Below are 132,786 nucleotides of genomic sequence, written 5' to 3'. Positions count from 1 at the left end.
TGAAAGCACGCACTCTGACAATTATCTCTCATATATCGTGCGAATAGTAAATATTCACCTAACACACGGGGTATCCATCTAACGTGCCATTGACATGTTAACACCATTCAAAAGTTTTGCAATACAACACTAATAGGAATGGTAAGACTAGTATTATCAAATCAAACAAATGTGAATGATGTATTCCTTCAAGGAACAGGTCAATATGTTTCTCATTTGTGGAGAATGCCAACGAAATTCAGTGAGTGCTAGAGACTTATACACTGAAATACATCCTTAACATACTCACCCTACACATCACATCATACATTTAAATGTGTGTATGATAAATTGAGAACAACTGAAACTTTAATGCACAGGGAACATATCCAGCAAAGGAAAGTTATTAATGAGGAAACGGAAATTAGCACTCTTGCCACTGTTGTTCAGTGTCCTTGGGTTAGTTCATGTCGAATTGCAAGGAAATCTGGCATGAGCCAGAGTAGTGTGTCATGTTCTGTATCACCATAAATATCATTCTTACCCTATCAGTCTCCACCAAGAATTAACTGGTACAGATTGTATGCATCACATTGAATTCTGCTGATGTGCTCAACTTCACATTCAGAGGGACGGCACATTTATTAATTTGACTATTTACTGATGAGGCTACATTCACATTATCCATGGAAATGTTAATCTGCATAACATGTATTATTGGGCAGCTGAAAATCCATGTTGGCTGCGGCAAGTTGCACCCCAAAAAATGTGTTTGGTGAATGTATGGTGTGGGATTCTGGAGGACAGAATTATAGGCCCTTATTCTATCAAAGGTAATCTTAATGGTAGGAAGTAAACCAAATTTCTGCAACAAACATTAGGTCTGTTATTGGAAGAAATCTATGAACAAGGAAGAGAGTGTGTTATCAACACGATGGGTGTCCAGCACATTTTTCACTGATGGCTATAAATTAGTTGCAGAGAATTCCCAAATCATTGGATTGGACACAGAGGAGATGTGTCATGGCGGGCTCATTTGTCGGATTTAATGTCTCTTGAGAATCCCCACAATAAAAAATACAGATGCATTATTTATAAACATGTTCCAACTACACCTGAAGATATGGAAGAGAGAATTGTCAGAGCATGTGCTTTGATGAGTGCAGATGTGATAAGGAATACAACTCCATCTATGATAAGATCGCAGCACTGCATTGATACCAATGGTCATCACTTCAAATACTTTCTGTAAATGGACGATGTTCATGCCGTATTTGTGACCTTCATTGACCTTCAAAGACCTTACTGTTACACATTACTGGATTTGTCTCAATAGCTGCTATCAGAAAATAAGTACCAAACTATAGCAACCCATTTAAAAAAAGTTGACCTTCATATCTCTGACGCGACCCCATGTATGTAGTGTAGAGTGGACAGAGATTTACCATAATATTTCAACAGAACAGAAGGTGTCAGATCAGATAAACTATGAATCATTACGAATAGTCGTATTGATGATCTATGGAACAAGTACCAATCTAATCTAATATAATCTGTGCACACAGAATCAGTCTGTTACTTGCTTTACTATCTGTCAGAGTTTTATGTTATGATAAATTTCTGTTCTGAATATTGAACTTCTTTCTGTGCCGCTGACAGCTTTAATATTGGGTAGTAAAGATGTTTTTCCCCTCTAGTGTTTTACATATGTAATAACTTATTTTCAAATTATGGCGGATTATTTATTATGAATTTTATTAGTATTTTGGCAATTAATTTAAAGTCCATAGTTCCTTGAAATGGTATCTACATGATGACCATGGGTGAGCACCACAAATTATTCTTAGTGCTTATTAGTCCTGTAACAGAAATATTAACAAACAGTAAATGCAGATACCTTGACCACACCATTGGAAATAATGATTGAGGGCAAAGCAATAAATGAAACAAAACATTTTGAACTGTCAGCTTTTAATACTGGCGAGGACCTAACTGAGAATCATGTGTTGCATCTCATATTGAACAAGCTCTGCAATGTATGCATTACAATTAATAAGAGACTTTTGAAAACAAAATTTAAAAAAGCTGGCATAATTTTCCTATTTAGAGTCAATGATTTATGGGATTTTCTGAAGTAACTCCACATTGAAGTAAAATAATTGTTGGCCAGAAGTGGATAATAGGAGTAATATGATGGACAGCTGAGCTGTGACTGTTGGGAAGGGAGTCCCTACCATTGGCCAGATTGACCACAGTCCTACAGCATATTTGCTGCTGTACAATGTTGGGTTCGGGAAACTATTCACAATCTGAACACAATAGTAATGTTAACAGATGTCATACTAGAGGAGGAATGAGTTCCACCAAAAATTCTCAACCTTGTTTAGTGACAGAAACCTTTTGAGACACTAAATATTTTATGAAGCCTTACATTAAGCAAAACCTGAATCATTCTTAAATTATAATCATTTGATGAAAATCATTCAAAAACTGTACTTTATATACCACTGTCATCTACAACAATATACAAACCACCACACCTTAACACAACACACAAAAACAGCACTGTATTGATTCCACTAATAAATTGATTTTACGGGACATGACAATCTTTTCTCCCCCTCATTTATGACCAATAGTTTAATATCAACATTTATATAAGGGTTGGTGTATTTTGTCTTTGCAGCTTCATACTCTGTTGTGGACAATCATCACAAACCCTGCACCAAAAATCAAGTGACACTGTTTTGAATAATGATTCCATGCTTTAATCTGATGTCATTTCTGCAAAGGGTTTGTTTCACAAATTTTCTGGTTTCAGCAAATAAAGTATTCTGAACCCATGAATTCATTTTCTATTTTGTATTCTGTTGTTCATGAAAACACATCCCACAAAGAAATATTCCCACTGTCGAGACACTTGACCAATTCTTCAAATATTCCATGTCTGAAAGCTTTGTAGTTTTCCCTTACCAACAGAAGAAATACAAAAATCTATTTTGTTTCTTATTAGTATTGATAACTATTTTCTGTTTTCCTTGTACAGATGGATATAATTCATTAAAGTTTCAAAATATATATGTCAAAAAGTAATTACAAACAATGAAGACATCACTCAAACTGCCTTAATCTGAAAGAAATGACAAATTATAAAAGCTTGTAATTCAGCTCTCTGTTTGAATAATCTCATTAAAGGCTTTCTCCAAGATAACCATATAATCCTTGCGTCAGCTCCCATAATCTTTACACAACAGTGAGGACAACTGGAAGCTCTGCGAAGACCACTTTGAATATTGTCAATTTACACTATCTGTCATTCAGCCTCAGAGCAGCAGAGAAAGGAGTAGATTGTACACATCTATATCTATACATGATGTAAATCGAAGTCCCCTGCCACAGTTTCTATTTGATTCAGACCAATCTCAAACTATTACAGGGATTTTCATATGGCTTTCGCTAATAAACAACCATGAGGAATTCTTTGCTTATATTTTATCACCACTGACAATGAGCCTGTAGTACATGTGCCATTATCTGATCCATATTTATTTTGTGTTTGGAATGACAGCTCCTGGCAGCAGTAGCATGTAAATGTTGCTCAGATACTGAGGAAGTGGTGTCTCTCAGGAAAAGCAGCACACAGCTGATTCAACTGCTAATACCAACCTAGCTTGACCAGGCTCTTTGTCGGGCTTGGTGGGCTAGCAGAGCATGGGCTCAGAAAGTGAAAAGCTGCGGCATTGACTGTGACTGAGCACAGACGTTTCAGTTTGCTTTTTAACCTCATATTCACACCTCAAATATTTTAATATTTGCCCGAATCAGCACACAGTTCAGATTCTGTGTTGAACTGTAGATCCCCTCTCCCAGTGGCATAGGTCAGGGACATGATCACAATGGGCCATACAATAATTATTGCTAAAATCTATGCATTCATGTGCATCTTCTTCTATATATAATATAAATTAAAGTCCTGCACTGCACTTTTCTGTCTAAGTGAAGAATATTATCAGTAACTATTGAATGGATTTTTATATGGTTTACACTAATAGATGGAGTCAAACATGTGGAAGGTTTGGGTATATAATTATTACTGCTATGTCAGATATGTCTTAATAATACTTGGTGCAATTGGGGTGGGTTTCTATTTCAGCTACAAAAATCTTTGACCACATGGTGATTTAAGAAATGTAGTAGGAATTGTAATTAATTTCAAACAGCAAATAATAATTCATATGCTTGACAACATTTATACCTTTCAAGAATTTCTGAATGATGATCAGATTAATTTTCTCTGGTGTTTCGGCAGGTATTAGTGATTTCATTTTTTCAATGTGAACATCGAGTCAACTGCAATAAATACTGATGATCATGTCTTTCATGAGAGACATACGGTCTTCGGGAAGCATACTTATGTTTACAAGCAAAATGCTTTCCGAAACAGTATTTTAATTGCACGTGTCATAGTGCAGTTCTCATTTACTCTAACATGATACTCATTTTATCAGTTCATATGAACAGGCAGATTGAGACACACAGAATAACCAATACTCATGCAGTGACTGAGGAGCCCTATCGCATTGCAGTAGCAATCAGTACACTTGGGCAGTACTGTTACTTCTGGAGTAGTGGCTATTCATTGTGTATCACTGTACCCACTAATACATATCAATTAAAAGAATATCACACTAAACTAATTTGAGATGCTCTATAGAATAGGCTTCTAAATTTCCACTCCAAAAAAATTTTGTTTGTAAAAGGAAACAAACTGACACTTTCCAAAAACACTGAATTTTGCGCAAAAGATAGAATCGGTAATATTTGTTTCAGCCAACTGCAGCTACATAGTGCAGAAACAAACTGGAAATATCTGGTGAAACATGTGTAACAACTCCTGGGAGACACTCCTGGAATACATAGTAGATGGAACAAATTCAAATTATTGTATGGGAGTAAAGAAAGCTTAAGATAATTTACTAAAATTTCAACATCATGCTGACCATGGTAGATACAGTTCACATAAAATGTAAATAACTAGCAAACTCACTTAAGTAACCACATGCCAGCTGCGCTGGCTCTATGAATACAAAGCCAGGAAGATACAATACGGAGCAGAGCAGAGCAGTATTGAACTCACCGAGGAGTGGTGCTGCACCAGCACGTGAGTCCTGGGCGGTGTGCATAGGCTCGGGGCCATCTGGCCTCTCGTTCGGCACAGCAGCAAAGGCCTCCCTGGGCGTGGACACTTCTTCACATGGTGGCAGAAAGGGTGTCTCTCTGCCATTATGGAACCTGAGTACATTTTTGCCCAGGTCTATGCAGCACTGCAGATGGAAAAGCTCAGTTAGTGACGGGGCCCCGCACTGTGTAACCAGTATTCTTAGGCTCATATTTATTTAGAAATAGGAGGGATTTCTGGAGAAATGAGGCAGTTCCATCAAGTAGGAGCTTCAAGCTACCTATCCTCCTGGAGAGGAAGCACCTCTCATTCGCTCCAGCTCCCATTATTTAAGAAATGGGGCTCACTGTCTCATATGTTATTTGATTGAGAACAATTAACAATTCTGTACTTTCAAAAATTTGTTATGTCACGGACTAATGTCAAGAGAGTGTTTGAGTGTAGAAATTGGCAATTACACCACAACACTGCAACTGGCGTGTCCTCCAGTTAGCAAAAAGGGAGTCAGTGACCACCATTCAGAATTTCACGCACACTTTCACTTAGAGCCACACTCCTCGTACCATTAGTTTTGAAGTCTGTCTTCCATGCCAGAGGAAAATCTCAATCAGATTTGAGCTGTATAGTGAAGTACACAGAAATTGACACATATAGCAAGTTTTGATACATTTCATTAACAGTAGTTTCCAAAATACTGTGTAAATGTTCACACTTAAAATCTTACAGATTGCAATTGATACAGGTACTAATGCTGTGAAATTATGCTGCACAATATGACTTTTGCACTGAGATGTTGGCAAGCACAGACCACGATGACACAAAGATATTTTTCTATTTTTTTTATGAAGCAATGTTTCACTCTAACAGTGAAGTCAATCTGCGTAAGATCCACTTTTTGGGAACACCAAATCCCCATTTATCCACCAAACAAGCAAGATTTGCAAAATTTTAAAGTTTCTGCACAGTGTCAAGCGAAAAGATTTATGACCCCTTCTTTTTCATGGAGAGAACTGCCATAGCCATGTTACCATTATTTGATCCTTTTAGTGATTCCACCTCAATTTTAAGAACAATCCAACTACTTCACCCCATAATTAGGTGGTGCAACTCCTCACTTCCTCTCAGCTGTACATTTGCCTGGGCAATGACTGCCACACTGGTGGTGGTGGTGGTTTGTGATGCACATGGCCATGATTGTTACCAGATTGAATCACTTGTGTTTTTTTAAATGGTTTTATAGCCTAGTAGAAAGCTTTGACAAAGGGTATTGGTTGCAAAATGTGGAATAGCTTTTAATTTTCATGTATGTTTTATGTGGTACCCCTCTTGTGAAAAACCTAAGTTTTGGAACTTCTTCCTTGTGTGTTATCCACCATCTCGAAAACCCCACCAAGAAATGGCACTTAAATCAGGTTTCCACAATAACTCTCTTCTCCTCCCCCCCCCTGGTGAACACGATGTATGAAACAGGTGAAATACCCTCAGACTTCAAGAAGAATATAATAATTCCAATCCCAAAGAAAGCAGGTGTTGACAGATGTTAAAATTACCGAAATATCAGTTTAATAAGTCACAGTTGCAAAATACTAACGCGAATTCTTTGCAGACGAATGGAAAAACTAGGAGAAGCAGACCTCGGGGAAGATCAGTTTCGATTCCGTAGAAATGTTGGAACACATGAGGCAATACTGACCCTACGACTTATCTTAGAAGCTGGATTAAGGAAGGGCAAACCTACGTTTCTAGCATTTGTAGACTTAGAGAAACCTTTTGACAATGTTGACTGGAATACCCTCTTTCAAATTCTGAAGGTGGCAGGGGTGAAATACAGGGAGCGAAGGTTATTTACAATTTGTACAGAAACCAGCGTGCAGTTATAAGAGTCGAGGGACATGAATGGGAAGCAGTGGTTGGGAAGGGAGTGAGATGGGGTTGTAGCCTCTCCCCTATGGTATTCAATCTGTATATTAAGCAAGCAGTAAATGAAATGAAATGAAAGAAAAGTCCGGAGTAGGTATTGAAATCCATGGTGAAGAAATAGAAACTTCTATTTTCACCTATGACATTGTAATTCTGTCAGAGACAGCAAAGGACTTCGAAGAGCAGTTGAACGGAATGGATAGTGTCTTGAAAGGAGGATGTAAGATGAACATCAACAAAAGCAAAACTAGGATAATGGGATGTAGTCAAATTAAGTCGGGTGATGCTGAGGGAATTACATTAGGAAATGAGAGACTTAAAGTAGTAAAGTAGTTTTGCTATTTAGGGAGTAAAATAACTGATGATGGTCGAAGTAGAGAGGATATAAAATGTAGACTGGCAAAGGCAAGGAAATTGTTTCTGAAGAAGAGAAATTTGTTAACATCGAGTATAGATTTAAGTGTCAGGAAGTCGTTTCTGAAAGTATTTGTATTGAGTGTAGCCATGTATGGAAGTGAAACATGGACGATAAATAGTTTGGACAAGAAGAGAATAGAAGCTTTTGAAATGTGGTGCTACAGAAGAATGCTGAAGATCAGATGGGTAGATCACATAACTAATTAGGAAGTATTGAATAGAATTGGGGATAAGAGGAGTTTGTGGCACAACTTGACTAGAAGATGGGATCGGTTGGTAGGACATGGTCTGAGGCATCAATGGATCACCAATTTAGTATTGGAGGCCAGCGTGGAGAGTAAAAATCATAGAGGGAGACAAAGAGATGAATACACTAAGTAGATTCAGAAGAATGTAGGTTGCAGTAGGTACTGGGATATGAAGAAGCTTGCACGGGATAGAGTAGCATGGAGAGCTGCATCAAACCAGTCTCAGGACTGAAGACCACAACAACAACAACAACTCTCTTCTAGTGTGTTTTAGGTAAAAGTATGCCATCATCAATTTTTAAGGTCATTAAATTCCCTACAAGTTTCATATAAAACATGTTGGAAAATTTCAGACAGCTACCAAGAATTCTGAAAACTACTTCCAGGAATTTAAAATGTGAGATATGTCTCTAACTTAGTAACTTAGTAACTTTTTTTTAGTGCTTCTTTGAGCTCTATGCATAGTAACTGATGTTATAGAGGATTTACATTCCTTTACGATTCATACAAAATATTTGTTAGACTCCCTACCCATCCAGAGAAATGTTGCATTAACAATTTTAGTGAAAATGAACTCTAAGCATCCTGACTCTAAAAGATATCATTGATGTTATTTCTGGTATACACACTTAAGCTTTATTTTAATGATATATACAATAAGTTGAAAATTCATCGACTTCTGTTTTGGTTCAGATCTAATTCATGTGTATGAGTACAATCTTTACTTCAACCAGTACAAAGTGAATTAGTGAACTCATCTTCTCCCATGTTGAATTCAACATCTGGTGCATTACCAAATGCTTTGAATCCACAATGAGCACATACATTGCAGTTCTGCAAATACACAAATAGGTACAGTGCAGTTCTGCTTTTTGACAACTGTATTTGTTGTCACAAGATTTATTGCATGGGCATGAAATATCAAGTTCTTTTTCCTTGGACTGAAGATGATTTATGTGGCTTCCATTTGTTATGTTGCACACATCCCATTGGAAGTCAATTTTTCACAGACTCACTGTGGCAGTGCAGGTGTAACTTGCTCAGTGGTGGTGTAAATACTTGCTGTAAGCTCAGGTAGAAAAGCCAGCATAGGAGGTACAAACACAATCTCCCTGATAAATCCTCAAAGTTGAGTTGTGTCAGGTCTGGGAAATGTGGGGCCATGCAATTGGTGCATCACTGCCAATCAATTGGTCTGAAAACCCCAGACAACAGCCAGGTAGAAGCATGGTGCACCACCTTGCATGGAGTAAACATTTCATTCTTGGCCATCCTCATCGATTTGTGGTATCAAAAACTGTTTTAACATACAGGTACACTATCCCATTGATGGTTCTCTTGTGGAAAAAAAGGGGCTGTATGCTTTGTTCTTGTCCAGTGCACAAAAACATTCTGTTTAGGACTATCACAAATATATTGCAATGTTTGATGTCAATATTCACTTCCCCAAATCCCAGTTATGTGTGTTAACCTTGTCACTGAGTGAAAAGTCAACTTTTCATAAAAGAAAAAATGATTTTGTCCAAGAAATGTTCATACTCATGTAAACAGTTTACCATATCCACACAGCAGTTCTCGTGTGAAATTTTATCATTGTCTCATTGTTTTTACAATCAGCAATCTGTACGGTTTCAAACATTAATGGTTTCTTAACATATGTCAGACATTCATATGTGAGACTTGTAGTTCACGAGATGCACATGACGTCAATTTTGTAGGGCTGCTGACAAAAATTCATCTCACTCACTCACTGACAACCTGATGATTTTGCTTGTCTTACTGAGCACCCTGTTTCTACAAAGCATTTAAGCCACTCATAAATGGTAGGCCTAGTAGGAGCACCTTTAATGTACGTGGTATGGAAATTATGTTGAACTCTTGTTGCCGACTTCAATTCTTCTAACCAAAACACACAGCTAGCATGCTGAAGTCCAGTGATGGAATTCACCTTTAACACAACTGCCACTAGTGCTTCTTACTATGTGACTAAACTAGCAAACTACACAAGTCAAATCTTCACGTATTTCCCTTCAAATTGACACTACAGTCACCTCTGCAAGTACTATGAATGAATTTATACAAATTTTCAAAGTCGTAAGGTCCTTTTTGGAAAAAAAACTGTAATGTATACATAGACTTATAGATGATATTACTTCCACCAACAGGATTTTTGACTGAGCGTGGTATTTTCAGTTTAGGGTCTACATCAGCAAATTGTTAATTAAACGTTTCTCTGCTTGTAAAGGGAGTACTTACAATTCTTTTTTATGTATCTGGAGGGAAAGTAAATACCATCCAACACTGATTATTATTCACTGTGCAGAAAACTTCACTGAAAGAGTTGTTAATGCAGAACTACTGACATATCTAACTTTTTACCATTTCTTGTAATTTTTTTTTGTAATTTTGACAGCCTCATATCTTAGCTGCTGTCTGAAATTTTCCAGAATGTAATTTATGAAACTCTCAGGAAATTCAACACACTCTAAAACTGATAATGGCACAGTTTTGCCAAAAATGCACTGGAAGTGAGTTACTGAGAAAACACTGAAAATGTGCCATTTCTTAGTGACATCTGGAAGATGCAGATAAAATACAAGGGGAGAATATTTAAAGCTTTTATTTATCAGAACGTACAGCACATATAACAGACCTGAAAATCAAACTACCCCACTTCTAACAATTCAAAATGCTACCTTTACTGGATTATGTGAAAGAAGGTATTTATCCCATCCCAGCCAAATTCTACACAATTATGACACTGAACTGCAGCTGCAGCTGCAGTCCTGTGTCACCACTGACACATCACATTAGGTTTGTGAAGAGTGCGAATATCTTCTCAACATCTACCATGTAACGCAGTGCACATACCAAACCCCATAACCCATAAAAAACTTTCAGAGCTTAAGGATAATGTTTAAAGTGGATATGTCTCACTGTTTAGTTTTACAACTTTTCAAAATTGTGCTTTTACGCTCACTCCATACAGAAGCAATTTTGAGTGTGCTCCAGGAAATTGGTCTGTCTGTCTATGTCTTATAACAATAGCCTAGTAGATGATGATAATTGTAGTTTCAGGCAGTCATCAGAACATGCAGTTATCTATACTGGAGCTGGGAAAAACCTGCTCAAATATACAATCAGATCTTGACAACCTTTCAAAGTGGTACAAGAACAAGTAACTTGCTTTAAACATAATGATACATGAATTTTTGAACTTCACAAAATGTATAAAGGAATGAGAAATTTGGACCATTATCATAATGAATTAAACTGAATGAGCCAATTTATACAAATATATGGGTGCAGCAATTTGTGGGGCTATAAAATTAAATGATCACACACTCTCAGTTACAAATAAAGCAGGTGTCATTCCTCCATCCATTCCTCCATCCATTCCTCCATCCATTCCTCCATCCATTCCTCCATCCATTCCTCCATCCATTCCTCCATCCATTCCTCCATCCATTCCTCCATCCATTCCTCCATCCATTCCTCCATCCATTCCTCCATCCATTCCTCCATCCATTCCTCCATCCATTCCTCCATCCATTCCTCCATCCATTCCTCCATCCATTCCTCCATCCATTCCTCCATCCATTCCTCCATCCATTCCTCCATCCATTCCTCCATCCATTCCTCCATCCATTCCTCCATCCATTCCTCCATCCATTCCTCCATCCATTCCTCCATCCATTCCTCCATCCATTCCTCCATCCATTCCTCCATCCATTCCTCCATCCATTCCTCCATCCATTCCTCCATCCATTCCTCCATCCATTCCTCCATCCATTCCTCCATCCATTCCTCCATCCATTCCTCCATCCATTCCTCCATCCATTCCTCCATCCATTCCTCCATCCATTCCTCCATCCATTCCTCCATCCATTCCTCCATCCATTCATTCATTCATTGGCAGGATACTGAAAAAACACAGTCACCAAAAAAGTCTGCTTGTGGAACTTTCTGTGACCCACTGCTGAATACAGCTAGGCTGTGAGAGAGCTATAATGAATAAGCTAACAGGGAATACCAAACACACACTGAAGGATCAAAAACAGCTCTGTGTACTCACTTTAAACTCGCTGAAGGGTCCTACTGCATCTCCGAATTCATATTCCCCATATACTCAGAGACTCAACTCCTGAGTTTGTGCTGCTCCCCAGTTTAATGAAAATGAGTCGCTCTGGTTTTGTTGAGTGCAAGCATATGAAGGAGGGTGAGTACCTGAGTTTGCCCAATTGGCATACCAATGCTAAAAGTTAAAGAAACAAATGATAAGCTACCCAGTTCACTATTAGCTCATAAACACAAGTCACCAAGATCAGAAGACGACACAGACAGCACATTTTTGGTCACAGGGACAGAACAGTGGCATTGCTTTCTACCCAGTTTTTGTTTGATAGTGGACATTGTTCTCTCATGGTGGAGGAGTAACAAACAGAAGTACAACTCCTTTTTCCATTAGACACAATTTGTTTTTGTCTGAAGAATGTCCTAATGAACTATGGCACTGAACGTATTTCAGACAGTTTTTCTCTGAAGGAGCACTTTATCAATGCTATACACCACATAACTTAATTCTCTTTTTACACAGTCCACAGCCTCATCATACATACCTTTGTTAGAGGCAATACAATTCCAACAATCAGTCATTTTAACTCCATCACACTACTTTGTGACAGAAGATTGTGCACTGTACCAAGTCAGAATCAGCCTTACACTCCTGCACGCTTCCGCAGGAGAATGAGTTGATAAGTAGGAAGTGACTCCAGTGTCACCATCCTCAGATCCATCATACTCTAGAAACTTTACCATGGAGAATGGAAGCCAGTACAGCACCAAGGTGAAAGAGTACCTCAATTTATAATGTATGCGAACCTTGACAAACTCATTCACGATGTTTCCAATCTCTGATGCATACTAAGGACAACACGAATAGTGACAAGTTTCTTTCAGATATCCAAGGGTGTGACAAACATGCTAAAGAACTTGTAATGGCAGACACTTTAATGTCAACATCAAGAGCCCCTGAAAGCTCGCTTACAGAATTTTGAAGAACCATAATTACGGAATCTAAAAATGTACTACATTCCCCTGCAGATAATTCCCATGGGGACTGGGAACACAAAATTACACTAATTACAGGGCACACACAATGGTTTAAGCAGTAACAGTTGTTACACTCTGATACACCCTGTGCCAAACACTTCAGCAATTTGCATAGTGTGGATGTGGATGCGTACACAAATTATGTAACTGACTGACATACCTTGCTGCTCAGTCACCTCTCTGTCATATAAAGTGACATTTGTTTACATGAGAGTTACACAACAATGTTATCAATAGCAGCATGTTGTCGAATGGTGTCAAGCTTCTGATCCTCAAAGATAAGTGTGTATTGCTGAAAGAATAACAAGTAAATCAGAAGAGGAAATACTGTTTCACTCCACATCTACCAATTTGAGTTCATAGATGGGAGAGGTTATAATTAATGGCTAACAGCAAGACACAGAAAACTCTGAGTGAAAAAGATAAATGACCATGTGTAATCACCGAGTTGTGCACGTCAGTAGCAGTGTTATGGTAAACTCACAGACCACAAATGCACCATACTCTTAGCAAATGATGTGAAGGCTCAGTGTCCTCAGTGCTTTGAAAAAAGTGCAGGTGACATCTGTAAATAAGGAGGCTGAAAGAACAGACCCCACAGAATTACAGACCAAAATGTGTAACATCAGTTTGCTGCAGAATTCTCCAACATGTTCTGAAGTTCAAATGTAATAAATTTCCTCAAGAATGAAAGGTCACGTCCACAGATCAGCTCCAAGTTAGAAGCCAACACTTGTGCACAACTATGCTTGTCCTTTTCTCACACAGTACCCTACAGGCATTGGATGAAGGACAACCACCAGATTCAATATCCCTAGATTTGCAGAAGTGTTTCTCAGAGAGATCCCTTGCAGAGATAAGACCTGGCCAGACAGAACAAGGTCTGGTAGTATGGCCTGTGGACTCAGCCCACAGCATCGAGTCCATACTATCAAAACGCTCATTAGCGTATTGTGCCAGCCATCTCGAGATACAGATTTGCCACAGGCCGGAGCGACCACATGTGTCCACTTGTGCAGTTGACTGCCCTGTGGTGACTGTGGCAGGAGGCAGGTCTGTCATACTATGGCACATCTGTGAGTTGCTGACAAGGTTTCAGCCACTTCCCCAGTGTGACAGCTGATTTTTTGGTGTCTGTTTCCACAGTGACCCACTCTTGTGCAGTGTCTCTCACCAGTGAATGTCTTAGTCACTCATAGTGGCATGATCTGCACTGTCTTGCCCTGTTCCACCTGGCCAGGCCTTTGACAGAGGCAAAAGTGTACAGAAAGGGTTCTCAGATATGTATGAGACCCCAAGACTCCTCAAGACGTATGACCCAGTACATCATCCCAGATGGCGAGTGTTCCTCTGAGATGAGGATACCTCTAGGATTACCCCCAAGTGAAGTGCAATATATGCATAGACAATTTGACAGAGCTTATAGCAATCTGCTGTCATTTGTTGTTGATGCTGCTGTTGTATACTGGAAAGAATCATTTACTGCCTGCAGGAGGCACTGTTGTAAGTTCTATTTGATGTAATACATGGCAGTTTGCACTAAATGTGAAAAAACTAAGTTACTGCAGACGAGCAGGAAAACAATTGTATAATATTTGAATTCATTGTTTGTGGTATGCTGCTTGACTTGGTTATGTCAAACAAATATCTAGGCATAATGTTGCAAAGCAATACAAAATGGAACCAGCATGTAAGAAAGACTCCCCACCAGGGAAGAAGTTAAGTAATTCAGAAGTGCACCACTGGATTTGTTACCAATAGGCCTAATTGACATTTTAGTATTATACAAACGCTCAATTAACTCTAATGGGAATTCCTAGAGAGAAGACAGCATTCTTTTTGCTAAACACTGCAGAGACATTTTAAGAAACTGGCACTTGTAGCTGGCTGCAGGAAGATCCTATCACCATTAATGTACATTTTGCATAGCAAGTGTGAAGACAACATAACAAATTGGGGCACATATGGAGGCATATACACAGTCTTATTCCCCCTCACTTATTTTGTGAGTGGAACTGGAAAAGAAATGACTAGTAGTGGTGCAAGGTACACACTGCCATTCATCATACAGTGGCTTGCAGAATATGTAAGTAACTAAGTATAAATGTTTCAAAAGTAGAACAGAGAGGAGAGAGAAAGGTTAACCACGTGTTTTCTCAATGTTATGTTGTATTTGTGTGTGTAATGAAAAGTACAACTTTGTAAAGAGCACTGTCATCATTTCACAACTAAAACATTATGGTTTTAGATCTAGTTTCATATGAAACATTTTTCCTAAAATCAAGTGGACATTTGTTTTGTAGAGAGAGACGTAGGTCAGAAAAACATGACTGTGATGATTAAAGTACTGGAAGGTATATTTGTGAGTGAATATTTGTCAGAATATGTAAGACTGAGGAAATTCTTCAGAAGACTTTCACACAACTTAGAATTCAGATTTTTTTTGAAAGATTTCTGTTTGTTTACTAAAAATTTGGGACACCACAACTATCATTCACCATTCAACCATGAGGAGACAATGACCAAATTGTCTTTACATACTCATTTTTTTCTTACATTAGTCAACGGTTTTGTCTCATTCTTATTCATTTTTAAAAAATACTGATGACTGTAAATACAAATTACAATTTGATTAGTTTGTTCAGAATGCATCACTGCTGACACATGCTAGCCATGGATTTGTTTTCTGCTCACCTTTCTAAATAAATGTGAAGCTATTTAACTCACTTAGGAGATGGAATTATTACAGACCAGAAAATGTAGCATAAGATTTTGGCCAAATTCAGAACAATTCACATATTTTTAGCTAAATATACACACAACTTTAATCGTCTGACTAACTGTCTTAGTTTGAAAGGTTGTCAAGCTACGTGTCTGAAGACAAAGCCTTAGTAGACTGCAATTGTCCATTAAAAGTAAGTGGTAATTGAAGAACTCTGACTTGAGTGTTTGCTTCTGCATAGATTTCTAAAGGTTCCTTCTGAGATGGTACTTTGTTCTCTTCCTTTGGTTGTCTTTAAGCTTTCAACAAATTAATGTTTCTATTGGGAAGCAGTGGCATTTTTCTGCTGGAAATCAGACTGCTTCTACAATTTAAAGTATTTCTCAGTGTCATTACTCCTTTGGAATTTAAGAATCTCCATAATATTGACATCTAACTTCCATGGGCACTCATACCCATGGGATCCGTACATCACGGAACTGACAATGTACTTTGCATAGCAGTAGAACCAGAAATAACTATCCACATGTTAGGTGAAGATGTTTGGTGTGTGAAATGTCATCAAGTTTTGTTTTCAAATAATTATAGTGCAGAGTGTGGTCACTATTAATTGGAAGTTGCCCATGAACATAATTAAATTAGAATTATGACTGCCAGAGGGAAGAGTATTGGTGTGGGGAAGCAAACCCCACCTCCCTCTCAGAGGACAGCCATCCTATAATTGTGTTCTGTGGAAACATAACTGACACACAGTTAAGGGATCCCTGATGCCTTTGGGTGGACTTAGGTTTGTTACTGAACTGTGTGACTGACTAGGATAAAGTATCTTGTTCACTCATTCTCAAAGAGAAAATGACGAGTAACCCATGACCAAAATCATTAAGTAGTGTGTGTCAATTTTTTCCTGAGGTTGACAGTGTTGTAGGTGAATTAGTTCAGGTCCATTCTCTATCTGTGTGATTCAAGTACAATTCAGAACACCTGTCACCCATTTACATTCATGTTAAACTGTCTAAAATTTGAACATTAGCTAACAGTTAATGTACATTTCTACAATTTTGAGCTGTCCTTCAGCAGAGTCCCCATCAGATTATCTGGCTCGTATCTTGTACAGACCATTAAACTGCACAGAACCGCCACTGCAACAGTGTCAAGTTCACTGATATGTGGTTGCTTTCCTGCACTTTTCATTTGGAAACACTTTTTGCATATGTTATCTTTCTAAATCAAGCTTTGCCATAAGAAGTGCAATAACAGTAGCCTGACACTGGTTGTATATCAGAAAGAATCATTTATTGCCTGCAGACGGATACAGGATGACTTTGTTGTAAGTTCTATTTGATGCAATGCATGGCAGTTTGCTCTAAATGTGAAAACAATGTAAGTTACGGCAGATGAGCAGGAAAACAATTTTGTAATATTTGCATTTATTTTTTGATATTTATATGTAAGAAAGAGATTATATGGATTACTAAAGATACATAAGCCTGATGTTCCTTTGAGACTGATAGCGCAATTGGAGCTCCTACCCAAGAACTAGCCAGACACCTTGCCTCTTTGTTACAACCTTACATAGGCAAAACAGAGTCATATTAAAAACACTCTACACTTCATTGAGAAATTGAGGGAAATTACTGTCGGTCCTAATGACATACTTGTCAGTTTTGATATAGTGTCTTTGTTTACTATGGTTACAGTTGATAAAGCTCTCTCTCATATAGCCGATATGTTCCCTACTGTTGGCCTTGTTCCAACACTGTCCATCCTCGACCTATTTTCAGTACAATGGTGAATTTTATGAACAGATTGATGGGGTAACCATGGGAAGCCTCCTAAGCCCAGCAATTGCGAATTTATTCATGGAATATTTTGAACATCAAGCACTGCAGTCGGCGAAAAAAAGCCCCTCGAAGTGGTATCGGTAAGTGGATGATACCTTCGTAATATGGAATCATGAGGAAGAGGACTTTAATGATTTACTGGTGCACTTAAATAGCATCAACCCAAAGATCAAATTTACCATGGAGAAAGAGAATAATGGACAACTTAACTTTCTGGATGTATCAGTTATCAAACAGGTGGATGGGACCTTAGGCCATAAGGTCTACAGGAAAGGTACACATACTGATCGCTACCTCCTTAAGAACTCTAATCACCACCGTAGGCAAAAGAGGGGGAGGGGGGGTCATAAAAACCCTAGTGGATAGGGCCAATAATATTTGTGAACCAGGCTACTTACAAGAAGAACTAAATCATTTACGAATGGCTTTTGCGAAAAATGGTTATACGAAAAACGAGATTAACCGAGCACTTCACCCAAGTAGAAAAATTCCTAAAAATAGGAGACAGCAACAACCATCAGCTGGAAAAGTATTTCTTCCGTTCATCCATAACATCACAGATTACATTGGGAAAGTACTAGCCAAGTTTCAGGTGGAGACTATTTTCAGACCTACTAAGAAAATTAGTGAACGCCTAAGATCAACAAAAGATGCTCGTCACCCCCTAGCCACCCCAGGGGTATATAAAATTCCGTGTAGTTGTGGCAGGGTTTACATAGGAACTACAAAAAGAAGCATCAATACACGTTTGACAGAGCACAAAAGAAACTGTCGCTTGGGACATATCGACAAATCGGCAGTAACGGAACATGTTTTTAAGGATGGAGATCATGAAATAAAATTTGGTGAGACAAGCATGTTAGCGAGGACGTTGCATTATTATACACATATGTGGAGAGAGGCAATTGAAATCCACAAACATCAATACAATTTTAATCCTAAAGAAGAAGGATTAAAATTGGACAAGATACGGTGATTGACGTTGCATCAATCACGTGACAATCGATTGCCTGCTATCTGGAGAACAACGATAGCCAGAGATAGCCACACATCAACACCACATGACGTGCGGTGGTGCCCTATACGATCTCCATATAAGCGGCGGCCCCAGCTCCTAGTAGCCAGTCGTCATCTCACCTCCGAAGATGTTCTCCGTAGTTGAGAATGAAACGTCAGGGAGAAAACGAAGTTCTACAGATTGACCACGGCAATTTAACCCAGAAGTATTTACTGATTCAGGTCATTTAAGTTCACAGAATAGAACTGTGTGTCTTTTAATATATTTGCTGTTTAATTATGTACAATAATATTTTCCTCATCTCTAATTTTTTTCAACTAATAATTGTAGTGAAGTTCTGAATTTAAAAGCTCAGGTTTATTTTTGCTATATAATAAAAATAATGATTTCTTAAAATTTTTGTTTAGTTAAACTCCTGGCATGAGGAGCAAAAGTTTTTAATAAATAAATGGTATTTACTGAGGTACTTATAAGATTGTTTACTCCTGTCAGTAGGTGGCCAGGTGTGAGTAATTCTGTATACAGGGCCTGCACCTGTGGATAGTTTATGGTTTACTTGCACAAAAAACCATTTGTTTAGCTGTGGTCTACCTTCATGTGTCAAGTAATATATTGCGTGTCAGCTTTTGTCAAACTTTTGTTCAAGTACCAATGTTGAAATTGTTTAATCTTCACTCAGTAGCTCACCACACAAAGGTCAAATACCCAAGTCCAATCCACTCAAATTTTTTCCCATTCTCTATTCTCAACTTCCACACCACAATGTAGCATGCAGTGATTCTGGCAAATGTTTTGGAAGATAAATTCATATTTCAGTATATTTGTCAGTGATATATTAATATAATACTTGGGTAATTTCAACGAATCAGTATGACAATAGTGGGACTATATTAAATACAAGATTTTAACATCCCATCCAAGATCCACACTGCATAATTTATTTAAAACTCAAATATGGGGGAAATATTTGCAAAACCAGTTTTCATACCTTCCGTGTTACCTTATGCCAAGATGATGATAATATCCACAAAAACAATCACTGTCATTAACAGTCATTTGTCACTAACTGCTGATTGTAGATCTCTTTCAAACTTAAGATGATTAGTACACAGCAACTTGAAGTACAACTCAACGGGCAAGGAGGGTCTCTTACCATATAAACACACCTATGCCCTATATAGGGATGCCAACTTCTACAACAGCTCACTACAGGACACAACCTTATGTTTCTCTCCCTCACGTTTGCCCGGCCAGTTTGTTCACGGCATTCCAGCCCACTATTTATAGTCGAACCATTATTTTATCTAGCAGCAAATGGTCATATTCCAAATTTTGTGCTTTTTCCCTTGATTCTGAACTCACCCTCACCGAGTGTCAGCTACACACTTCTGTTCACATTAATCCTACTAACAAAGAACAGCACTCATTTTGACAGTTACTGCCCAATTTATGTCAAATATTCCCTTCAATACAGTCTCATCATTTGAGGCAAATTTACTTCTTTTCAGATGAAGATACTTCACACCAATATATCATTTTCAGCTCAGCCTTCACTGTACTTAACCTCTCAGGAGTCTAGTTTACATGCAAATTTCCTGCACCGTCATATCAAATCCTGTTACTGCTGGTTTCTCCTAGAAATAATTCGACACATTTCCTCAAATCATGCACTGAAATGAGATCCATTGTGTCTACAACTTTGCCCACCCCACCTAGACTAATTTCAGTCAGACCCCATGATCCTTCTGCACCAATGTCCCTAGTCTATGGCTCCTAACCCTGTGACAGTCCCACTGCAACCTCCTACGAAACATGTGCCAGCCTTTAACTGGCGAAACACACACTAACAGAGAGAGAGCCGTCTATGGAACAACATGTCATGGGAAGATTGTTCAGCTTACCGCACTGGTACAATTACAACCTAATCATCAGTTACGATGAATAGCCATGGACAGATGTGTATTGGCAACATGCATCATTCTGTCGCAAATCTTACTCTGAAATGTGACAGTCGAGAGCTCAGTCCCTGTTTCACCACTTCTCTGCCATCTGGATTCTCACTCCAGAAACCAATGTCTCAAAATTCAGCAGGTGAGAACAACCTTCATGGCATGTACTCTAGTCACCATCCACCAGGCCTAAAATCTGTATTTACTTTCACTGTCTCAGCATTTTATTTTAGTAACCATCCCTTTTCTTCACTCCATTTTATTTTCTGACCTGTCTGTTTCCTCCCTCCATCCCAAACTCCCTTACCACATATAATGTGCTTATGATTCCAATCTTATTAATTTCATCATGATCTTTGTCTCACTTATCACCATAAATTCCATCTTTTAGGTTATGAAATTTTCTAATTTCATCCAGTGGAACTGCCAAAAGCAATTCTTTCCTTTTCATCCCACCCTGTCTCCCCCAACCCAGCATACTGGACTATGTTTGCATAGCTCTTCCAATTTCCCTTCATCCCTTCTGTAAGAAGAATGAGCCACCCACTCCTGAAGTTCACACAGCTCCACCTTTATTGCATTTTCTCCTGTTGCTACCTGATGAGTAATTATTTTTAATTCGTATCAGACTATTTTACTTAGTTCTCTTTCAGGTGCTGCACTACCTACATTTCTACATTTCAAGATGGCGGCGTGTGTAGATATCTGCGATTTTACTCCAAAAATAAGTTACAGTGAAGCCGTTAAAAATTCGTGTGTAAGTTGCAAAAGTGAATTATTAAAGTATAATGAGCGTATTGCTAGTTTACAATGTGTAATCAGCAGTCTAAGAATAGAAATCGACAGCCTGAAGTCCGAAAATATGGAACTGAAGTCGAAGCGAAACATGGATCCATTGCTTCAAGACAGACAGAAGGACAAAAACTTTCGCGAGAACATGGCTACATTGGTGCAAAATGACGCTGATAAATCATCAGAATGGAAGGTAGTACACAACAAGCGTCAAACAATCGGCACTAAAAATTCGTGTACAGCAAATGTTTCGAGGTTCGAGAATATAAACAATTTTGATGTACTTTGTTCTAGTAATAGTCTCACTGAAAGTGAAAACAATCGTAAGAAGAGTGTGCCGATAAACTATCGGAAAAAGGTTAGGTTTGATCTTCCAAAGCCACAACGTTCAGTTAACAGCAATGAAAGTGGCAGTGGTGTGATCCAGTCTGCTGTGAGTGAAACATCAACAAATCGTTTTCACATTTTCGCTGATAGTCATGGTAGAGGCATGGCTGATATAGTGAAAAGCAGTTTAAATGCTGCCGATGTTTGTGGAATTGTGAAGCCAGGTGCTAAACTTCAAGAAGTTGTAGCGGGGTGTGATCCTGAAAAAGTAAAAAACGAGTGTGTGATCTTAATAGGTGGCTCAAACAACGTTGCCTGCAACGAAGGGAATGATGCCATACAGTCGCTCAGGAAGAAAATATCGGCGCTTCATCAGTCTAAGGTATTTGTTGTGAACATTCCAAAGAGACATGACTTAATTCCACAGTCCTGTGTAAATGAAGCTGTCTCACAAACGAACTCTAAGTTAGCAAAGTTGTGTAAGCATTTTAAAAATACTTGTGTTGTAGATGTAAGCAGTTTTGGACGAGATTTATTTACAAGACACGGTATGCACCTGAACAGATCAGGAAAAAAAGCATTAGGTACCCTCTTAAAAACAAAAATATTGGAAGAAGTCCACAAATGTACCCCAAAGTTGGAACCAATCGCACTTGAATGGCTCCAACCATCAAGTCAGACTCCGTTTCAAACTCAAATGTTTCAGGAAATTGTTAGTAATGAATGTACTGTGTCTGTAGCTACCGATAATTTTTTAGGCAAAAGTTTAGATCTGTCTCTAATTCCAAAGAAATGATGATTTTTCACCAGAATGTGGGAGGACTTGGTAATAAAGTAAATGACATTACTGTTCTGTTAGAGGAACCACAAGGAATAAAAGATACTGATGTATTATGTTTTAGTGAACATCATGTGAAGGATATTGAAAGGTTGCAACTAAGTGGTTACTGTCAGGCAACGCATTACTCTAGAACCATCATGGAAAAAGGTGGAGTAGTAATTTATGTATAAAACAACATATCTTACAATGCATTAGATTTAAAGAGCCATTGTATAGAGCAACAAATTGACGTATGTGGTGTTGAGATTACTGTAAATGACTTCACAGCTGTAGTGTTAGCACTGTATAGATCTCCCTCAGGGAATTTGAATGTATTTCTTAAGCACTTAGATTCTTTATTATCCATTCTGTACTCAAAGTCCAAGAACTTGATAATTATTGGTGACTTTAATGTTGATTTCCTAAATGAGAGCAATAGTAAAGCTGATTTAGTACATTTAATGGAGTCTTATAATCTGATGGCAATAGTAGATTTCCCAACTAGGATTACTGTTAACAGTAAAAGTCTGATAGATAATATATTTATAGATAAGTCTACATGGAATGAGATCACTGTACATCCAATCACTGGCCTTTCTGATCATGGTGGTCAATTGCTTAGGCTCAATTACATCAGTGTGTGCAACAGTTCCGAGCATTCTTGGAAATCTTTTAGAATAATAAATGAACAGGGCCTTAAAAAATTCAATGATAGCCTAAAAGAGATAGACTGGAGCCGAGTTTATAGGGAAACAGATGTAAACAAAAAGTACAATTCATTTTTAAATGAATTCATGTCTGTATTTGAGTTCATCTTTCCCAAAAAAGTAGTTAGAAATAGTCATATAGGCAATGCCAAGAAGTCTTTGATCACTACAGGGATAATAACATCTTGTAGAACAAAGAGGATGTTATACAGTTCTCTCAGGACTTGTAATGATCCAAAGAAACGACAACACTACAAACTTTACTGTAGCATTCTCAAGAAGGTTATAAATAAATCTAAAAGTATGTGCATAAAATCAGAAATTGAAAGCTCAGAAAATAAAATTAAAACTATATGGAATGTAATAAAGAGGGAAACTGGCAGGACAACAGGGAACATGTCTCAGGTAGAGATTAATACAGGGGACAGTATCATAAAGAAACCTGAGTTGGTTGCAGAAATATTTAATAACCACTTTTTGAGAGCAGCAGAGAAGACAGGCTGTAATGGTTCTATGGAAGAATCATTGTCCCTCTTACAGAAAGCTATTAGCAACAGAATCCCACAGTTATCCTTACCTCCAGTTACTGTAAGCGAAGTCATAAGAGTAATTAGATCATTAAAAAATAAAAATTCTGCTGGTGTGGACAATATTTCTAGTAAAATACTGAAACACTGTTATAAATTTGTTAGTCCCGTCTTGTGCAACATATTCAATGCATCCCTACAAGATGGGATTGTCCCTGACAGACTTAAGTTGGCTGTAGTGATTCCTCTCTTTAAAAAAGGGGATAAAAGCATTGTTACAAACTATCGCCCAATATCCCTATTAACTACCTTCTCGAAAATTCTAGAAAAACTCATGCACAGGAGGATTGTAGACCATCTCAACATCCACAGTATCTTAAGCAAAAATCAGTTTGGGTTTCGTGCCGGTCTTTGTACTGAACAGGCAATATTCTCTTTCAGCAACCAAGTTTTGGAAGCCATTAACAAAAAAATGTCTCCAGTGGGTATTTTTGTGATCTTACGAAAGCCTTTGACTGTGTAAACCACCAGATTCTTTGGAAAAAGGCAGAATACTATGGTTTAGGTGGTACTGTTGGCTTGTGGCTACAATCATATCTACAGGATCGGAAGCAGACTGTAATGCTAAATGGCTCTTCTGGAGAACCTGCCTCGTCTGAATGGGGCACGATAACGTGTGGTGTGCCTCAAGGCTCCGTTTTGGGCCCACTGCTTTTCCTCATCTTTATTAATGATCTTCCTCTTTGTTCTGAGACAAACAGCAAATTTACCCTGTTTGCCGATGATACCACAATTCTAATTGACGATTTGATTGATCATGATCTTGAAAAAACTACAAATACTGTTTTTAATGACATCTTAAATTGGTTCTCCTCAAATGGTCTCTCGCTCAATGCAGATAAAACTCATTATATGAGGTTCCATACATCACAAAGTAATCCCGATGAAATTAACATAAAATGTAGAGATCAACCAATACAGAAAGTTGAAGACACAAAATTCCTGGGTGCTTACATAGACAGTAAATGTAATTGGTCGGTTCACATTCTGCATCTATGTAAAAAACTTAGCTCGGCAACATTTGCATTACGGGTAATTTCTTCAGTGGCTGAAGTTGACACTATTAAGGTTGCCTACTTTGGCTACTTCCACTCATTGATGTCATATGCTATCATATTCTGGGGGAACCAACCACTTGCAAAAAAAGTTTTCACCATCCAAAAAAAAAGCAATCAGAATAATGTGTGGGGTCCATCAAAGACACTCTTGCAGGCACTTGTTTCGGAAGATAGGTATCCTAACAACTGCCTCACAGTATATTTTTTCCTTGCTGACCTTTGTGTGCAAAAATTATTCCATCTACCAAGACAACAGTAAATTCCATGGTTATAATACCAGAAACAAAAACAATCTACATTTAGAAATGAAACGTCTCACTCTGGTACAAAAAGGAGTTTACTACTCCAGCATTAAGCTGTTCAATGCTCTACCACTACATATCAAATGTGTTCATACAGAACTGCCAAAATTTAAACAAGTTCTCAAAGATTACCTGACAGAGAAATCTTATTATACTGTGGATGAATACCTGAAAGAAAATGTATACCATCACTAAACTTATTGTGTCTAGAAGTAGTTCAATTGATTTTATTGTGCATTTGGGCATTAGCGCACTTTTTGTAACAGCAGATTGGCTGTACATGTATTTACTCTTGTAGGTCTAATATCTGATTTAACTTTGTGCTCTTATCTTTAACCTTTATTTGAAACTCCTTTTTCTGTCAAATGGTAGTTATGTTATCTAGCTGACATTGTATCTGTTACTTTATTTATAGTATGTCTTACTTAAACTATGTACAATTTTCCATTGAATTGCCCTTGTATTTATTGTAAGTTTAAATTGAAACCTGTACAATTTGACACGTTCCATATCCTTGTGATTGACTCACTAACTGGATCTACGGAACAAGAAATAAATAAATAAATAAATAAATAAATAAATTGTACCCTTTTGTTATTTTATGTAAAATCTTTCCCTACCAAATGTAATCCGTAACATCACTAACTCCCAGTTGTGTACAGGCTTTTAAAAAACTCGCTATCCCTACCTTTTTAGCCTTCATCTGACAAACCTGCCTAATGACATCAAATTGGAAAGACAAGTTGTAACAGTCTTCACCAATATCACAGTTCCATGAAATTGAACCATTCACTACTGATGTGTCAGCATTACCATGCTCTAATTATACATTTGTTTTCGATACCTGCTGTCACCACTGTTTCTACACAAGTTGCATCTAGAATACTGCCAACACTTAAAATTTGCACAAATGAAATGACAATTTCAGAGACTTTCTGAGTCTCCTACCAGTATGGTTTAAAGTATATGGACCAAAGAAGCAAGTGACAACTTGTACCAAGGCCAGGAATCTAACCCAGATCTCCTACTTATGAGGGAGGTGCATTAGGCACTAAGTCACCTTGTCACAGCAGTTAGCACAACTGCACAGATTTTCCTGGCATGTCTCCCTCCTCCATCCAAATTCTCACTGCCACCCTAGTCTACCGTAAATTCCCCTTATGCACAAACAGTTGCGCCAACCACTGTGCCAATGTGGCATAGTGGTTAACGCACCTGCCTAGTAAGCAGGAGACCCAGATTTGATTGCTGGCCTTGGTACAAATTGTTACTCACTGCTTCAGTGTATATAAATAAAGCTTTTGTAATTAATACCAGACTGACAGATTTTCACCATTTACATTTCCTCAGTATAATCAAGGTGTTGAAGTTGTCAGAGTTGGGCAGTTATATAGAGCCTCTGAATTTCATTTCATTTCTGTTTCTTTATTTATGGGTATAGGTAAATGTCCAGTTTTGCAGTTCATATCATCTCAATAATAAACATTTTATTCTACTGACATCATTAGCCATTTGAGTGCCAATGATGGAGAAGTCCCCCTACAGACTTCTCCAGCCATTCCGGCCTCCAGTTACAACACACTTCCCTGTCTGTGCAGCCCATCTCTTGACATCACCTACCCCATCTTCAACTCCAGTCTGTGTGTTTCCATGTCCCACCTTTCTACAGGAATCAGCAGAGAACCTTATTGGCCCATTTCCCACACTTTGTCCTGGCCGCATTTCCTGCCCACCTAATTCCCTTTCTAACTCTCACTGCAGTCTCCCCCTGATCCATATGCATATTTCCCTACCACTCCTTGTAATTTCCAGTACACATTTATGCTACTATATAAGCGGTTCTCAGCCTTTTTAATGCCTTATGCATTATAATCCAGTCTCCATCTGCTCTGAGTCTAAACTCAGATATATGATGTGACTTACCAAATGAAAGTGCTGGCAGGTCGATAGACACACAAACAAACACAAACATACATACATACAAAATTCAAGCTTTCGCAACAAACAGTTGCTTCATCAGGAAAGAGGGAAGGAGAGGGAAAGACGAAAGGATGTGAACTTAAAATCAGCGGAGGTTGAGGCCTGGCGGGTAACGAGAAGAGAGGATATACTGAATGGCAAGTTCCTATCTCCAGAGTTCTGACAGGTTGGTGTTAGTGGGAAGTATCCAGATAACCCGGACAGTGTAACACTGTGCCAAGATGTGCTGGCCGTGCACCTAGGCATGTTTAGCCACAGGGTGATCCTCATTACCAACAAACACTGTCTGCCTGTGTCCATTCATTCATGGGAATGGACAGTTTGTTGCTGGTCATTCCCACATAGAAAGCTTCAGTGTAGGCAGGTCAGTCGGTAAATCACGTTGGTGCTTTCACACGTGGCTCTGCCTTTGATTGTGTACACCTTCCGGGTTACAGGACTGGAGTAGGTGGTGGTGGGAGGGTGCATGGGACAGGTTTTACACTGGGGGCAGTTACAAGGGTAGGAGCCAGAGGGTAGGGAAGGTGGTTAGGGGATTTTATAGGGATGAACTAAGAGGTTACAAAGGTTAGGTGGATGGCAGAAAGACACTCTTGGTGGAGTGGGGAGGATTTCATGAAGGATGGATCTCATTTCAGGGCAGGATTTGAGGAAGTCGTATCCCTGCTGGAGAGCCACATTCAGAGTCTGATCCAGTCCCAGAAAGTATCCTGTCACAAGTGGGTCACTTTTGGGGTTCTTCTGTGGGAGGTTCTGGGTTTGAGGGGATGAGTAAATGCCTCTGGTTATTTGCTTCTGTACCAGGTCGGGAGGGTAGCTGTGGGATGCGAAAGCTGTTGTCTGGTTGTTGGTGTAATGCTTCAGGGATTCTGGACTGGAGCAGATTCGTTTGCCATGAAGACCTAGGCTGTAGGGAAGGGACCGTTTGATGTGGAATGGGTGGCAGCTGTCATGATGGAGGTACTGTTGCTTGTTGGTGGGTTTGATGTGGGTGGATGTGTGAAGCTGGCCATTGGACACATGGACGTCAACATCAAGGAAAGTGGCATGGGATTTGGAGTAGGACCTGGTGAATCTGATGGAACCAAAGGAGTTGAGGTGGTAGAGGAAATTCAGGAGTTTTTGTTCACTGCGAGTCCAGATCATGAAGATGTCATCAATAAATCTGTACCAAACTTTGGGTTGGCAGGCCTGGGTAACAAAGAAGGCTTCCTCTAAGCGACCCATGAATAGGTTGGCGTACAAGGGGGCCATCCTGGTACCCATGGCTGTTCCTTTTAGTTGTTGATATGTGTGGCCTTCGAAAGTGAAGAAGTTGTGGGTCAGGATGAAGCTGGCTAAGGTGATGAGGAAAGAGGTTTTATGTAGTGTGGCAGGTGATCGGCGTGAAAGGAAGTGTTGCATTGCAGCGTGGCCCTGGACGTGGAAAATATTTGTGTATAAGGAAGTGGCATCAATGGTTACATGGATGGTTTCCAAGGGTAACAGATTGGGTAAGGATTCCAGGTGTTCGAGAAAGTGGTTGGTTCTTTGATGAAGGATGGGAGACTGCATGTAATGGATTGAAGGTGTTGATCTATGTAGGCACAGATACTTTCTGTGGGGGCTTGGTAACCAGCTACAATGGGGCGGCTGGGATGATTGGGTTTGTGAATTTTAGGAAGAAGGTAGAAGGTAGGGGTGCGGGGTGTCGATGGGTTCAGGAGGTTGATGGACTCAGGTTAAAGGTTTTGTAGGGGGCCTAAGGTTCTGAGGATTCGTTGAAGCTCCGCCTGGACATCAGGAATGGGATTATCTTGGCAAACTTTGTATGTAGTATTGTCTGAAAGCTGATTCAGTCCCTCAGCCACATACTTCCGACGATCGAGTATCACGGTCGTGGAACCCTTGTCCGCCGGTAGAATAACGATGGATTGGTCGGCCTTCAGATCACAGATAGCCTGGGCTTCGGCAGTGGTGATGTTGGGAGTAGGATTAAGGTTTTTTAAGAAGGATTGAGAGGCAAGGCTGGAAGTCAGAAATTCCTGGAAGGTTTGGAGAGGGGGATTTTGAGGAAGAGAAGGTGGGTCCCGCTGTGACAGAGGACGGAACTGTACCAGGCAGGGTTCAATTTGGGTAGTGTCTTGGGGAATTGAATCATTAGGAGTAGGATTAGGATCATTAGGAGTAGGATTAGGATCATTAGGAGTAGGATTAGGATCATTTTTCTTTGTGGCAAAGTGGTATTTCCTGCAGAGAGTACGAGTGTAGGACAGTAAATCTTTGATGAGGGCTGTTTGTAGTTTGAAAAGTTCTTGGAATCACCATGAGAGGTCAGTCCTAGCACAACGAGTCGTTCGTGTGATATTCATTGCACTGTTGCCAATAAACATATGCCACATCAGTGTAATTGGAAGGGAGCTGTGGCAGTGATGTGTGGATCTGTTGATCCCATGTAGTGATTTGCGAAAAAAAAAAGATTCAAGCAGTGATGTAGTACTTTGTAAAGAAATGAATTTAAATTTGGTCTGGAGAGCTTAGGTGATGCTCCGCGCAGTGGTTGGCCAGGATGTGTCACTACTCCAGGAATCCTTGCAAAAGTGCACAAAATGAGGACAGAGGATCGCTGGTTGAAAGTGTGTGTAATTGACCACTCTTGCCAGATATCATCTGAAAGGGTGTATCACATTTTAACTGAAGAATTAGAAATGAAAAATTATCTGTGAGATGGGTGCCATGACCATTGATGCTGGATCAAAAATGCATGATAATGGACATATCGGGACAATGTTTGGTTCATTTTAGGAGAAACAAGTAAGATATTTGCACCATTTTGTGATGACAGATTAAAAATTGTGTGCACTACTATACCCCACAGACGAAACAACTTCAAAGCAGTGGAAACAGTGTTCTGGGATGGGGCAAACAATTGCTGGGTAATACTATGCTAACCTCCTGGAAAAAAAAAAAAAAAGAAAAAAAGAAAAAAAAAAAAAACCGTGAATAAAGGCCAAGTTTAGTAAGGACGAATGTCATCTTCCATCAAGACAATGTGCATCCGCACACATGTGCATCACCATGGCCAAATTACACAAACTAAGGTATGAATTGTTACCACACCCACCTTATTCACCTGATATGGCTCAATCACACTTCCATCTTTGCCCAAAACTGAAAATTTTTCTTGTTAGACAAAGATTCACTTTAAACAAAGAATTGATAGCCGGAGTTGACAAGTATTTTGCAGGCCTGGAGGAAACTCCTTTTCGAAATGGGGTCAAGGCACTGGAACATCGGTGGACCAAGAGCATTAATCTACAATGCGACTACATCGAAAATTTTAAAAAAGGTTTCAGCAATGTAAGTACTTTTTTCTATTCCATTCTAATAACTTTTCAAACCGCCCTCTTATGATAAAATACATCACAATATGAGGAGTCTAATTCATTTTAATCTGGGAGAATGACTATGGGATCACAGTAATTGTGTAAGTACCTGAGGAAAAAGATCTGGAGACCTTTAAGCAAGATGGAATTAACCACTAGACCTCTAGAGAGGTGGGCCCAGCAGCATGAAAGGAGGTGGGTCGTATCGTGCTATAAGAAGAGAAGCAGCAACAGCAAAATCCATCAATCAGTGAGCTCTGTGACATTGAGCATGGACTATTCACTCTATGTGACACGTAGCATACATGTTGGGCACATTTTGAACTTTCTAAAGCTGTCATTGTCAGCTGTGTGTGGTGTGGCAGTGAAGACAGACCAGAACAAAATATAAATTAAATATTTCCATGGCTGCTCTTCTTCCAAGCAAAACCGACTAATATTTGTGTTAATCTCAGCAATCTACACAGAGAACATACTGAAGGATTTTTGTTTATGGCCCAGAAGTTGAGGTGTCTGAGGCTACGCAAACATGTGCTGTTAGAATCAAGTTTTCAGAATGAGCATATGGTGGTCCATGGCATGTGGTGGCTCTTGAGAAAAAAAATAGGCTTCGATTCCTCAGATAGACACCTCAAGTAAAGTGTCCCTAGAGTGGTTCAAGCCATCAGAAAGTTGAGGGGTGAACATGCCCCATATAATGTCCACAAATAAGTGTCCAGGTACTTTTGATCCAGTAGTGTATCTAATAGGAGCACAAAGCTCATGCTTTAGGTTTCCATTGCTACTTACGTGACACCCCTGAAACATGTCCACGCCCAGTACAACATCGGCCTTCTGCCCTGTGATGACATCCACAGGGCCAACAACGTTGTTACCAGCCATTGCCATCTGTGCCTGTGGATAAACAGAGTGGAAAAGTATTTAGAATTTTGTAACAAAATAGTGCGTAAAAATGTATAGGCTGAAAGAATTACCAGCACAGCTGCATTAGGGTACTGAAATAATTTTATGCTGACAAGTGAATGCTTTGCCTTTTTGTGCACTCTTCACATCCAACCCAAATTCCCGAATTGTTGAACACTACTTACATAGTGACCTCCCATCCACCATGTTCATCAATCGCAGAATTTGGCATGATTCCGTTGAGAGATCAAATCCACACAGAAGATACAGGGTGACATTTATTTAACTATATGGAAATCAAATTAGTTACAAACTATAGTGTGCACACACTTTATTCAATATGTAAACATCACTACAGATCTTCAGATGTAGGTTATGACATGTTCGGTATGTCTGCCATCATTGGAAATAATGTCGCGCAGATGAATATCAAAATTCAGCATTACCAGTTGAAGTGTCTGAACATTGATGCTGTTGGTGACTTTCTGAATGAAAGTTTTCAGCTCAGCAATGGTTTTGAGGTTTTTGCTGTTTACCTTGTCTTTAATGTAGCCCCACAAAAAGGAGTTGCGTGTGCTCAGATCTGTAGAATATGGCAGCCAATTGAGGCTTGTGCCAGTGGCCTCTGGGTATCCAGCAGCTAGAATGTGGTCCCAGAAGTGCTCCTGCAGGACATTAAACACTCTCCTGCTTCAATGAGTTCGAGCTCCATCTTCCGTGAACCGCATGTCATCGAAATCAGTGTCACTTTGGATCAAGAAGATAAAATCAACTTCCAAAACCTTAGTGTACCACTTGGTAGCCACCATGCCATTCAGGCATATGGTTGGTTGGGTGGTTTAAAGGTGGGAAAAGGGACCAAACTATGGGGGTCATTGGTCCCTTGTTCCAATAAAACAGTGCCACAACTTTGAAAATAAAACGTACAAAACATATAACAAAAATGGAAAGAAAGGAAAAGCCACAAGAACGAAGGGAAGCCAACAAACACTAAAATGAACAAAAGAGGACAAGAAAACAGAGACACACTAGAAACAGAAGAGAAACATTAAAGCTGATTACAGTAGCCACTCAGCAATGCATTAAAACCACCCTAAATGCACTAGGGTGGAAGACAGAGGGACAAAAGACATGCACTAAACCCTACATAGAAGTATAAAACCTGCTCTCACATATGAAACGTAAAACAAAAGCTGCTGTGGAGGCATTATCACCCAACACCGAAGGCAGGGTGCTAGGAAAGTTAAAAGTCTGCCGCAGAGCGGCTAAAAGTGGACAACTGTCATTTGGGAGCCACAGCGACACTGAGGTGGGCCCTCGCGATGGAGTAGGTATCAATGCGTTAGCCATGTATGGCGAATGTGGAGCCAGCAGAGGACAATTGATTCCCTATGAGTGGCCAGCATGGAAGACTTCCACACATTCATAGTCTCTTCAATGACACGCAGTTTGTTGTGTGTGCTGTTATGCCATTCCATCTCCCAAGCCAGAAAACCCTGCGGTGTAAGACAGAATGCATGTCAGCTTCGGAGATGCCTATATCCGCATTGCCTGCTTGGCCAGTGTATTGTCAAGCTTTATTTTCAAGCTCGTTGCCAGGGATTCCAACGAGTCCTGGGGCCCACACAAACACCACGGAATGGTGGGACTGTTCCAGAGCATAGATGGACTCCTGAATGGACGCTCCCAGAGGGTGGCGAGGGTAGCACTTGTTAATAGCTTGTAGGCTGCTCAATGAGTCAGCACACAGGAGAAATGACTCACCAGGGCATGAGCTGATGTACTCAAGAGCACAAGATATGTCCGCCAGTGCTGCAGTGAAAACACTGCAGCCAATTGGCAAGGAGTGCTACTCAGTATGTCCTCCATAAACATATACGAAGCTTACGTGACCATCAGCCATTGATCCGTTGGTTTTAACCACTACAGAGAACTGGAACACATCAAGACTCGATAGAAAGTGACGGCGGGGAGTGGTGGGGTTAACTGAGTCCTTAGGGCCACACAACAGGTCCAGATGAAGCTGCGGCCAAGGAATACACCATGGACGTGTGTGTGAACGGGCCGCAAGCAGAGGTGGTAAACGGAAGGGCTCTAGTTTGGAGGAAAAGGACACTACACAAACTGCAATCGTTAGCCACAATCTGGGCCGCCAATGCGGGAGATGGACTGCCATGGGTGGGAAAAGGAGACGGTTATTCGGATGCTCAGGGGAACTATGAATGTGTGCTGCATAACTGGCGGCCTGTTGCGCACGTCTGATCTGCAGTGAAGGGACACCAGCCGCCACCAGTACGCTGGTCACCAGACTCGTCCTAAAAGCTTCTATCGCTAATCGAAACCCACAGTGGTGCACAGGGTTGAGTAAATGCAATGCTGAAGGTGCTGCCGAACCATAAACCACACTCCCACAGTCAATTCGGATTGGACAAGGGCTCTGTAGAGCTGCAGCAGCGTGCAGCAATCTGCACCCCAATTGGTGTTGCTCAGGCAACGGAGGGCATTGAGGTGCTGCCTGCAGTTCTGATTAAGCTGATGAAGTTGAGGCGGCCAAGTAATCGATCATCGACAACCAGTCCTAGGAATTGATACGTCTCCACTACAGTGAGTGGATTGTCATTAAGGTAAAGTGAGGGTTCCAGATGAACAGTACGACGCCAAAAGAAGTGCATGACACACGACTTTGCGGCTGAAAACTGTAAGCCGTGGGCTAGAGCCCATGAATATGCCTTGTTGATGGCTCCCTGGAGGCGCCGCTCAGTAACAACAGTACTGGAGCAGCAGTATGAAATGCAAAAGTCATGTGCATACAGAAAAGGTGAGACAGAGGGCCCGATAACTGCTGCTAGACCGTTAACGGCCTGGATGACCCAAGAGCAGCTGCTCGCGTTCTTCGTTTAATCCACTTGAGAAACGTGTCTAAGGACATTTGATTATGCTGTTTTATTTTAATCCCTTGCCTGTTAATGCGCCTTTTATAGTACTGTCCTCCTTAGTTTCTGCTTTAACATTGTGCATCGCAGTGCATTCATAATTTAGCGCCCAGACTAATGACGACTGTTCTTGTGCGCCCTACAACCACAAAAAAAAACCTGCTATCTGCATTTACGGAGTGAGAGCTTCCTCTTGCACATTGCCTCGACACAGCTCCTGGGCCTGATCGCATCCACAGCCACATGATTAAATCTCTCTCATCTGACTACAGGCGACATCATCTCGTCATCTTCAACTGGATCGCAATGGCTTCCGGTGCTCAGACGCAAACCTGAGCCTGGAGCCAAGGTGGCGTTTGGCTCCCACCCACTCTAAAGGTGGCAGGTAGTGAAAAATCAACTTGGTGAAGGAGGCAATGAAAGCGAACTCCAGGGGGTAGCAGGGCATATACTTACAACCCGTATTGACAGATGAGAGAGTCGTCAAAAAAGGAACGGTAAGACGGGTGGTCGGGCATTGACAACAGCTAACAGGCATGGCGACAAAGCAGTATATCGCACCGGTACGTTAGTGACAATTCACCAGCTTCAGCATGAAGAGTCTCGACGGGACTAGTATAACACGCTCCGATCGCAAGACGTAACCCTCGATGTTGAATAAAGTTGAGGCGGCGTAAGATAGACGGCCGTGCAGGAGTATACAAAGCTCCCATAATCCATCTTTGAGCGGACGATCGACCGATATAGGTGAAGCACGACGGTTCGATCCGCTCCCCACGACGTACCGCTGAGAACACGGAGGACATTTAAGGAACGGGCAGCCAAATATGACATGTGGAATACCAGCTGAGTTTCCTGTCAAATGTAAGACCTAAAAATTTTGTCTCCACGAATGGGAGAACAGGACCGAGATGTAAGGAGGGTGGGAGAAACTCCATGTAGCACCAAAAGTTAATACATACCGTCTTCTGGGCAGAAAAACGGAAGCCATTGGCGGCACTCCAGGAGTAAAGACGGTCAAGAGAACGCTGAAGACAGCGCTCCAGGAAACACGTACGCTGCGCGCTGCAATAGATGGTAAAATCGTCCACGAAAAGGGAGACTGATACATCAGCTGGGAGGCAATCCATTATTGGATTGATCGCTATGGCGAAGAGAGCGACGCTCGAAACTGAGCCCTGTGACACCCAATTCTCCTGGCGAAGGGCATCGGACAGGACAGAACCTACACGTACCATTAACTTTCGATCCATTAATAATGCACGAATAAAAACAGGGAGGCGACCGCGAACGTCCCATGTATGCATGGTGCGGAGAATACCCGCCCTCCAAAAGGTGCCGTAAGCCTTCTTCAAATCAAAGAACACAGCAACTCTCTGGCGCTTCCGCAAGAAGTTCTTCATAATGAAGGTCGACGAGGCAACCAGATGGTCCACAGCAGAGCGGCGCCTACGAAATCCACATTGTACATTGGTAAGTAGGTGTCGAGATTCGAGCAGCCAAACCGAACGAGAGTTAACCATTCGTTCCATCACCTTACAGACACAGCTGTTAAGGGAGATGGGTCGATAACTGGAAGGCAAGGGCTTGTCCTTCCCCGGCTTAGGAATCGGGACGACAATAGACTCGCGCCAGCATGTGGGAACATCCCTCAACCCAGATGCGATTGTAAGTACGAAGTAGAAAACCTATACCCGCATGAGAAAAGTTGTTCCGCAATTGAATATGAATAGAATCAGGCCCAGAGCGGAGGACCGTAACTGGGCAAGTGCACTTACGAGTTCCCACATGGTGAATGAGGCATTGTAACTTTCATGATTCGAGGAGAGGAAGTTAGGTGGCCTTGCCGCCTCTGCCTGTTTTTGGGGGAGGAAGGCAGGGTGGTAGTGAGCGGAGCTCGAAACCTCTGCGAAAAATCGGCCGAAGGCATTGGAGACCACCTCAGGGGCCACAAGGACGTCATTCGCGACCGTCAAGCCAGAAACTGGTGAGTGGACCCTAGTGCCAGATAGCCGGCGCAGGCTACCCCAGACAACAGAAGGAGTAAAACTGTTGAAGGTGTTTGTGAAAGCAGCCCAGCTGGCTTTCTTGCTTTCTTTAATAACACGACGACACTGCGCACGTAATCGTTTATAATTAATACAATTCGTCATCTTACGGTGGCGTTTGAAGGTGCGTAAAGCACGTCGATGAGCATGTATAGCGTCTACATGCTGCGATCTACCAGAGGACCGGTACGTGACGTGGAGAAGAAGTAGTATGAAGGATGGAATATTCTAGTAACAGTGAGAGTGACTTCCGTGACGTGTGTTGTTTTTTTTTTTTTTTTTTTGTGGTTTTCGGGCGCACAACGTCAATGGTCATTAGCGCCCTGACTACTCTAAGAATGCACCGCGAGGCACAAGTTGACAACAACAACTAAAAGGGAAAACACAATAAAAGACAGACTGACAGGCGTAAGATTAAAACAACATCATCAAATGTCCTTAGCGAGGTTCGTCAAATTGATAAAACAAAGAACACGAGCAGCTGCTCGTGGGTCATCCGCTAAAATGGCATCTAAACTATTAGGCAGGTTAAGATCGAGGCGCAGTGTGGTAAGATCTGGACAGGACATTAAAATATGTCTAACCGTCAGCAAGTGCCCACATGGGCAGAACGGCGCCGGCGCAGCCGTCAGCAGATGGCGATGGCTGAACCGGCAGTGTCCAATTCTTAACCTTGCTAAAACGACCTCCTCCCGCCGAGAAGGGCGTGAGGAGGACGTCCAAGCCACGGGAAGAGGTTTTAAGGCCCGAAGCTTGTTGTCGGTAAGTGCAGCCCAGTCGGCATGCCACAACGACACAACGCGCCGACAAATGACCCTGCTAAAATCGGACGAAGGGACACAACAAGAAGCTGTCCGAGGCTGGAGGACCGCAGCCTTGGCCGCGGCATCTGCAGCTTCGTTCCCAGGGATACCGACATGGCCAGGAACCCACATAAAGCTAACCGGCGTACCGACGTCCACCAGCTGCTGAAGAGAGCGTTGGATCCGGTGTACGAAAGGGTGAACCGGGTACGGATCACTGAGGCTCTGGATGGCGCTCAGGGAATCTGAGCAGATGACATAAGCAGAATGTCGGTGGCGGCAAATGTAAAGAACAGCCTGGTAGAGGGCAAAGAGCTCAGCTGTGAAGACCGAACAATGGCCATGGAGCCGTTATTGGAAACTTTGTGCCCCGACAATAAAGGAACACCCGACCCCGTCATTGGTCTTAGAGCCATCTGTATAAATGAAAGTCATGTTGTTGAACTTCGAACGAAGTTCCAAAAAACGGGAGTGGTAGACCGAACCGGGGGTGACCTCTTTTGGGAGCGAGCTGAGGTCGAGGTGAACGCGGACCTGAGCCTGGAGCCAAGGAGGCGTGCGGCTTTCGCCCACTCGAAAGGATGCAGGGAGTGAAATATTAAGGTGTTGAAGGAGGCGACGAAAGCGAACTCCAGGGGGTAGCAAGGCAGAGACATACAACCCGTATTGAAGGTCAAGAGAGTCGTCAAAAAAGGAACGATAAGATGGATGGTCGGGCATTGACAGTAGCCGACAGGCATACCGGCAAAGCAGTATATCGCGCCGGTAGGTGAGTGGCAATTCGCCAGCATCAGCATGAAGACTCTCTACGGGACTGGTATAAAATGCTCCGATCGCAAGTCGTAAACCCCGATGTTGTATGGAGTTGAGGCGGCGTAAGATGGATGGCCGTGCAGAGGAGTATACGAAGCTCCCATAATCCAGCTTGGAGCGGACGATCGACCGATATAGACGAAGTAGGACGGTTCGATCCGCTCCCCACGACAGACCACTGAGAACACGGAGGACATTTAAAGAACGGGTACAACGGGCGGCCAAATATGACATGTGGAGACCAGCTAAGTTTCCTGTCAAATGTAAGGCCTAAAAATTTGGTTGTCTCCACGATTGGGAGAGCAACGGGACCGAGTCTTAAGGACGGTGGGAGAAACTCCTTGTATCGCCAGAAGTTAATACAGACCGTCTTCTCGGCAGAAAAACGGAAGCCATTGGCGACACTCCAGGAGTAAAGCGTGACGTGTGTGACCAGTCTATCGCTGCTTGCGAAGTTTTGATCCTGAAATGTCGTAACTAGTTGAGCATGGAGATGGGGTATGATGCAGGAGATGGATAACACACGGGAAGTGATCACTCGAATATGTATCAGAAAGAGCATACCACTCAAACCGACGTGCAAGTTGGGTATTACATATAGAGAGGTCTAAATGGGAATAGGTGTGACTTGTATCCGAAAGTAAAGTAGGGGCGCAAGTATTTAGGCAGACAAAATTGAGGTGGTTGAAAAGGTCTGCTAACAGGGAGCCTCTCGGGCAGGATGCTGAAGAGCCCCAAAGGGGATGGTGGGCATTGAAGTCTCCAGTCAACAAAAATGGTGCAGGTAGCTGAGCAATAATTTGCATCATGTCTGCCCTAGTAACAGCAGACGACGATGGAGTGTAAACGGTACAAATAGAAAATGTGAAAGTGGGGAGAGTAATTTGGACGGCAACTGCGTGCGGATGTCCAATGTGATGGGATTGTAGTAGATATAATCCCAGACCAGCAACATAACCCCTCCATGAGGCTGAATACCTGCCATAGGGGGGTAGGTCAAAACGCACAGAGGTTTAGTGTGTCAGGTCAATACAATCGCATGGGTGTAGTTTCGTTTCCTGGAGAGCTACTGCAAGCGTACAGTGGAAGCGTAGCAGCAACTTTAAGTCCTCTCGGTTGGAGCGAATCTGCGATTATTCCAATGAAGAAGTGCCATCGTGAGAAGAGAAAGGAGAAGCAAGAAGTGGTCACGTCGAAGGCAGCTGAGGGCCTGACTTCGAGCGAGCACTACTGCCGCTATCAATAGGCGGCGAGGCATCGTCCATTTTTGCAATAGGTTCGTCGGCGACCATGTTAAGATGATCGGGAGGGGGAGCTTCCGCTGGTTGTTAACGGCCAGATGTTTGGGATGACGGCCTGAGGCGGGTGGCGCAGGAGAAGAAACGCGTCGTGGCAGAGGAGAACTTTTCTTCCTATGACCCTTCTTGAAAGGTCGTTTAGTCGAAGTACTGGTCGACGGCCGGGAGTTCGAGATACGCAGGAAGCCTTCATGGACAGTTCCTTCTTGAAGGCCCGTGCATTTGACTTCTGGGTCTTAGGCTTGGCAGAAGCTGATGTAGGGGCTTGTGTCTTAGCGGCGACGGGAGGAAGAGGAGACACTGATCGGGCGATCGTAGCACTGGCCAAATGGGCGACCATAGCGCTAAAGGTCAGATCACATGTCTGTATCGATACCTCCCTGGTAGGCCGAGGACAGGCGAGGACGGTACTGTATTTCCCCGCTGGAAGCAGCGTGGGCTTCCTACTAGCAAAAAGCTTGCGAGCAGCTGAGGTGGACACACTCTCTTTGACCTGAATTTTGTGTATACAGCGTTCATCCTTGTAGATGGGACATTCGCGAGAGGACGCTGCATGGTCACCCTTACAGTTCATTCAATGAGGAGACGGAGGTGGACAGTCACCCTCATGGGCGTCCCTGCCAGAAGTGACGCATTTAGCCGCAATGGAACAAGACCGGCGCTTGTGGTTAAAACACTGACACTGGTAGCAGTACGTAGGTGTCGCGACATGGGGTGAACAGGAATAACCTCATAGCCCGCTTTGATGCACGACGGCAGTTTAACACTATCAAAGGTCAATTAAAGTGTCTGGGTCGGTACAAGGTCATTGTCGACCTTTTTCATGACCCTATGGACAGCCATTACGCCTTGCTCAGCAAGGAAAGACTGAATCTCCTCGTCAGTCCATCCATTGAGTGATCTAGTGGATACCATACCACACCACGCGACCAGACGAATTTGAAGTGTGGTGAGCCTCCATCCGGACAGGGAACGTGTACAGGAGTGTGGCCCAAAGGAGTTTCTGTGCCTGAAAGGCGCTCTCAGTTTCCAACAACAAGGTACCGTTACACATCCTGGTACAAGACTTGACAGGTCCACCTATGGCATCTATGCCCTTCTGAGTAACGAAAGGGTTGACAAATGAAAAATCGTGTCCGCCCTCAGATCTAGAAACTACGAGGAAATTTTGGGCAGGCTGCAGTACTATTGTCACTGGTGGCTGGTCAACTTTCAGTTTTTGGGCAGAAATCGAGAGAGAAGAAGAGAAATCCATTATGGATGATTCCCCATGATTGCCAGCATCTCCGATGGCGCGCTTCTTCCTTGTGGGGACCCTCTCAAAGGGCGCTCCCACCTTAGGTGAATGTTTACACCTAAGGTCACACCTCCCGAGAAACAGACGGAGGGACAAATCGGAAGGTGTCAGCTCGGGCGATCACCACTAATCGGGCCTGGCCTTTACTAGGGGGTACGCAAGTGCCCTGCTTCTCTACACAGCGTCGGGAATTACGATTTACCCTGCCACCAGCTATGCGTGTGAATGCGATGATTGGCCTTCAGTTCTCACAGGGACGAAAGAAAAGTACGTAGAAAAAGGGAGGCGGCGGCGGCGGCGGCGGCGGCTAGGAGGAGGAGGCGGCGGCGGCGGCTAGGAGGAGGAGGAGGAGGAGGAGGAGGCGGCGGCGGCGGCGGCGGCTAGGAGGAGGAGGCGGCGGCGGCGGCTAGGAGGAGGAGGAGGAGGAGGAGGAGGCGGCGGCGGCGGCTAGGAGGAGGAGGAGGAGGCGGCGGCGGCGGCGGCGGCTAGGAGGAGGAGGCGGCGGCGGCGGCTAGGAGGAGGAGGAGGAGGAGGAGGAGGCGGCGGCGGCGGCGGCGGCGGCTAGGAGGAGGAGGCGGCGGCGGCGGCTAGGAGGAGGAGGAGGAGGAGGAGGAGGCGGCGGCGGCGGCGGCGGCGGCTAGGAGGAGGAGGAGGAGGAGGAGGAGGAGGAGGCGGCGGCGGCGGCGGCGGCTAGGAGGAGGAGGCGGCGGCGGCGGCTAGGAGGAGGAGGAGGAGGAGGAGGAGGAGGCGGCGGCGGCTAGGAGGAGGCGGCGGCGGCGGCGGCGGCGGCGGCTAGGAGGAGGCGGCGGCGGCGGCGGCGGCGGCGGCTAGGAGGAGGCGGCGGCGGCGGCGGCGGCGGCGGCGGCTAGGAGGAGGCGGCGGCGGCGGCGGCGGCGGCGGCGGCTAGGAGGAGGCGGCGGCGGCTAGGAGGAGGCGGCGGCGGCGGCGGCGGCGGCTAGGAGGAGGCGGCGGCGGCGGCGGCGGCGGCGGCTAGGAGGAGGCGGCGGCGGCGGCGGCGGCGGCGGCGGCTAGGAGGAGGCGGCGGCGGCGGCGGCGGCGGCGGCGGCGGCTAGGAGGAGGCGGCGGCGGCGGCGGCGGCGGCGGCGGCGGCTAGGAGGAGGAGGCGGCGGCGGCGGCGGCGGCGGCGGCTAGGAGGAGGAGGCGGCGGCGGCGGCGGCGGCGGCGGCTAGGAGGAGGAGGCGGCGGCGGCGGCGGCGGCGGCGGCTAGGAGGAGGAGGCGGCGGCGGCGGCGGCGGCGGCGGCGGCTAGGAGGAGGAGGCGGCGGCGGCGGCGGCGGCGGCGGCGGCTAGGAGGAGGAGGCGGCGGCGGCGGCGGCGGCGGCGGCGGCTAGGAGGAGGAGGCGGCGGCGGCGGCGGCGGCGGCTAGGAGGAGGCGGCGGCGGCGGCGGCGGCGGCTAGGAGGAGGCGGCGGCGGCGGCGGCGGCGGCTAGGAGGAGGCGGCGGCGGCGGCGGCGGCGGCTAGGAGGAGGCGGCGGCGGCGGCGGCGGCGGCTAGGAGGAGGCGGCGGCGGCGGCGGCGGCGGCTAGGAGGAGGCGGCGGCGGCGGCGGCGGCGGCTAGGAGGAGGCGGCGGCGGCGGCGGCGGCGGCTAGGAGGAGGCGGCGGCGGCGGCGGCGGCGGCTAGGAGGAGGCGGCGGCGGCGGCGGCGGCGGCTAGGAGGAGGCGGCGGCGGCGGCGGCGGCGGCGGCTAGGAGGAGGCGGCGGCGGCGGCGGCGGCGGCTAGGAGGAGGCGGCGGCGGCGGCGGCTAGGAGGAGGCGGCGGCGGCGGCGGCTAGGAGGAGGCGGCGGCGGCGGCTAGGAGGAGGCGGCGGCGGCGGCTAGGAGGAGGCGGCGGCGGCGGCTAGGAGGAGGCGGCGGCGGCGGCTAGGAGGAGGCGGCGGCGGCGGCTAGGAGGAGGCGGCGGCGGCGGCTAGGAGGAGGCGGCGGCGGCGGCTAGGAGGAGGCGGCGGCGGCGGCTAGGAGGAGGCGGCGGCGGCGGCTAGGAGGAGGCGGCGGCGGCGGCTAGGAGGAGGCGGCGGCGGCGGCTAGGAGGAGGCGGCGGCGGCGGCTAGGAGGAGGCGGCGGCGGCGGCTAGGAGGAGGCGGCGGCGGCGGCTAGGAGGAGGCGGCGGCGGCGGCTAGGAGGAGGCGGCGGCGGCGGCTAGGAGGAGGCGGCGGCGGCGGCTAGGAGGAGGCGGCGGCGGCGGCTAGGAGGAGGCGGCGGCGGCGGCTAGGAGGAGGCGGCGGCGGCGGCTAGGAGGAGGCGGCGGCGGCGGCTAGGAGGAGGCGGCGGCGGCGGCTAGGAGGAGGCGGCGGCGGCGGCTAGGAGGAGGCGGCGGCGGCGGCTAGGAGGAGGCGGCGGCGGCGGCTAGGAGGAGGCGGCGGCGGCGGCTAGGAGGAGGCGGCGGCGGCGGCGGCTAGGAGGAGGCGGCGGCGGCGGCTAGGAGGAGGCGGCGGCGGCGGCTAGGAGGAGGCGGCGGCGGCGGCTAGGAGGAGGCGGCGGCGGCGGCTAGGAGGAGGCGGCGGCGGCGGCTAGGAGGAGGCGGCGGCGGCGGCTAGGAGGAGGCGGCGGCGGCGGCTAGGAGGAGGCGGCGGCGGCGGCTAGGAGGAGGCGGCGGCGGCGGCTAGGAGGAGGCGGCGGCGGCGGCTAGGAGGAGGCGGCGGCGGCGGCTAGGAGGAGGCGGCGGCGGCGGCTAGGAGGAGGCGGCGGCGGCGGCTAGGAGGAGGCGGCGGCGGCGGCTAGGAGGAGGCGGCGGCGGCGGCTAGGAGGAGGCGGCGGCGGCGGCTAGGAGGAGGCGGCGGCGGCGGCTAGGAGGAGGCGGCGGCGGCGGCTAGGAGGAGGCGGCGGCGGCGGCTAGGAGGAGGCGGCGGCGGCGGCTAGGAGGAGGCGGCGGCGGCGGCTAGGAGGAGGCGGCGGCGGCGGCTAGGAGGAGGCGGCGGCGGCGGCTAGGAGGAGGCGGCGGCGGCGGCTAGGAGGCGGCGGCGGCGGCGGCTGGGAGGAGGCGGCGGCGGCGGCTGGGAGGAGGCGGCGGCGGCGGCGGCTGGGAGGAGGCGGCGGCGGCGGCGGCGGCTGGGAGGAGGCGGCGGCGGCGGCGGCTGGGAGGAGGCGGCGGCGGCGGCGGCTGGGAGGAGGCGGCGGCGGCGGCGGCTGGGAGGAGGCGGCGGCGGCGGCGGCTGGGAGGAGGCGGCGGCGGCGGCGGCTGGGAGGAGGCGGCGGCGGCGGCGGCTGGGAGGAGGCGGCGGCGGCGGCGGCTGGGAGGAGGCGGCGGCGGCGGCTGGGAGGAGGCGGCGGCGGCGGCTGGGAGGAGGCGGCGGCGGCGGCTGGGAGGAGGCGGCGGCGGCGGCTGGGAGGAGGCGGCGGCGGCGGCTGGGAGGAGGCGGCGGCGGCGGCTGGGAGGAGGCGGCGGCGGCGGCTGGGAGGAGGCGGCGGCGGCGGCTGGGAGGAGGCGGCGGCGGCGGCTGGGAGGAGGCGGCGGCGGCGGCTGGGAGGAGGCGGCGGCGGCGGCTGGGAGGAGGCGGCGGCGGCGGCTGGGAGGAGGCGGCGGCGGCGGCTGGGAGGAGGCGGCGGCGGCGGCTGGGAGGAGGCGGCGGCGGCGGCTGGGAGGAGGCGGCGGCGGCGGCTGGGAGGAGGCGGCGGCGGCGGCTGGGAGGAGGCGGCGGCGGCGGCTGGGAGGAGGCGGCGGCGGCGGCTGGGAGGAGGCGGCGGCGGCGGCTGGGAGGAGGCGGCGGCTGGGAGGAGGCGGCGGCGGCGGCTAGGAGGAGGCACGGTAGAAAGTAAGGAAGATCGTGAGAGAGGGGAAGTACAAAGAAAGGAACCAAACAAAGGAAGGAGGTAACTAGAATAAGCGAAAAACCAAAATGACTACAGGTGTATGTCGTTGAACCATCCATCTCCGGATGCAGACACTAACTACCCCCTTGGGGATGGATTGACTTCTTTTAGTCGTTTCTTACGACAGGCAGTAATACCTCGTACCTATTATTACCCCGTACCCGCAGGGGGACAGACAGAAGGCGTAAAGCTTAACTGTTGCCGCAGCTGAGCCTGACAGTGGAGGAGAACTGTCGCAATTACACTGGAGGATCACATATTGAGACTGGGAAGGCTTGGAACATTCAGTGATTCCGTTTACGCCTCACAGTCACCTGCTGCCACCGATTTAAACCTAGAGTAGTATATATACATTGAGTCCGAGGGTCTAGCAAGATCTATATCGTCAGCAGACGCCATAATCTCCACCCCATCCTCAGATGCAATGCTTTTATGTTGCGGTGGTATAGGTGCCACTGCGATGTCCTAGGTTTTAGGCGATTTCTTTTTTGATTTCTCTCGCTGCTCCTTGAGTTTCCCTGGCTGGGAGGACTTGGCTTGCTCACTCTCCGGGACTGAAGATGAGTGTGAAGCCGTACGACCAGTTGCATTTGTGCTCTTCAGCTTACTAGGAGAAACCTGGAAAGGGGTGACCCAAGGGACCCCTTCCTAGCGAGGGAAGAAGACTTATGCTTCTCCAGCTGAGAAGTGTTGACGGATGTCCCCAATGGTTTGGGAGTGGGGGATAGGAGGGGAGGGGTTGCTCCCGAAGTACGTTGTGCAGGAGCAACAGGGAGGGAAATGCCCCACCATCAAGAGGCAGGTGCAGTATTCCGGCTCAGAGAGGTGACCTGAGTTGGCGGAGCTCATTGTGCCAAAACTGTTGTAGCAGCGGTGTAAGGTGTCATACGCACAGGATGCAGGCATTCAAATTTTCTCTTAGCCTCAGCGTAGGTCAGTCCGTCCAGATTTTTGTACCCTATTAATTTCCTTTCTTTCTAGAGAATCCTGCAGTCAGGCGAGCAAGGCCAATGGTGCTCTTCACATTTGACACAGATGGAAGGCAAGGCACAGGGAGTATTGGAATGTGGTGTTCGTCCACAATCTCAGTATGTTGCGCTGGAAGTACAGCGTAAAGACATATGGCCGACTTCCGGCACTGTATGCACCGCTTTACATCACACCAGTAGACTATCACCTTAACCTTCTCGGGCGATGTATCACCCCCAAAGGCCAAGATGAAGGCACCAGTGGCAACCTGATTATTCTTCAGACAGCAGTGGACATGCTGGATGAAATTTACACTGCACCACTCTAAAATGGCGCACTGCTCATCGGACTGCAAAAGAAGGTATCTATGTAAAATGATACCATGGACGATATTAAAGCTCTTATGGGGTGTGATGGTTACAGAAACATCCCTCAGCTTGTTACAAGTGAGTAACTCCCTGACTGGGCAGAGGATGCTGTTTTGATGAAGACTGACACAGATTTCATATTGGACAAGCACTCCATCTCCCTGAATTTGTCCTCTAAATGCTCAACAAAAAACTGTGGCTTCATCGTCATGAAAGATACCCATCAGCTCTCAAAATACAAGGTACTGGGGCAAATAAAATCCGCTGCCATCCTTAGCCTGACGTTCCTCCCATGGTATGGCCAAGGAGGCGAATGATTTGGGGTCATACTTCTATGCATTGAATTGAGCTCGTGATGACTTAAAGGCTGCTGGTGTTTCATCACCAGCAAGACATGATTGACTACACTTCATCACGTGTCCTCTACCCTGATGCCAACCACTATGACCAGGCATCCTTCTCATGGGTGCCACCCAGCCGCAGCAAAGGCCACCTGGCAGGATGGCATTTGCCGAGAGTCCCGAAGCCCCAGGGGGATGGGCAGCTACCACTTGGCATACATGGGCAGTTAACGGCCCAGGCATCAGCAGAGCGATCACTGTGTGGTCAGGGGGCTACAACCAACAGGGTACATGGTGGCCCCACCACAACCACTGGCTACCATGCTGGATATTAGGTGCAAAGCAGTCTATGGTCATCGTCAACGCAGAAATCGGTAGCGCATAGTGCATACTGGAAAAAGCAACCAGGAAGGTGTCCTCGCCTAAGAGGTGGAGAATGGGCAGGACTGCAATGTGGTGATGAGACAGTGGGGTAAAGATCTCAATGCAAGATGGACCCGATGCACCTTGTACGGCACCCTTCCCCAATTGGCTCACAATTCAGGAACATTTTGAAGAATGGAGGTCAGACCCTATAGGGCACTGTCACATAGGTAAAAATGTGTTAAGCTCCTTTTAGTCACCTCATACGATAGGCAGGAATACCTCTGGCCTATTCTAACCCCCGGACCCGCAGGGGGTCGATTCAGGCATATCGCACCAATTATTCGGTGACCAAACATTGCACACCATGTAACAACCCATTGATGGTGAAGGGACTTGTCTATCATGAAATGCAGATTCTCAGTGCCAAATGCACCAATTTTGCATATTGATGAACCCAAACCAATGAAAGTGGGTTTTATCACTATACCAAACTATGCTAAGTCCTATCATGCCCTGCAACCAAACATGCAATTTGAATGTCCTAATGCAAACTGTTCAGAAGTTATGATGATTTTATTTCATATAGTTCAATAATTGTCACCCTTTACCTCGTAAAATGCCATTGAGATGTGCAGGTATTATTATGATATGTATAGCAATAAAAATGTACAGACATTGTTCATCAGTATATTATTTTGCACATGGTACTGAGAGCTGACAAACCCCTTTGGCACATGATGGCAACTGCAGCATTTTCTTGAGGGAAAGCATCTGCTTGTGTGTGGAAATAAGTAATTTGTATATCACCACATTGCCTTTACTGCCCTGGAGGTGTGTTGGCTTTCAAGGAACAGTTATTTTGACACCAGATGCATGTTCTAAGACACAGAAGATGAACTTCAGACACCATGATTACTATATTCATCTCTTTTATGCTAGGCAAATGTAGGTCTTCATTTACAGTAACAATAGAGGAAATAAATATTCTGTTACGTCAAAACTTGCACAGAAAGTTATTTCCAAAAATGAGGTGTAAATAAAATGTCAGTACCAAATTTTAAAGTATTCACTAACGTTTTGGAGAAGCAGCCAAAGGTAATCAGGATAATACCACACTGGAAGAATTATGGGACATTTGTAGTAGATTGCATACACAGACTTTTCTCTTGTGGATTAAGTTTTATGTCCAACTAAATTACAGTACATGAAGACAGGAGTAAATATTTTGAAGTAAATGGAAGAGAGGATGGCTGTTTCCTACATGTTGCTCAAGATATTTGTCTCTGACCAGAGTGTCAAAATTATATCCTCTTGAGAAAATGACAAAAGGCTTTCCATTGATCAATGTATTAACACAAAACTTAGCCACAATTTTCACAAGTCTGCTTTTCATTAAATCAAGCCTTGAACTTTGCAGCAACAATAAATAATGCAAAATGCATTGTACAGCATAAAAAGAAAAGTGGTGTCTGGTCATATTCAACATTATCTCTAAAATAAGAGGCCAGCACATTCTGGAACAGATCATATGCAATGTTATGCATGTTACTTTTAAACACAGAAATTTGAAATGCTTCCTAAAATCTAAATCGATATACTGTCAATGCTCATGATAAACTTCCTGACAAACATGTTGTGGATTCACGATGTGAAAATGTTGAGGATTCCCTGATTCTTCATGAAAATGTGAAAGGTGAAGAAACAAACTGAATTTGAAGACCATGTAAAAATGGAGAACACTATTTCATTCAACAAAGATCTTAAATAGCTTTTTCAGTATAGAATATGGTTACAACATTATTTACAACAATCATTTTATACAAATTTTATAGACAAATTTATTTTACTTATGTAAATAAAAAGTAATTCTTTTAACTTATCCTAATGTCACATTCATTTATTTTCTGAAAAAAAATAGTTAAATACTTTAAATATTTAAGTAAGTGTTGAAGAAACTAGCAGGAAGTATAGCTGAAGTATCATTAAGTAAGCAAAACACTTAAGGTATTACATGAGGAATACTGTTGTAATAATACAAAATTATCAAATTGACAATAAATGTACACAAAATATAAATTAAATATTTCTGCGGATGTTTTCCTTCCAAAGCAAAATTAACTTTAGTATTTAAGTTTATTTCATCACTCTACGACAAAAAACATAGGCAAGGATTTTCGTACTTGACCCAAAAGCTGAAATGTTTAAGGTTATGCAAGCATTGGCTACTTAGAATTAATTTTCCAGAATAAGCACATCATTGAGTCTGAATGATGTCACGTAATAGAACTACATGTTGCTGGCTGTCCCGTGTACGATATTGCAGAAGGACTTTGTAGGAATGTAGGCACTGTACACGGCTGCTGACAACAGTGGTCATGAGAATGTACAGTCACAAGACGACTTGGTTCCGGATGGCCTTGTGGCACTACCGAGAGCTACAACCATTGTTATCGGGCTGGGGCTCTAGCACATTGTACTGCAATAGTGGCACAATCAACTGTTACAGATCTGTTAGGTCAAGGACAGCTCTGGGCCAGCTGTTTTACAGCATGCATTCCACTGACACCAAACCACCACCATATGTGGCTTCAATGGTGTCAAGCAAGACCTCATTGTGTGACGCAGCAAGCTGGGATATTTTTACTTCCCTCTTGTTTTTCCATCTGCCTCCTTAGGTTTCATTTTTTTCACTTTTAAGTAATTACCATTAACATGTGTGAATATAATCTGCATTGTCATAGAAAAGAAAGGTTGACCCTCAGTTATAAAGAATATAACATCAGATCGAATTTTGTGTTTAGTTTTATGTATGTAAATGATTTTCCAATTTATTTCTACAATTCCTGGTTAGTCTCTTTCTATAGGGCGCAATCAGTGTGTGTTTCGTAGCTTATATTCTATTGATTGTCAAAAGTACTGTCTGCATAACTGTATTTCTTAATTTCATGATTTAAACACATAATTTGGCCTAACTCTTGTAGTAGACAAAGAATGTTAAGAAGAACTAATTTTTTGATATATTCAGTTAATTTAATGAATTATAACTGTAATTTCTGTAAATTTAACTTCCAACAATGTGTAGTTTCAGTACCTATTATTGTGAGGATATATAAGGGCCCGATTTCTGGGCCTGAGACAGTCAGCCCACAGCTGAGTTTCAGACAAGAAACCTGTGTTGGTTAGAACCACAACAACAACAATATATCCATAAAATAAGTGTAAAGCAATTAGTTTGTGTGTTAAAACAGACAGTGTCTGCTCCATGTGTACCTTTCTACTCTTCAAGAACTGCGAACTTTGTGGTTAGGTTTCTACTCCTTATAGATGTCCAATAGTAAACTATTGTAGCAGTATGTGGATGTTTGCCTGCAAACTATTAACGAGGCTTGTAGAAAGTTAAAACAGTAGTGCACTGGTCATATATAACTATGTATTATTGGGGGAAGGTGAAATACTGTGAAATGCAAATAAACAACGCATGTCACTTTCCGAAGCATTGAAATCGAGATTATGATGCACTTTTGTAGACACGTCATAGCTCATGCCACGTGATCTCGCCAGCTGATGCCAGCATACGTCACGTGATAAAGTCAGCCAATAGCAAGATCACTCTTCAGTAGCGTCAACACACAAATAAAAAAAGTTAATGGTTTAAGTTAATATACATAGCATTCACACATAATATTGGTCTCTAAGATTTATAAGCTTGAAGAGAAGTTAAGCTTCCACATATAATGTTGATCCTTTTTGCACGTGACACACTTTAAGATACACAAATGTGCCAGGAAAATTTTTAATTGCGACGTTAATGTCTGATCTGGGCTTGAAATTCTTCTAAATGGTTGTCCTCTAAGAGGTTATTTTTAAATCGGAGTCAAACACTTTGTGATTTAAGAAATTCATCGTACATTCTCGCACATAGTTCGTATTGCATAAAAGGAAATTTGCTTTGAATGTAACGCTTTTGAAACCACCGTTCGCAATATTTTCCCACAACTTGTTAGAAATAGGTTCGCTTCAGAAGTTGCAAGAGAGTTCCAGATAACAGGCGTCACCGCGCTTGCGTAGCTATGATGTCACAGGAAGCCCATATATATGTTTGTCCATGTAAAACGTTAAAAGATCTTGCATTATGTCATTAAAGAAACAAGACATCAGAGGATACTCTGAGAGCGTCGGAATTTCATGAACCATACTAAAACGCATAATCCGTCTTAAAATGCACACTCGTATGTGAATTTTCTTGGAGTACCAGTACTGTATTGTCTCATGTTTCGTTCTGCATTATGGCATAATGTCATACGTGCAGTTTAAGTGCAGCAAACATTTGAAACTAACTAGTAGTGTGTAATTAAATACTTCGTTTCAAATAGATCGACTGCCTCAGCAGAGAAGATTAATGGAAGCCAAATCTCTTTAGCAAACCGGCAAAAATAACTTCATTGTTCTGCAAGGCGATTAAGCTTGACTGTCAGAAACGTGGAAGTAATATCTGAAACTAAGAACTTATTTTGCCCTTCCATAATTATTCGAATGTATTTTAATTCATTTGATAGCTCCCGGCCTCAAAAATCCGTTTTGTTATCATTTAACGTGAGAGCAACAAACGAAGAGGAAACAACAAAATCACTGAACATAAAAACAGGCCTCGTGGAGACGACCCACCTCCCCACCACAACTCAGACTGCTCTGTGCATCAGCCACAGATTTACTATTATTTCCCAACAGGGACAATATTAAGAAGTGGCACCCAGCCACACTTCTGTAACCAGAAGCAGGAGAAGGTACTACTCATACATGACTCAACTGCGCATACGCAAGAGCCTGCCCGCAGCTGCTCAAACGAATCTAATTTCAACAGTTGGCACATTATGCTCATTGGAGGCAATTTGTTGTTCTGAAGCACTAAAGTCTTCCTAAAGCCTGTGGAACACTTCGCAGCTGGCAGACGCTTGTATGAGCACTGTTTTGTTGTAAATGGCGCATTTCCTTTGCAACTAGAGTTTTATTTTAGTTTTCTTTTTCCTCTCATGTTTTTTGCTGCAGTATTATTCTGTAGTAGTTTGACACAGTAATATCGTTTGTTAGAGTATTGGTTCTTACCAGTCAAAAATCACAATAATTTAGCTGAAAACTAAAACAATGAAAAATTCCCGGAATTCTAAACAATTCCCAGGTTTTTCCCGGTTTTCTTCCAGATGAAAATATTCCCAGGTTTTTCCTGGATCTCCCAGTTGTCCCATGTCGTATACACCCTGAATAAAACAGACAAACCATCACATATGATGCCCTGAGTGAGGACTATTGTATGTAGGCACAATAAACTAGAACTCATGAACTTTAAACAGTGTTGAGTGGTTTACAATACAGTACTAACGAAGAAGGTGCAGCATCCAACAAGTGCATGGGTTTCATGGCCACAGTATAACAGCAACTAATCATCGAGTGGGTTCTATGGAAGCAGCCAATAAGCACAGGAGTAGCCAATCAGCATGCATGTGGACACAGCTGACTGGAAATGAAACGAGATGCTGTGCTGAGAATTACAAATTGACGCAGCCGTGCAGATCCAGATGACAACCACAACAGGAGCAGGAAAGCAGTATCTACATCTACATCTACATACATACCCCGCTATCCACCATATGGTGCGTGGCGGAGGGTACCTCATACCACAACTAGTATCTTCTCTCCCTGTTCCACTCCAAAACAGAATGAGGGAAAAATGACTGCCTATATGCCTCTGTATGAGCTCTAATCTCTCTTATCTTTGCGGTCTTTCTGCAAAATGTAAGTTGGCAGCAGTAAAATTGTACTGCAGTGAGTTGCAAATGCTGGTTCTTTAAATTTCCTCAGTAGCTATTCACGAAAAGAACGCCTCCTTCCCTCTAGAGACTCCCACCTGAGTTCCTGAAGCATTTCCGTAACACTCGTGTGACGATCAAACCTACCAGTAACAAATCTAGCAGCTCTGAATTACTTCTATGTCCTTCCTGAATCCGACCTGATTGGGATCCCAAACGCTCAACCAGTACTCGAGAATAGGCCGTATTAGTACTTTATAAGTGGTCTCCTTTACAGATGAACCACATCTTCCCAAAACTCTACCAATGAAGCAAAGACGACTATCCGAGTTCCCCAGAACTGCCAGTAGAAGAAGAGTTAATGAGAATAAGGTAATTTCGTAGCAAAAGCTGTTTTGTATTGAGTGACACATAATGAATGGCCTTAAAGAAGCCAGTGCAACTGAGGATATAGCTGTAAAGGTTAAGTCATTAAATGAACAGAAGGACATAAGTGTGACTGGTTCAGTAGATGATAGTGCTTATAAATCAGACATGAATGCACCTTTAAATGATGGGGACTAAAGTCCTATTGTAGATTAGATGATTAAAGTGTCATGTACATTGCATGGTGATGTGAGTGAAATGGACGAAAACAGTACTGAAGTGGGTGAGATCATTAAATTTAAGGAGGAGGAACCAAGTAGTGAAAGTCACCAAGAGCAAAAGTTTATGGCAAACAGAAAAGTGGAAACGATGTTAAGGCAAATTATGAGTAGTTTGAGTAGTTCGTGTACGAAAGAAGACATAAGCAGGGTGGAAAAGAACACTGATAGCATTGTAACTGACATAGTTAACTTAAAGGATCAATTGAAGGAAGAAAAATGAGATTAGATAGTCAGCTCTAACCTTTCAAAATTAAATAAGAAGGTTGAGTCAGTAGTGGAAGATTGTGATGAAAAACTAAAGGAAATAGAGCAGAATACTAAGGAAAAGTTAACAACAATGAGTAGTAAATGTATAGAGCAGACACACAAGCTTTTTGGAGGCTTCTGAAAAACAGCGTAAAGATTAAGTCAAAGCAGCCAGGAATTTTTGTGCTGGAATGAGGTTAAACTTGAAAACCAAATCTATCAAATTAAAAATGATTTTGAAATGGAGCTAGAAACCATGTGCGCATTAGTGGTATAGGGAAAAGTGGTAAAAGTAAATGAAAATGTAGATTCAAAATTGGCTTAAATAGAGAAAAAGATAGAAGATCTACAAAAACTAAATCATAGAATATGTAGTGTCCCAAACAGTCCTTTATTTATTAACTGTAAGAAATATAATAATTTTGAATCATATGGGGAATTGCATCCACTGGATTTCATTTGGGAATTTAATGAATTGCCTGAAACATGGAATGACAAAAGAAAATGTCATTTGTGGGAAGCTTTTTGAAGGGGGATGATTATGGATGGGCAGCTCAGGTAACTGATAGTTTTACTTCTTGGCAAAGCTTTCAGAAAGCATTTTAGATGAAAATTTTTCCAAAAGAAAGCAGCAGAGAACTTTGAATGAATTTGGTGGAGGAGAGAGAGATTTGACTCTCTGAAGGAGACTGAAAAAGGTTTGTCAGATTTGGAAAAACAAACTGAAATATTTGGACAAAGATCTAGGTAGTGAAAGAATAATTATGGGTTTAGAAGCTAATTTTGCTGCAGAAAGTTAAAGAATTGCTTACACCTGCCCCTAGGGGTAATATTAGTGATTTCTTGAAGTATGTTGATGAAGTGGAGAGGGTGAAGCCCTCAGTGGAAGACAGTAAGAGGAATTTTGATGACAATCAATCAGGGAGAGAATTTGAGGTAAATAGGATGAACAGGACTAATTGCAATAGGAATGCAAGGAATGGCTGGGTGGAGGATAGCCAGGATGGACACAGAAATGGTAGGTGAAATTCAAGTAAAAGAAATGGGGATGACTAATTCTGGATCAAACCATTTAAACTAGATAATGCTCCAGTTCTGGCTCACACTCCAGCAGGTAGTGATGAAGAGCCACTTTTATGTAAATGTGCTGTAATCACAGGTAAGGTAAATGATAGTAGGAAGGTGAGTGTAATTTCAAATTCTAGTGAGATGTTGAATGATGATGTGGGTAGCAATGTTTATCCCATAAAAGGAGAGGAGCAACTTACTATAATAAAATCAAGTGATAAAACAGAGTGTGTTGCTGTTGCTCAGGATGTCCAAAGTGGCAAAATGGAGGTTAAATTTTTAAGAGATAATAAGGAATTCAGGTGTTTTGATTTGTGGTCTAATACTGGAAACAAGGATTAACTAATTAGCCAAGTATTTGAGGACAATGAAAGTGACAGTGGCTCTGATTCTGACAGTAGTTGTGATGATGATAATAGCAATGACAAATACAGTAGTGATGAGGTTGAGGCAATTGAATTTATAATTGATAATGATGGCCATGTGGTAAGTAAGGTAAGAAAAAGGAGAATAATGTTAAGCCTAATGAAGATTTAGAGTGTGAGAGTGGTAGTGAGGATGAGGATCATGGTATCTTTCATTTGACTGCGTCTGATAAATTTGGTGAGCAGGATGATAGCTTTTTCCAGAGAAAGGATTAATGAGGATTTGTTGTATGAAGATCATATGGTAAGTAAAAAGCGGGTGTGGCACCTGTAATAATAGGAAGGGAACAAGGGTTACTGGGCAGTGGTAGTGACTTGAATGGCATTTCACAGGCATTTTTTGAATCTATTAAGAACACAGAGGGTACAACACTGATGCTTGTTTCTGCAATAAAAATTATTGGTGCCTTTGGTAAGCTATCAAAGAGTGTGAAACAAGAGGTACTATTAACTGTGGAATTGGCAGGACAGCTGTTGGAGTCCAATTCCTTTGGGATTCAAAATTTCGGCATTGATGTAATATTTGGAACTAATTTTTTGTGCAAATGGTGTGTAAGTATTGATTTTACTAGTGGTAACTTTAGTTTTAAGTACAACAGACGTAGGTACAAAATATAATTTTTTGGAAGATGTGGGCTAGTCTATGGAAACTGAATTAGATATGCCATTAAGAGTTTTGACCACAGAAGAACAGGAGGAGGAAGGGGGGGGGGGGGGAGTGAGAGAGAGAGAGAGAGAGAGAGAGAGAGAGAGAGAGAGAGAGAGAGAGAGAGAGAGAGAGAATATATGGAGAGTTGAGGATACTTAAGGTATTACCAATAGTCAAAGAGAGGAATTCAAAGGTATTCTCCTGAGCAACTGTAAGGCATTTTCAGACAGGCCAGGTTTGTTAAAACGCTTTGAGTCCAAATTAAAGTTTAAGGATCATGAACCATTGTTCAAGAAACCTTATATCATTCCATTTTCAAAGAAGAAAGTGGTGAGAAAAGCAGTTCAAAAGATGGTCTCATGGAGGATTATTGAAAGGTCAACCAGCAGATATAACAACCTACTTGTCGTGGTAAAGAAGAAGAATGGTGGTGTCCGGTAGGTTCTGGATGCCAGGAAGTTGAATGAAATTGTAATAGGGGAGAGTGACAGATCAGCTAACATGATGAAATTTTGCAAATGTTCCATGGATATAAATTTCTGAAATCTTTTGATGTGACTTGAGGCTATTGGAATATCAGTTTGGCCAAGGAATTTAGGCCATGTACAGCATTTTTAGATGAAGGTAAATGTTAACAATGTGCTGCCATTTGGTCTGAACTTTAGTGTGTGTGTGTGTGTGTGTGTGTGTGTGTGTGTGTGTGTGTGTGTGTGTGTGTGTGTGTCAGAGCTATTGACAAGGTGCTAGATGGGATATTAGCCAATGAAATAATGGTCTATGTAGATGATATACAAGTAGCAAGTGCAGAATGGTGCAAGCACTGTAGATTCTGAATGAAGTACTGAGAGCTATGTATAGAGAAGGCATGAAACTAAAACTAAGTAAATGGTAATTTGTAAAGAAGGAAATTTCATTTTTGGGTCAGAATTAACAAGGAAGGTATACAGCCTGATCCAGAAAAGCTTGCTGCTATTGCAGATTTACCATCCCCAAATAACAAGAAAATTCTTGAAGCTATGTTTGGCTTCTACCAAAGGTTCATATGAGATTGGTAATTTAACCATCCCTGCTTTGGTAATTTGTTGAAAGAGAATGTGGTGTGGAATTGGACAGAGGATTGTGAAGAGGCATTTCAGAGTGTGATGAAAGAATTAGTAAATAGTAAGATGTGAGGACATCAAAATTCTTCACTGCCTTTCTGTATGAGAACTGATGCAAGTTTTTGTGGTTTGGAGGTAGAAATGTTCCTATTAGCACCTAATGAGATGGGGTTAGAACACAAAACTATTGCTTTTGCTAGCAGAATATCACAGCCACGTGAAAAGAGCTATTATGTTCCAGAATTAGAGGCTTTGGTACGTATTTTTAGATTTAAAAAGTTTGAGTACTATTTGCTTGAACATAAGACCACAGTAATACAGATCATAAGGCTTATAATTATCTACAGAAGTGCAGGCTGAAACATTAGGTTAACTAGCTGGGCCTTGTATTTGCAGCAATTTGATAAGGAGGTAAGGTATGTGAAAGAAAAATACAATATTGTGGCTGATGCATTATCTAGGATGCCAGCAGGGAAGATGGATACTGAGAGAGAATCATGAAGGACAAGTAAGGTGGTTTAATTTGCAGAGTGGGAAGGATGAGAAGGTTATTAGGAAACTTTGCACGCAAATGAGAAGGAAGCTGGAAGAGAATCCAAATTTAAGGTTGTTTAAGCGCTATTACAGTTCAGACAACATGCCAAACATGAAACAGTAGTATACTATACATTGATTAGGAGGAAAAATTTGAATGATCAGGAATGGAAGTTATGCTTTCCTGAGCATGAGAGTTATGGACATTATGGGACCAGGGAAATAGTAGCTAAGATACAGGCAACATTAATACTTAACTTGTGGAGAGAGTTAAGCAGATACTAGAAAGGTGTGATAGATGTCACAATAAAGACAACTGATGTGCCATCAAAAGGCTTAATGCATTCTGTCTTTCCTAGCAAATCTAAAGAGCTTATAGGAGTGGACCTTGTAGGAACATTGCCTGCACCTACGGGAGGGTCATAAATTAATTTTCATTGTCTTAGACACATTTTCAAAATATATAAAACTGTATCCAATTAAGAAGGCAAGTACTAGTACTATAATTGAGATGTTAACATCTGATTACTTTTGCAATATACGGGTTCCAAATTCACTTTTGTCTGACAATGGTCCACAATTTGTTTCAGAGAGGTTTGAACACTGTATGTCAATGCACAAAATAAAACACGTGAAGATATCTATTTTGCACAAAGTAACATGAAGGAAAGAGTAATTAAAGAGATTAATGGACTGTGCAGGGCTTATTGCAGTAAGAAACACACCGCTTGGGTTATATCAGGCATTTTGAAAACTTTATCAACAACTTACAGAACGAATCAACAGGATATGCCCCATGTGAGCTTATGTTCAATGAGAGACCCAGCGACATCAGAGAAGAAGTGTATTTTCCTCAGGTATGTGAAGTAGCACAGGGTGAAAAATCAGATTAGCTAAAGAGATGATGAAAAAGAAAGGAGCAAGAAGGAAGAGAAGACATGACAAAGGAGTGATTACAACTAGTTTTAGAGTAGGTGACCATGTCCTCATCAAAACCAAAGGAAAATCTAGCAAAGTAAATGATTTTGATTAAGAAGTTGTGCATGTGTATCATGGACCTTTCACAGTGATTTGCACTGCCCATGACAACTCTTGTGGATTGGATTACACAAAAACTAACAGGATTTTTGGGTGAAAGAATATTATTGACCTGAAACCCCATGTATCACCAATGAGATGTTTGAATATTGATCCACAACAGTTTGAAACTGTATCTGAGCTTGGGTTGTATTCATTTTGTTAGGAGAATGGAGTGTGCATTGAACCAGAAGTAAGACATACAAGCAAGTAGGGCTTCAACAATCTGTGTTGAATTCATTATGTGGTAATAATGCTTACCCTAACTGTCTGTCACATTTTTCATGTTTCTTGAGGCAGTCAAACTCTTCTATCTTATCTGTATCTTACAAGTGAATCAGAAACTGATTTTGTACAGTAGGATACTTTAGTGTAGTACAGTGGTACCGTGCTTAAAGAATTTGTCAGACAAAAAGGTGAGGTAAGATCGACACAGCCACCTGTCCTGAGAAGCTGCACACAATATGTAAATCACAGACAAGAGATGTGCAAGACTTGCACTCCAGTACCACACAATCTCTGGTCAGCATGAAAATGTTAGAGTGTTTTTTCCGTAGAATCAATTTTGCAAAAGAAAGGCAGAGCAGATGTTTGTTTATTTGATGAAGAAACAGTAATGAAATAAAATAATGTACAATGTTAGGGTCTTAATGGTTGGGGATCCTGTCTCTGCAGTAGAAATATTTTTTGAGACTGCACGCCAGTAGTTAACAAGGCAAGAAAGGTGAGCAAAATCATGGAGCTGACATACATGATTAATGTAAAGGTAACTATGTACAAACAAATGTGGTGTAACTATTGAGTGTCTAAATTTTGAACTAGCCGACACTGGGTACTGTGTATATTTTGCAATTTGTGATACTGGTCTCTGAATGAGAGCTTAATAAAAGAGCAATATTTTACTGAGGAACACATCATATAATGCTGCATCATTGGATCTATACGTTATCTGATAAGTTCTATTTTTGCTCTGAGGAATTATGAGCTTAAAATGGCAATACTGGAACCAAGAACAGTAAGTTTGCTGATGCTAAAGTGATGTGGTGCTAGACTGATGTGAATATGTCTGACAGGCCAACTGTTTGGTAACATTGTGATTTTTGTGAGGATTTAGTTTTCTGTTTGGATGAGAGTAGTACTCACAGCTGAGTAGAGAAGTGGGGCAATGATTTGGTACAACTTCCATCCCTTAATTTTGATTTGAATAATAATTGAGTTATGCGATGGTGACTATTCTTTTTTCATAACATAATGTTTAGTAAATTTATGTTACCGCACATCTTAAGTTTTGCTAGAGATAATGTACCCATTTTAGACACTAGGGTGAGATTTTGCAAATGTGAAAGAGACCCACATATCTCAGGTTTAACCAGTTTCAGACAGTTATGACTTACAGTAATGTTTTGTAGTGTAATATGCTCCTGATTTTATTACTTTTTCTAGTCACCACCTTTTGTACTATTGTCAGTTCTAGTACTAATTATTGTAATGTTATGAGAACTATGTAATGTATTTATTTATGATGTAATGACTATCATTTGCCATTTTTGTTAAACATTTATTAGACTTACTTAGTAGTAAAAGTAAGTGTACTAAAGTAGGTACTTTGATTTTTTCATTTAATGTTGCAGAGGAGAACCTCCTTCAAGGAAACTGATAGCAGTGCATGTCCTTGCTAACTGCCACTTGGACCTGTTGAAGGCATGGACAACTTGCTGAGAAACTGTGTAAAAGCACATTAAAGGAGTGAAAGTTCTTGTGAAAATTACTGAACATTGAGCAAGTGAAATTTTCTGTCAAAAATTGAACTGCAATGTTCAGTGTAATTTAACTTTTCCCTACCCATGATTCATTTTTTGTTAAGCAAGAGGGGACACTTATAAAGTGACATTCATTTTGAAATTTAAGTTTTGTCTACCCAAAAAGGACAACACTTATTGTGAAGGTACATAATTTTTGGTACAAGTGTAACTTGTGGATATTTAGTGTGATTGTACAATGTACTGTACGTAAATATTTTGTATGGGAATTTTCATATGGCCAGTTCATATATGTATAAATTTGAAACAAAAAATGTTCTGTAGTTTTAATAAGATTTTGTATGTAATATTGTTTTTGTGTATAGATTATTATACCTAATTTCTGTGCTCACTTGTGGTCATGGAATTTTACAGTTAGCTATTTGCAATATCAATCTGGTCAATCCAATGAGAGGGTGATGTGACAAAGCAAACTGGGATATTTTTATTTTCCCTCTTGTTTTGTCATCTGCCTCCTTAGAATTTATTTTCTCACTTTTAACTAATTACCAATAACATACACGAATATAATCTGCATTTTCATAGAAGAGAAAGGTTGGCCCTCAGTTTTGAAGAATATAACACAGGATCTAATTTTGTGATTAATTCTATGTATGTAATTGATTTTCTAATTTATTTTGACTATTCCTAGTTAGTATCTTTTGTTGTAGGGTGCATCAGTAATTGTTTTGTAACAAATTTTATTGTTGAAGTGTAAACAAATATAAATTCTAGATTAATTATAAAGATTTGGGGGAACAAATAATAGTATTCTTAAAGGATCTATTTGAAAACATGTTAGCAAAATGAGCCCGTAATTAATACCAAAGTAATTAACAGTATTGCCAAAAGAATTGTTTGTGTAACTATATTTGTTAATTTTGTAACTTAAACAATTAATTCAGTCTAACTCTTGCAGTAGACAAAACAGTTAAAAAGAACAAATTTTTTTGTGTGTTCAGTTAATTTAATGAGTTAAGTTTTAATTGTAATTACCGTAAGTTTAACTCCCAACAATATGTAGTTTCAGTACGTATTATTGTGACAGTATACAAGGGGCCAATTTGTGGGCTCGAGACAGTCAGTCTACAGCCGAGTTTCAGAAGAGAAACCCGTGTTGGTTAGAACAACAACAACAACAACAACAACAACAACGCATCACTGAAATTAGAGTAACATTATTAGGTTGTGTGTTAAAACAATGACAGTGTCTGCTCCATATGTACTTTTCTACTCTTTAAGAACTGTGAAGTCTGGTTACTTTTTTACTGCTTGTAGAAGTTCAATAGTAAACCATTGTAGCAGTATGTGTATGTTTGCCTGCAGACTATTAATGAGGCTTTTGGAAAGTTAAAACAGTAGTGCACTGGTCATATGTATCTATGTATTATTGGGGGAAGGGGAATTACTGTGCAATGCAACTGTGCACTCTGACTACATTATTTAAAGCAGTCAGTGTTGTACTTCCCCAACTTATTTTTCAGCCTGTATCACAGAGCAGTACGTCGACACTGAGGATAACAAATTAAGAAAAAAGAAGGCAAACTGTCACAATTGGAGGACAGGGTGGAGGTCTTACATTTTATGATAGCTGGTTCAGTCTCAGTCCCAATGCTGGCTGTGCACTGGTTAGGAGGAGGCTAGTTGAGGGCCTGCAGCCAACCTGTTTGCTTGCTCGACACAGTGCAGTTATGCCTGGGGTACAATTTTGTACATGCTCAAGATTATGTAAATTTTTCTCTTTATCAACTGCCTATATACCCTGATTATTGATTTCTATGGAGGTGTTACCTGGGACTAGCTGTAATGTTACCTCTTTAACTTTTCACAACAATGAGGAGTGCTACCTCTGTTTAGTGTAGTGTAACTTCATCTAACGAGTTTCGTAAGTGTCAGAGGAGGTCACTAATAGGAAGTAAAGTCTTCGACCTGTCTCCAAGTTATAGGAAGTGAAATTTGACTCGTGAGCTGACTACAATCAAATACATTTGTATTGAGAATGCCAATATTTGTAAAACATGAGTATGAGAAGAAATGTAAAATTTGTCAATCTCAAAATTAGCAATTATTTTGAATATGATCATTTTTGCTGATATCCGTTAATACATAATTAAACACAAAGTGCTTCTCAATGTACAGATAAAATTTGTTGATCTGTCAATCATTGTGATCTTTCATCATCAAATAAAATTTTAAATTTGTTCTGCACGGTGTCAGTTTCATTCTGTAGCAGATTTGTGATACCTGTCAGTTATGTGACTGCATAGAAGATACTGAGAAATTTTATTCTCATCCTCTGTCAATATCATTCACGTTAAGTGATCAACTGTCACAAGCCTTTAGACAATCATTGTACAAAACAGCCAGCAGGCTTGTGGACTTTCTTTGCACCTCAAATAAACAGCAAATGGTACATTATGCCAACACCACAATTCTGCCAAATTGAAGAATGCCATATTGACATAAAAATGCCACACTGTAATGCTAAATGAAATGTTGCACCACACTCAGCAGTTCTGACAAAGACTGAGTGAAGCCAAGACAGGCCAAGCCTTGGCCCACACGTCAAGAAAATGAGAGCGAGCTTGATAAATTTCTTCAAATGTAATTTTTCTCTTTCATCTCCTATGACTGTCATCCAGAATTCATTGACACAGTCATGATTTCTGGCAAATTCTTTGAGGATTTACTTTGCTGATCAGATCTCTAGAAATACTTAAAAACTCTCAAGCAAAGGCATTGCAATTAGGGAAGGTCAAACACTTTCATCTTTGGGAACTAGTTCACTGGTATTTTTTTTCTTTTTTAGAACCATTCATTTTTACTCTTTCACTGCTCCTCTTCTGCCTTACTATGAATGCTAAATGAATATTCAGTTGATTTCCAGATGAAATATCAAATATGCAAATATACTCCTTCCACATGAAAAATTAATTTACTATCTAATGTTGACTGTCTGTATACTTAGCTGAATTCCTTGTCACATAGCATCATGTTAGTCAAGTAACACAATGGGCCTGTGACTGCAAGCCACCTACAAAGAAGTTAGAGGAGTTTGATCAGAAGTGCAGATGCCACAATGTGTTTACGATCCAGTGCATGCCACCCTCATTGCCATTCACTTTTGAGGGAAGCTTATGACAAAAGCAAATCCAGTGTTTTGACAAGAGCTAAGAAACTGTATACTAAATTAAAAGCTTTGTATCAGCTATTGTCAGAGCTAAATAAATATTCTGAGAGATGATCATAACCTCTGAAGTGAAAACAAAGAAATATTTCCCAAAACCTTGGTGACATTCCATGTGTCTTTGCTTTGGTGATATTTACAATGGATGAAGACAGCTTTTCCTCAGTTAACAATTGAGAAGGATCCCTGGGTTCATTGAAGGGACCAGTTATCAGTTATTTGACAAAGACGTTCTGAGCAAGAAGAGGCAGCCATTAATACATGAGATTAGAGCAAGTATGAATTTCCACAATTCAGTGAATTGTGTGTCAGTGTACTTCAAATATAGGTTCTAAACACAAATGTATTTGAAATTTGAAAGAACAAAAAAAATCAATACTAATCCACTTCTGATAATTTTATGCATATTTTGGTTGCTTAACTTACTAGGGAAAAGGGTTGGAAGAAGTTGTCCATGCTACTCACGCTGAATGAATCTAGCTGAATCATTGGTTTCTGTCACAAACACACAAAATTCCATGGCATTTAGAGGCATGTGTGTTTTGAATGAAAATATTTTGTTATGAGACCCTTATTTATCCTGCAGGCATAAGGTATACCAGAGTATGATCAGTTTTTGAATTAACTGCACATTTGCTTCTCAAAGAATGCAGTACATTTTTGTATCTATCCTGCTAGATATAGGGGAGAAAGCCACTTGGCTGTTGAGAAAGTTTATGTTCTGTGATTAAGCTCAATTACAACTACAAGAACATACTGCAGTTCATTCTGTGTCTACCTTCTGTACCACTACTTATATCTAAGCATGATCATGTGCCACTCCACAGACTGAAGCACCTTATTTGGCTTTTAGAACTGTTGGATGTTTGAATGCTTGTATCAGGTAGTAACATTGGTATTACAAGTGTGGCTTTGTGGAAACTATGATCTCATTTATGGTTCAAAATAGTTCAAATGGCTTTGAGCACTATGGGACTTAACGTCTGAGGTCATTAGTCCCCTAGAACTTAGAACTAGTTAAACCCAACTAACCTAAGGACATCACAAACATCCATGTCTGAGGCAGGATTCGAACCTGCGACCGTAGCGGTCTTGCGGTTCCAGACTGCAGCGCCTTTAACTGCACGGCCACTTCGGCCGGCTCATTTATGGTTCTTGCACCTTGCTCTGTCACCTTAATTTTCTGCATCTTAAACAAAATCTACACTGAACCATGAAGTATAAATCCACAGGATTCAAGTAGAAATTGGTTGAATCCCAAAATTGGACTAAAATGAGAGTATGTCTTAAGGGATTTGATTTGTATACAAGAAAACTTGATCACCTGTAAGCTATGATGTAAAAATAGCTCTGCCTCCTTTTCTCATTCTTTCCCACTGTCAGTGTCTCCATGTCTCAGCAGCTCAGAAGTTCTGGAGGGTCGAACTTTTTTCCCCTATATCCACATTTTTAACAATTTGGTCCAAAATCTGCTCTCCCCTCCAAGTCTGGGAGTTTTCGGAATGCAGTCTTTATTTCTCATCCCACATGCTAAGTCTCCCCTGACCCAGGTTCTGGGTGACTTTATCAAAATCTACCCCTCTTCCTACACCTCCCCAGTCCTTTTCCTTAACCCCTCTTCCTTCTCCTTGAACCCTTCTGCCTGAAGAAGGAGCCACTGGCTCCAAAAGCTTGCCTGTTACAACCATCTTATGTGTGTGTTCTGCTGCCACTTGGTGAGAAGATTTTTATCTATCCAAATAAAAAATTGTCAAAATCTCGATTTAGTTTACTTCACTGAAATGGCTTAAAACAATTAGCAAGCAATAATAATGTTAAAGTAATATCTTGGCACATTTGATGAAAGGGTCTGGGATAAGATTTTGATAGTTGTGCAAATGAAACAATTGTTATCACGAAGTGATATCATGATTATCACATTATTAGCAAAAAAGACAGTCCTAATTGAGGGAACACATTAAACCTATGGTCAGAATTGAAATCAAACTGGTCATTTGATTCAGACTGCAAGTCTTCAAAGTAAAGCTCGAAGTTAAAGAAATTCCATAAGAATGATTTTATTGTTCTTACACATAGCCTCAAGGCTGCAGCTCAATCTCACGTAGTCACTACAGATGGAATCTGAAGTGACTGCAGAATGGTCACTGGCAGCACAGTGATGACCCTTCCAAGAGGCCAAGTCCGAATTAGCTTGAAATCTTTCCATGACTCTCGGTTCACGTGTGCTGCCTGAATCACAGAACAGTGGCGGACACTCCTGATAAGTAATTTTGGATTGAATGTTACTGAAAGGAGAAATCTTATTTCTGTGTTCTGTGCTTCTTACTCTGTTCAGAGTGGCTGGTCCCCTTGCCCAAGATTTTCCTCAGGTTCTTAAAGAGTAACATGCATTCTACCATTTTGTGCTGAAAAAGGCAGCTCACTATCTGTTAGCCAAATCAATGGGTGCTCATTGGGACAGTCTAGGTTCTCTCTCTAACTTCCTGTTTATTTATATTAACCAGTCTGGGTGTGTCTTGTGTTGTCTGAACATTTAGTCTTTGTGTAGTCAACATTCATCAATAGCTCATGCTTTCAAATGCTTCCAAAAGTGCAAGTCCTCACTCAATTTAAAAGATGTTATCTATAGCATCCAGTGGATTCAAAGAAATCACTGTTTCCTGCATTTAGTGCACAACAGTGGTTTCCAGTGTGTCACTCAGAACAGAGACCCTGTGCTTTTCACATCTGGTCTGTGTAACAGCTGTTTCCCTGTGCCTTTTGCCACAGGAAGCTGTTGCCCGTTTGGCACCCAAGTGTGGGGCTAACAAAATAGCGGACAGTGGTGGACTGTGTGGCACTGACACACACAAGAAAGGTTTGATTTGATTTTCAAACAGAAGAAAACTGACCATTTTAAATGCAGGCTCAGGCATCATTGAATGAGGATGTTAGCCAGTCATTACATAATGGAAGTGACTTATTTTCTGTCATAACCAACATACTTGGCAAGCTCAAAAACCATGGCCGTTAAATCAGCCCACAAGTTTCACTTTTGGAATGGTCAGATTGACTTTCTACCTCTAAAAATTTGAGTGATGCCAGTGAAGAAGAAGATGAGTGCTGTCACAGAGATGCCACAGTAATCAAGAGATGACATAGGGTCCACTGCAGCAGTAACATAGTGGGAGACCTGTGTTGGTTACTCCAGTGATACTGCAACATGCAGTTCATTGTAAGGAAACTGGTACAAGATGCCTTAAGAAGGAGAGAGAAAAAGTGAAAGGCAGTGGACACATCAGGTGCATTCAAAAACAAAAGAGATAGAGGGTGTAAAATGAAAACTGCTGAAAGGATAGTAGTGCCACTGCCCACAGAAGGTGTGGCAGACATTACTAGAGCACAGCACTCCCCAACTCTCTATTTTTTTTTGTGGGTTTAAGGGCGCTCAACTACTGAGGTCATTAGTGCCCAGTCACAATTGTTAGAGCACATAGAATCTAGTAAAACTCAAGGGGAAGGGGGGACACCAGAAAGTCCTTGCAAAGATGCAGATAAAATAAGTAAAAGAGTTAGATGTCTTTGGACAAGCCAGTCAAAGTTATAAAACTCAGAACACGTGCAGCTGCTCGAGTGTCATCAGGTAAAATATCTGGTAAAGTAGATGGCAGGGACAGGACAACACGAGATTGACTAAAGCGGGGACACGACAATAAAACATGGCGCACTGTTAATGCTTGACCACAAGGGCATTGCGGGGCTCGGTGACCGGAGAGCAGGTAGCGGTGGCTAAACCGGCAATGCCCAATCCGCAACCTGGTCAGAAGGACCTCTTCTCGCCGAGATGGTCGGGAGGAGGTTGTCCAAGCACTTGGGAGCGGTTTTACTGCCCGGAGCTTGTTTCCTTGAAGGGATGACCAAGCATCCCACCACAACGACACAAGCCTCTTACAAACAACCCTACGAACGTCGCAGCTTCAGCAGCCTTATTCCCAGGCACTCTTACATGTCCGGGAACCCACAGAAAGCTGACAGGAGAACCATTATCAGCGAAAGAGTGGAGGGACTGCTGGATCCATTGCACCAAGGGATGGACCGGATAGGGAGCTCCAAGGCTCTGAAGAGCACTGAGTGAATCAGAGTAGAGTACATAGAATGAATGGCGGTGGCGGTAGGCATACTGAACGGCCTGATGAAGAGCAAAAAGCTCAGCCGTAAAGCTGGAACATTGGTTGAGGAGCCGGTATTTAAAGGTGACGGCCCCGACGACAAAGGCACAGCTTACACCATCGTCAGGTTTGGAGCCATGGGTGTAAATAAAGGTGTGACCGTCAAGTCGAGCACGAAGTTCGAAAAACCGTGAGCAATACACTGCAGCCAGAGTACCCTCCTTCAGGAGTGAGCTGAGGCCAGATAAATATGAACCGGAGCCTGGAGCCAAGGTGGTGTCGGGCTCTCACCCTCTCTGAAGGTGGTAGGGAGGGCAAAATCCATTTGTCGAAGCAGGCGACGAAAGCGGACTTCAGGGGGCAGCAGGGCAGACACATACAACCCATACTGACGGTCGAGAGAATCGGCGAAGAAGGACTGATAAGAGGGCTGGTCGGGCATTGACAACAGCCGGCAGGCATACCAACACAGCAGTACATCGCGCCGGTAGGTCAATGGTAATTCAGCAGCTTCAGCATAAAGACACTCGACAGGAGTATTGTAGAAGACTCCAGTCGCAAGACTTAACACCTGATGGTGGATGGAGTTGAGATGGCGTAAGAGGGATGGCTGAGCAGACAAGTGGACGAGGCTCCCATAATCCAGCTTTGATCGGACTATGGACCGATACAAGCAAAGCAGGACAGTGCGATCCGCTTCCCAAGATGAACCACTATGAACTCTGAGGACATTAAGGGAACATGTACAACGGGCCAAATAAGGGACATGCGGAGACAAACAAAGTTTCCTGTCCAATGTGAGCCATAGAAACTTAGTTTCCACGAATGGGAGAACAACGGGACTGAGATGTAAGGATGGCGGAAGGAACGCTTTATATCGCCAAAAGTTGATGCAAACCATCTTCTCTTCAGAGAACCGGAATTCATTTGCCACGCTCTATGAGTATAGGCTGTCTAGACAATGCTGAAGGCAGCGCTCCAGGAGGCATGTTCTCTGGGCACTGCAGTAGATCATGAAGTCATCGACAAAGAGAGCCTGAGACACTAGGTGGAATGCAATCCATAATTGGAATGATCACGATGGCAAAAAGTGCTACGCTCAAGGTGGAGCCCTGAGGCACTCCGTTCTCCTGGAGGAAGACGTCGGACAATACGGAACCCACACGTGCCCTAATCTTTCGATCCGTTACAAAGGTATCAATAAAAAGGGGCAGGCGACCGTGTAGGCCCCACCTGTGCATAGTGCGGAGGATACCTCCTCTCCAACAGGTATCATAAGCCTTCTCCAAATCTAAGAACACGGCTACTGTTTGGCGCCTTCGCAAAAAGTTGTTCATGATGAATGTCGACAAGGTCACAAGGTGGTCAACAGCGGAGGGGCGGCGACGAAAGCCACATTGGACATTGGTAAGTAGCCGTCGAGATTCAAGAATCCAGACTAACCGACCATTAACCATGCGCTTCATCACCCTGCAGAGACAGCTTGTAAGAGAAATGGGGCAGTAACTAGAAGGAAGGTGTCTATCCTTCCCGGGTTTGGGTATAGGAACAACGACGGCGTCACGCCAACGCATGGGGACCTGACCTTCGGTCCAGACACGATTGTAGGTACGAAGAAGGAAGCTTTTGCCCGCTGGAGAAAGGTGTGCCAGCATCTGAACGTGAATGGCATCTGGCCCCGGAGCAGAGGATCGGGACAGTGCAAGCGCACGTTCGAGTTCCCGCATAGTAAAGGGGGCATTATAAGTTTCCAGATTCAGCGAGTGGAAGGAAGGTCACCAAGCCTCTTGTGCCTCTTTTCTGGGAAGGAAAGCAGGGTGGTAATGGGCGGAGCTTGAAACCTTTGCGAAAAAGCGGCCGAAGGCGTTGGAGACAGCCACAGGATCAACAAGGACCTCATTACCCAAGGTCAGGCCAGGTACCAAGGAGTGGGTCTTAAAGCCCGACAGCCGGCGCAGGCCAACCCAAACGACAGAAGAGGGAGTAAAACGGTTAAAGGAGCTGGTGAAAGAGGCCCAACAAGCTTTTTTGCTGTCTTTGATGACTCTACAGCATTGCGCTCGGAGTCGTTTGTATCCAATACAAATCGCCAACGTAAGATGGCGGCGAAAGGTGCGTAAAGCTCGTCGTAGAGCACAGATGGTGTCTCTACAAGCCTCATTCCACCAGGGGATGGAAACGCGATGTGAAGAAGAGGTAGTACAAGGAATGGAACGTTCGGCAGCATTGATGATGACAGCCATGAGGTATTCGATCTGACTGTCACAACTGAGAAAATCGTGGTCCGGCAAGGTCGCCAGGGATGAGTAAAGTCCCTAGTCGGCTTTCGGTATGTTCCAGCTCTAAGGACGTGCGGATGGGATGTGGTGCAGGAGACGAACGACACAGGGGAAGTGGTCGTTCGAATGTGTGTCAGAAAGGACATACCACTCGAACCGACAGGCAAGAGTGGTGGAACAGGTCGAAAGGTTCATGTGGGAGTAGGTATGAGTAGAGTCCGAGAGGAAAGTCGTGGGCCAGTATTGTGGCAGACAAGATTGAGATGGTTGAAGGCATCCACCAAGATGGAGCCTCTGACAGAATGCAGGAGAGCCCCAAAGGGGATGATGGGCATTGAAGTCGCCAAACAATAAAAACGGCGGAGGAAGCTGAACAATCAGGTGCATCATGTCAGCCCGACTAACTGCGGATGATGGAGTGTAGATGGTACAAACAGAAAAAGGAAAGGCAGAAAGAGTAATATGGACAGCTATTGGAGTGGGGTGGTCAATGGGATGCGATGGTAATAGACATCGTCCCGAACGAGCAACATGACCCCACCATGAGCTGGAATACCGTCCACAGGGGTGAGGTCATCCCGCTCCGAGGTATAGTGCGTAAAAGCAATACGGTCATTTGGGCGCAACTTGGTTTCCTGGAGACCAAGGACGAGTGGACAGTGCAGGCAGAGAAGCAGTTGTAACTCCTCCAGATTAGATCAAATACCTCTTATGTTCTAATGTAACAAGGCCATCGCTGGTCAAAAAAAAAGGGGGGAACGAGACGGGGGAAGACCTGGTCACCTCGACGGCCGCGGAGGGCCAGGTTTCTAGGTAACAACGCTACTACCGGCGGGAGGCAGATCCTGTTCCATCGAGTCATCGCCAGCTGCAGCCACTGTCCCGGGTTGCGTAGGAGGGGCAGCATCATTCGTCAACGAGAGGGCAGCTGAGCGCCTGGCAGCAGAGTGTCCCGGCGAGACCGAGGACGGCCGGGAGCAGCGACTAACAGATGGAGTGTCAGACGACACACGCCGGGGTGGAGAGGGCGATAGAGACTACTTCTTGGAGGCCTTCTTGGAAGTCCGAGGAGGCATAGGGATGGTGGGCTGGACCCCAAGAAGAGCCTCACGAGCAGGGTCTATTTTGGAATGCCGGACCTCGGAAGCCGGGGTCCGGAACATTTCCCTGATGGAGGCCTGAGAAGAGGATCTCTTCTCAGGCGGCGGCGGCGGGGGAGGGGGGAGGACAAAGGGTTGCCCCTAGAGCAGAGAGGGCAGAGGGCGTCGGGGAGGAGAATGATTTGGAAGGGAGGGATTTGGGAGGCGGAGGCATAGACCACAGATGTGGGGAAGAGGTGGAGGGGGACAGGATAGGGGTGAGGATACTGTGGAAGGAGTGACATGACTGAGGCAAACGATCTTGTCAATGTAACGGGATGGAGGTGGTCCTATTTCTTCCTGGCCTCAGAGTAAGAGAGATGATCCAAAGTTTTGCGTTCTTGAATCTTCTTCTCCATCTGATACACGGGGCAGTCTAAAGATCTAGGCGAGTGGATGCCACGACAATTAATGCACCGAGTTGGTGGGGTGCATGTAGGTTGCTCACGAAGAGGATGTCCACAATCACCACAAAGGGGCTCAGCCTCACACCGTGATGACATGTGCCCAAAGCGCAAACACCGATGCAGTGCATGGGAGGCGGGACGTAAGGTCGCACGTGACACCGGTAGCACAACACCTTTACCTTCTCTGGGAGAACGTCCCCCCTCAAAGGCAAGGATAGAGGCCCCGGTGTCGATGCGATGGTCTTTGGGGCCGCGCTGGACTCGCCGGACGAAATGCACGCCTCGGCACTCCTGGTTGGCCCTGAGCTCCTCATCAGATTGCAGCAGGAGGTCCCGATGAAAAATAACCCCCTGCGTCCTATTCAGTGCCAGATGCGGAACAATAGACACTGGGATGTCCCCTAGTCGGTCGCACGCCTGGAGCGCCGCCAACTGTGTGTCGGAGGCGGTCTTTATAAGAACGGACCTCGAACGCATTTTACTGAGAGCCTTGATTTCCCCGAAGATGTCCTCGATGTGCTGGACAAAGAGCATGGGCTTGGAGGTGGCGAACGTCAACCCATCGGTCCGAGAACAGACTAAATAGCGGGGGATGTACTTCACCCCAAGCTGGTGGGCCTATCCTTCCTCCCAGGGAGTGGCCAAGGGGGAAAGGGCACGAGAACCAGAACTAGAGACAGTACCTTTCTTTTTAAATGACTCTGCCGCAGAGCAAACTGATACATGTTGACAGTGCATCTGCGAAACGTCCGCCCCGATACCACCCACTCTGACCAGGGGCTCTCCCCACGGGCGCCACCCAGCCTCAGCAAGGGCCACCTGGCAGGATGACCGTTGCTGGGAGTCCCGATGCCCCAAGGAGACGGGCATCTACTCCTTGGCTGACGTGGAGATGGTGCAGCTGAGGTATCGGCAGTATGATCCCTGTGTTGTCAGGGGGATACAACCTAGAGGGTACATGACGACCCCACGACAACGGGCTGGCTACCGTGCTGGATTTTGGGTGCCATGGGAGGTCAATCATGATTGTAGGTGCAGATGGAGACGCACTATGGGCGTAACTTGTGCAACCGATCAGGCGTTTAGGCCCAATTTGAGAAATAGTGGGTGTGGTTACAACGCCGTTACAATGCTGAGTGCCAAGGTCTTAGTGCACTGAGGACCAGTGATACACCACATAAGGCGTCCTTCCCCAAAAGGCTCGTACTTCTGTAGAATTTTGAAAAATGGAGGTCAAACCCCAAGGGGGACTATCACATGGAAGGCTGAAATGGTAGAAACTCCTTTTAGTCGCCTCTTACTACAGGCGGGAATACCTCGGGCCTATTCTTACCCTGGACCTGCAGGGGGAAACTCTCCATTAGAGTGACATGGGTGTAGACCCAGTGTGTGCACACGTGTCTTGACTGTTCACTGCACTGTGGAAACTAAAATGGAAGCCTTGAAAGAAAAGCATAGACATATAGTCCATTTTCTGACAGCAGAGTGAGTTTAGGGGAATGTAAATTTGTCAAAGAATGGTGGAAGTACACAGACAGCAGTGCACATCCTTCACAGGTCTGCCTCTCTATCTGAACTCCTTAACCAGCTCCCACAGCAACTTGTCAGTCTTCAGCAATGAGGGCATGTGACTGCTGGATAACGGCAGCAGTAATGCATTCCAGACTTTACATCATAAGCCAAGGGCTGCCCGTCTCCCCACCCTGCTCGTGCTACACCTCCGCTGTCCTGCAGATTTCTGTTGACACATGTACTGTCCTGTGATGAATTTCCACACCCTGCACTCCTCCCACATTGTGGAATTGACAGGTATTTTCATGTTTGTACTTCAATAAAAATCTGTTCACACTGAGAAATTAAATTTCTTTTATTCCAGTTACACACATTTTGCTGATTTCCTGTTTTTAAATAAAACAGACTGTGGAAAAAATTACCGACAGAAAACAATGTTAGGTCTGATACAGATTGAGTCCCCAAAACTCTGTACATGTATAAACCAAAGTCCTGCACAGTGGTTTCTCACTGTAACTGAAGGCTAACTACAGGAATTTTTTGTAGAGCCTTCAACACTTATTTCACAAATAGAGAAACTAGTTCACGAGGCAACAGGAAATAGGTGTAAGACCTCTGCACGACCAAGCAGGCACATCCTACTGCCACTGGGTGACTAGCTACTGTCGACCTCGTGATGTGGCACTTACCACCTGTTAGAGTAGAATCAGACTTGTCGGTATAGAGGTAATGCGTAAGGCTCGCTGACAAATACAAAAAACCATCACATAGAACATGTATCTCATGCCTGACTGGCAGACCAGAAGAGACAACTGCTCAAAGAGGTGTCAGACATGGCAGTCAGCAGTCATTTGTACCCTTGGTTCCCAGTATTTATGATGAGAAAGGATAAAGGCAGTCAAATAAGCAGGCAGTCCGGAGTGTGCCAATTCTAACTGAACTACCATTTACTATGGAGAGGATTGTAACAATGTGATTAGTGTTGCCCGGGGATAAATACATGTAATACGCCACTGCCCAGCAGGCTGACTCACCTTGCGTATGAAGCCAGTAACTCCCTGCACACCTTGGGTGTCAGGCCAGGGCTCACCCACATGGCAGCCCAAACCCCAGCGCTCAACGAAGGCTGCCGAAACACTTGTCGTTTTGGCTCCTGTCAGGAAGATAGCAAGAAACCAGTGTGAAGAGAGCCAACTAAGCTTTGTTTTAAGTTTCCAGTTAGGGGAAAAATGTTAAACACAGTAACAGAACCATGACATACTATCTACAGTAATGTATTAAGAAAAGAAGTCATTTTGAGAAGTTCTCAACCAATTACTTAAAATTTTTACACTATAATGGAACCTTCAGACGAAGGCTATACTTTTAGTACATTTAATACATAAATATTGAAGATATTAATAGATGATACAATAATAGTAATAATAGTAACAACAACAACATAAACAAAAACAAAAACAACAACAGCAACACTGCAGCAGAGATGCTGAGTCACAGATAGGCACAACCAAAAGACTCTCAAACAAGTAAAGTTTTGGTTGAAAGGCCATCATTGGGATCCCATCTGGTGATTCCATCACAGATGTATTATCTCTCAAGGCACTAACACCCTTTGATAAATTTCTTTTGACAATGACATGATTGTAAACACCAGAAGGAAAAGTACTCTAGGAAGCAAACAATCCATCATGGGAAACAGTGACACAGATGGACCACCTGATTGTGCAGAGCCTAGAACATCATGTCAAGAAGAATAGATGCTTCTTATAACTTCTCCATAAGGCCTTAGAAGAAATATAAGAAATATCTACCAGCCAGATTGAAGAACACTTAAATAAAGACTGGGAAACAAACAACTAACAAATATTAAATAGGGGCAACAGACACACAGTAGCACTTCAGGAAACCAGGTACAGAGATGAGATATCACTTGGATAAGATAATTTTATTGTCATTAGGCCTTTACAGCAATAAACTTTTTTATACATATAACATAATCATTACATTAGCAAATAGAAATGTTTGGGTGTGTCAGTTGTTAGCTTGCAATTCCATGTTGCAGTTAACAAAATCCTTTTAATTCATGGAAGGGGTTGGCAAAAAGCCATTTATTTAATGTTTTCCTAAATTCACACTAAGGTCTTGTACCCTCTGCAGAAGCTTATTAAATAGTTTGTCGTCCACTACTTCAAAAATATTGATTGGCTTTGCTAATCTATGGTATGACATATGTAAGGAATTGTTCTTTCTTTTGTTGTGACCATGATTATTATTTCTATGTTTTACTTCATATAGATTATTTTTCATGTACATTTACACTTGGTATACATATATACAGATTTATTACAGTCATTTTATGTTCAGAGAATGAAAGCTTACAATGTGCATTATGCTGAGAATATGTAATGACTGACAGGTTTCTTCTACAGAAGTAATATGTTTTGGACATGGCTCCACTTTCCTCAGGGAATACGCCCATAAGACATGGTACTTTGAAAAGTGTAAGATAAGATTTTTTACACTAAGCTTCTGGTACACATTTAATATGACATCTTAATAAGTAAATTACTACAGATGATTTAACACCAATGTATTTTGTGTGTTGCTTCCAGGACAATATGTCATCTAGGTACACGCCAGAACTTTACACAACAGGGATCATTAAAAGGAATTTTGTCCTTAGGGTTAAATATTTTTTCGGTTTTGTTGTCATTCAGGACAAACCCATTTGACCTGAACCTATATGACGTTTGGTCGAGTGTATTATCAGCAGAATCTTTTAACTTATTTAGATCATTGTTTTAGTTTAGGAAAGTAGTGTCATCTGCAAATAGCACTTTCTTGTAACGTATAAAGGATGGTAGGTCATTGATCATTACCAAAAACAAAAATTGTCCCAATATAAATCCCTGCCGAACTCCCACCTTAGTTTGTTTCTCGATAGACTTTTCTGTGCCAATACACACTACTTGTCTACGGTTTTTGAGATAAGACTATACGAGTTTTAGGCTGTTCTCTCTGATGCCATAAAAATGGAGTTTCTGTAGAAGTGTGTAATGTCCTACACAGTCAAATGCTTTGCTCAGGTCACAAAAGGTGGACTGAGCAAATCCCTTTTTCTCAAACACTTGAACATATTTAATTATTGTGTCTGTTGCAGCTACTGATTATGATTTTATTTTATAAATCCATATTGTGCTACATTAATTATTCCAGGTTTTGCAAAATGAGTGGTAAATGATTATATATATATATAAAGATGATGTGACTTACCGAACGAAAGTGCCGGCAGGTCGATAGACACATAAACAAACAAATCTTTCCTGATGAGGCTACAGTTTGTTGCAAAAGCTTGAATTTTGTGTATGTGTTTGTGTGTATCGACCTGCCAGCACTTTCGTTCGGTCACATCATCTTTGTTTTTAGATGTATTTTTCCCATGTGGAATGTTGTGCTGACTTTCCTGGGATGTCGCACTATCGGAATGGACCACATTTGAAACAAGGGACTGATGACCTTGCTGTTTGGTACCTTCATTACCAACCAACCACACCTACCATTTCGTAAATGCAATTATGTGGCTTGTGAAAATGCATAAAGCTAGAAACTAGTCAGCCAGTAAATAAAGACCAGCTTTGATATTAAACATTAAAAACTTTTTGTTCTTAAATTTCTGAAAAAGGTTGACAGTAACTTTAAATCAAATTGTCTGTAGAAGTCAGTGAGACTTCCCATGTTATTGCTGGTGCATCTGTGTGGCAAAATGTCCTATTGCCTTTTTCTCTTCTATAATGATTTGTTCATTGAAGTCATCTAAGGGTATACTTAAGAATATACAGCCTACATTTGCAGGTTAACTTGGTTTACCCAGGTTTCAACGTTATTAATAATGTCTTCTTCAGAACCTGCAAAAAGTTTATAATATAATGTGCTAGTAAATTGTATTAGATATGGTCATCCTACAGGATGCAAAGTGTAGTACTTACATAAAATACTATTTAAATGTTTGCCTAAAACAAGCCATGTCCTAAGTCAACTTCATAAAACTTGATGCATAACCGTAATGTTGTGTCACTTCTATTAAACAAGCTGTAGCAAATTCACTTTAAGCCCATTGTATGGGCCTCATCATGTGACTAGAGACTGCAGACTGTGAGGGCTTTGTGGTCTGCCTCACAGAGGGTGGCGCACATGCGCGAGATGTATAGAATCAAACTCTTACTACGCATGCGTCAGATGACGTTTCTGTTATAAATTAATTTTATACTTTACTGTTGTAAGTTAAAGTATCCAGCATGACTACATTGTACATTCTACTACAGAGCCTTGTAAACTGACCAACAAATCTCGTATGAATATCTATAAGCAAAGTTCTTTTATTACAGAAACTGTAATGGTCACATGCATTATGAATTATTATAAACCTAATATAGGCTGGAAGCCTTCGAAGTATGCCCTATTTTATAGATACTGTTGATCATTCAGTAAGTTGCCTCTATCTGTAATTAGGTGTGCATAAATTTGTAGTTAAAGTGTGTTGAGTCTATAACCCTTAACTTCATGATGTAGTAGCTCTATCTCATGTAAAGGTTTAGGTGTATGAGCCATTTGCACCAGATGTTCCGCAAAGACTAACCCCCTGTGTTCCTATGCCCTTTGTGGAAGATGTTCTTTAAACCTTAATGCTATATCTCTGCCTGTTTGACCTATGTAATAACATGGGCAATCATCACACACAATCTTATATACACCTAATTTCACTGTCTTATCACAGTTTTCTCAAGGGTACAAATGAAATTTCACTTTAAACTATTACTCATCAAGAAGGAAATTTTAAAACCTGAATTTTTCAACAGGCACCCTATATTTTAAGAGACATTACCTATATAAGGAACCAACAACCATTTCTTGTTCTGATCTTGGGTTTGAGTATTTGTGTTTACTAAAGTCGTTGTCCTTTTTCGCATTTTCTTATGATGTAATTGCCTCATTATCTTTGTATCATAGCCATTATTCTGTGCAATACTCTCGAGAATTTGTAATTCCTTTTCGAGGTTGATACCTGACAATGGGATTGAAAATGCCCGATTGATACAGTGATTGCCCAATGGATATAGTGTTGCAGTTCAGATGGAGGGTAGGAGAGAAGGTGCGGAGGGGTCAGGGGATAAGTAGCGAAAATGAGAGAAATAAAAAGAAAATAAGACTGTATGTGGTGGTGAAATGATAGCTGTGTAGTGCTGGAATAGGAACAGGGAGCGGGCTGGATGGGTGAGGACAGAGACTAATGAAGGTTGAGGCCAGGTGGGTTACAGGAACATAGGATGTATTGTAGGGAAAGTTCCCACCTGCACAATTCAGAAAAGCTGGTGTTGGTGGGAAGGATCCATATGGCACAGCCTGTGAAGCAGTAATTGAGATTTTTGTTGGTGGCCATTCATGTGGACAGACAGCTTGCTGGATGTCATGCCTACATAGAATGCAGCACAATGGTTGCAGCTTAGTTTGTAGATCACATAATTGGTTTCACAGGTAGCCTTGCCTTTTATGTGATAGGTAATGTTAGTGACCGGACTGAAGTAGGTGGTGGTAGGAGGATGTATGGGACAGGTCTTGCATCTAGGTCTATTACAGGGGTATGAGCCATAAGGTAAGGGATTTGGAGCAGGGGTTGTGTAAGGATGGAAGAGTATATTGAGTAGGTTTGGTGGACGGAGGTATACCATGGTAGGAGGGGTGGGATAGATAGTGGGTTGGACATTTCTCACTTCAAGGCACAATGAGAGGTAATCGGAAACCAGGCAGAGAATGTAATTGAGTTGCTCCATTCCTGGATGGTACTGAGTTATGAGGGAAATGCTCCTCTACGGCTGGACTTTGGGATGGGGAAGATAAGGCACGGTAGATTTGTTTTTGTACAAGGATGGGAGGATAATTATGGTCAGTGAAGGCTTCAGTGAGACCCTCAGTATATTTACATGGGGACTGCTCGTCACTCCAGAAGTGGAGGTATTGCTGGTGGTTAGTAGGTTTTGATATGGACGGAGTTACTGATGTAGCCATCCATGATACGGCTATGGCCACCCACATGGCACCATCCTATGCTAACCAATTCAAGGACCATATAGAGGAATCCTTGCTAAAACCCAGAATCCTAAACCCCTCACCTGGTTCAGATTCACTGACATCTTTGCTATCTTAATTGAAGGTGAGGAAGGTGAGGACACGTTATTCACATTCCTCCAGAACCTCAACAAATTCGCCCCGCCCCCCCCCCCCCCCCCCCCCGCCACCATTTGCTTCACCTGGTCCTACTCAGCCCAACAAGCAACCTTCCTAGATGTTGACCTCTGCCTCAGAGATGGCTACATCAGTACCTCTGTCCATATCAAACCTACTAACCACCAGCAATACCTCCACTTCCACAGTTGCCACCTGTTTCATACCAAGAAGTCCCTTCCATACAGCCTAGCCATCCATGGTCGTCGAGTCTGCAGTGATGAGCAGTCCTTCTCTAAATATACCGAGGGTCTCTCTGAAGCCTCCACTGACCGTAACTATCCTCCCATCCTTGAACAAAAACAAATCTCCCGTGCCTTACCTTTCCAGTGTCCCACCACCTTCCAAAGTCCCGTAAGTTGGCCACAGAAGGGCATTCCCCCCATAACTCAATACCATCCAGGACTGGAGCAACTCTATTATATTCGCTGCCAGGGTTTCGATTACCTCCCGTTGTGTCCTACCCACTATCTATCCCACCCCTCCTACCATGGTATACCTCCATCCACGAAACCTACTCAATATACTCGTCCATCTTTACACAACCCCTGCTCCAAATCCCTTACCTCATGGCTCATACCCTGTAATAGACCTAGATGCAAGACCTGTCAGATATTTCCTCCTACCACCACTTACTTCAGTCCGGTCACTAACATTACCTATCACATCAAAGGCAAGGCTACCTGTTTTTTTTTTTTTTTTTTTTTTTTTTTTTTGTGGTTTTCGGGCGCACAACTTCAATGGTCATTAGCGCCCTGACTACTCTAAGAATGCACCGCGAGGCACAAGTTGACAACAACAACTAAAAGGGAAAACACAATAATAGGCAGACTGACAGGCATAGGATTAAAAAACATCATCAAATGTCCTTAGCAAGGTTTGTCAAATTGATAAAACAAAGAACACGAGCAGCTGCTCGTGGGTCATCCGCTAAAATGGCATCTAAAGTATTAGGCAGGTTAAGATCGAGGCGCAGTGTGTTAAGATCTGGACAGGACATTAAAATGTGTCTAACCGTCAGCAAGTGCCCACATGGGCAGAACGGCGCCGGCGCCGCCGTCAGCAGATGGCGATGGCTGAACCGGCAGTGTCCAATTCTTAACCTTGCTAAAACGACCTCCTCCCGCCGAGAAGGGCGTGAGGAGGACGTCCAAGCCACGGGAAGAGGTTTTAAGGCCCGAAGCTTGTTGTCGGTAAGTGCAGCCCAATCGGCATGCCACAGCGACAACGCGCCGACAAATGACCCTGCTAAAATCGGACGAAGGGACACAACAAGAAGCTGTCCGAGGCTGGAGGACCGCAGCCTTGGCCGCGGCATCTGCAGCTTCGTTCCCAGGGATACCGACATGGCCAGGAACCCACATAAAGCTAACCGGCGTACCGCCGTCCACCAGCTGCTGAAGAGAGCGTTGGATCCGGTGTACGAAAGGGTGAACCGGGTACGGATCACTGAGGCTCTGGATGGCGCTCAGGGAATCTGAGCAGATGACATAAGCAGAATGTCGGTGGCGGCAGATGTAAAGAACAGTCTGGTAGAGGGCAAAGAGCTCAGCTGTGAAGACCGAACAATGGCCATGGAACTGGTATTTGAAACTTTGTGCCCCGACAATAAAGGAACACCCGACCCCGTCATTGGTCTTAGAGCCATCTGTATAAATGAAAGTCATGTTGTTGAACTTCGAACGAAGTTCCAAAAAACGGGAGTGGTAGACCGAACCGGGGGTGACCTCTTTTGGGAGCGAGCTGAGGTCGAGGTGAACGCGGACCTGAGCCTGGAGCCAAGGTGGCGTGCGGCTCTCGCCCACTCGAAAGGTTGCAGGGAGTGAAAAATGAAGGTGTTGAAGGAGGCGACGAAAGCGAACTCCAGGGGGTAGCAAGGCAGAGACATACAACCCGTATTGAAGGTCAAGAGAGTCGTCAAAAAAGGAACGATAAGACGGATGGTCGGGCATTGACAGTAGCCGACAGGCATACCGACAAAGCAGTATATCGCGCCGGTAGGTGAGTGGCAATTCGCCAGCGTCAGCATGAAGACTCTCTACGGGACTGGTATAAAATGCTCCGATCGCAAGTCGTAAACTCCGATGTTGTATGGAGTTGAGGCGGCGTAAGATGGATGGCCGTGCAGAGGAGTATACGAAGCTCCCATAATCCAGCTTGGAGCGGACGATCGACCGATATAGACGAAGTAGGACGGTTCGATCCGCTCCCCACGACATACCACTGAGAACACGGAGGACATTTAAAGAACGGGTACAACAGGCGGCCAAATATGACACATGTGGAGACCAGCTAAGTTTCCTGTCAAAGGTAAGGCCTAAAAATTTGATTGTCTCCACGAGTGGGAGAGCAACGGGACCGAGTCGTAAGGACGGTGGGAGAAACTCTTTGTAGCGCCAGAAGTTAATACAGACCGTCTTCTCGGCAGAAAAACGGAAGCCATTGGCGACACTCCAGGAGTAAAGACGGTCAAGAGAACGCTGAAGACAGCGCTCCAGGACACGTGTACACTGCGCGCTGCAATAGATGGTAAAATCGTCCACGAAAAGGGAGCCTGATACATCAGCTGGGAGGCAATCCATTATTGGATTGATCGCGATGGCGAAGAGAGCGACGCTCAAAACTGAGCCCTGTGGCACCCCATTCTCCTGGCGAAAGGTGTCGGACAGGACAGAACCCACACGTACCTTAAACTGTCGATCCATTAAAAAGGAACGAATACAAAGAGGGAGGCGACCGCGAGGGCCCCATGTATGCATGGTGCGGAGAATGCCCGCCTTCCAACAGGTGTCGTAAGCCTTCTCCAAATCAAAGAACACAGCCGCCGTCGGGCGCTTCCGCAAGAAGTTATTCATAATGAAGGTCGACAAGGTAACCAGATGGTCAACAGCAGAGCGGCGCCTGCGAAATCCACATTGTACATTGGTAAGTAGGCGTCGAGACTCGAGCAGCCAAACCAATCGAGAGTTAACCATTCGCTCCATCACTTTACAGACACAGCTGGTAAGCGAGATAGGTCGATAACTGGAAGGCAAGTGCTTGTCCTTCCCCGGCTTGGGAATCGGGACAACAATAGACTCGCGCCAGCATGCGGGAACATGTCCCTCAATCCAGATGCGATTGTATGTACGAAGGAGAAAACCTTTACCCGCAGGAGAAAGGTTCTTCAGCATCTGAATATGAATAGAATCAGGCCCTGGAGCGGAGGACCGTGATCGGCCAAGTGCGGTTTCGAGTTCCCGCATGGTGAATGGGGCATTATAACTTTCACAATTCGAGGAGCGGAAGTCAGGTGGCCTAGCCTCCTCTGCCTGTTTGCGGGGGAGGAAGGCAGGGTGGTAATGAGCGGAGCTCGAAACCTCGGCGAAAAAGCGGCCGAAGGCATTGGAGACAGCCTCAGGGGCCACAAGGACTTCATTCGCGACCTTCAAGCCAGAAACTGGGGAGTGGACCTTAGTGCCAGATAGCCGGCGCAGGCTACCCCAGACAACAGAAGAAGGAGTAGAACTGTTGAAGGTGCTTGTGAAAGCAGCCCAGCTGGCTTTCTTGCTTTCTTTAATAATACGACGACACTGAGCACGTAATCGTTTATAATTAATACAATTCGCCACTGTAGGGTGGCGTTTAAAGGTGCGTAAAGCACGTCGACGAGCACGTAAAGCGTCTCTACATGCTGCGGTCCACCAGGGGACCGGTACGCGACGAGGAGAAGAAGTAGGGTGAGGGAATATTCAGCAGCAGCGAGAATGACTTCCATGAGGTGTGCGACCTGACGATCGCAGCTTGTGAAGGTTTGATCCAGAAAGGTCGCCCTGGAAGAGAAGAGCCCCCAGTCTGCCTTGGAGATGGTCCAACGAGAGGAGCACGGAGAGGGAGTATGCTGCAGGAGATGGATAACACACGGGAAGTGGTCGCTCGAATATGTATCAGCAAGTGCATACCACTCAAACCGGCGTGCAAGTTGGGGAGTACATATAGAGAGGTCTAAATGGGAATAGGTATGAGATGTGTCCGAAAGAAAAGTAGGGGCGCCAGTATTGAGGCAGACAAGATTGAGCTGGTTGAAAAGGTCTGCTAACAAGGAGCCCCTCGGGCAGGATGCTGGAGAGCCCCAAAGAGGATGGTGGGCATTGAAGTCTCCTGTTAACAAAAATGGTGCAGGTAGCTGAGCAATAAGTTGCGTCATGTCTGCCCTGGTAACGGCAGATGACGATGGAGCGTAAACGGTACAAAAGGAAAACGTAAAAGTGGGGAGAGTAATGCGGATGGCAACTGCCTGCAGGCCGGTGTGCAACGTGATGGGATCGTAGTAAATATCATCCCGGACCAGCAACATAACCCCCCCATGAGCTGGGATACCTACCACAGGGGGTAGGTCAAAACGCACAGAGGTGTAGTGTGCCAAGGCAATTTGATCGCATGGGCGTAGCTTCGTTTCCTGGAGGGCTACGACGAGCGGACGATGCAAGCGGAGCAGCAACTTCAAGTCCTCTCGGTTGGAGCGAATGCTGCGAATATTCCAGTTAATAAGTGCCATCGTAAGAAAAGGAAGATGAGAGAAGGGGTCACCTCGAAGGCCGCTTAGGGCCTGGCTTCGAGCGAGCACTGCCGCCGCTAGCAGGAGGCGGACAGTCATCGTCCATGGGGTCTATAGGGTCATCGGCCATCTCGGGAGGATGGCCGGGAGGGGGAGCTTCCTCCGCCGGTGAACGGCCAGATGTTCGGCTACCAGCGGTGCGGCCAGGCGAAACGGATGACGGCCTGGGGCGGCAACCGCTGGGTGGCGCAGGAGAAGAAAGGCGCCGCGGCGGAGAAGGAGAACTGTGCTTCCTATGCGCCTTTTTAGAAGGACGTTTGGTGGAAGTACCGGTCGAAGGCTGGGAGGTCGAGGGACGGAGGAAGTCTGCACGGGATGGTTCCTTCTTGAAGGCCCGTGCATCTGACTTCGGGGTCTTCGACTGAGTAGAAGCTGAGGAAGTGGCTGGTGTCTGTGGGGTGATGGGAGGAAGAGGAGACGTCGACCGCGCGATCTTTGCACTGGCCGAACGGACGACCGTGGTGCTGAAGGTCAGATCGCATGTCTGGGTTGCTACCTCCCGGGTAGTCCGAGGAGAGGCGAGGACAGTGCTGTATTTCCCCGCTGGGAGCAGCGTGGGCTTCCTACTAGCCAATAGCTTGCGAGCAGCCGAGGTGGACACTTTCTCCTTGACTCGAATTTCCTGAATACAGCGTTCTTCCTTATAGACAGGACAGTCGCGGGAGGATGCGGCATGGTCACCCTGACAGTTCACACAACGAGGAGACGGAGGTGGACAGTCACCCTCATGGGCATCCCTGCCACAAGTGACACATTTAGCCGCATTGGAGCAAGACTGTCGAGTGTGATTGAAACGCTGACACTGGTAGCAGCGCGTAGGTGTCGGGACATAGGGGCGAACAGAAATAACCTCGTAGCCCGCCTTGATGCGCGATGGCAGCTTAACACTATCGAAGGTTAAGAAAAGTGTCCGGGTCGGTATAAGGTCATTGTTGACCTTTTTCATGACCCGATGGACAGCCGTCACGCCCTGCTCAGCGAGGAAAGATTGAAGCTCCTCGTCAGTCAATCTGTCGAGAGAGCTACTATAGACTACACCTCGAGACGAATTCAAAGTTCGGTGGGCCTCCACCCGGACAGGGAACGTGTACAGGAGGGTGGCCCGAAGCAGTTTTTGTGCCTGAAAGGCACTCTCAGTTTCTAGTAATAAGGTGCCGTTACGCAACCTGGTACAAGATTTGACAGATCCGGCTATGGCATCTACGCCCTTCTGAATAACGAAAGGGTTGACAGAGGAAAAATCCTTTCCGTCCTCAGATCGAGAAACTACGAGGAACTGTGGGGCAGGCGGTAGTACTTTTGTCACTGTAGGCTGGTCACGTTTCCGTTTTTGGGTCGAAGTCGAAAGAGATGGAGTAGAATCCATTGCGGAGGAATCCCCCATGATTGCCAGCGTCTCCGATGGCGCGCTCCTTCCTTGTGGGGACCCTCTCAGAGGGCACTCCCGCCTTAGGTGAATGTTTACACCTCAGGTCACACCTCCCGAGGAACAGACGGAGGGACCAATCGGCATGGTCAGAAGGTATCAGCTCAGGCAATCACCCCTCCCCGGGCCTGGCCTTTACCAGGGGGTACGCGCGTGCCTTACATGTCTACCCAGGGCGGGGACTTACGCGTTACCCCGTCACCGGCTACGCGTGCGAACGCGTGGGTCGGCCTTCAGACACGCACAGGGAGGAAGGAAGTAGAGGAAAAAGAAGAGAGAGTTAGAAAGAGGACAGACTGCCTCAAACGCCGAGGCGGAGACCAGAGAAGGCAAGGAGAAGAAGGCAATGAGAAAGCAAGGAGAAGGAGGCAATGAAAAGGCAAGGAGAAGGAGGCAATGAGAAGGCAAGGAGAAAAAGGCAATGAGAAGGCAAGGAGAAGTCAAGGGAAGGAGTAAGGAAGACAGTGAAGTGGAGAAGAGCAAAGAAAGGAACCAACAAAAGGAAGGAAGAAACGAGAAGTGAAAAACCAAAAAGACCACGATTATAGGTCGTGAAACCGTCCGTCTCCGGACGCAGGCGCTAACTACCCCCGTGAGGGGGATGGACTCCTTTTAGTCGCCTCTTACGACAGGCAGGAATACCTCGGGCCTATTCTAATCCCCGGACCCGCAGGGGGGTAGGCTACCTGTGAAACCAGGCATGTGAGCCACAAGCTGAGCTGCAACTACTGTGCTGCATTCTATGTAGGCACGACAACCAGCAAGCTGTCTGTCCACATGAAAGGCCACCAACAAACTGTGGCCAAAAAACAAGTGGACCACCCTGTAGCTGAACACACTGCCAAACATGGTACCCTCATCTCAATGAGTGCTTAACAGCCTGTTCCATATGGATCCTTCCCAACCCCAGCATTTCTGAATTGTGCAGGTGGGAACTTTCCCTGCAATACATTCTATGTTCTCGTAACCCTCCTGGCCTCAACCTTCGTTAATCACTGTTCTCACCTATCCAGCCCCCGCGCTGTTTCCATTTCAGCACTACACAGCCATAATTTCACCACCACACCCAGTCTTTTAGTTTATTTTTATTTCTCTCCTTTCCGCTACTTACCACCACCCCCCCCCCCCCCCCCGTGCACTTTCTCTCCTGCCCTCTATCTAAACTGCAACACTTCACTTCACTATCCGCCACTCCCACCCCACTATCCCTTCCCCTCCCTACCCCAGCCTCCTCCTTAATCCTCCCCGGTCACCACTCCCATCATGTACTGGTTCTGGTGCTCGAAGTGTGGTTTCAGCTCTCTGAGACTGCAGACATGTGAGCAAGTTGTGTGCATGTCTACTGCTGACAAAGGCTGTAATGGCCAAATGCTATAATTGTGTGAATCTTTTTGCTGTGCCTATCACGACTCTACATCTCCAGTACATGGTGAGTAGCAACTTTCCTTCTCTAGTATCGTTACATTCCATCCTGGATTTTCCAGTGTTCAAAATAAGGAGTCAAATAAGATAAATTTTGATTGTTTCTTTAACTCATTTCTGAAAATATTTATTGATGGTATTCCCATTAAGAGATGTGAAGTAACAGACAGCGGTTGTAAAAAGATGCCAAAAATGAAAAATTCTTTGTACACCAAAACACAGATTGATATGAAAGATCATGTAGTGAGGCTATTAGATATATACAATAATAATAAACCTGGAAATCCAAAATCTCTGTATTTAAGATGGAGAAATGATTCTAAAAAAGCAGTTAGTGAAGCAGATTTTTTGGAAGTTTTCTAATAATAAATGCAGAGCTGCTTGGAATCACAAAGGATCAAAATCAGTCTCTTGACAAAAGTTTAATGATTATTTTATTAAATCTATTGAGGAAGTAAGCAATGACAACGGTAAACTTGATAAGTCTATCAGAAGTTTTAAAAACAAATTATCATGGGACACCCTACAATAAATTTCTCATTTTCTCATTTTTATGTCATCAGATGGTGCTGATATTTGTCATGTCTAGCAATTTTCTGAAAAATCATTGACAGAGTAAAAGGGGAAGGAAAGAGGATCCAGGCAAGAGAGGGGAGTCGGGAATCTCCCAACACAGCTTACAGTGGGAGATACCCCAACAATCACCACTCTGCCCCAACGCCAGAGAAAGATTAAAAACCTTAAAACTGATAATAAAAACCACTTTCCCGAAGGAAACCAAGAACCATGTCGACCATCCAGGAATCGTCAGCCAATATTGAAGGTAAAGTGCAGGGGAGTCTGTACTTAACACACAGAGCCAAAAGAAGGGGGCAGGGCACCAAAATGTGTGCTACTGACTGGAAGGCTCCACAACTGCATAGTGGGGGTTGGCTCATCACGCAAAAAAAAAAAGCATGGGTCAGCCTGGTATGGCCAATGCGGAGACGACACAGTGTGGTCGAGTTCTTTCGGGAGAGGTGAAAGGAAGAACGGCATGGGCCTGGTGTCACCTTAATCGCACGAAGTTTATTAGACAGGGGAGTAGCCTCCCAAGAATTAGCCCATGATGGTGCGAAGTGGGATTTGATGGGAAGCCGTAAATCCACTGCAGGAGGGGTTACAGGAAACTGGGGGGGGGGGGGGGGTAAGTGACTGCTCCCCCAGCCAAACGATCAGCGAGCTCATTACCCGGGATACCCACATGGCCAGGAACCCAAAGGAAGTCAACAGAACAAGCAGCGCAGTGGATATCAGCGAGATGGTCATGGATGGCAGAGACCAAGGGATGGCACAAAAAACACCAGTCAATAGCCAGAAGGCCACTCATTGAGTCTAATTCCATAAATTATCTGGGAGTACACATTAGGAGTGATTTAAAATGGAATGATCATATAAAGTTAATTGTTGGTAAAGCAGATGCCAGACAGATTCATTGGAAGAATCCTAAGGAAATGCAATCCGGAAACAAAGGAAGTAGGTTACAGTACGCTTGTTCGCCCACTGCTTGAATACTGCTCAGCAGTGTGGGATCCATACCAGATAGGGTTGATAGAAGAGAGAGAGAAGATCCAACGGAGAGCAGCGTGCTTTGTTACAGGATTATTTAGTAATCGCAAAAGCGTTACGGAGATGATAGACAAACTCCAGTGGAAGACTCTGCAGGAGAGACACTCAGTAGCTCGGTACGGGCTTTTGTTGAAGTTTCAAGAACATACCTTCACCGAATAGTCAAGCAGTATATAGCTCCCTCCTACATACATCACACGAATAGACCATGAGGATAAAATCAGAGAGATTAGAGCCACACAGAAGCATACCAACAATCCTCCTTTCCACGAACAATACGAGACTGGAATAGAAGGGGGAACCAATAGAGGTACTCAAGGTACCCTCCGCCACACAGTGTCAGGTGTCTTGCGAAGTATGGATGTAGATGTAGATGTAGGGTGGATCATAGTACGGTGACAAGTGGACCACCTGCGATTTTGAAGGAGATAATTGAAACCCGTGTGAGGGAGTCCATGCACAGGCACGCCATATAGCTCCCTAGAACTGCCGCTCTGCAGAGGCCATCGAAGACGAACTAACCCAAATACGCAAGTCATCTACATACAGGGCAGGGGCGACCAAAGGACCGACAGACACCACAAGTCCATCAATAGCAATGAGGAAAAGAAGTACACTCAAGACACAACCCTGTGGGATGCCCGTCTCCTGGGTCAGTGGAGAACTAAAAAACAGTACCAACCCAGACCCTGAATGACCAATGGAACAGGAACTGGCGGATAAAAATCGGGAGTGGGCCCCGAAGACCCCACTGATGAAGGGTAAGTAAGATGTGATGGCACCAGGCCGTGTAATAGGCCTTGTGTAGGTCAAAAAATACTGCAACCAAATGGCGACGCTGGGAAAAAGCCTGCCGAACTGCTGATTCCAAGCAAAGTAAATGATCGATCGGAGACCATCCCTCTCGGAAGCCACACTGGTAAGGAGACAATAGATCCCGAGATTCAGGGACCCAATTGAGCCGACAGGCTACTATCCATTCAAGTAACTTGCAGACAACATTAGTCAGACTAATTGGACGATAGCTGTCAACATATAGGGGATTCTTACCAGGCTTAAGGACAGGAACTGTGATGCTATCCCTCCACTGAGAAAGGAAGTCTCCCTGGAGCCAGATACAGTTACACACCCAGAGAAGATGTTGCCGTTGTGGAGCACTGACATGTTTAAGCAGTTGGTTATGAATGGAGTCTGGGCCAGGGGCTGTATCATGAAAGGAAGAAAGTGCGGAAAGAAATCCCCATTCAGTAAAAGATTCGTTGTAAGATTCTGACTCACAAGGGGTTAAACATAAGGTGGAACCTTCAGCCTGCTGTTTCCGGTGAAGGAAAGCAGCCGAATAGGAGGCTGATGCGGATGCCATTGCAGAATGTGTGGCAAGATGTTCTGCAAGAATCAGCGGGCCCGTACAAAGGCCATTTGGCAAGTGAAGGCATGGGAGGGTGGACTGCCGATGGTGACCTTGGAGAACGTGAAGTGTAGCACATGCCCGTGACATAAGGACAGTAGAACTGAGGGAAGAAACTGATCATCCCCAACACATCCGTTTGCTCTGTTTGATTAAATAATGGGCTTTAGTGTGAAGGCTTTTAAAGGTAATAAGGCTGACAATGGATGGGTGCCACTTAAGGTGTTGCAAAGCTCGACGGCAATCACAGATGGCAACGGCAATGGCCGTACTCCACCACAGGACTTGCCGGTGACGAAATAGTCCAGATAAGCACGGGACAGCAAGGGTAACAGCACGAACAATCGCGACAGACACGTCACGTAGGACATCATCAATACAGCCCGACAAAAAGGGAGAAAAAACAACATGTGCAGTGTACAGAGTCCAACCAGCGCCTTGGAAAGACCAACGAGGTAACCTGTCCATCGGGGAGCGGGAAGGGTGGGAGAGAAAAATATCAAGGGGAAATGGTCACTACACTATCGCAAATGTCGTCATATGGCGACCAGTGTAATGAAGGGAAGAAAGAGGGAGAAGAAAGAGAAAGATCAATGGCAGAAAAGGTACCATGACCGGCACTGAAATGAGTGGGGGAGCCATCATTAAGAAGGCACAAGTCGTGGTCTGTAATAAACTGATCTAAGAGAAGACCTCGTCTAGATGGAAATGCACTGTCCCACAAGGGATGAAGAGCATTTAAATCTCCGAGAAGGAGGAAGGGAGGAGGAAGTTGCTGCAGAACGGCAGTTAAGGCAGCAGGTGTAAGAGTCTTGTCAGGAGGGAGATAAGGATTGCAAACCGTGACCTCAAAGTCCAGGTGGACCCTAACAGCAACTGCTTCCAATGCAGTTTGAAGAGGAATCCACGTGCTAGCAATGTCTGTACGGACCAACGTACGAACTTTACTTTCTCAGGGATGGTGTCCCCTTCAAAGGCCAAGATAAAGGCACCAGTATCAATGCAATTGTCCTTCGGACCCTTCTGAACACACCGAACAAAGTGAACACCCCGACGTCTGAGAGTAGCCCGAAGTTCCTCATCAGTTTGAAGGATGAGGTCCCTGTGAAAAATCACACCTTGAACCATATTTAGATGGTTAGTTGTTTGAGGTTTAAGGGACCAAACAGCAAGGTCATCAGTCCCTTGTTTCAAATACGCTCCATTCCGCTAATGGGCCATCTCAGTAAAGTCAGAACAATAAAACGGAAAAAGGGAAAACATAAAAGGTCAGTCATGTTGTCACTGGTAAAAAACAAAATGAGGGAAGTCGGGAAGAGAACGAACCCAACACTATGCTGAAGCAGCATAGGCAAGTCCACCTGTGACTTGAAAGGTACTACTGCTATAATGTAGAAAGTACGTATGGGAATAGAAAGACTAACCAAGTCTTAAAAAAAAAGGGGGGGTAAAAACAGAGTAAAAGGGGAAGAAAAGAGGATTTTGGTCAGGGAGGTGAATCGCGAATCTCCCAACACTGCTTACAGTCGGAGACACCCAAACACTCACCGCCCTGCCCCAACACCAGAAAGAGATTAAAAACCTTAAAACTGATAATAAAAACCACTTTCCCGGAGGAAACCGAGAACCAGAGTGACCATCTGGGAATCTTCAGCCAACAGCAAAGGTAAAGTGTGGGTGAGTCTGTACTTAGCACGCAGAGCCAAAAGAAGGAGGCATTCAACCAAAATGTGGGCTACTGACTGGAAAGTTGCACAACCACATAGTGGGGGTGGCTCATCACGCAAAAGAAAACCGTGGGTCAGCCTGGTATGGCCAATGTGGAGACGACACAGTGTGGTCTAGTCCTTGCGGGAGAGGCGAAAGGAAGAACGCCATGGGCCTGGTGTCACCTTAATTGCACGAAGTTTATTAGACAGTGGAGTAGCCTCCCAAGAATTGGCCCATGACTGCGCGAAGTGGGATTTGATGTGAAGCCGTAAATCCGCTGCAGGAGGGTTTACCCATATTTAGAGACTGGTGGGGGGAATGGACACAGAAATTGTGCCGAGATGTGTGCAAGCACGAAGGGTCGCAGACTGGGCAGCTGAAGCAGTTTGATCAGCAACGAACCCGACCTCATCTTGCTCAGGAAGTCCGCTTCACCAAACTTGTCTTCAATGTGTTTCACAGAGAATAATGGTTTGGTATTGGTGAAAGTATCTCCATCAGTCCTGGTGTAAACAAGATAGCAGGGGAAAGGCTTTTCCCCTAGCCGACGGGCCTGACCCTCTTCCCAGGGGTAGCCATGGAAGGGAATGCTGAAGGGGCAGGATAAGTAGCACTAGAAGAATCAGTTCCAATCTGAGAGACGGCCGCAGAAGAATGGCCAGAGATCTGGACCTCTATGCATTTCATTTGCATAGCGTCCACCCTGATACCACCCACTCCAATCAGGGGCTCTCCTCACGGGTACCACCCAGCCACAGCAAGGGCTGTCAGGCATGGCGGCCGTTGCCGGGAGTTCCCATGCACCAGGATGATGAGCAACCTCTCCAAGGCTTGCATGAGGTGGTCACAGCTAAGGTATCAGAAGTGTGATCCATGTGTGTTCAGGGGGCTCAACCAAAAGGGTACATAGCGACCCCACCACACGGGCAGGCTACCGTGCTGGCTATGCACCCTAGCATCAGACAACGACGTGAAAGGAAAGGGAGTGAACTAGGAGGGCACACGTCGGAGACACTAGGTAAGGTGCTCTTCCCCAAATGTCTCACACTACGGAAGAGAAATTTAGTAATGGAGGTCAAACCCCAGAGGGGGACCAGGGAGTGACAAAAGGAGGAGGTGATGCAACAAAGCTAAATTGCAAAACCAACATAACCAGGAGGATAGCAGGGGCCAACATAAGGAAGGACACCAAGAGAGGGAGAGGAGAGGGTCAGGGGGAAGGCGCAAGGACACACACACACGAGAGAGAGAGAGAGAGAGAGAGAGAGAGAGAGAGAGAGAGAGAGAGAGAGAGAGAGCCATACCGCACCTGTACGAAGTAGGGCTTCCATTGGGTGCCCATAGAAAGTGCCGCTTACATACAGGAGCGGCTTCGGCTTCAGCTCCTCCAGCTCCTGCTGCAGCTGCTGCTGACGGCTCTTCTCTGCTGGGAAAAACGAAGAAAGTCAATTATTCATCCATCCAAAGATTTCACTTTTACAGTTAATAATATTGCCTTGGACATATGCAGTGTAGGAATTGTCTACACCAAACAATTGGAGAGAGGAATGGCAGAGGATTGAGAGACAGGGGTAGGAACAGAACTGGAATGATGGACAACATTTGAAGAAGGCAAGCATACAAACAGATGAAGAGAGATGCTCAGAAGAGGCTAGACAGAGACTCCCAGTTGAAATCAGTCATCAGACAGATGCAGTATTATTACACGAACAGGTGAACCAGTCCTCTGCCGACAAGTTTTCAGAGGTTATTTAGAGTTGGCTCTTCAGTATTTTGGCATCATGGGTCTCCAGCAGCTCACTTCAGAGTTATTGCATTCTGTTTGCTTCCTTGGCAAATGAGCTCAGTATTTGTATAGTACTAAAAGTATCACCACAATGTTTCCAACGTCGAAGATGTGCACTGTGTGCTTTGTTTGGCAACGAATTTGTTTCATCCATTAACAGTACTTCCTGCTGGCAATGTAATTCCCACCTCACTCTTAAGCCTCAGGCTAATATTCATTGCTGCTCTGTTATGTCTCGGATTTATTTTTGTAGCAATATTAGACATATGTGAACAGTGGCACACGCACATGCACTGAAGTACTGATACATCTTTTGATGAAGAGTTGAACAATTTGCCAACTTGAATACACTTTCAACAAATGCAGGAGAAGGGGAATGAAGATAATGTGGTTTCTGCAGCAATGGTAGTCACACCACTTTTGTCTTCAAGTTGCAGCATTAATCTTTTATTTCGTATGTTGCACATTTGGATTCTTATGTATTATGGACTTTTTCCTTTTAGTGAAGATCTCTTTACTGAAAGAAAGGTTATATGGGTAAGAAACTGAACAAATTATAATTACATTATTACCACGCAACAGGCTGATAGAGACTGTGGGTCTGTTATACAAATATACTCTGACACTACTCCTGAACAACCATAATGTTTGTTGAAGTTCTGGTTCACTCTGTCAAATTTCTACAACTCTGAACATTTTGGGACAACTGTGTTTTTCTTTAACTTAATTAGTTCAAGAGATATTTTTTGAGTATCTATCAAATTCACTGCTGACCAAAAATGCACTGGTTGAAGTTGAAACCTACGAGCCAACCTAGTCTGTTTCATAGATCTGCTGTTCCTTTTCAAGAAAAATTATATACTATAAATTTCTGTTGCTCAAACGTTAATAATTAGGATATGATTTCAACATAACCCACTTTAATACCATCACGATTTTAAAATCTGTGTTGATGAAGCTCTACTCTGAAATTTTCTTAACATGATGATATCATTACTTTCGAATATTTTTGATTTGAAGGGATTTATTCAATATTTTTTAAATTTTTTTTAATGTGAATGGTGACTATGGGAATCCGGAAAAGTTTTGGAGTAAGTGAAATTAAGGTATCAAATAAGTAAGGCTCATTGTTGTAGAACACAGATACAAATCTTTGGAACATCAAACAATGTCCTAAAACCTGGTCTGGTTATCTTTATGCTGCCGGTATTCTATTTTTCTACAACTGGTTGATGTATTATTTTCTTTTTATCAATACAGATCATGGAGATATGCCTCACCAACTGATGGAGAGGCTACCAACAGTCAGGAGTGACAGCAGACTAGGCAGATTGGCAGTGTGCTGAGGACAACAGCTGATAAATCAGATGACAAACCAAAGCAGGAACATAAATGGTTAAAAAAGCGCATTCTAGCAGAAAGTGGTGGACAGTAAAAATTTGGGCACAATGTGTAAAAAGTGGTGTGGTAGCGCCACTTAGCAAATGACGATGGCTAAAAAGGCAGTGCCCAGTATGCAGCCGAATTAAAGTGATCTCCTCCCAGCAGGTGGGCCAAGAAGAAATCGTTCAAGGCACTGGGAGAGGCTTAATAAGCCGAAGCTTATTCCCATGAACAGAGGACCATTGGCGGTGCCAAAGGGACACCACCTCCTGACAGACGGCAATGCAGAGATCATTGGAAGGAACATAGGTACATGTGGGCTGAGGCACGAGGACTGCAACCTTGGTAATAGCATCAGCAGCCTCATTTCCTGGCACATCAACATCACCAGGGACCCACAGAAACATCACACTGGCTCCACCAACAGGAAGCAGTTGACAGTTTTCCTTGACCCGCTGCACTAAGGGATGAGTAGTGGACAGCGCACATAGACTTTGGAGGGCACTTAGAGAGTCTGGGCAAAGGACACAATTGGAAAGGCTATGTTACTGGATGTACTCTCTGGCCTGATACAAGACAGAAGCTCGGCTGTAAATACTGGCAATATAAAAAAAACACAAGTGGCAATGACAAAGGCACACACGACCTCAGTCAGAGTCATCAGTTTATATAAAGGAACTATTGCGAAGTTCCATGAGAAAGTTGTGAACTGGAGGTGATAGACCAAGGCTGAAATAGTGTCGAGGTTAACATGGGCTGCTTTGCGAAGTGAAGGTGATGAAGGGTTCACACCAACTGGGAAAGTTGCTGGTAGTCTGAAGTTAAGCCACCAGACCAAGTGGCGAGAGCAGACTCCAGGGGATAACAGAAGTGGGCAAGCCCCATACTGACAAAGAAATCACCAAAGGAGGCATAAAGGAGTTGCCACACATGGTTGACAAATGGCATTCATTCATACCTGCTGACGAGAATGTTATGGCAGAAAGAGAGAGTGGTAGTTCAGCAGGTTCAGCATACAGACTCAACCGGGCTGGTGTAAAGGGCACCCATGACTGAACGGATGCCATGATGGTGGATAGTGTTGATTTACTTAATGTTGCTGTTCAATTTTACTTCACCTGCAAAGTGCTAATTGTATAAAGCAGTTTTTGGAGGAGAAGTCATTTACAGTCACACTCAAAGTACTCATTTATCAACTTTATTGTTAAATTTAGATTTCTTACTCCGTATTAGTTAATTTTCTTATAACTGAAAGCTATTACACACTAAAAGAAAGTTCATATTTTTGAAAAATATACTTCTGTATCACAGCAACCTTTGGCAAAGAACATGCTTTGGTCAGAAAAACAGAAGATAAGCAAATTACTGATGTAAACAACTTACCCATGGTAATTTGTGTTAATGACAGTACTTCTCTTCCTGTATAAAAAGAAAAAACAGAATTAATGTAAATCAACTGAATTCAAAGAGAAAACAACTGAATTCAAAGAGAAAACAACTGAATTCAAAGAGAAAACAACTGAATTCAAAGAGAAAACAACTGAATTCGAAGAGAAAACAACTGAATTCGAAGAGAAAACAACTGAATTCGAAGAGAAAACAACTGAATTCGAAGAGAAAACAACTGAATTCGAAGAGAAAACAACTGAATTCGAAGAGAAAACAACTGAATTCGAAGAGAAAACAACTGAATTCGAAGAGAAAACAACTGAATTCGAAGAGAAAACAACTGAATTCGAAGAGAAAACAACTGAATTCGAAGAGAAAACAACTGAATTCGAAGAGAAAACAACTGAATTCAAAGAGAAAACAACTGAATTCAAAGAGAAAACAACTGAATTCAAAGAGAAAACAACTGAATTCAAAGAGAAAACAACTGAATTCAAAGAGAAAACAACTGAATTCAAAGAGAAAACAACTGAATTCAAAGAGAAAACAACTGAATTCAAAGAGAAAACAACTGAATTCAAAGAGAAAACAACTGAATTCAAAGAGAAAACAACTGAATTCAAAGAGAAAACAACTGAATTCAAAGAGAAAACAACTGAATTCAAAGAGAAAACAACTGAATTCAAAGAGAAAACAACTGAATTCAAAGAGAAAACAACTGAATTCAAAGAGAAAACAACTGAATTCAAAGAGAAAACAACTGAATTCAAAGAGAAAACAACTGAATTCAAAGAGAAAACAACTGAATTCAAAGAGAAAACAACTGAATTCAAAGAGAAAACAACTGAATTCAAAGAGAAAACAACTGAATTCAAAGAGAAAACAACTGAATTCAAAGAGAAAACAACTGAATTCAAAGAGAAAACAACTGAATTCAAAGAGAAAACAACTGAATTCAAAGAGAAAACAACTGAATTCAAAGAGAAAACAACTGAATTCAAAGAGAAAACAACTGAATTCAAAGAGAAAACAACTGAATTCAAAGAGAAAACAACTGAATTCAAAGAGAAAACAACTGAATTCAAAGAGAAAACAACTGAATTCAAAGAGAAAACAACTGAATTCAAAGAGAAAACAACTGAATTCAAAGAGAAAACAACTGAATTCAAAGAGAAAACAACTGAATTCAAAGAGAAAACAACTGAATTCAAAGAGAAAACAACTGAATTCAAAGAGAAAACAACTGAATTCAAAGAGAAAACAACTGAATTCAAAGAGAAAACAACTGAATTCAAAGAGAAAACAACTGAATTCAAAGAGAAAACAACTGAATTCAAAGAGAAAACAACTGAATTCAAAGAGAAAACAACTGAATTCAAAGAGAAAACAACTGAATTCAAAGAGAAAACAACTGAATTCAAAGAGAAAACAACTGAATTCAAAGAGAAAACAACTGAATTCAAAGAGAAAACAACTGAATTCAAAGAGAAAACAACTGAATTCAAAGAGAAAACAACTGAATTCAAAGAGAAAACAACTGAATTCAAAGAGAAAACAACTGAATTCAAAGAGAAAACAACTGAATTCAAAGAGAAAACAACTGAATTCAAAGAGAAAACAACTGAATTCAAAGAGAAAACAACTGAATTCAAAGAGAAAACAACTGAATTCAAAGAGAAAACAACTGAATTCAAAGAGAAAACAACTGAATTCAAAGAGAAAACAACTGAATTCAAACAGAAAACAACTGAATTCAAACAGAAAACAACTGAATTCAAACAGAAAACAACTGAATTCAAACAGAAAACAACTGAATTCAAACAGAAAACAACTGAATTCAAACAGAAAACAACTGAATTCAAACAGAAAACAACTGAATTCAAACAGAAAACAACTGAATTCAAACAGAAAACAACTGAATTCAAACAGAAAACAACTGAATTCAAACAGAAAACAACTGAATTCAAACAGAAAACAACTGAATTCAAACAGAAAACAACTGAATTCAAACAGAAAACAACTGAATTCAAACAGAAAACAACTGAATTCAAACAGAAAACAACTGAATTCAAACAGAAAACAACTGAATTCAAACAGAAAACAACTGAATTCAAACAGAAAACAACTGAATTCAAACAGAAAACAACTGAATTCAAACAGAAAACAACTGAATTCAAACAGAAAACAACTGAATTCAAACAGAAAACAACTGAATTCAAACAGAAAACAACTGAATTCAAACAGAAAACAACTGAATTCAAACAGAAAACAACTGAATTCAAACAGAAAACAACTGAATTCAAACAGAAAACAACTGAATTCAAACAGAAAACAACAGCTGTTACAAATTGTGATAATTTTCAAAAGAAACAACAACAACAGACAGGAAAAGTTTAAACTTAATTTTTTTCCAGTTTGTATTACAGGAGACCTAACTATTTCTGTACAGATGAGGTGTTGAACAGTGGGCAGATGTTTAATAACTATGTTAACTACAAGTGCTGGAGCTGGTAAAGAGAGTTTTTCCTATGTTCACAGCCTACATCTCAGTTTTATGAAGTGTGCAGACAGAGGAGATGGTGACAAAATTGGTGCACTTACCAAAAATATAATCTGTTACCAATGGAATTAGTGGTTGTAGTGTCCAGTACCAGTTTCTTGCACCACATGTGACAAGGTATATGACACCGAGGTGGCAAGTTAAAATCTTGTAATTGATGATAGATGTACAGAAGGCGATCCTTTTAATGAATGAGCACCACACACCACAGGATAAGTTCATGAGGAAAGATAGACATCTCGATCTACAAAGCATTTGGGTCTGAATCGCAGACAAAATGGCGAACTTAACACAAGGGGAATATGGATGCGGGGCGAAACCCTCAACTAAGAATTACTGCACTACAAGCAGTTTAGGACTTGAAAGCTGTGAGTGTTGTATAGTTTTTGAATGAGCACTTCAAATTTATTTTATGTTATGCAGATTTTTGCAACTTACTCATACTAGTGAGCCCTACTTCTGCAAACAAAGTTTCTCAGTATCTGAATGTTAAGAAACCATGTAAAATTCGATCATTCCAAAGTTATATGCAGTTTCACAAATTACTTTTCTGCTCTATTTCTCAGGTTTCCTCAATGCAATCCATCAACGTTGTACTCTTGAATGTTTAGCCAAGTAGTCTGTTTCGTGCACATTTCTCCTTCCCATGCAATGGGTTTAGTCATCATGCATTCTTGCTGTAAGATAATGACAGGCTGGGTCATCAAAATATCCTGCTCTAAATGTATTGGCCAAACACACAAATACACTGTTCTCTGCCCATAAATCAATCATTTGCAGCTTCTTGTAATACCAGAGCTCAAGTAGCCTTCCAGAAGACAGCTTATGATAGGGCAGCATTAGCTCGAAATGGCTCTGTGATGATGTGATGCTTTGTGCGGAAACATATCCTTCACAGGTGGTAAGAGTCACCTGAACTTCCAAGGGCTACAATGAGCTGCCAGCCAACAAAGCTGTTCCTATTTGCACGACACACTAATGAGGAATATGAAAAACTGTTTCATTCTTTCACTATGGTACTTCTTGTAGCCAAGTGACTAAAATGCTAAGCATTTGGCTCTAGGAGAATGTAGAATGTATCACATACAATGACTCACAAAGTATCCTCAATAGATTTTCGACTGTCTAATGCGAAGTCCCACTGCTTTTTTGCTTACGTTTTGCAGCAAAACTTCTGCCTGGTAAACATAACTGTACCACTGTCTCTAAAAGCCACACAGTACTGTCTACTCTGTGTCTACAGTGGAGTCCAACAGTTGTCACTTATAAAGAACTTCTGACTATAGGAACTAACAGATACACATTTAATGTAGGTGCAGCAGCATGCAGTGCCCATCACGTTTATTGAATGTATGCAGGAAAATTCGACCAATACTTATTTCGAAGTAGAATCTGATGAGAAGGTGCCAGATGCTGCCATCGGCACAGGTTGGGCAGACTATCATCTGACAGAGCCTGCTTGCACTTCGTCAATGGAACCACACAACAGCAGCTTCAAACAATATTAAGAGTAGCATCATTGTTCACAGCCACAGGAGACACAAAGTATACATGGCTCATTCTCTTGTTCCGAGCATACAGTTTTAAATAACTTAACCTGCAGGGAACAAAAACATAAGCATTAACTCAAACACACACCTGCCTGAGGGAGCAACCAGATGTAGAAGGTGGAGTGGGAGCAGGGAAGCGGATAGAGGGAGATGGGGATGAGAATTAGAGAATATCTAGGCTGGGAGGACAAAGAAGAATTTCACCTTCCCAGTTCAGAAAAGTTGCTGTCAGGAGGACAAATCACAATGGCACACATCGTGAAGCTGTCGCTTAAATCTAGCACATCTCATCTGCTGGCAAACTAAGCAACTAGGCAGTCTGCTACCCTCAGCTGCAGTTTGGCAAGAGCTGTCTGTGCTGATGCACAGCACGTCTGTGGTCTTGCCGGCATAGAATGTGGCACAGGGCACAGTGGCTGTGCAGCTGAGTTGGTAGACTGCATGGCCACACTCACAGGTGGTCATCCCTCAGATGAGGATAGAGGTGCTCATGGCAGTACTAATGTTGGATAGGGAAGGAAATTTATCAGATAGGTCAGGTCCACAGTGGAGTACCACTGTCATAAGCAGTAGTAGTGAGCTTGGCAGAGTAGACGATCGAGATGATCCCTCTCAGATGATACTGAGTTGTGAAAGGAAGGGGGAGGGTACTGCTACTCTGTGGCTGGGTATTGGGCATGTGAATAAGGTGGGGAGATGTGTTTCCAGATGAGATATGGGAGGGCAATTTCAGCTGAGGGTCTCAGTGAGGCTATCACATCTGGAGAGGGGCCCTTCATGACCTCAAGCAGGTCACTCAGCCATACGGAAATGACTTCTCAGTACAGAACTGGTGCCAAAGGTCACATAGGGCTACTGACAGTTATCAGTAGATTCAGTACAGATGAGGATACTAACAGAGCACTCTGCCATATGTGCGGTGGAGTTTGACAGTGAGGAAAGTGGCCTGTTGGGCCGAGAACGACCAGGTGAAACTGGTGGGGAGAAGGTGTTGAGTTTCTGTTGGAATGTGGATAGAATGTCCTCACCATCTGGTCAGATCTTGCAGATGTTGTCCGTGAAGATAAACAAAGTTCAGGGTTTGGTATTCTGAATGGCTAAAAAGGATTCCTCTATGCAGTCCATGAAAGTGGTTGGATAAGGAGGGTGTCAAGAAGATAACCCCCAAATGAAAAGTATCTGTGTATGAGGATGCAGTTGGCCATGATCAGGAATTTTAATACTGCACAACAGCTTCCCCTGTTGCTGTGTGGCAGAATTCTGGGGTTAGTCAAACGAGTAGGTCTTCCATGAAACGTATTATCTTATTATTGTCTTTAGCAGTTTAAGTTCAATTCGTGGCAGGAAAAATATGGGAAAATCAACTGAACTAGTCACAACATGCAATATACGTATTTCTCACAGGAATCCTGGAGCATCATTTCAAAAGGATTCTATAGTATCTATGAAATCAACAAGGAAATAGAAATATTGTGTTATAAATATGACTAATAAGAGAAAATGCAATTTACTCTATAGAAATTTAGTTTAGTGTCCGAGAGTTTGTTGCTATAGCCTACCCACTGAGAGCTTAGACAAAAGAAATCCATGTGATTGACCACTAGTTTTTTTTTGTGGTTTTAGGGCGCACAACTTCAATGGTCATTAGCGCCCTGACTACGTTAAGAATGCACCGCGAGGCACAAGTTTAAAACAACAACTAAAAGGGAAAACACGATAAAAGACAGACTGACAGGCATAGGATTAAAAAACAGCATCATCAAATGTCCTTAGAGAGGTTTGTCAAATTGATAAAACGAAGAACGCGAGCAGCTGCTCGTAAGTCGTCCGCTAAAATTGCATCTAGAGTACATGGCAGGTTAAGATCTAGAAGCAGTGTGTTAAAATCCGGACAGGACATTACAATGTGGCGGACCGTCAGCAATTGCCCACATGGGCAGAACGGCGCCGGTGCAGCCGTCAGCAGATGGCGATGGCTGAACCGGCAGTGTCCAATGCGTAACCGGGCCAAAACGACGACCTCCTCCCGCCGAGAAGGGCGGGAGGAGGACGTCCAAGCCGCGGGAAGAGGTTTCAAGACCCGAAGCTTGTTGTCTGTAAGTGCAGCTCAATCGGCATGCCACAGCGATAAAATGCGCCGACAAATGACCCTGCTACAATCTGACGAAGGGACACAACAAGAAGCTGTCCGAGGCTGGAGGACCGCAGCTTCGTTCCCAGGGATACCGACATGGCCAGGGACCCACATAAAGCTAACCGGAGAACCGACGTCCACCAGCTGCTGAAGAGAGCGTTGGATCCGGTGCACGAAAGGGTGAACCGGATACGGATCACTGAGGCTCTGGATGGCGCTCAGGGAATCGGAGCAGATGACATAAGCAGAATGGCGGTGGCGGCAGATGTAAAGAGCAGCCTGGTACAGGCAAAGAGCTCAGCTGTGAAGACCGAACAATGGCCATGGAACTGGTATTTGAAACTTTGTGCCCCGACAATAAAAGAACACCCGACCCCGTCATTGGTCTTTGAGCCATCTGTATAAATGAAGGTCATATTGATGAACTTCGAACGAAGTTCAACAAAACGGGAGTGGTAGACCGAACCGGGGGTAACCTCTTTTTGGAGCGAGCTGAGGTCAAGGTGAACGCAGACCTGAGCCTGGAGCCAAGGTGGCGTGTGGCTCTCGTCCACTCGAAAGGTTGTAGGGAGTGAAAAATTAAGGTGTTGATGGAGGCGACGAAAGCGAACTGCAGGGGGTAGCAGGGCAGAGACATACAACCCGTATTGACGGTCGAGAGAGTCGTCAAAAAAGGAACGATAAGACGGGTGGTCGGGCATTGACAGTAGCCGACATGCATACCGACAAAGCAGTATATCGCGCCGGTAGGTGAGTGGCAATTCGCCAGCGTCAGCATGAAGACTCTACGGGACTCGTATAAAACGCTCCGATCGCAAGTCGTAAACCCCGATGTTGTATGGAGTTGAGGCGGCGTAAGATGGATGGCCGTGCAGAGGAGTATACGAAGCTCCCATAATCCAGCTTGGAGCCGACGATCGACCGATATAGACGAAGTAGGACGGTTCGATCCGCTCCCCACGACATACCACTGAGAACACGGAGGACATTTAAAGAACGGGTACAACGGGCGGCCAAATATGACACATGTGGAGACCAGCTAAGTTTCCTGTCAAAGGTAAGGCCTAAAAATTTGATTGTCTCCACGAGTGGGAGAGCAACGGGACCGAGTCGTAAGGACGGTGGGAGAAACTCTTTGTAGCGCCAGAAGTTAATACAGACCGTCTTCTCGGCAGAAAAACGGAAGCCATTGGCGACACTCCAGGAGTAAAGACGGTCAAGAGAACGCTGAAGACAGCGCTCCAGGACACGTGGACACTGCGCGCTGCAATAGATGGTGAAATCGTCCACGAAAAGGGAGCCTGATACATCAGCTGGGAGGCAATCCATTATTGGATTGATCGCGATGGCGAAGAGAGCGACGCTCAAAACTGAGCCCTGTGGCACCCCATTCTCCTGGCGAAAGGTGTCGGACAGGACAGAACCCACACGTACCCGAAACTGTCGATCCATTAAAAAGGAACGAATAAAAAGAGGGAGGCGACCGCGAAAGACCCATGTATGCAGGGAGCGGAGAATGCCCGCCCTCCAACAGGTGTCGTAAGCCTTCTCCAAATCAAAGAACACAGCCGCGGTCGGGCGCTTCCGCACGAAGTTATTCATAATGAAGGTCGACAAGGTAACCAGATGGTCAACAGCAGAACGGCGCCTTCGAAATCCACATTGTACATTGGTAAGTAGGCGTCGAGACTCGAGCAGCCAAACCAATCGAGAGTTAACCATTCGCTCCATCACTTTACAGACACAGCTGGTAAGCGAGATAGGTCGATAACTGGAAGGCAAGTGCTTGTCCTTCCCCGGCTTAGGAATCCGGACAATAGACTCGCGCCAGCATGCGGGAACATGTCCCTCAATCCAGATGCGATTGTATGTACGAAGAAGAAAACCTTTACCCGCAGGAGAAAGGTTCTTCAGCATCTGAATATGAATAGAATCAGGCCCTGGAGCGGAGGACCGTGATCGGCCAAGTGCGGTTTCGAGTTCCCGCATGGTGAATGGGGCATTATAACTTTCACAATTCGAGGAGCGGAAGTCAGGTGGCCTAGCCTCCTCTGCCTGTTTGCGGGGGAGGAAGGCAGGGTGGTAATGAGCGGAGCTCGAAACCTCGGCGAAAAAGCGGCCGAAGGCATTGGAGACAGCCTCAGGGGCCACAAGGACTTCATTCGCGACCTTCAAGCCAGAAACTGGGGAGTGGACCTTAGTGCCAGATAGCCGGCGCAGGCTACCCCAGACAACAGAAGGAGTAGAACTGTTGAAGGTGCTTGTGAAAGCAGCCCAGCTGGCTTTCTTGCTTTCTTTAATAATACGACGACACTGAGCACGTAATCGTTTATAATTAATACAATTCGCCACTGTAGGGTGGCGTTTAAAGGTGCGTAAAGCACGTCGACGAGCACGTAAAGCGTCTCTACATGCTGCGGTCCACCAGGGGACCTGTACGCGACGTGGAGAAGAAGTAGGGTGAGGGATGGAATATTCAGCAGCAGCGAGAATGACTTCCGTGAGGTGTGCGACCTGACGATCGCAGCTTGTGAAGGTTTGATCCTGAAAGGTCGCCCTGGAAGAGAAGAGCCCCCAGTCTGCCTTGGAGATGGTCCAACGAGAGGAGCACGGAGAGGGAGTATGCTGCAGGAGATGGATAACACACGGGAAGTGGTCGCTCGAATATGTATCAGCAAGTGCATACCACTCAAACCGGCGTGCAAGTTGGGGAGTACATATAGAGAGGTCTAAATGGGAATAGGTATGAGATGTGTCCGAAAGAAAAGTAGGGGCGCCAGTATTGAGGCAGACAAGATTGAGCTGGTTGAAAAGGTCTGCTAACAAGGAGCCCCTCGGGCAGGATGCTGGAGAGCCCCAAAGAGGATGGTGGGCATTGAAGTCTCCAGTTAACAAAAATGGTGCAGGTAGCTGAGCAATAAGTTGCGTCATGTCTGCCCTGGTAACGGCAGATGACGATGGAGCGTAAACGGTACAAAAGGAAAACGTAAAAGTGGGGAGAGTAAAGCGGATGGCAACTGCCTGCAGGCCAGTGTGCAACGTGATGGGATCGTAGTAAATATCATCCCGGACCAGCAACATAACCCCTCCATGAGCTGGGATACCTACCACAGGGGGTAGGTCAAAACGCACAGAGGTGTAGTGTGCCAAGGCAATTTGATCGCATGGGCGTAGCTTCGTTTCCTGGAGGGCTACGACGAGCGGACGATGCAAGCGGAGCAGCAACTTCAAGTCCTCTCGGTTGGAGCGAATGCTGCGAATATTCCAGTTAATAAGTGCCATCGTAAGAAAAGGAAGATGAGAGAAGGGGTCACCTCGAAGGCCGCTTAGGGCCTGGCTTCGAGCGAGCACTGCCGCCGCTATCAGTAGGCGGACAGTCATCGTCCATTGGGTCCATAGGGTCATCGGCCATCTTGGGAAGATGGCCGGGAGGGGGAGCTTCCTCCGCCAGAGAACGGACAGATGTCCGGCTACCAGCAGTGCGGCCAGGCGAAACGGATGACGGCCTGGGGCGGCAACCGCTGGGTGGCGCAGTAGAAGAAATGCGCCGTGGCGGAGAAGGAGAACTGTGCTTCCTATGAGCCTTCTTGGAAGGACGTTTGGCGGAAGTACCGGTCGAAGGCTAGGAGGTCAAGGTTCGTAGGAAGTCTGTACGGGACGATTCCTTCTTGAAGGCCCGTGCATCTGACTTCTGGGCCTTCGTCTTAGCAGAAGCTGATGAAGGGGCTGGTGTCTGTGGGGTGATGGGACGAAGAGGAGACGTCGACCGCTCGATCTTAGCACTGGCCGAACGGACGACCGTGGTGCTGAAGGTCAGATCGCATGTCTGGGTTGCCACCTCCCTGGTAGTCCGAGGAGAGGCGAGGACAGTACTGTATTTCCCCGCTGGGAGCAGCGTGGGCTTCCTACTAGCCAATAGCTTGCGAACAGCAGAGGTGGACACTTTCTCTTTGACCTGAATTTCTTGGATACAGCGTTCTTCCTTATAGACAAGACAGTCGCGGGAAGATGTGGCATGGTCACCCTGACAGTTCACACAACGAGGAGACGGAGGTGGACAGTCACCCTCATGGGCATCCCTGCCACAAGTGACACATTTAGCCGCATTGGAACAAGACTGTCGAGTGTGATTGAAACGCTGACACTGGTAGCAGCGCGTAGGTGTCGGGACATAGGGGCGAACAGAAATAACCTCGTAGCCTGCCTTGATGCGCGATGGCAGCTGAACACTATCGAAGGTCAAGAGAAGTGTCCGGGTCGGTACAAGGTCATTGTTGACCTTTTTCATGACCCTATGGACAGCCGTCACGCCCTGCTCAGCGAGGAAATATTGAATCTCCTCGTCAGTCAATCCGTCGAGGGAGCTTGTATAGACTACACCACGAGACGAATTCAAAGATCGGTGAGCCTCCACCCAGACAGGGAACGAGTACAGGAGTGTGGCCCGAAGCAGTTTTTGTGCCTGAAAGGCGCTCTCAGTTTCTAGTAATAATGTACCGTTACGCAACCTGGTACAAGATTTGACAGATCCGGCTATGGCATCTACGCCCTTCTGGATAACGAAAGGGTTAACGGAGGAAAAATCCTTTCCGTCCTCAGATCGAGAAACGACTAGGAACTGTGGGGCAGGTGGTAGTACTTTTGTCACTGGTGGCTGGGCAAGTTTCCGTTTTTGGGCAGAAGTCTAGAGAGAAGAAGAGAAATCCATTGTGGAGGAATCCCCCATGATTGCCAACGTCTCCGATGGCATGCTCCTTCCTTATAGGGACCCTCTCAGAGGGCACTCCCACCTTAGGTGAAAGTTTACACCTCAGGTCACACCTCCCGAGAAACAGACGGAGGGACCAATCGGCATGGTCAGAAGGTATCAGCTCAGGCAATCACCCATCCCTGGGCCTGGCCTTTACCAGGGGGTACGTGCGTGCCTTACATGTCTACCCAGGGTTTTTTTTGTTTGTGGTTTTAGGGCGCAAAACTTCTATGGTATTAGCGCCCAGCCCGTGACGTAGAAAACAGGAAAAAAACGAAATTTAAAATCAGCAGCAATGGGAACAAAGTCATAAAATTTGAGAAACTAAAGGCAGAAGGAATGCTTAAAAATCCACTATAGAAAGGGGTTGGTTGTCCCCAAAAAAAAAGGCTTCAAATGACTGACGTCATTTCACTGTCACTAATAAACTCTAGAACGCGGTCAGCTGAGCGCGTGTCATCTGCTAAAATCGACGATAGATCAGGCGATAGCTGTAGACGGGAGCGTAACGGATTAAAATAGGGGCATTCAATTAAAAGGTGTCTGACCGTCCACGGCTGAGAGCAGTGGGGACAGAGTGGGGGAGGATCACCGCTTAAAAGATGTCGATGACTAAAAAGTCAGTGTACTATCCGGAGTCTAGCTAAAATTACCTCCTCCCGACGACGCGTTCGGGAGGAAGAGGTCCAAGCGCAGGGAAGGGCTTTCACTTCCCGCAATTTATTATGGGGAAGTGTTGACCAATGCGCATGCCATAAATGAGCAACTTGGCGACATAAACCGCTCCGTAGATCGGTAAACGGAAGAGACTGAATAGCTGCCCGAGGAAGAGAGACTGCAGCCTTGGCCGCTATATCGGCCGCCTCATTTCCACAGATACCAGCGTGTCCTGGGAGCCAGAGGAACGCCACTGAGACGCCCTTCAGGCGGGGCAAGCGCAGACAGTCCTGAATCCGGTGGACCAGAGGGTGCACAGGGTAAAGAGCTTGGAGACTTAGGAGAGAGATGAGAGAATCTGAGCAGATTACGTACTGTACCCGCTGATGGCGGCGGATGTAGTGGACAGCCTGGAGAACAGCGTAAAGCTCCGCAGTATAAACCGAACACTGGTCGGGAAGCCGAAAGTGATTTGGGGTGTCGCCAACAATATAGGCACTCCCTACACCTAACGATGTTTTCGAGCCATCGGTGTAAATAACTGTGTCTTCCGTCATTTGTGCACATAGAGCAGCAAATGCCCGACGGTAAACAAGTGTAGGGGTACCATCCTTGGGAAATTGACATAGGTCTCTGAGCAAGTCGATCCGGGGACGGAGCCAAGGCGGTGCTGTACCCCAAGTTGTCAAGAACGTTTTAGGAAAGCGGAAGGGAAGAGAATGGAGCAGTTGACGGAAGCGGGCTCCCGGGGGTAGTAGGGAGGAGGAGCGGCCTGCATACCCGACATCAAAGGAGGCATCGAAAAAAGGTCAAAGGGCTGGATTAGCAGGCATGGAAGACAGATGGCTAGCATAACGACTCAGAAGGACTGCCCGCCGATTGGACAGCGGAGGTTCAGCAGTCTCAGCATAAAGGCTTTCCACAGGGCTGGTGTAAAAAGCTCCGGACACTAAACGTAATCCACGGTGGTGGATAGAGTCGAGACGACGAAGAATAGACGGCCGAGCACAGGAGTAGACTATGCTTCCATAACCCAATTTCGAGCGCACTAAGGCGCGATAGAGGCGGAGAAGGACCACTCGGTCCGCTCCCCAGGAGGTACCATTCAGGACACGGAGGGTGTTAAGGGAACGCAGACAGCGAGCCGAAAGATAGGAAACGTGGGAGGACCAGCACAGTTTTCTGTCAAACGTAAGACCCAAGAATTTAGCGACGTCGGAAAACGGAAGGTTGACAGGACCTAGATGTAAGGAGGGCGGAAGAAACTCCTTACGTCGCCAAAAATTAACACAAACGGTCTTACTGGGTGAGAAACGGAAGCCGGTTTCGATGCTCCACGAGTGGAGGCGATCGAGACATCCTTGAAGACGTCTTTCAAGAAGGCTGGTCCGTTGAGAGCTGTAGTAGATCGCAAAATCGTCCACAAAGAGGGAGCCCGGGACATCAGGAAGGAGACAATCCATAACTGGATTAATGGCGATGGCAAACAGTACAACACTCAGCACGGAGCCCTGGGGTACCCCGTTTTCTTGGGAGAAAATACGGGATAGAGTAGTGTTCACCCGCACCCTAAATGTGCGCTCTGCCATAAATTCGCGAAGAAAAACGGGCAGCCGGCCTCGAAAGCGCTAAGAGAACAGTGTGCGGAGGATGCCTGTCCTCCAACGGGTATCGTATGCTCTCTCCAGATCAAAAAATATTGCTACCGTTTGGCGTTTCCGGAGGAAATTGTTCATGATATAAGTGGAGAGAGCAACAAGATGGTCAATGGCAGAACGATGCTGTCGGAATCCGCATTGGGCTGGTGTTAAAAGATTGCGGGATTCCAGCCACCAAGCTAAACGGTAATTCACCATACGCTCCAAAACCTTACAGACACTACTCGTGAGAGAAATGGGGCGATAGCTAGAGGGGAGATGTTTGTCCTTTCCAGGTTTCGGAACGGGAACGACAATAGCTTCCCGCCATCGCCTGGGAAAGATACTGTCGGTCCAAATTCGATTATGAAGGCGAAGGAGGTAACGCAGGCTATGGGTTTATAAATGCAGCAACATTTGGACATGGATACCATCCGGTCCTGGGGCGGAGGAGCGAGAAGAAGAGAGTGCATGTTGGAGTTCTCGCATGGAGAAAACAGTATTGTAGCTTTCGGGATTTTGAGAGGAGAATGCAAGATGTCGCACTTCCGCTGCACGTTTCTTCGGGAGAAACGCTGGCGGGTAATTTGAAGAGCTCGAAATCTCAGCAAAGTGCTGACCCAATGAGTTAGAAATTGCGACGGGATCCACTAAGGTATCATGCACGACAGTGAGCCCAGAGACTGGGGAGAAACTAGGCGCGCCTGAGAACCGTCGAAGCCGACTCCAAACTTCCGAGGAGGGAGTAAAGGTGTTAAATGAGCTAATAAAGAATTGCCAGCTTGCCTTCTTGCTATCGCGGATGACACGACGGCATCGTGCACGGAGCTGCTTGTATCGGATACAGTTGGCCAAAGTTGGATGGTGACGGAAAACGCGAAGAGCACGTCGCCGCTCACGTATTGCGTCACGGCATGCCTCGTTCCACCAAGGAACTGGGGGGCGCCGGGGCAATTCGGAGGTGCGTGGTATTGAACGTTCCGCAGTTGTGAGAATAACGTTGGTAAAATGTGTGACCTCATCGTCGACGCTGGGAAAGCGACGGTCATCGAATGTCGCTAGAGACGAAAAAAGTGTCCAATCGGCTTGGGCAAACTTCCAGCGTCGCGAGCGCATATATGGCAGTTGAGGCTGCAGTCGAAGGACACATGGAAAGTGGTCACTCGAGTGTGTATCATCAAGGACGAACCATTCGAAGCGCCGGGCTAGCGGAACAGTACCGACCGCAAGGTCCAAATGAGATAAATTTGCCGTGGAGGCAGACAAAAACGTGGGGACCCCAGTGTTGAGGCAGACTAGATCCGCTTGGTGGAAGACGTCTAGCAATAGTGAGCCACGTGGACAAGGATGTGGATATCTGCAAAGCGGGTGGTGGGCATTGAAGTCCCCAACCAGCAAATAGGGGGGTGGAAGCTGATCAAGAAGATGAAGGAGATCAGCTCGTGCCAGTGGTGTGGACGATGGAATGTATACCGTACAAAGAGAGACCGTGTATCCAGAAAGGGAAAGACGGACGGCGACAGCTTGGAAGGAAGTGTTTAAGGGGATTGGGTGATAATGGAGAGTATCATGGAGCAGAATCATGAGTCCTCCATGGGCTGGAGTGCCTTCAACAGAGGGGAGGTCATATCGGACGGACTGAAAATGAGGGAGAACAAAGCGGTCATGGGGACGCAGCTTTGTTTCCTGAAGACAGAAGATGACCGGCGAGTAGGATCGTAAGAGGATCGACAATTCATCCCGATTGGCGCGAATGCCGCGGATATTCCAGTGGATAATGGACATAGGGTGAACAGAAAATGGAGAAACGTGACCAAGGGTGCTGTCAACTCAACGACTGCTCAGAGCTTGCGACCGACAGCATGGAATGGCATTCAGTCGAAGGCAGAAGATCCTGATCCATAGGTTGGTCAGGAGCCGCTCCTGCCACCAACAATCAGCCAGTTCACCGGCCACCAGCAGTGCGCCTCGGCGACACGGAAGATGGCCGAGTGCGATTTCCGCCAGGTGGTGCTGTAGTTGGGACCCGCCTTGGCGGAGAAGGAGAGGAACTGTGTTTCTTCGTAGCCTTCTTGGAGGTATGATGTTTAGATGAAGGAGGAACCGATGGTTGTGAAGTTGCAGTACGTAAAAACTCTTCACGAGAATGCTCTTTTTTCGAAGACTTGGCGTCTGACTTTTGGGCTCGAGAATTAGCAGAACCCGACGAAGGGTGAGCCATAGAGTGGGCAGGCGAAAGTGGTGAGGTTGAACGGGCGATCTTTGCGCTGGCCGATCTGACGACCGTGGTACTAAATGTGAGGTCGCAAGTCTGCGTGGCCGCCTCCTTTGTTGGCCGAGGAGAAGCAAGGACAGTGCTGTATTTTCCTTTCTGAGGCACGGTGGGCTGTCGACTGGCGAGTAACTTTCGAGCAGCAAAGGTCGACACCTTTTCCTTCACTCTTATTTCCTGGATGAGCTTTTCATCCTTAAAAACGGGGCAATCTCGAGAGGAAGCAGCGTGGTCACCCATACAGTTGATGCAGTGTGGGGATGGAGGTGGACAAGCACCCTCATGGGCATCCTTGCCACACGTAACACATTTGGCCGGATTGGAACAGGACTGGCTGGTGTGATTGAACCGCTGACATCGATAGCAACGCGTAGGGTTTGGGACATAAGGGCGAACGGAAATTATCTCATAGCGTGCTTTGATTTTTGATGGGAGTTGAACTTTGTCAAATGTCAAGAAGACAGTGCGGGTTGGAATGATGTTCGAGTCAACCCTTTGCATAACCCGACGAACAGCGGTGACGGCCTGGTCAGACAGGTAGTGCTGAATTTCTTCGTCAGACAATCCATCGAGGGAGCGTGTATAAACGACTCCACGCGAGGAATTTAAGGTACGGTGCGGTTCCACCCGGACAGGGAAGGTGTGGAGCAGAGAAGTACGCAGCAATTTTTGAGCCTGGAGGGCACTGTGTGTTTCTAACAACAGGGTACCATTTCGTAATCTGGAACAAGACTTTACAGGACCCGCAATTGCGTCGACACCTTTCTGAATAATGAAAGGGTTGACCGTGGAAAAGTCGTGACCTTCGTCAGACCGAGAAACAACAAGGAACTGTGGCAACGATGGAAGAACCGTCTGTGGCTGAGACTCAGCGAACTTACGTTTGTGAGCAGACATAGTGGAAGGTGAGGAAACCATTGCGGAAGAATCCCCCATGATTACCGGCGTCTCTGATGGCGCGCTCCTCCCTTGTGGGGGCCCTCACCGAGGACACACCCGCCTTAGGTGATTGTTCACACCTCAGGTTACACCTCCCGACAAACGGACGGAGGGACCAATCGGCACTTTCGGAAGCTATCAGCTCGGGTAATCACCCCTCCCTGGGCCTGGCCTTTACCAGAGGGTACGTACGTGTCCTACCTGTCTACCCGGGGCGGGGAATTACGCGTTACCCCGTCACCGGCTACGCATGGAAGTGCGTGGGTCGGCCTTCAGACACGCACAGGGAGGAAGAAAGAGAAAGGGAAAGGAAAGAAGAGGGGGTCTCAAACGCCGCAGCGGAGAAAAGGGTAAAGAGAAGAGGTAAGGAAAGGAGAAGGACAAAGGAAGGAAGAAGACATACAAGCAAGGAAGAAGAAGAATGCGGTACATTTACAAGCGTCCGTCTCCGGACGTAGGCGCAAACCATACTCCCAGAGGGGGAGAAAGTGAAGGAAAGAGCCAGAGGTGAGGGGGGGGGGTGAAGACAGGGGATGGGGAAGGATGCGGAAAGGGAAGGTATGCAGCCCGGAAAGGAAGGAAGGCCACATTAGCTCGGGGCCCCGTGCTCGCTACGCACGTATCCACAAAAGAGTTGTGGATCCCCTGGGGGGTCTACCCAGGGTGGGGAATTACGGGTTACCCCGTTACCGGCTACGCATGCGAACGCATGGGTCTGCCTTCAGGCATGCACAGGGACGAAGGAAAAAGAAGAGAGGGAGAATTTTTTTTTTTTTTTGTAGGGTTTAAGGGCGCTCAACTGCTGAGGTCATTAGCGCCCAGTCACTGGTGTTAGAGCAAATGGAATCTGCTAAAACTCAAGGGGATGGGGGGACACATGAATTACCTGACAAAGATGCAGATAAAATAAGTAAAAAGGTTAAATGTCTTTGGACAAGACAGTTAAAGTTATAAATCGCAGAATATGAGCAGCTGCTCGAGCGTCACCAGCTAAAACATCCGGTAAAGTAGATGGCAGGGACAGGATAACACGAGATTGTCTAAAGCGGGGACACGACAATAAAACATGGCGCACAGTTAATGCCTGACCACAAGGGCACTGCGGGGCTGGATCACCGGAGAGCAGGTAGCGGTGGCTAAACCGGCAGTGCCCAATCCGCAACCTGGTCAGAAGGACCTCCTCGCGCCGAGATGGTCGGGAGGATGTTGTCCAAGCAGTTGGGCGCGGTTGTACTGCCCGGAGCTTGTTTCCTTGGAGGGATGACCAAGCATACCACCGCAACGACACAATCCTCTTACATACATCCCCACGAACGTCAGATGACGGGACACAATGGGAGGCTGGCCGAGGCAGGAGGACTGCAGCCTTGGCTGCAGTTTCCGCAGCCTTATTCCCAGGCACTCCTACATGTCCGGGAACCCACAGAAAGCTGACAGAACCCCCATTATTAGCGAAAGAATGGAAGGACTGCTGTATCCGTTGAATCAAGGGATGGACCGGATAGGGAGCTCCAAGGCTATGAAGAGCACTGAGGGAGTCAGAGCAGAGTACATACGTTGAATGGCGGTGGCGGCGGGCATACTGAACAGCCCGATGGAGAGCAAAAAGCTCGGCCGTAAAGCTGGAACATTGGTCGAGGAGCCGGTATTTAAAGGTGGCGGCCCCGACGACAAAGGCACAGCCGACACCATCATCAGTTTTGGAGCCATCGGTGTAAATAAAGGTGTGACCGGCAAGTCGAGCACGAAGTTCGACAAACCGTGAGCAATACACTGCAGCCGGAGTACCCTCCTTCGGGAGTGAGCTGAGGTCGAGATAAATAGGAACCAGAGCCTGGAACCAAGGTGGTGTCGGGCTCTCACCCTCTCCGAAGGTGGTAGCGAGGGCAAAATCCAATTGTCGAAGCAGGCGACGGAAGCGGACTCCGGGGGGCAGCAGGGCAGACACATACAACCTGTACTGACGGTCGAGAGAATCAGCGAAGAAGGACTCTTAAGAGGGGTGGTCGGGCATAGACAACAGCAGGCAGGCATACCGACACAGCAGTACGTCGCGCCGGTAGGTCAATAGTAACTCGGCAGCTTCAGCATAAAGACTCTCCACAGGACTAGTGTAGAAGGCTCCGGTCGCAAGACGTATCCCCCGATGGTGGATGGAGTTGAGCCGGCGTAAGAGGGACGGCCAAGCGGACGAGTAGATGAAGCTCCCATAATCCAGCTTCGATCGGACTATGGACCGATACAAGCGAAGCAGGACAGTGCGATCCGCTCCCCAAGATAAACCGCTAAGAACTCTGAGGACATTAAGGGAATGTGTACAACGGGCCGCCAAATAAGAAACATGTGGAGACCAACACAGTTTCCTGTCCAACGTGAGCCCTAGAAACTTAGTTGTGTCCACGAATGGGAGAACAACGGGACCGAGATGTAAGGATGGCGGAAGGAACGCTTTATATCGCCAAAAGTTGATACAAACTGTCTTCTCTTCAGAGAACCGGAAGCCATTCGCCACGCTCCATGAGTAGAGGCTGTCTAGACAATGCTGAAAACAGCGCTCCAGGTAGCATGTTCTCTGGGCACTGCAGTAGATCGTGAAGTCATCGACAAAGAGAGAGCCTGAGACAGTTGGTGGAATGCAATCCATAATTGGATTGATCGCTATGGCAAAAAGGGCTACGCTCAAGACGGAGCCCTAAGGCACTCCGTTTTCCTGGAGGAAGACGTCGGACAATACGGAACCCACACGTACCCTAAACTCTCGATCCGTTAAAAAGGAATCAATAAAATGGGGCAGGCGACCGCGTAGGCCCCACCTGTGCATAGTGCGGAGGATACCTCCTCTCCAACAGGTATCATAAGCCTTCTCCAAGTCGAAGAACACGGCTACCGTTTGGCGCCTTCACATAAAGTTGTTCATGATGAATGTAGACAAGGTCACAAGGTGGTCAACAGCGGAGCGGCGGCGACGAAAGCCGCATTGGACATTAGGAAGTAGTCATCGAGATTCAAGAATCCAGACTAACCGAGCATTAACCATGTGCTCCATCACCTTACAGACACAGCTTGTAAGAGAAATGGGGCGGTAACTAGAAGGAAGGTGTCTATCCTTCCCGGGTTTGGGTATAGGAATAACAACGGCGTCACGCCAACGCATGGGGACTTGATCTTCGATCCAGACGCGATTGTAGGTATGAAGAAGGAAGCTTTTGCCCGCCGGAGAAAGGTGTGCCAGCATCAGAACGTGAATGGCATCTGGCCCCAGAGCAGAGGACCTAGACAGTGCAAGCGCACGTTCGAGTTCCCGCATAGTAAAGGGGGCATTATAAGTTTCCAGATTCAGCGAGTGGAAGGAAGGTCACCGAGCCTCTTCTGCCTCTTTTCTGGGAAGGAAGGCAGGATGGTAATGGGCGGAGCTTGAAACCTCCGCGAAAAAGCGGCCAAAGGCGTTGGAGACAGCCACAGGATCAACAAGGACCTCATTACCTGAGGTCAGGCCAGGTACCGAGGAGTGGGCCTTAATGCCCGACAGCCGGCGCACGCTACCCCAAACGACAGAAGAGGGAGTGAAACTGTTAAAGGAGCTGGTAAAAGAGGCCCAACAAGCTTTTTTGCTGTCTTTGATGACTCTACGGCATTGTGCTCGGAGTCGTTTGTATTCTATACAATTCGCCAACGTAGGATGGCGGCGAAAGGTGTGTGAAGCACGTCGTCGAGCACGGATAGCGTCCCTACTAGCCTCGTTCCGCCAGGGGACGGAAACGCGACGTGAAGAAGTAGTACGAGGAATGGGACGTTTGGCAGCATTGGTGATAACAGCCGTGAGGTATTCGACCTGACTGTCACAACTGGGAAAATCGTGGTCAGGAAAGGTCGCCAGGGAGGAGTACAGTCCCCAGTCAGCTTGCAGTATGTTCCAGCTCGAAGGACTTGGGGATGGGGTGTGGTGCAGGAGACGAACGACACAGGGGAAGTGGTCGCTCGAACGTGTGTCAGAAAGGACATACCACTCAAACCGACAGGCAAGAGTGGTAGAACAGATCGAGAGGTCCAAGTGGGAGTAGGTATGAGTAGAGTCCGAGAGGAAAGTGGGCGCCGGTATTGAGGCAGACAAGATTGAGATGGTTGAAGACATCCGCCAAGAGTGAGCCTCTTGGACAGGACGCAGGAGAGCCCCAAAGGGGATGATGGGCATTGAAGTCGCCAAACAATAAAAACGGCGGGGAAAGCTGAACGATCAGGTGCATCATGTCAGCCCGACTAACAGCAGATGATGGTGGAGTGTAGATGGTACAAACTGAAAAGGTACAAGCAGAAAGAGTAATGCTGACAGCTATTGCTTGGAGTGGGGTGGTCAATGGGATGGGATGGTAATAACCATCGTCCCGAACGAGCAACATGACCCCACCATGAGCTGGGATACCGTCCACAGTGGTGAGGTCATACCGCTCCGAGGTATAGTGGGTAAAGGCAATACAGTCAGTCGTGCGCAACTTCGTTTCCTGGAGACCAAGAACGAGCGGACAGTGCAGGTGGAGGAGCAGTTGTAATTCCTCCCGATTAGTTCGAATACCTCTTATGTTCCAATGAAACAACGCCATCGCTAGTCAAAAGGTTGGGGGAACGAGACGAGGGAAGAGCTGGTCACCTCGACGGCCACAGAGGGCCAGGTTGCGAGGGAACTACGCTACAACCGATGGGAGGCGGATCCGGTTCCATCGACTCATCGCCAGCTGCGGCCGCTGTCCCTGGTTGTGTAGGACGGGCCGCATCTTTTGCCGACGAAAGGCTGGCGGAGCGCCTGGCAGCAGAGCGTCCCAGCGAAACTGAGGACGGCCGGGAGCAGCGACTCACGGATGGAGCGTCAGACGAAACGCGTCGAGGTGGAGAGGGGGACAGAGACTACTTCTTGGAGGCCTTCTAGGAAGGCCGAGGAGGCACAGGGATGGTGGGCTGGATCCGAAGAAGGTCCTCACGCGCGGGGTCCGTTTTGGAACGCCGGACCTCGGAAGCTGGGGTCCAGAACGTTTCCCCGATGGACGCCTGAGAAGAGGATCGCTTCTCAGGTGGCGTGGGGGGGAGGAGGAGGAGGAGGAAGGGTGGCCCCTGGGGCAGAGGGGGTGGGGGCCACGGGGGAGGAGGATTTGGAAGGGAGGGATTTGGGAGGGGAGGCAGAGCCCCCTGATGGGCGGAGGAGGCGGAGGGGGGACAGGATAGGGGTGAGGATACCGCGGAAGGAGTGGACACAACTGAGGCAAATGAGGTGGTCAATGGCACGGGATGGAGGCGGTCGTACTTCTTCTGGGCCTCAGTATAAGAGAGCCGATCCAAAGTTTTGATTTCTTGTATCTTCTTCTTCTCCTGATATGCGGGGCAGTCTGAGGATCTAGGCGAGTGGACGCCAGGACAATTAACGCACCGAGGTGGTGGGGTGCATGTATGTTCCTCACGAAGAGGACGTCCACAATCGCCACAAAGGGGCTCAACCTCACACCGTGATGACATGTGCCCAAAGCGCAAACACCTAAAACAGCGCATAGGAGGCGGGACGTAAGGTCGCACGTCACACCGGTAGCACATCACCTTTACCTTCTCTGGGAGAACGTCCCCCTCGAAGGCGAGGATAAAGGCCCCGGTGGCGATAGGACGGTCTTTGGGGCCGCGCTGGACTCGCTGGACGAAATGCACGCATCGGCGCTCCAGGTTGGCCTTGAGCTCATCAGATTGCAGCAGGAGGTCCCGTTGAAAAATAACCCCCTGCGTCCAATTCAGTGCCACATGCGGGACAATGGACATTGGGATGTCCCCTAGTCTGTCGCACGCCTGGAGCACTGCCGACTGTGTGGCGGAGGTGGTCTTTATAAGAACGGACCCCGAACGCATTTTACTGAGAGCCTCGATTTCCCCGAAGACGTCCTCAATGTGCTGAACAAAGAACATGGGCTTGGAGGTGGCGAACGTCCCCCTATCGTTTCGAGAACAGACCAAATAGCGGGGGAAATACTTCGCCCCAAGCCGGCGGGCCTGTCCCTCCTCCCATGGAGTGGCGAAGGGGTAAAGGGCAGGAGAACCAGAACTAGAAGCGGTACCTTTTCCTTTGAAAGACTCGGCCGCAGAGCGACCTGATACATGTTGACGTTTCATCTGCGAAACGTCCGCCCCGATACCACCCTCTCCGACCAGGGGCTCTCCCCATGGGCGCCACCCAGCTGCAGCAAGGGCCACCTGGCAGGATGACCATTGCTGCGAGTCCTGATGCCCCAAGGAGACGGGCATCTACTCCTTGGACGACGTGGGGAGGGTGCAGCTCAGGTATCGGCAGTACGATCCCTGTGTTGTCAGGGGGCTACAACCTAGAGGGTACATGACGACCCCACCACAACGGGCTGGCTACAGTGCTGGATTTCTGGTGTCATGGAAAGTCCATCATGAACGCTGGTGCAGATGGAGATGCACTATGGGCGTAACTTGGACAACCCATCAGGCGTTTAGGCCCAATTTGAGGAATAGTGGGTATAATTACAACGCCAGTGCAATGCTGAGTGCCAAGGTCTTAGTGCACTTAGGACTAGTGGTACACCATGTAAGGTGTCCTTCCCCAAAAGGCTCGTACTTCTGTAAAATTTTGAAAAATGGAGGTCAAACCCCAAGGGGGACCATTACATGGAAGGCCGAAACGGTTGAAACTCCTTTTAGTCGCCTCTTACGACAGGCAGGAATACCTCGGATATATTCTTACCACGGACCCGCAGGGGGGGGGAGAGGGAGAGAGAGAGGACAGACTGTCTCAAACGCCGAGGCGGAGACCAGAGAGGGCGAGGAGGAGAAGGCAAGGAGGAGAAGGCAAGGAGAAGAAGGCAAGGAGAAGAAGGCAAGGAGAAGAAGGCAAGGAGAAGAAGGCAAGGAGAAGAAGGCAAGGAGAAGAAGGCAAGGAGAAGAAGGCAAGGAGAAGAAGGCAAGGAGAAGAAGGCAAGGAGAAGAAGGCAAGGAGAAGAAGGCAAGGAGAAGAAGGCAAGGAGAAGAAGGCAAGGAGAAGAAGGCAAGGAGAAGAAGGCAAGGAGAAGAAGGCAAGGAGAAGAAGGCAAGGAGAAGAAGGCAAGGAGAAGAAGGCAAGGAGAAGAAGGCAAGGAGAAGAAGGCAAGGAGAAGAAGGCAAGGAGAAGAAGGCAAGGAGAAGAAGGCAAGGAGAAGAAGGCAAGGAGAAGAAGGCAAGGAGAAGAAGGCAAGGAGAAGAAGGCAAGGAGAAGAAGGCAAGGAGAAGAAGGCAAGGAGAAGAAGGCAAGGAGAAGAAGGCAAGGAGAAGAAGGCAAGGAGAAGAAGGCAAGGAGAAGAAGGCAAGGAGAAGAAGGCAAGGAGAAGAAGGCAAGGAGAAGAAGGCAAGGAGAAGAAGGCAAGGAGAAGAAGGCAAGGAGAAGAAGGCAAGGAGAAGAAGGCAAGGAGAAGAAGGCAAGGAGAAGAAGGCAAGGAGAAGAAGGCAAGGAGAAGAAGGCAAGGAGAAGAAGGCAAGGAGAAGAAGGCAAGGAGAAGAAGGCAAGGAGAAGAAGGCAAGGAGAAGAAGGCAAGGAGAAGAAGGCAAGGAGAAGAAGGCAAGGAGAAGAAGGCAAGGAGAAGAAGGCAAGGAGAAGAAGGCAAGGAGAAGAAGGCAAGGAGAAGAAGGCAAGGAGAAGAAGGCAAGGAGAAGAAGGCAAGGAGAAGAAGGCAAGGAGAAGAAGGCAAGGAGAAGAAGGCAAGGAGAAGAAGGCAAGGAGAAGAAGGCAAGGAGAAGAAGGCAAGGAGAAGAAGGCAAGGAGAAGAAGGCAAGGAGAAGAAGGCAAGGAGAAGAAGGCAAGGAGAAGAAGGCAAGGAGAAGAAGGCAAGGAGAAGAAGGCAAGGAGAAGAAGGCAAGGAGAAGAAGGCAAGGAGAAGAAGGCAAGGAGAAGAAGGCAAGGAGAAGAAGGCAAGGAGAAGAAGGCAAGGAGAAGAAGGCAAGGAGAAGAAGGCAAGGAGAAGAAGGCAAGGAGAAGAAGGCAAGGAGAAGAAGGCAAGGAGAAGAAGGCAAGGAGAAGAAGGCAAGGAGAAGAAGGCAAGGAGAAGAAGGCAAGGAGAAGAAGGCAAGGAGAAGAAGGCAAGGAGAAGAAGGCAAGGAGAAGAAGGCAAGGAGAAGAAGGCAAGGAGAAGAAGGCAAGGAGAAGAAGGCAAGGAGAAGAAGGCAAGGAGAAGAAGGCAAGGAGAAGAAGGCAAGGAGAAGAAGGCAAGGAGAAGAAGGCAAGGAGAAGAAGGCAAAGGAAATAGTAAGGAAGACAGTGAGGTGCAGAAGAGCAAAGAAAGGAACCAACCAAAGGAAGGAAGAAACGAGAAGTGAAAAAGCAAAATGACCGCAAATAGAGGTCGTGGAACCGTCCGTATCTGGACGCAGGCGCTAACTACCCCCTTGAGGGGGAGGTACTCCTTTTAGTCGCCTCTTACGACAGGCAGGAATACCTCGGGCCTCTTCTTACCCAGGACCCGCAGGGGGGGGAAGTAAAGCTGTGAGTACCGGCCGTGAGTCGTGCTTCGGTAGGTCAGATGGCAGAGCACTTGCCCGCGAAAGGCAAAGGTTCGAGTCTCTGTCGGGCACACAGTTTTAATCTTCCAGGAAGTTTCAAGTCTTCGATACATTACATAGTTTCAACTAAGCGTGTGATGGAAGTAACCGCCTATTTTCTACATCAGGGCCTGAACACCAACCTCAAAAAATCTCTGCTACTGACATTTAAAGTAACTGGTTCTCATAACGTTGAAATAAACAATATTTGTCGTATTCCATCAGCAGAAATAGGTAACATTAAATCTGTTCACCTCGACGAAAATCTCCGCTGGGCTAACCACATTACTTCTGTGTGTGAGAAAACCAGCAGTAGCCTGTATCTTACGAACCAGTTGGCAAAAATAGTGCCCATCCAAACACTAAAAATTGTGTACTATGGAACATTATCCATTTCTTAATTATGGTATTGAATTATTGGATTGTGTGGCAGACCCGCACCTGAATAGAATGTTAGTGTTATAGAAAGAGCCATTAGGTTAATGGATGGACTGAAGTCCAGAGAGTCCTGTCATGAAACCCTTGTCCAACAAATATCTCACTGTATATTCCTTGTATTTGTATAAACTTATCTTTTTCTGGATTGTAAAAAGAAACTTAAGTGCAGTGATACGCATAATTATGATACTAGATTTAAGCTCAGTATTTCAGGCAGAGGACAAAATAAAAAATATCTGACAATAGTCCTCATATTAATGGGCAAATGTGGTTCAACAAGCTGCCACAAGCTTTGAAAACTTGTGAACCATAGCTGTTCCTACGGAAGTTAAAAACCTTATTAAATAAATGTTGATATTCACTCAGTGAATTCTAATCCACTTGTCAGACGTAATGTAATTGGAATACTGGGACAAATGCATATACCATTACTATATGTAAGTTCTATCTATAGTAATATGCTCAACCTATGTATGACGTTTACGAAAGACGTCAGCTTGATGGTCTACACGCAAAAAATGTAAATAAATAAGTGCAGTGATACGCCATGACAACACCAGGAGTAATGATAACTACATCATGCAGACGACAAAATTAAAAGTAACCCTACAGTAATGGGCAGATATGATTTAACAAGGTACCTCAGTTTGAAACATTATGAAGCAAACCTCTTCCACGTGCAGCCAGCTTTCCTTGTAAATAAATGTTTATATCAATACAGTGAATTCTAACCTAAAGGATCTCTTTCCCAACATTTAATATATTATGAATATTATGATGAATATAGTATGTACCACTACCACATTTCAGTATTATTTATATTAATTTATAACTGAAAGAACGGATGACGATTGCAAAAGCCATCACTTGGTGGCAGTAATTAAAGTAGAAGACGTTACTCCAACACAAAATTGAAAAACGTTTAGTAGAATAATTTGTGAACCATTCCCATTCGAACAGGCTTAAGGCAAGATGACCACTACTGTTCAACTGTTCACTGGAATATATAATGAGCGAATGATACAAGGATTACTCAGCATAAGAAAAAGAACCGCGAGAAATGGTAAGTAAACTGCTTGAGAATCGCTGATGGCCTCTCTCCCCTAGTCAACTATGTTAAAAAACCAGACATGTTAAATCACTACATGAAACAGAAAACTGGGCTTAGAATATCATTTAAAGAAACAGATTATGCTAACTGGTCCATCAATTGCAAACAAAATTACAATATAACAGGAAATCAAAATTGTTAATCGATTTAAATGTTTAGGTGAAATAACGCATAATCGAAATGAAACCAACAAGGCAAACTAGAACGAAAATCTGAAAAAAGTGAATCACATTACCTAAAACATACCGGTCCAGTACAGAACGCCTATTTGTAATTGCAAAATTGAAACTACATTAAGCAATTCCTCAACCAGAAATAACATACGCAGCTGAAAGCATATTCGAAACTAGTAGGCCTAATACAACAAAAATTGATAAAATACTACAGATAGAAAGAAGAATAATTATGACATGCGTAAACATACGATAACAAGTAAGCAGGCACTTGAAAAAAGCTTCTATTGGAACAAAATACAAGAAACAGAACTAGTAATGGCCACCATCGAGAAACATTCTGATGAGAGCACCAGAAAATGTAATTAGTGAGAATATTAATAGAAGAAATGTAGAATACTACCATCAACATGAAATGAATCACAAAAATTATTGAAGACTTAAGAACTCGAAATTACAGTAGATGGCCTAAAAACAGAACAGGAAACCAAAATATTTCAAGATATGCAAACCAGACTTACAAGCGGAAATCAACAAAAAGATTACAGTAAGTGTGTTCTGGCGTGAATTTTGTCGACCGTCCGCCAGCTAGCTGGAGTACATTACATTTCCGCTCCGCAACCTTTGTTTGCGCAGGTCTACTGTGTTAATCATAAAAAGAGACCTGATTACATTACACCATGTATTATTCTGCGTTTGCTGAAATATCGTTGGCTTTCGTTTCACATGGACGGGAAGCCAAGCTGACTCCAGTACACTAAAATACGATAAGGATATGTTTTATGCTGCGCATTACGCGAACATCGATGAATAGGGGCAACAGCTTCACCGGCGCATTTTGACAGCACCAGCTTGCCACTTGTTCCAACTAACCGGCAGTAAAAAGAGAGATGGGGCCCCTCCACGCCCGCACCAACGTGGAGACCAAACCAGTGATGCGAGCAGTTACAGTTGTGACGTAAAAAGAGACAAGCAGGGAAACAATATGGCCTCGAATATCAATTCTTAAAGAGAATTAAATAATATTTGGCAAATCAACAATACCACACGCTTCGCCGAGGTCCAGACAGAAAGCGTAACATCCTCTCGTTATTAGCTATGATAGTATAGGGTAGTGCAAAAATCACTAAAGTGTCTGTTAAAATAAGAAATTAACAGCAAGACTTTGTACAATACGAAGTTTTGACCCGTTAAACTATTACCACGTGTTATAATTACGCCTTGTCAAGTTGCAGTACAATCCAATGACAAACAAAACGAACTACTGAGCTGTTTAACACGTGATAATGTGGTACGTGTTTACTGCTGTAGATGTTTACAGCGCTAGTTTTGCGAATTGTCATAACGAAAGAAGATACTCTTCAACAACACAAACTTTAGAACTCCACTGAATATACAGAAGCACACCCCTCGAGCTGTGAGTTTTGAATTTAAAGAAGTTAAAGGTATTTTACTGCTGCCACCTTCAGAATTTGAAATAGTGTTCCGGTCAACATTGTCAAAAGCTTTCTCTAAGCCTCCATTCGTCTTTAAAGAATCCGTGTTAGTATTTTGGAACAGTGACTTATTGAACTAATGGTTCGGTATTTCTCACACCTGTCAGCACTTGCTTTCTTTGGGAATGGAATTTTTATATTGTTCTTTAAGTCTGAGGGTATTTCGCTTGTCTCTTACATCTTGTCCACCAGATGGAGGAGCCTGGCCATCGCTATAACTCCAAAGGCTATCAGTAGTTCAAACGGAATGTTGTCTACCCCAGGGGCATTGTTTCTACTTAGGTCTTTTAGTGCTGTCTAATTCTTCGCGCAGTATCACATCCTCCATCTTATCTTAATCAATGACCTCTTCCGTTTCCATAACATTACCGTCAGGTACATCACCGTTGTATAGACCCTCTATGCACTTTTTCCACCTCCCGGCTTTCCCTCCTTTGCTTAGAACTTCCTATTTATTCAGGTCTTTCTCATTTCTCCAAAAGTCTCTCTAATGCTTCTGTAGGCAACAACTACCTTACCCCCTAATGACATACGCTTCTACATTCTTACATTTGTCCTCTAGCCATTTCAGTTTAGCCGTTCTGCACTTCTATCGATCTCATTTTGGAGACGTTGGTATGCCTTTTACCTGCTTCATATACTGAATTTTTGTATTTTCTCCTTTCATCATTTAAATTCAATGTATCTTGTGTTACCCAAGAGTTCCTACTAGCCCCCATCGTTTTACTTGCTTGGTCCTCTTCTGCCTTCACTATTTCACCTCTCAAAGCTATCCATTCACCTTCTCCTGCCGTATTGTTTTCCTCTGTTCTTGTCAATCGTTCCCTAATACTACCTCTGAAACACTTTGCAACCTCTAGTTCTTTCCGTTTATCCACGTCCCATCACCATAAATATCTACGTTTCTACAGTTTCTTCAGTTTTAGCCTACAGTTCATAGTCAAGTTGCGGTAAGAGTCCACATCTGCCCCTGGAAATGTATTACAATTTGAAACCTGGTTCCCAAATCTGTCTTATTATTATATAATCAATCTAAAAAATTCTGGTGTCTCCAGTTATCTTCCATGTGTACAACCTTCTTTCACGATTCTTAAACCAAGTGTTAATGTTTAAGTTACGTTCTGTGCAAAATTCTATCAGGCGACTTCCTCTTTCATTCCTTACCCCAGTCCATAATCACCTACTACTATTCCTTCTCTTCCTTCTCGTACTGTCTAATTCCAGTCCCCCATGACTATTCAGTTTTCGTCTCCCTGAACAACTTGAATAATTTCTTTTATCATATCATACATTTCTTCAATCTCATCCTCATCTGCAGATCTAGTTGGCATATGTTGGTTGTTTGGTTAATTGGGATTGAAGGGACCAAACAACATGGATATCAGTCCTTTGTTTCCAAAGTGGTCCATTCGGGTGGATTTGCATTTCTGACAAGTCATAACGATAAAAGGTAAAAATCTAAAAATCGTAAAATTGCAGTAGTTTTGTCAATGGTGAAAACAAAAGTCAGCAAGTGGGCAACCCCAAGGCTATACTAGAGGCAGGAAATATTCCACCTGTGATGCAGTACAGGCAAGACCGCCTCACATTCAAAGGCGTTGAACCACTAGAATGTAAAATTGTGTATTGTAAAAGGAGACTAACCAAATCTAAAAAGCGATAAAAACAAAGCAAGAGGGAGAGAGAAGAGGATCTTGGCCAGGGAGGAGAGTCAGGAATCTCCTAACACAGCTTACAGTGGGAGACATCCCAACCCTCACCACCTTGCCCCTACTACAAAGGGAGATTAAAAACCTTACAACTCGATACAAAAACCACTTTCACGGAGGAAACTGAGCCAGTTCAACCATCTGGGAATCGTCTGCCAGTATTCAAGGTAAAGTGAGAGGACGTCCATACTTGGTACAGAGAGCCAAAAGAAGGGGGACATTCCACCGAAATGTGGGCTACCGACTGGAAGGCCCCAGAACTGCAAAGTGGGGGTAGCTCATTACGCAAAAGAAAACCATGGAGCAACCTTGTATAGCTGGTGTGGAGACGACACAGGTTGGTAGAGTCCTTTTGGGAAACGGGGAAAGAAAAACACCACAGGACAGGTGTCACCTTAATCGCACTAAGTTTGTCAGACAGGGAGGTAGTGTCCCAAGAGTTGGCACATGATTGTACAAAAGTAGGATTTGATATGAAGCCGTAAACTCGCCACCGGAGGGGTTACAGGGAAGGGGGGTAAGTGACTGCTCTCCCAGCCAAACGATCACCAAGCTCTTTACCTGGGATACCCACATAGCCAGGGACCCGAAGGAAGTCAGTGGAACAAGCAGCATGGTGAAGATCAGCGAGACAGTCATGGTTGGCCAAGACCAAGGGATGGCGGGAAAAACACTGATCAACAGCCTGAAGGCGACTGAGTCTGTACATAACAAAACATGGTTGAGTCAGGTCTGTTTAATAAAGGTAAGGGCGTGGGAAGTTATCACTTCTGCAGTAAACACCCCCCATACAGTTGGCAGATGATTTTCCATGCCAACAGAGGACGTGAAGGAATATCCCACACGACCAGCAGACAGAGCCATCGGTGTAAAAAAACTGCATCCCGGAACTCCCATAAAATTCGGCCGAAAAAGCAACGGAACACGATCGGGGAACGGCATCTTTCGGACCTCAGCAGAGATCCGTCCGAATCCGGGGCCAAGGAACTAACCAAGCGGGGTTGTTCAGGAGGGAACTTGCGAGACAGGACAAAGAAGGAAGCTGGAAATCATGGCGAGGAGATGCAAGGTAGAGCCAACCAGAAAACCCACCCTACGGTGGGAAATAGGTGGGTGACGTCCTTGGTCTGGGAACAAGATAGAATAGGAAGGATGAGTGGGAGAACAGACAGCGATTGCATAAGAAACCAGAAGCTGCGACCGCTGAACAGAAGGAGGGAGGGGGGGGGGGGGCGGGAGGGATTAAAGCTTCAACCAGGAGACCATCAACAGGGTAGTAGGGAAGGCACCAATGACCAAATGGATACCATGATGGTGGACCACATCCAGGAAGTGTAGTGTGGAAGGAGCAGCCAAACCATAAACTTGACAATTATAGTCCAAATAAGATAGCACTAGAGCCTGATAAAGGCGGAGAAGAGTGGAACGATCCTCATCCGAAGAGTTGAGGGCAAGGAAGCGAAGGACATTGAGTTTACGGAAACATCCTATCTGATATGAGGCATCCCAGTGAGCTTATTGTCCAATTTAGCCAACGGGCTACCATCTGTTCAAATAACTTAATCAGACTAATTTGCCGATAGCTTTCGATAAACAGGGCGTTCTTACCACGCTTAGGGATGGGAACCGCGATGCTCTCCCTCCATTGAGAAGGGAAGTCACCCTGGAGCCAAATATGGTTAAGCACTCATATTTAAGCCATTGGTTATGAATGATGTCTGGGCCAGGGGCCTTATCATGAGAAAAACAAAGTGCAGAGAAGAGTTCTCATTCAGTAAAAGGCTCACAGACAGACAGACAGACAGACAGACAGACAGACAGACAGACAGACAGACAGACAGACAGACAGACAGACAGACAGACAGACAGACAGACAGACAGACAGACAGACAGACAGACAGACAGACAGACAGACACCACGAAAATACGAAAATCAGTGGGTCCATGCGAAGGCCATCTGGGAGGGCAAGTCCCGGGAGGGTAGACTGCTGATGGCAACCTTGGAGAGCGCGAAGTGTAGCCCATACCTGTGACATAGGGACAGTAGAACAGAAGCAAGAAACAAAGCTTTCCTAATACACCCGTTTGCTCCATTTGATTAAGTAATGGGCTTTGGCGAGAATGCGTTTAAAGGTATTAAGATTGGAATCGGATTGGTGCCACTTAATGTGTTGCAAAGCTCGACGGCGATCACGGATGGCAATGTCAATAGCCGTTCTCCACCGACTTACTGGCTGCTGAATGGTCCAGATAAACGTGGGACAGCAAGACTGGCAGCACGAACAATCGCATCTGATAGGTCATGTAGGACGTCATTAATAAACCCGACAAACCGGGAGAAAAAACGACCTGTGCAGTATATACAGGGTGGTCCACTGATCGTAGCCGGGCCAAATATCTCACAAAATGAGCGTCAAACTAAGAAACTACAAAAAACGATACTTATCTAACTTGAAGGGGGAAACCAGATGGCGCTATGGTTGGCAGGCTAGATGTCGCTGCCATAGGTCAAACGGATATCAACTGCGTTTCTTTTAGATAGGAAACCCCACTTTTTATTACATATTCGTGTAGTAGGTAAAGAAACCTGTTTTAGTTCCACCACTTCTTTTCGTTTTGTGATAGATGGCGCTGTAATTGTCACCAACACATGGCTCACAATTTTAGACGAACAGTTGGTAACATGTACGTTTTTTAAATTAAAATACAGAATGTCGATAAATTTGAACATTTTATTTCGATTGTTCCTATGTGATACGTGTACGTTTGTGAACTTATCATTTCTGAGAACCCATGCTGTTACAGCGTGATTATCTGTAAATACCACATCAATGCAATAAATGCTCAAAATGATGTCAGTCAATCTCAATGCATGTGGCAGTACGTGTAACGACATTCCTCTCAATAGCGAGTAGTTCGCCTTCCGTAATGTTCGCACATGCATTGACAACGGGCTGACGCATGTTGTCAGGCGTTGTTGGTGGAACTTTCCCCACAGAAAGAAATCCGGGGACTAAGATCCGGTGAACGTGCGTGCCATGGTATGGTGCTTCGACGACCAATCCACCTGTCATGATATACGTTATTCAATACCGCTTCAACCGCAGGCGATCTATGTGCCGGGCATCCATCATATTGGAAGTACATCGCCATTCTGTCGTCCAGTGGAACATCTTTTAGTAACATCGGTAGGACATTACGTAGGAAATCAGCATACGTTGCACTATTTAGATTGCCATCGATAAAATTGCGGCCAATTATCCTTCCTCCCATAATGCCGAGCCATACATTAACCTGCCAAGGTCGCTGATGTTCCACTTGTCACTGCCATCGTGGATTTTCCGTTGCCCAATACTGCATATTATGCCGGTTTACGGTACCGCTGTTGGTGAACGACGCTTCGTCGCTAAATAGAACGCGTGCAAAAAATCTGTCATCGTCCTGTAATTTCTCTTGTGCCCACTGGCAGAACTGTCCACGGCGTTCGAAGTCGTCGCCATGCAATTCCTGGTGCATAGAAATATGGTACGGGTGCAATCGATGTTGATGTAGCATACTCGACACAGACGCTTTTGAGATTCCCCATTCTCGCGCAATTTGTTTGCTACTGATGTGCGGATTAGCCGCGGCAGCAGCTAAAACACTTGGGCTTCATTATTTGTAGCAGGTCGTGGTTGACGTTTCAAATGTGGCTGAACACTTCCTGTTTCCTTAAATAACTTAACTATCCGGCGAACGGTCCGGACACTTTGATGTCGTCGTCCAGGATACCGAGCAGCATATATAGCACACGCCCGTTGGGTATTTTGATCACAATAGCTATACAGCAACACTATATCTACCTTTTCCGCAATTGGTAAACGGTTCATTTTAACACGGGTAATCTATCACGAAGCAAATACCGCCCGCACTGGCGGAATGTTACGTGATACCACGTACTTATACGTTTGTGACTGATAGAGCGCCGTCTATCACAAAGCGAAAAAAGTGGTCCAACTGAAACATTCATATTTCTTTACGTACTACACGAATATATAGTAAAAATGGGGTTCCTATTTTTAAAAAACGCAGTTGATATCAGTTTGACCTATGGCAGTGCCATCTAGCAGGCCAAAAGTAGCGCCATCTGGCTTCCCAGTTCAAGCTAGACGAGTTTCGTTCGATGCTTATTTCGTGAGATATTTGGCCCAGTCACTATCATTGGACCACTCTGTAGAGGCCAATCGGCGCGTTGTAAAGACCAACGAGGTAACCTGTCCATTGGGGAGCGGGAGGGGAACGAGAGGGGAGCGAGAGAATCAACGTGAAGTGGTCACTTTCGGAAAGGTCATCGTGTTTTTTTTTTGTGGTTTTAGGGCGCAAAACTTCTATGGTCATTAGCGCCCAGCCCGTGACGTAGAAAACAGGAAAAAAACGAAATTTAAAATCAGCAGCAATGGGAACAAAGTCATAAAATTTGAGAAACTAAAGGCAGAAGGAATGCTTAAAAATCCACTATAGAAAGGGGTTGGTTGTCCTCCAAAAAAAGCTTCAAATGACTGACGTCATTTCACTGTCACTAATAAACTGTAGAACGCGGTCAGCTGAGCGCGTGTCATCTGCTAAAATCGACGATAGATCAGGCGATAGTTGTAGACGGGAGCGTAACGGAGTAAAATAGGGGCATTCAATTAAAAGGTGTCTGACCGTCCACAGCTGAGAGCAGTGGGGACAGAGTGGGGGAGGATCACCGCTTAAAAGATGTCGATGACTAAAAAGACAGTGCCCTATCCGGAGTCTAGCTAAAATTACCTCCTCCCGACGACGCGTTCGGGAGGAAGAGGTCCAAGCGCAGGGAAGGGCTTTCACTTCCCGCAATTTATTATGGGGAAGTGTTGACCAATGCGCATGCCATAAATGAGCAACTTGGCGACATAAATCGCTCCGTAGATCGGTAAACGGAAGAGACTGAATAGCTGCCCGAGGAAGAGAGACTGCAGCCTTGGCCGCTATATCAGCCGCCTCATTTCCACAGATACCAGCGTGTCCCGGAAGCCAGAGGAACGCCACTGAGACGCCCCCCAGGTGGAGCAAGCGCATACAGTCCTGAATCCGGTGGACCAGAGGGTGCACAGGGTAAAGAGCTTGGAGACTTAGGAGAGAGCTGAGAGAATCTGAGCAGATTACGTACTGTATCCGCTGATGGCGGCGGATGTAGTGGACAGCCTGGAGAATAGCGTAAAGCTCCGCAGTATAAACTGAACACTGGTCGGGAAGCCGAAAGTGATTTGGGGTGACGCCAACAATATAGGCAATCCCTACACCTAACGATGTTTTCGAGCCATCCGTGTAAATAAATGTGGCTTCCGTCATTTGTGCACATAGAGCAGCAAATGCCCGACGGTAAACAAGTGTAGGGGTACCATCCTTGGGAAATTGACATAGGTCTCTGAGCAAGTCGATCCGGGGACGGAGCCAAGGCGGTGCTGTACCCCAAGTTGTCAAGAACGTTTTAGGAAAGCGGAAGGGAAGAGAATGGAGCAGTTGACGGAAGCGGGCTCCCGGGGGTAGTAGGGAGGAGGAGCGGCCTGCATACCCGACATCAAAGGAGGCATCGAAAAAAGGTCAAAGGGCTGGATTAGCAGGCATGGAAGACAGATGGCTAGCATAACGACTCAGAAGGACTGCCCGCCGATTGGACAGCGGAGGTTCAGCAGTCTCAGCATAAAGGCTTTCCACAGGGCTGGTGTAAAAAGCTCCGGACACTAAACGTAATCCACGGTGGTGGATAGAGTCGAGACGACGAAGAATAGACGGCCGAGCACAGGAGTAGACTATGCTTCCATAACCCAATTTCGAGCGCACTAAGGCGCGATAGAGGCGGAGAAGGACCACTCGGTCCGCTCCCCAGGAGGTACCATTCAGGACACGGAGGGTGTTAAGGGAACGCAGACAGCGAGCCGAAAGATAGGAAACGTGGGAGGACCAGCACAGTTTTCTGTCAAACGTAAGACCCAAGAATTTAGCGACGTCGGAAAACGGAAGGTTGACAGGACCTAGATGTAAGGAGGGCGGAAGAAACTCCTTACGTCGCCAAAAATTAACACAAACGGTCTTACTGGGTGAGAAACGGAAGCCGGTTTCGATGCTCCACGAGTGGAGGCGATCGAGACATCCTTGAAGACGTCTTTCAAGAAGGCTGGTCCGTTGAGAGCTGTAGTAGATCGCAAAATCGTCCACAAAGAGGAAGCCCGAGACATCAGGGAGGAGACAATCCATAACTGGATTAATGGCGATGGCAAACAGTACAACACTCAGCACGGAGCCCTGGGGTACCCCGTTTTCTTGGGAGAAAGTACGGGATAGAGTAGTGTTCACCCGCACCCTAAATGTGCGCTCTGCCATAAATTCGCGAAGAAAAAGGGGCAGCCGGCCTCGAAAGCCCCAAGAGAACAGTGTGCGGAGGATGCCTGTCCTCCAACAGGTATCGTATGCTCTCTCCAGATCAAAAAATATTGCTACCGTTTGGCGTTTCCGGAGGAAATTGTTCATGATATAAGTGGAGAGAGCAACAAGATGGTCAATGGCAGAACGATGCTGTCGGAATCCGCATTGGGCTGGTGTTAAAAGATTGCGGGATTCCAGCCACCAAGCTAAACGGTAATTCACCATACGCTCCAAAACCTTACAGACACTACTCGTGAGAGAAATGGGGCGATAGCTAGAGGGGAGATGTTTGTCCTTTCCAGGTTTCGGAACGGGAACGACAATAGCTTCCCGCCATCGCCTGGGAAAGGTACTGTCGGTCCAAATTCGATTATGAAGGCGAAGGAGGTAACGCAGGCTATGGGTTGATAAATGCAGCAACATTTGGACATGGATACCATCCGGTCCTGGGGTGGAGGAGCGAGAAGAAGAGAGTGCATGTTGGAGTTCGCGCATGGAGAAAACAGTATTGTAGCTTTCGCGATTTTGAGAGGAGAAAGCAAGATGTCGCACTTCCGCTGCACGTTTCTTCGGGAGAAACGCTGGCGGGTAATTTGAAGAGCTCGAAATCTCAGCAAAGTGCTGACCCAATGAGTTAGAAATTGCGACGGGATCCACTAAGGTATCATGCACGACAGTGAGCCCAGAGACTGGGGAGAAACTAGGCGCGCCTGAGAACCGTCGAAGCCGACTCCAAACTTCCGAGGAGGGAGTGAAGGTGTTAAATGAGCTAATAAAGAATTTCCAGCTTGCCTTCTTGCTATCGCGGATGACGCGACGGCATCGCGCACTGAGCTGCTTATATCGGATACAGTTGGTCAAAGTTGGATGGTGACGGAAAATGCGAAGAGCACGTCGCCGCTCACGTATTGCGTCACGGCATGCCTCGTTCCACCAAGGAACTGGGGGGTGCCGGGGCAATTCTGAGGTGCGTGGTATTGAACGTTCCGCAGCTGTGAGAATAACGTCGGTAAAATGAGACCTCATCGTCGACGCTGGGAAAGCGACGGTCATCGA

The 132,786-nt window shown here is 45.1% G+C and overlaps 1 protein-coding gene across 1 annotated transcript; it reads left to right on the top strand.

The window, feature by feature from the left end:
- Positions 1–11,952: 11,952 nt before the first annotated feature.
- Positions 11,953–120,085, top strand: LOC124742883 (trichohyalin-like). The gene is made up of 3 exons (XM_047248824.1): positions 11,953–11,962; positions 95,399–97,710; positions 118,568–120,085. Exons 1-3 carry the CDS (start codon positions 11,953–11,955, stop codon positions 120,083–120,085), a joined length of 3,840 nt encoding a protein of 1,279 aa, XP_047104780.1.
- The last annotated feature ends 12,701 nt before the right edge of the window (positions 120,086–132,786 follow it).

Source organism: Schistocerca piceifrons, unplaced genomic scaffold (genome assembly GCF_021461385.2).
Source record: "Schistocerca piceifrons isolate TAMUIC-IGC-003096 unplaced genomic scaffold, iqSchPice1.1 HiC_scaffold_2341, whole genome shotgun sequence".
NCBI lineage: Eukaryota > Metazoa > Arthropoda > Insecta > Orthoptera > Acrididae > Schistocerca > Schistocerca piceifrons.
This window is presented reverse-complemented; position numbering and strand designations above follow the sequence as displayed.

Coding starts and splice junctions, on each gene's coding strand:
- LOC124742883 (XM_047248824.1), top strand. Junction 97,711..118,567: donor AACAACAACAGACAGGAAAA/GTTTAAACTTAA, acceptor ACGGACCCGCAG/GGGGGGGGAGAGGGAGAGAG.